The sequence below is a fragment of the Perna viridis genome, chromosome 7 (assembly GCF_037379345.1).
Source record: "Perna viridis isolate PV_CMFRI_1.1 ecotype Kerala chromosome 7, ASM3737934v1, whole genome shotgun sequence".
In the NCBI taxonomy this organism is placed as follows: domain Eukaryota; kingdom Metazoa; phylum Mollusca; class Bivalvia; order Mytilida; family Mytilidae; genus Perna; species Perna viridis.
Window position 1 is genome coordinate 35113282 of NC_142451.1, and position 115406 is coordinate 35228687.

General features: G+C 32.5%; 2 protein-coding genes across 15 annotated transcripts; one reads left to right on the forward strand and one right to left on the reverse strand.

Annotated features, from left to right (window-relative positions):
* Nucleotides 1-18597: 18597 nt before the first annotated feature.
* On the reverse strand, nt 18598-76008 carry LOC148612448 (uncharacterized). Of its 10 annotated transcripts, none has more exons than XM_088593862.1 (20): nt 75952-76008; nt 67168-67302; nt 55238-55286; nt 53868-53944; nt 52196-52388; nt 45720-45926; nt 45139-45290; nt 44091-44203; nt 43781-43803; nt 38722-38808; nt 37193-37237; nt 36805-36878; nt 35090-35176; nt 32419-32583; nt 31352-31453; nt 30826-30930; nt 24365-24502; nt 23499-23591; nt 22978-23057; nt 18598-20870 (listed from the first exon to the last, which is right to left on the reverse strand). In XM_088593862.1, the coding sequence occupies exons 2-19, from the start codon at nt 67234-67236 to the stop codon at nt 22986-22988; spliced, it is 1851 nt and encodes a 616-aa protein (XP_088449988.1). In that variant the 5' UTR covers nt 67237-67302; nt 75952-76008; the 3' UTR covers nt 18598-20870; nt 22978-22985. The 10 variants fall into 10 exon arrangements, with proteins under 10 accessions (XP_088449988.1, XP_088449990.1, XP_088449989.1 ...); XM_088593864.1 differs by lacking the exon at nt 75952-76008 and adding an exon at nt 67533-67551; XM_088593863.1 differs by lacking the exon at nt 75952-76008 and adding an exon at nt 67395-67490.
* On the forward strand, nt 67809-104965 carry LOC148612449 (WD repeat, SAM and U-box domain-containing protein 1-like). 5 transcript variants are annotated; one of them, XM_088593875.1, is made up of 12 exons: nt 67825-67938; nt 71873-72118; nt 77549-77978; nt 83940-84142; nt 84426-84527; nt 85807-85900; nt 88872-88905; nt 92822-92969; nt 94239-94433; nt 96563-96658; nt 97960-98031; nt 102810-104965. In XM_088593875.1, the coding sequence occupies exons 2-12, from the start codon at nt 72100-72102 to the stop codon at nt 102959-102961; spliced, it is 1545 nt and encodes a 514-aa protein (XP_088450001.1). In that variant the 5' UTR covers nt 67825-67938; nt 71873-72099; the 3' UTR covers nt 102962-104965. The 5 variants fall into 5 exon arrangements, with proteins under 5 accessions (XP_088450002.1, XP_088450003.1, XP_088450001.1 ...); XM_088593872.1 differs by having other exon boundaries at nt 71873-72028; XM_088593874.1 differs by having other exon boundaries at nt 71873-72028; nt 84429-84527.
* The last annotated feature ends 10441 nt before the right edge of the window (nt 104966-115406 follow it).

The following is a 115406-nucleotide window of genomic DNA, read 5'->3' on the forward strand; positions in this document are numbered from 1 at the left end:
TTATTTCGATACCCTGAATGATTTATTACACCTGTATATAAATAAATTGAATAACAAGTGTTTAATATTTTAAATGGAGAATTAAGGTTCTATCGCATCACCTTTGCAATATGTGTAAAAAAAAACAAGCAGCAGATGATGTTGTAACCTCTGCTGTGTTCTGGTTTATTCATTCGTCTTTTTCAGAGTTTGGTGTCCATGGCTGATTTATTCTTTCGTCCGCTGAGTCTTTATCAGAGTTTGGTATCCGTGGCTGATTTATTTATTCGTCAGTTGATTCTTTATCAGAGTTTGGTGTCCATGGCTCATTTATTCATTCGTCTGTTGAGTCTTTATCAGTTTGGTGTCCATGGCTCATTTATTCATTCGTCTGTTGAGTATCAGAGTTTGATGTCAATGACTGATTTACGCATTTGTTCATTGAGTCTTTATCAGAGAGTGGTGTCCATCGATGAACGATGTGGACAGTCAATGTTAATGTATGAAACAATCTTCAACTATTGAACGGAGATAAAGCCACTAGTTAAATGAAATTTCTTAGTGTTTCCTTAAAACATTTGATACTTTCTTTTAAACAATTGCACATTGGAACTGGTGTAGATGTACACGATCATTGCAATTTCTTCATGATGGCTAAACAATTTGGTATGTTCCGTAATTTTAGTTAAAGTTTTCAGCCACGGCACTTAGTCTTATTTTTTCTGCAACATAATATGTGAAAAAAAACTTAAGTTTGATATTGAAGATTTGTTGAAATGCAATATCATACAGTTGAAAATAATCTTGGTGGTTCATGTAATAAAATTTCCTAATAAGCAGCAGCTGAACTTCAACTTCTAGAAATAATACGTTTTGTGTATACTCATTATGTAATAACTTAAAACCAGTTTCATGACAAGTGCTATTATCCTTTTTTTTTTTTTTTGCTTATTTTGTGTGTGTGTGTGTGTGTGTGTGTGTGTGTGTGTGTGTGTGTGTGTGTGTGTGTGTGTGTGTGTGTGTGTGTGTGTGTGTGTGTGTGTGTGTGTGCTCTTGGAGTTTTGTTTCTTCTATCTTCCTCTTCTTAATTCTCTTCTTCTTGTTTTCTTCGTCTCGTCAGTGATTTGTTAGATTTATTTAGTCTTGAATCTCAACTATGTATAAGTGTTTAGTTCGTTTTATTTTATGATCTTTTGTGTCTGCATAATTAGTGCTTATCCATGAAAAGTTTGTTAAATAATGATAAGTCCGCAATTATTTGTGTCACAAATATTGTTTTTTTTTCTTTTTACATGATAATACATTCTAATGGAATAGTCGGTAATGGTGTCACATGTCGTTAAAGGTTATGTTTAATTCTTTGAAAGCATTGCAAAATATTTAAAAGAGGCTACATGAAAAAGTTTGTTATAGAAAAATGTCATTGCAATAACTTCTTTCTTGAACATTTTCGTCGATATCTACCATAAATCTTAATACTGGCACTAATTGACAAAGATATATTTTTTGCACTACCAGACACAAGCAACTCATGTCACAAAAAAGTACGTCACATTTAAAGGTAAAAAAATAAGTTAATATATGTCTTTATAATTTAAGAAAATAACATACAAGTACTAATGAAAAAACTGGCAATATTTCTAGTGACTTCTGTTTGGTTGTATTAAATTACTTTATCTGTTATCGCGATAAACCTTATTAATAATTGATTTTCTTTATAAGAATTATTACCAAATTTGTTTTATTTGACTTGTTTAATTTATTGCAAGGATAAGTACAACTCGTATCTATTTCCTAACCAATAGAATTGTACTGGAGTCTCAACCTGACTGGATATTTGTGTTGTAGAGCTCATGGGCGTGTGGTCATATGTATGGTATTTACAATATGATATATTTAACTATTGAAGAGTTTGAGGATATTCACAACTTACAATAGTTCAAGAAACCAAGTTTGCATTTTTTGGCAAAATATTTGGCTTTCAAAATTTGAGCTAGTGTCGTATTACATGTACCAGTCTCCGATTGGTAAAAAGTACGTGCATACTACTTAGTTAATAGTACATATTGAGAAGAGTTAGGCTAGTTCGAGGTTTTGAGTACTGTATCTCAAAGTTGAGGTAATGAACGTTTGTTTGCATACAACTAAATGGTTGCCACAAGTTCTATGTTTTAATGTCATTGCCTCTAATTTTGTTTTGCCATTTAAATGACTTTAAGGATTTCCAGGTGCAGAACGTGGTTTTGTCATTGGTCGACCAATAAGGTGGGGCAATCCTGTAATCCACAAATCCTCTTAAACCACTGAATATAATTTGATAAAACTACACAGTCTTTATCACGTAATACCATTATGCACCTTCTTTTACATCATTTAAAGAGGCATTGTCAACTTTCCTTTCAACTGTGGCAGTTTTGAGTATAGAAGTTAAACGTTTTGAAAGAGGTTTTATGGTACATTTGCAGATCCAGCTATGAAACGTTGTTTGTATGGATTCTTGTGCAGTTAAGGAATCCAGTACATAGACGGTAAATAACAATCATCGTCCTTGGTAGAGAGACCAAAAGAGGATAGCATAGATTTATGGTTTTCCACAATCTCTTCTATGGAGAATGTGGTAGCAATATAGGTCTTATCACTGCTATTATTTACTACGTCTACATCTGATGATAAACATTTGATGTAAAACGTTTTGCAGACAAAACCAATGCTGTTTTGGGCTTTGTCTGTGGTACGACAACATATTTGTCATGTATAGTAGACAATGTTTTTTGTACATCGGGGTCTTTGAAAACTGATGTAACCTTGACACTCATTGACCTACTTAATACTTTCATTCGTTTCAAAAATTAAAGACTTCACGGCCTTTAACCAAACCACTCTGACAGAGAATCAATGTCTTCATAATAACTTTTAAGTTATAATTCCAATTTATGGAGCGTGGTTCACGGTTGAAAGACTTTTTGGGATATTCCTGATACAAAATATGGACTAAGTCATTGGTTGACTAAAGGGGATCAACTTCAAATCCACAACTCCTCTATCAACATTGAATGGAATTTGATGGAAGTTTCACAAATTCTTTATGAAATGATACCACCGTGACTTCCTATTTGTTAAATGACTTTTTGGGCTTCCTGGTGCAGAACACAGTCTAGTCATTGGTCGACCAATGAGGTGGGGGAAATCTTGTTACCATCAACTCCTCTTAGACTGCTGAATAGAATTTAAGTATGGTTTTGTCTAAAACATGGACAGGGATGATTCACCGTATCTCTGGATAATCAACGAAACTGTCCAAACACATGTGTTACATCCTAAAAACAACTCTTGCTATGTTCATTTCTCTGTAATACATCGTAAAATACTTTTTTACTGATTACAATGAAAAAAAATTTTTCGGGAAATTTTCCGGTACTTTTCTATACTAGAATGTAATTAAATTTTAAATATTAATATCTCCAGTGGACAACTTTCATTTGATTACAGTTTGTATAAGGTCTACTCTATGATTTGTAGTAAAAAAAATATTTGGGATTAAAAATACGTGTATCACTTATCATAAGCTTCTGTATGGTTTAAGTCAGAGCTGCAGGTCATGAAACCGTCACAAATTCTTTATCACATGTTGCCCTTGTGCACCTCATATTTGTGTTCCATCTTGTTTCAAAGGGTCATCAAAATACAACTTAATGAATTAATTAAACACATACAAAAGACTTATTACTGATAATTATTTTATAATGTTTGCCGGTACAAGCAATCAAATCATCACTGATACTTTCAATTTTAATCCAAACAAAACTTCATTAGAATGTTTGGTAATTAAAGGAATGAACAAAAGTTACTGGCATGAAAACAGGACTGAAACTGAGGACAGACGAACGGACGAACAGCATGATAACTATGACCCTCTTGATTTTCAAGCTGAAGTATAATAGTCAGATTAACTATTTCATTAAAGGTTACCACAAATTTTATAAGAAATTAAAAAATCCATACATACACATTTTTACATTTGATACCATGAAGTTCAACTCAGATTTCCAATAAATAAATGAAATGGATGAATCGCAGTGCATTTTTTTAAATGAAAACAAATAGATATAATTATTAAAGATTTAAAAAATCAAGGTGCCGATTTGACCAGATCCCGGATCAACTTTTTCCTGATACCGAATTAATCTCAAGTGCGGGTACGGATATAAAACTTAGTGCTAATTTAACTTGTTACCAAGGTGCTGGTATGACCAAGTTCCTCTTCAACTTAGTCTTCGTGCTGTATTAACCATAACTACAGGTGCCGATTTAACCAAGTGTCGATTTGACATGTTACCAACTGGTTCTGATACAGTTAAGGAATGGACAAACAAAATTAGATATCCGACAGGGAACCAGTGCATGATTTTGAAATGAATTTAACCTTCCTCATCAATTTTGATTAATGAGCAATATACTACCACTTTGACAGTCTAATTTGAACTTTGTACATCAAAAGCAATAAATAACGACAAGACCCTCTATATCATTTTGGTCAAACGAGTTATGTTTTCATTGAAATGCACTGCAACTAAATATTTCAAGGGCAAACAACTATTTAAAAAATTACATTCTAATAAAAAAAAATTCGATTCATGTCCTGCCCAGTAATGCAGAGATCAAAAAGTCGTCGTTTTGAATAGAGATAACTACTTTTGGGAACATCTTGTCAGATCAGTTGGTTTTTGACATATATGTTTCAGAATTTTCACATTTTGCATGATACGTACAATTCAAATTAGTACTTGTAAGTATAATTCCCAGTCAAATATACAAACTAAACCTCCATTAATTTTAATTAATAAAATCACAATAAGTGTTTACTGTAATGGTGAGCAGGGTCAAAATATGCAGGTTGCATATAAATGTGAACAAAAATTTATCGCCTGGAAGGGAATATCGCAAGGAGAATAGGAAATAACAATAGAGCTTCCGTGATTCTGAAGTACTGACCGCCTAAAATTAAAACAAACTAAATGGGCTTAAAAGTCAACAATATTTAACAATAGACAAGAATGGCATATCGCATTCCGTGTTTTTCAATATATCCAAAACCATAATTACAGGTAAGAAACCACTAATTCCATATTACATAAGCTTAAATACTAATTTCACAACTTTCGATGGCTTCTCTGGACTTTACCTTTACTTTATAGAATATTTAGTGGTCTTTGAATTTTTACTAAATCAATATACATATTATTTTAGGATAATAATTATATATAAAAGAAACGGCGATACATAGTAACAAAAAATTAAAAAATGGAATACATGTTTTGCAATTCAGAAAATAAAAAAAATATATATTAAATGTAAAAAATTAAAATGAAAGCTGAAAAAGCAAAAAAAAAAAATACAACAAATTGATACTCATTTTTAAACGGGCGCTTCTTTCGTGAGTTTTAACAAACAATGTACAGATGCGCGAACAAAATAAAATAAGAGCCATGAACGTTTTCATGAATTACTTTCAGGTTCCGTAACTATACTTAAATGTATCATGAGATGGTCAGGAGTACAGCTTAGGAAGCATCTTAACGTTTCTCCCTAAAATCGGGTACGAATAATATTCACTACTATTTTCAGAAAAATGATAAAATTGATTAAAAAAATGCACACCAAACTTACCAAAAGCACTAGAATGCAAACAAAACTTGTATCGTCTTTTTTTTAAGATTTCGATGACGCTTAAATCGAACTTAAACAACTCCTAAATGGTGAATGTCTAAAAGCTACAAAAAGGGGGTCTAGAAAACAAATATTTGTATGCAGCGTATGTCTAGAAATAAGATTTGTATGGCTAAAATTATTCGTTTTGCCTTGAGAGTCTTTTCTTAATAGAAATACGGAATAACAAATGATCAAAAATAACAATGTATGTGGTCATATACAGAAGTATAGTAGACAATTCTACAGATGTAAAACTACATTATTGACTCTATATTGACATTTTCAATGGCAGAAAAAAACACTACAATATAAAACGATTATCTCGTATTTGAAGCGATCAACTTTTCAACCGTGCTTCAGCAACCATATAAAATATTATTTTGTCACAATAGAAGCTTCGGAAACTTTCGCGTTAAGAACTTATCCAATTAACTGTTATAAGATTTCTCATTTCATCGTATTTAATTTGATAAGTGAGCATATCGGCTTCCTTTAGATCGAACGTAATTTAAGCGAATATGCCCTGTTAAATGCATACCCAAATCGTTGTTTACGCATTAAATGACAGTTCCGATATACAAGATCAAATAATTTAACTATTAGCAAAGGTTTGTGTGTTAATAAAAGTTCTGCAACCAGGTTTTTATTTTTGTTTAATAACTATGCAATTTGTTATTTTAAGGAAGTGTGTCAACATCTGGACAATTTTCTATAAAATTTCCTCCTAGTTGTGCTTTCTCGTATGGAAATTGCTATTTAAAAAAAATAAAAAAATAAATGACTAGAGAGGTCAGACAATATGTCCTAAACAAACGAACTATTACGGTAGGTACCTCTGATCGACGGACATCATTGATAACCGTGACGGTGTTTAAATAATTCAAATTACCAAAACAAAAATCTGCAACTTAAACTGTGCAATATTCGGGGTAAATTATAAGAGCAGCTGCTTACAATAGTTATACGGTTATAAGAAGTAAAAAAATGAATGAAATTAAGCATTTATACCGTTTCATGTTTTTAAACAGTTCTGCCTTTAATCAAAGCATTGGCAGCCATTTTGGTTTACATGTACGATAGTTAAAATTTTCTTTAAGCCTGTCGGTGTTAAAGGTCTTGAAGTAGAATGTTCATTTCTACTAACTGCTAAAGATTACAAATACCTTTAACCACGCTTGATAAATTAAAACTTAAAGATGAAACGAGAACATGAATACATTGATTCATTGTCAGATTAGGTAATAGCTGAATTAACTGTTTTTTCTTCACTTCTGGATATATAAGATGTAGTACCAAACTATATTACCATACAATACTTCTATATGTAAAAAAAATAATTAATAAATATTTGAACTACTTCAATCCCATTAAGAGGAAAGACACTCCGATTTGCCTCAATTTTCACAAAAATATTATTTATACCACACAAAAACAGTACATGCTTTATCAAAATGAAGCTATATACTATGACGGGAATAGGTATGGTGAATATGTCAGAGACACCAAACCCACCTGGATGAAAATGTACTAGAATGCATGAAACATATTGTGTAGGTTTTTAATTTCTCTGCTCATATAGTCCAATAAGACATTTTATATGAAATATAAAAAGGAAATTTAGCATTTAAGAACCACTCGATTGTTCTATTGTTTCAAATATTACATATTTAACATGAATTTGAGTTATATTATTCAATTAGTTTGTAAGAATTCAAAGACGCAAATATGATTAAATGCTGACATACATGTACCGATACTCCACAATAAAACCTTAAAAAAAGTCGAAAAACTGTTGTCCAAATCCCTCATCGGATCCTTTTATAATAATTTATGGCTATGGGCCTTACTTACATGTAATCAGACTAATTAATTATTCAGTTCAGCACCAGTTATTTCTAATAAATCCAAAAAAGTGTTTAATTAGCATTTATTTCAAGACATTTCCATTTCGGACGGCAAAAGCATGTAGTCCTCCATCCCAATCGGCAATAAATTAGGACCTATGTGTTGTTAGACGCGAACTTCGGAGAAGACAACCAATGTTTTGTGTTAATTGATAAATAATGTTTAAAAAGTGATATTTACAGAAAATTCTGAAATCTAAGAAACGCATCCCTAAGTAGATTACTCGCTGTGAATGCTGGATAGCTGAATCGCTCGCTCGCTGTATACTTTTTTTTAGATTTCTTCCGTTTTTTTAAATATATTTATACGCGTTTTGTAACGCTTTGTATCTGTTGAAAAATAGTCTTTCTCAGAAGCCATCAGTAACAACAACACGCAAACGTTTAAAGCTAAAACAGTAATCAAGGGAACCAAGATTCTGATGGGAATAAAAAAATGTAACCCAGGGACAAAAAAACAGACATGGAAAACAGACAAACACAAAAAGAACATAACGTAACTAAAATAATACATACCAAGTAACAAAAGTAAATCGGACTCTGCTTTTCTAGAAACACCCACCGAGTTGCTCATAAAAATCAAGACCGGGGTAGACGAAAGAGGAAAGGAAAACTCTGACACGTTGAACAAATTAGTTTTAATGGTGCAAATGGATACACCATAGCGATCAGTGAGTTCATAAAGACGACCATAAAACTTCAGTAGTGATGACTGCTATCTTGTAGCAACATAACCCTGATCCAGAAGACTACTTTTAAGAAATCTAGAAGATACAAAAGGTCTGCGTAGTTTTGGCAAGCTCTGGCATAACGTATGAGTTTTGATATGAAAACTCTATACGTAGGTGCCGAAGGGATATTGTCACAGATGAAAAGAAAGTTGACAATACGGGATAAAAAGTCATCACGTTTGTAGTCAAGTTTGATTAATAGTTTTTCTTTACCATCGATCTCTAAGTGTAGGTCAACATATGAGGCTGACTTCATAGTGTCTGTAGTATCCTTTATCTCAAGTTCTTTTGGGTAGGTACGAAGTATCAAATCTCCGAAACTAAGATTGTTTAACAATAATACGTCATTTGTAAAGCGGAAAGTGAGATCAAAGGATCTAGCTAAACGATGTTGTCGATAAAAAATTCCAGCATTTTGAAAACATCTTTATATTTTGAAGATGATTGGAATAATATTTTACAAAGTATAAAGAATCTTTACCAAGAACTATATATTTGTATCTAGGTGTACCATCTTTTTTTGAGAAATAACGATGTACAATGTATTTGAGTAGGGATTTTAACTTAGTATTGGTGATAGAAATATACGGTGTTGAAAAATCATAGGTTTTAATTTTATGATATTCTGATAATAATCTTGAATTGAAGGTCCCCAAAAGGCATCTTTCGAAATTTTTCAGGATTTTAGGAATTTTTAGGTGCAAAAAAGGAGTATCTAGACTTGTTTTTTAAAGGGAGTGTAGTAGAGTAAGAGGTATAGAATAGAGTTTAGTTCGAATGTGATGAAGTCCAAGACGGTTTTGTATGAAAGAAAGAAGACCATCTATTCATCATAAACATCATTCATCTTAGGTGAAGTATAGTGGTGATGGCCATTAATCCTTTTCCGTCTTGGATTTTTGTCAAATAAATTCATTACATTTAAGCTATTGTTATATAGTTTGGAAAAGTTTCCTATACTTTTGATGGTGTCATTGCACAATAAGGTGTTGCAGTACCTAGTCAGCGTAACCAGTATTCCTCTCTTTCCTCTGCGATAGTTTCTACTTTAGACGGGACTGTTCGTTGGATGGTAAATGTTTTTAAGAATACGAACTTTTATAAAAAGGATTGAATGCTATTGTTCATTGAAATGTTGTCATGATCAGGAATTTGGAAATGTATTGTCAACCCATTCATTTTGATACAGCAATTTATAAGCAATATCGTAATAATTTAGTTTTTTATATCTTAAATACTGTCCTAAACAGTTATAGTATGTTAGATATATTTGTCAAAGCTTTTTTGTACACCTGGTCAATGCTCCCAGTTTTTAGTGGAGTCCGAGTTGCTCATTTACTTTTTTTACTTTGTATGTGTGATTTTAGTTACTTTATGTTCTTTGTTGTGTATGTCTGTTTTCCATGTCTGGTCTTTGTCCCTGGATTACATTCTTTTGATTACCGCTATAACCTTGGTTCCTTTGATTACTCTTTCCACAGACGATATAAAAAACTGCGATTCTCTCGCTTTAACATTTACTCTAATTTCCTGATAAAACTGGATTTCTGTATGTGAAATTATCTACAAGAGGGAGAATAACTAAAGTGTAACTATTTACTAATTGTTTGACATATATCTTACAAAATATAAACATACATAACTTCTGCTCAGTTATAAAACCCTCTAATGATTTAAATAACAATGGTAGAATCCTCTACCTGTGTATTATAAAAAAGGAAATAACCGATGTATCAGTTTTGTATACTCATTATCGTACATCCATAAAAATTTCACAGCAATTGTGCTTGAACTAACTCTATTAAATGTTCCGTTCTGTGACAATTATTCCTTTTTATTTAGAAAGACTATGTCTTCGTCAAAATCCATTATCAGGAATTGTTAATATTTAGTTGCCTAGCAAAACGGGAAGAGACGAAATATGATTATCTTAAAACGTTTAGCAGACTCCATCTCTTCTAAATCATTTTTGGAAAGTTTTTGTTAATATAAAATGGTTTTTATTAAGCGCGACTTGTACGACAATAAGCTGAACAGTCATTTAATGTTATAGAAAATAAATTGGAAACGATGTTTAGAGCCTGTGTATACCGAAGTCAAAGAATATTGTTTCCGAAGTCTTTCATACATTTTGTTTTAGAAAAAAATTACATGGGACATTCTTGCTGATTCAAGTTCTTTTTTGTTAATCTTGATCATGGGTGGCATTTTCGACAATAGATGTACTCTTTAATATGTTATTAAGATATATTCTTCGTCGTATCATTAAGATATGTACGTGTGTCCTGCCACAAGTCCTAACACAGTTCTAATACCCATGGAATTCGCGTTCAATGATTGGGTTTTCTATTGAAAACATTTCGGCTGTTTATTAACAATTCTGGCCACTTATTGTTGCGGATACTTATAGATAATACAGTAAACATATTAATCAAACTTCTGATGATATTGGTATCATAAATGAAAATAAATAAAAAAATTAATTAAATTTAGAAAATGTAAAACCGTTAATGACAAAATGATCTCATCTCGAATTTAATTCATGCATACATTCATAAAGTTTTAAAAGTAACAGCGTCTAATTAAGGCATAGAACGAAAAAAATATCTGAGTAAGTTAAGAGCCGTATCAGGTTAGTCAAGTTGATTACAAGTTGCTGATTTATACTTTTAATTGATTATTACATAGCCATAATTGTTTTTGGAAAATACAGAGACTTTCCATGGAGTGATCACTTATAATGGCGTAACAGGATATCGCCGATCTTCTGAGCAGAGAATACAGTCGAACCTCTAAAATAGTTCAACCCCAATACTTGACACAACTAAATAGACGTTTTTGTAGATCTTAAAATGTAAACAAGCGTAAACTGTACGAAAGTGGACTTGAATGTGGTGTAAAATGAATAGTCGAACTTGAACGACTTTCGTATTGAATAACTGTACATTTAACATATTTCGATGTTCCATCTATGTCCCAGCCTTGCATCGAATATAACCGACAAAGAAAGTATAGAGACAGTTTGCCGTCTGCATTCACAGGATCAAATGAGTAAAAGTCAAAGTATGTTGGGCATGTTTGAACTAAAAAATAATGTAAACTTACAAAAATGACTTCTTTTTTACCTAACATATCAAACATGTTGCATAGTATTCCTTTCCTCTTTCATCTAGACCGATTTTGACTTTTATTAGCAACTCGGCGGGTGTTTCTAGAAAAGCAGAAGACACTTAACCTACCGATGCACCTGGTCCATGCTCCCTATTTTTAGTGGAGTCCGAGTTTTTCATTTTTTTTAGTTATTTTATGTCCTTTGTTGTGTTTGTCTGTTTTCAATTGGCTGGTTTTGACCCTTTCATTACATTCTTTAAACTTCCGCTAGAATCTTGATTACCTTGATTACTCTTCCATGAAACCATCGGCCGTCTGTGTATGATTAAGTCAATAAAAAGTCTTTGAAGTAAGCGTTGCGCCTCCCGTGTAAAGTAATTACTTAAAAAGTAAAATGACATCCATATATTTTCATTTTCTTAAATGAGCATGGATTCTGTAGAATATCACGTAAATCTAGTGTGTTTTCGAAATAAAGTTGAATTGGGTCTAAAACTAAGAAGAGTTAACTTTTAAAGTTTTATACTGGATTCCTAAACTCCACAAGAATCCATACAAACAACGTTTCATAGATGGATCTGCAAAATTTACCACCAAACCTCTTTCAAAACTTTTAACTTCTATACTCACAACTGTCAAAGAGGGTCTTCAGTCCTACCACAACACTTGTTACTCCCGTAGTGGTATCAATTCAATGTGGATCCTGAAAAAGTCGAAAGATCTTTTGGAGACAATCAGTTCAAGACTATTATCTGAATATAATAGCATTAAAACCTATGATTTTTCAACACTCAGTTAAAATCCCGACTTAAAACATTATACATCGTTGTTTTTCCAAAACAGATGGTACACCTAGATACAAATATATAGTTCTTGGTAGAGATTCCTCATACTTTTTAAGAAATAATTCCCAATCATCTTCCAAATATACAGAGGAAGATGTTTACAAAATGCTGGAATTTTTAATCGACAACATATTTGTCCAGTGTGGTGGACGTGTTTTTCAACAAACGGTCGGCACTCCCATGGGAACAAATTGTGCTCCTTTACTTGCTGACCTATTCCTTCACTCTTATGAGGCTGACTTTATAGCTGATCTGATCAGGAAGAAAGAATATCGTTTGGCTAGATCCTTCAATCTCAGTTTCCGCTATACAGATGACGTATTATCTTTAAACAATCCTAATTTCGGGGATTTGATACATCGCATCTACCAAAAATAACTTGAGATAAAGGATACTACAGACACTATGAAGTCTGCCTCATATCTTGACCTACACTTAGAGCTCGATGATAAAGGAAAACTATTGACCAAACTTTACGACAATCGTGATGACTTTTCTTTCAGAATTGTCAACTTTCCTTTCATCTGTGACAACATCACTTCGGCACCTGCATATGGAGTGTCCATATAACAACTCATACATTATGCCAGAGCTTGCCGAAACTACGCAGACGTTTTGTATCGCGCTAAAACTCTAACAAATAGGCTTCTGGAACAGGGTTATGTTGCTACAAATTTGAAGTCATCACTACAAAAGTTTTATGGTCTTCATCATGAACTCGTGGATCGTTATGGTGTATCCATCTGCACCATGAAAAACTGATTTATTCAACGGTTCATAGTTTTCCTTTCCTCGTTTGTCTACCGCGGACTTGACTTTTTATGGGCAACTCGGCGGGTGTTTCTTGGAAAGCAGAGGACGCTTACCCTACCGGTGCACCTGGTCCATGCTCCCAGTTTTTTATGGAGTCCGAGTTTGCTTTTGTTACTTTGTATGAATTATTTTAGTTACTTTATGTTCTTTATTGTGTATGTCTGTATTCCATGTCTGGTCTTTGCCCCTAGATTACAAAGTTTAACTTTTTCTACCGTGATTCACATAAACAACTATGTTGTTCTCGAAATATATATATTTTAGTTTGAGTTCAAGCCTATTAGAAACGTATTGAAATAATTGGTCTGTTTACAAAAATGATCTGTATTTTTTAGCATATATAACATAGATAAAGCCATTTTCCGAATGAATAACTTTACACTTATTGATTCAATAATTCACGTGTATGCATTGTCTCTAATTGGTACGCGAGAATGTTCTCATTTGATTTCTTTGTTTGAGTCTGTACGACGCAAAAGGTACAGTGTATTTTGAAATGCAATTGAATACGATGGATTTTCCGATCTTTTGAAAGGTTCATTTTACATAAAATGCAAGACAACCGATAGCGAATGTCGCAGATAAAGGGAATTTGTTTGGACATGTCTCTAAACAAGCAGAGTCTATTTTTTTAACTTTAACTTTGACTGCTAATGAAAGATTCAATTGAGATTGTAAATTTTCTTTTTACTTGTATGAGTTATATAACAACGTTTGTGATATATAACATTGTTTGCAGGAATGTCACCGAAAGCATCTAATTCAGTAAGTAACATTCTATATTCACCATCTGTGTCTTAAATTATTCCTTAAAATACATAGTTAACATTTTAGTAGATGATATCTTCTGCTTTGTGATCAATTTGCATATGATACAACAATGCGAATTTATGGGCTTGCGTACACGTTTTGTAGGCGAAATATTAAAGGGGCTGAGAATCTATAATGATACGCAAATTTTCGTTTTTTAAACAGTATTGCAGTTTGTGCAATGAATGTCCGCAGTAGACAGAAGAGGAAAGGGAAATCATGACACATTGAACTAATCAGTTTTCGTGGTGCAGATGGATACACCGTAATAATCCACGAGTTCATGATGACGACCATAAAATTTCTGTAGTGATGACTTCAAATTTGTAGCAACATAACCCTGTTCCAGAAGCCTGATTGTAAGAAGTCTTGCGCGATACAAAAAGTCTCAGTAGTTACGGCCAGCTCTAGAATAACGTATGAGTTGTAATAAGTCCATGTTCTGGTGCTGAAGTGATGTTGCCACAGATAAAAGGAAAGGTGACAATACGGAATGAAAAGTCATCACGTTTGTCGAAAAGTTCGGTCAGAAGTTTTCCTTTACAATCGATCTCTAAGTGTAGGTCAAGATATGAGACTGCCTTCACAGTGTTTGTGAACTTAATCTCAAGTTCTTCGGGGTAGATGCGAAATATCAAATCCCTAGGAACCTGGGATTGTTTAAAGATAATACGTCATCTATATAGTAGAAACTGAGATTAAATGTTCAAGCTTAACGATGTTACTTCGTTTTGATCAGATAAGCTATAAAGTCAGACTCACAAGAGTGAAGAAACAGGTCAATAATTAGAGGAACATAATTTGTTCCCACTGCAATGCCGACCGTTTGTTGAAAAATGTGTTCAATACATTGGACAAAAATGTAAAAAATTCCAGCATTTTGAAAACGTCTTCTTTGGTATATCTGAGGAATCTCTACCAAGAACTACATATTTGTATCTAGGTGTACCGTCTGTTTTGGAATAACAACGATGTATAATGCTTTTGAGTTGGGATTTAAACTGAGTATGGTGAAGAGAAGTATAATGAGTTGAAAAATCATAGGTTTGATCTTTCGATTTTTTTCAGGATCCACATTGAATAAATACCACTTCGGGAGCAAGAAGTGGCGTAGAAGGACTCTCCTTGAGCTGTTAGTATAGAAGTTAAAAGTTTTTAAAGAAGTGTGGTTGTACATTTTGCATATCAGCTATGTAGCATTGTTTGTATGGATTCTGTGGAGTTTAGGAATCCAGTACATAGACGGTAGGTCACAATCATCGTCTTTGTTAGAGAGACCAAAGAGAATAGCACAGATTTAACGTTTTTGACTATCTCTTCTTTTGATAATGTGGTAGCAGTAAAAATGTTATTACTGCTACGTCTACCTCTGATAATAAACATTTTGCAGACAAAAACAATGTTGTTTTTGGCTTTGTCTGCTGGTACAACGACAATTTTTTCTTGCATAGTAGACAATGTTCTTTGCTACATGGGGGTCTTTGAAAACTGATATAGTATTGACATTCATAGACCCACTTAAAACTTTCATATGTTTCAACATTAGACCTCACAGCCTTAACCCACTCTAATGACTTCTTGTTCTCGTTTTATCCATTTTATTATGTAGTCCTTCACGGCATCCATAAGAACTTTAAAGTTATAATTCCAATTTATGGAGCGTTGAGGATAAAAAATCGCTTTAATACATTTGAAATATGATTTTAAAGACTTGGGAAATTTCAATTAGGTTATTCTAATGAGAAATCTATAGCATAATAATGTTTTGCTGTGCTTTTTAAGGGGGTTGACAATAATATCGTTGCTTTTGATTATTTATGGTTTGATATTGTTTTTAGCCAGATTTTCTCTTCTTTATTGTTATGACAATGTTTTATTTTTCTGTTAAGAAGGAAATAATTTAGCACAAAAAGTTTCAAAATATATTGAGTTGAATTTCACTCTATATTTACAAGCTTTTCGACATGTCTTTGTTCTCGCAAGATTTTTACGACCACTCGAGTCTTATTCTGTCAGGACTTTTTTCAATCCTTACCAGAATAAGCCACGCGTAGGTGCATTAAAAACCTCAAATGTATTTTTTTCCCAAATTGACGCTGGCCTAGTAATGTCATTTGACAGCACGTGTTTAGGGTCTATTGTTTTGCTCCTTATTTGCTCTAAGAGGCGTTGTTTTTATGTCAGAATTCCAATAGTCTCGACCTACGACTAAAGAGGTGTATGCTATGATATCTATGCTATGAGATACGTTACGGCATATCGTATAGTATCGTATTGTATACATTTATGTGTACTGTAGGTAATTTTGGCGATTTGTTCCAATACATAAAGCTTCGAAAAACATGTGTTCAAGTAGTCGCATTACCTGCCTAGGATTGTAACATAAAGTCCCCGATTTCAAAGAGCTTTGGTGATATACATGTACATGCGATTTTTTGCTAATGAATTAGTACTGGAACGTAATTAAAAGTTTATACATGACAATGTACATGGAAATGTGATTTATCTACCTCATACATCTATATTGCGCATAAAAGTACATATATTATCGCCATTTCAAAATTGTTTGCCATATAACATTCATTATATAATGCCATACTATTTTTTGTTTTATTTATCATTTTATTGACTTCATGTACATGTAATTGGTTGTAAATAATTTATGACATTTTACAAGAAAGTTTCGTTTAATGCACCCTGCAGCCCTTTTTACAAAAAATCGTAAGAGTGAAATTAAGTTTTGACATCAGAATACTTTGAGCTGGTCTTTGTTGTTAAATTTCTTCCGCTGTCTCTACATGTAAAAATATGTACATTTATAGTGTGTGGAATATTCAAAATAACCAAAAGGCCACAACCTGGCAGAAATTATATGATACGAAATAACACCAAGTTTAAAACAAACGATAAAGAGGTTAATTATCAATCTTCAAACATAGGTGATGATAAGAACGGTCAGATCTTCTGATGCTTCGTTTATCACGTTAGGCAAAGTTCTCGTTCTTTAAGAAAAAATGTATCTTTGGTTATATAAACATCACCTTGACGAGGTTTTTTTGTAATTTCTTCACATAGATTATTTTAGATGCCTAGGATAACGACCATCGTTAGGTCGAGTAATGTCTAAATTTGAATACATACTTTCGTAAACTTCAATTAACCTCATGTTACCTCTGAATTGAGGAAGTATATTTATCTTTCCTCATTTTGGTCTTCTGAAAAAGGATTGTACAATCAAGTGTGATTCGGAGAGTTGGTATATCTGGGTGAATCGGAAGGGCAGGCTCAACATCAGGCTTCTCTAATAATGGGCAGTGCCGGCCGTTTCGGGCGTCTTGTACCATCTACTCTTTTTGAACCCTATTTTAGGTAAAGTATTACTGTTCACGTTTTATTTAAAGTAAACCATTTTAATTCATAGTAAAGTTAATTGATTTAAATATTTGTTTATCATTACAAATTGTTTTCTTAGTATATTTGTTATGTTTTATGTATTAGATATTGAATTTTAATAATGAATTGAACTTAATTTTACTTTCACATGTTATTTTATTATATTGTTTTATGATATTACATTTTGAATTTGGGATTATTTTTTTTCAGGATTTTTATTGTTATTATAATTTAATATTCTAAAGTTTGAATTCTTAAGTATGTGTATTGTTCATTTTATGTATTCATGAATTAAAAAAAAGATAAGAAATCTGGTAACATCTACTCTCTTGAATCATTATTTTAGCTGCCTAGGGTAACAGGTAGCAGTCTGTGGACGGCGCGAGCTTTCCCTAACAGTCTCACGAAAAAAAAAGAAAAACAAACAGACTACCATTAAAACCACGTCATAATACTAGGCGTAATATTGCGTACTTAAGTTGCAGACCATTTAACACTCAAGCAAGTGGTTTATGCATATTAAAAACACACCAAGGGCACTTTTATTCCTGATACAAAAACATTTACAGACCTCATAACCAGTATTTGTTGTCATTCAGTTGTACTTTTGTGATTATAGACAATTTATATATGTCGATGTAATAAGCACTTTGCAGGAGTTATCGTTCTTGGTTTTGTCCGTATATGTTAGTATGAGTGAAAGCTGAATATAGAGTTTTCATATACAGATCTACTTGAATACACAGAAAGAACTATTGCACATAAAATATAGTATAAGTACAAAAATTGTATCTTGAAAAAGCATCCTATGCTTGGTGAAGTTATTACACCATGAACCACCTCTTCCATAGACATAGAGCCGAGAAAGACAATGTCTGTTTTAAGTTACTCTAGCTACTCTAATTGTGCTGCCTACCCAAGCACACTTTACCATTGGTATTGTTTGGATGGCATACCGCTGGATTTCCATTTTTAAGCTGAGCACTATTAAATTAAGAATTCCTCCCATAAGTGTTTATATAAAATATTTGTTAAAAATATCTTTTTTCATTTTTTTTAAATTAGATTTTACCAATCTACCTAGCATATTTTTTTCATCCAATGTTACTATAAACAGACGTTGTTTTTTTTTATTTTGCCTCGGTTAGAATTTTATAGACATTTCGGAACAGTCAGACATTGTTTCTCTTGGTCCATACTCTTAGCTATGTTTGAGTCTGCAACGGTACTTATTTTCTCTTTTTTTGGTCTTCTATCTGCTGCTTTTTTTTACATTGAAGTTACATTGAAAACAACAGTATATAAGATTAAAAGTGTATTAAACGTTGTTACTATATATTAATGACGGGATAACATTCTAAAATAAATAAACGGTTAATACCATACATATAGACAATAAACAGTAAAAACAAAATTAATCACAACAAACATAACAAATAATCTTTTGATTGATGATACTGACTTTCACAGCTTATGATGCTTATAATTATCTCGTACAGACATATACAAACGTCTAAGTGTTCCCTATCACTCTAGAGATAACAAAAAGTTTAAAGTGCAAGTTAACAGAACATCTGTCCTTCTCAGATTAAAAAAAAAATATAGCTTTTTTTAAGTTTAAGTTCGAGTTACAGAGTTATAATTCTAATAAAAACCATCATTATATACATTAACTTTTTTCTTCAAATCCATCTAATGCATACGTAAAAGTTAAAAAAGGTAAGTTATTAAGTTTAAGATTGAATTTGCTTATTTTGGCTCATATTGCATTATAGTATACTTTAGGTGCAAAACAATAAAAGTTTATTGTGTGTTTAAAAACATAAAAAAAAAATACAAGCAGTAAATAACTTGTTCTGTCTATTAGACTTGATACCCGACATGCTTACATTTGTATAGAAAGTTTCATTATTTTATCATGACCATAACAGTTGTTGCAATTTTAGAAAAAAATATATATATATATACATACACTTGCTTTTATTTACCATATCTTTCACTCATAAAAATAGTTCTTATACCATTTGCTTATGCATTTAACTCCTTTTCATCTATTGGTCATGAAATAAAATTCAATGTAATATCAAACAAAAACAAAAAACACGAAAAACAGCACAAAAAGTCTTCACAGTGACTAATCTAATTCAATCCTTAAAGTTTCGCTGAAGTAAAAATCTGAACATTGCTAGATAAATTATTTTCATTTACTATTTCACTAATGTATATAATAATTCTCTGAATACTTGTTAATCTACCCATAGGCATTGTCATTGTCCATTGTCCATTGTTTAAAAAACGTGTTGATACTGATATATTTTGCAAACAACATTAGTGTAGATATAGAATTTTTAAATAAATCTATTGTTTGCAGGATGCACATGATCTGTAACCTAGACATCTAATGCAGGACAAGCACGCACTAATTATAAAACAATAAACGGATTTAAATGAAAACTTTATATTTTATGATTATTGATGTTGGTATTTAGCTGGACCACAGCATAAGCTATCATAATTTATCAAAATTTGAAGAAATGATAATTATTTTATGGATATCAATGTCCGCTTGTATTGTATGATACATTTAGGATCATGAATATACATATTTCAGTCTTTAAATCTGACTTGTTGAAACCTGAAAATTTGTTTAAAAATATGTTGTTTACACTCTTTGATTTTTATTGTGCATTAAGAGTTTTTAAATTTTTTTTTCTTCAAAATTTGGCACATGCTTTTATGTTGAATGAGACATCAAGATATATAGAGAGCAAAGTTTTAGAGCTGTGTTTAATGCATAGTTTAAATGATGAATGAAAACAATTCAACAAGAAATGTTCTAACTATTGACTTTAGTGGAACCTTAAAAGAATATTGGGTCCTACTACATTGACATTAATACTTGTTATATGTGAAACATCATTTTAATTATAAAATCGCAGTAATACATTTCAATAATTTTCAATACAGTTTACTAAAACATTATCATTTCCAACAAATTACACATTTTAAATCAATATAATATATGCATACACTATGTGACAGTCGATACACAATGATTGCTATTCTACATAAGAAAATGACAGAAAAAGTAAATATCTGTAAGATGGATTTGTGTGCTTAGAGGTGTAGGGGTGATACGACCATAATTAGTCTAAAATATTAGCAATTAAGCAATTATATATATGGTCAAAGTTAAAAAACGAGCTTACTCTTCATAACAAGAGTTTGTCTTATTCAGGCAATTAACAGGGGATCATGATGCTTCAATTCAGTGCCAATCAAGTAATCATAGAGGAGAAATAAATCATACCAATTTGAAGTTACTTCGTTTGTGCTTCATGATACATTCGTCAATAATAAAATTGTTGGCTAATAATTTATTTCTGCAGACTGATTACAAATGTTACAGATCTTAAACTCACTCGTTTACTTGGCTAAAAATGGTGAACGTAAAAATGTCATTTTGTTTATCTGTAAAATATCACAGTGATACAGTCTTATAGGTTGATTTAGTTTGGTACTGGGGCTGCTCTTAGTCTTTTTGTATATTCCTGTCCCCATTCTCTTAGTAGTCCCTGTAATATAAATTAAAATTTGATAGTAAGTAGTGCGAGCAGTAAATGATACAACTAACAATAACATCAATGACACACTCGGTTTTTTAAAATACGTACTAAAATATTCTTAACAATAAATCTTACATATTAATATGAGACAAAGGATATAAAGTTCTTCTGTAAAATATAATTTAAGAATAAATTAAATGTCATATTGAATTGTTCGTCAGTCCATTAGCACTGGTCAAACTTTTTGTACTAATTAAAGATTTACATTAAAGTGGTAGTAAAAGGTGCATAAAAAGATTTTTCATGTAAGACCATTCAGAAGGGGCGTATGTTTTGAATTTTTTTTACCATTATATAACCATTTTATTAATTACGCTTACCATTAACTTCTGTTCAATTATCAACAAAAACCATGAAATACGCTCATTTATAATTTTATGCTTATAGTGAACACAGTGCTGTTTGTTATTGATGTAGCAGGCATCCATATAATGAGAATAGTTACACCAATCTTCTTATTAAAGTCAATTCTTATCAACGTTAAACCAAATTGGTTTATCAGTATACATTGAAATAGAGGTATTAATAAGGCCGAGTTGAATGTTAATAAACGGGAAAACTGACAGGACTTTACCATACAGGCATTAACAGGTTTGTAGACCTTTGAGAAATTTATCTGAAGATAAATAAGGAAATTGATTTATTGCAGAAATATAAGTATGAATATTTAATGCATTAATTTAAGTGTATTGTTCCAGACGTATTTGGGAAAATTCTATTCGCTTGTATTCTTATTGATTTTTATGAGCACAATTAATAATTGTGCTCATAAAAATCAATAAGAATACAAGCGAATAGAATTCGTTTACAAATATTCAAGAAAATCCTATTTTGAACAATATCTTAATCTAATTTGCGTATAAAAGACTAGAAACTGTGTAAAGCAATTTTAGCATTTGGGGCCAGATATTTCGTACGCAACATTACTGTAACCGTCTAGGTAAAACACTGTGAATATAAGCTAGAAATACAAAGAACAAATGCCATTATAATGCAATAAAACATATTTAGAAGTAGAATACCCAACTCCCGATGTGATTGAAGTTACCGTATGGCTGAAAATCAATCCCTGCAGTGACCTGACATTAATTTTCATTAATCATACATATATACATATTATACTCAATCATACTAAAACATTTGGGGGGGGTTACAAGAGGTGAGCGAGAAAAAAAACACGAAAAATTCTCAATTTTGATGGTACCCTTCCATAGACATTTTAACCATATTCTTTAATGCATATCCACATATAATGGCACATTTTTTATTATTTTTTTTCGAAAATCCGTTTTTTTTGGTTTTGAAGAAGGCGTTTACGAGATTTTTTAACAAGTCTTTATCTTATCTAGCCTTCTTATCAAATGATTCATATGGAATGTATCTCATTTCATACACCAAAAAATAATTATGTTGCGTTCCAGCAATCTTATCAAGTCCATGTATGGGTTTCAGAAGAGTAGCGCTTACGAGATCTATTGATAAAACGGACAGAGAGACATGCCCAATTTTTGTTTCAATGAGATAATTTAACTTGCAAAAAATCACTACTCTAAAAGAATTTTTTTTAAAAATTGATTGTGTATTCCTTGTGAGAAAAGTGCTTTTCATTACGTAAAGTGGAAATGGTGATTAGTGGAGGTACTAAACTAGTAATGCATTACAGAAATTGGAAATGATAATTAGTGGAGGCACTATACTAGTAATGCATTACAGAAAGTGGAAATGACACTTAGTGGAGGAACTTTACTAGTAATGCATTACAGAAAATAAATTGATAATTAGTGGAGGCACAATACTAGTAATGCATTACATAAAATGGAAGTGATAATTAGTGGATGTACTATACTACTAAACTATAACATAGATTTATTCCTGTCGAATAATTATTTGTAAAGGCTTCTATTATGCAATCGTTGTCAGTTGAATCATTATACAACTTTCTAACCGTGCACTAATGCTGTTTATTTATTTTTTCGACTAGCTTTTTAGTTTAACATGCATTTATTGAAGCATACTAGATGCTATGAAATAAATATTGTGTCAGATTTAATCGTACAAATATCCTTATTTATTTATAGCCAAAGGCGCTTGTCGAAGTCTTCGAAGGTACTCTTGAGCCCATTCTCGTATAAGACCCTGTCCATAATTAAAAAAAAAAGCAAAAATAATAAATTTTAAAAAATATATAATAAGATCTGGTCATGTCATAGAAATGACATCGAAATATAAAATAACAGAACTTAAATATATATTACCAGGTAATGAAAATGACAAACTCAATGTTTGGTATTTTTCAACAAAAACTTAAAATTGATCATGTAACATTTAATAGCACTCAAAAAATAAATACAGTCAATAAACTTTAACAAATAGTGCTACTCCAATATTGAAATATTTTTTTTCAGTTTTGAAAAACTTTTGGGTGTTGGGTGGTAAACCTAGTTGGAAGACAATACAAAATTATCATATTTACATGGAAATACGTTTTAAATTATTCAGTCCTATTTAATAAATGTCAACAATGCCAACGAATATCTTCAATTCAAATATTCCAAAAACTATATATCTATCACCAACCTCTGCGTAGTTGAATGATCGTGCCATTTTACTGAACACTGGTCTCATCTCCTCATCTGTATATAAATATTTTGATATTTCTGATGGCATGGGCTAAAAGATAATTTACCCAATAAAACCTATAACATATCACATTCAAATGATTCAATACTGTTTATACGACATAAAGGTATGATAGCCAAATGAATTAGTCCAGTGTTTTTAAAAGAGTCATTTTGATTTAATGGTGTAATTAAACTGTTAAAAAAGGCTTAAATCTATTAATAATTTCGTTAACTAAATTACGGTACGTAATCAAGAATGCTTATACGGATCAATTATGATAAATTGATCATAGTAAACCCAGCACTAGAAATTACTTTATTCAGTTACAGATGCAAAAAAAGAAAATTGTTTCACAGGAAAAAACAGGAGCTTCAATCTTTAAATTATGATTTAATTATGACTATTTAGTCTGGACACCTTCAACACTTTAATACTCAAAATGATGTACATACTTGATATGAAAATAACCAAGAAATCTCAAAATATAAAATTGTATGTGAATGTTGCTTCTAAAGTGTTACCGTTGACAAAAAATGCATTAAAATTCTCTACGCACAGTCTGAAACAACTTTATTTATAAAATGATGTGATGTTAAAACTATTCTTGGGCAGTCAAATGATGGAAAAATCATACTTTTATTTCAGTTTTGTTGATTTAATCGTTTTATGTAAAGAAGTGGTTTTTTTTGTTGTTGTTGTTGTTTTTGTTTTCTGTTTTTTGTTTTTCCTTTTTTTTGTCTGATATCGAAATTGGAATGTGGTAAAAAAATCTGGATCAAATTAATTACAATCCTATTTTAGTGTAGTTTATCAATACATACCATCATTGCTCGGCCTCTTGAACTTGAAACTCGTCGAACTAAATAAAGCATTGTTGTGGCAAGAATTTTCAAATTGCGTTCAGCTATGTCCGACAATTGCTGTGATGATAACCCGTAATCCACTGGCTTCATCAGCAACTAGAATAAGACAAATGCGTGCATTTAAAGTTTATCAACACGAAACAGACTATAATGTTGGCAATAGGCCAAGGAAAAACTCAAGGATATACAAATAGTGCTACTTAAACAAAGTCATTTATCTAAGGTCTCACTAACCACTTCCAACGTTTCTGTTACGTTACACATTAAAAAGTAATTTTCACTGTGAATTCCCAGGACAAATTACATCTTAAAGTAGCATACCATTGCAAAGCTTGGAAAAGAAGGCTTTCAAAATCATCATGCCAATGGTACGATGATTGTAGAAATTCTTCACAAAATCTACTTGAACAAATAATACTGAAAATCCACATTTTTACCTTTTCTGTTGACCGACAGCATGGAGACATATTACTCACACATGTAAACAATATTCATACACCTTTGTAGTAAATTACATGTATTGTTTTAAAGTAAACATTCTTAGTTTTATTTTGACTGCATTTAATCAGAATACACACAAACAATGCATATTTCTAGGTTCAGTGTGTTTTTGGTACTACAAAGGGGGATGGCCATTTGATCCGGAAGTGATAAGCGAGACTTAAACAACTTTTCGTTTGTCCCCCTTTTGTTGGCATTACTTATATTACGAATTTTTTTTCTAACACGGACGAAGTGATTGTTATAGACTGGGAGCCTACCAGAACTGTCGGTGTATATACAAGTCTAAACTACACCCAAACTCCCTCTAGAATCGATGAGAGGTTGCAAATTTGCAATGCAAATTTGGTCACTCCCTCAACGGGATTCGAACCCCTTCTCTTCTCTGACATCTATGGCAACACCGCCTGCACCAAGTCCAACGTTCTAGACTACTCGGCCAACCAGGCTATATAAAAATATAGCTTTCGTTAACCGAGTGATACTTCCTCGTAAGTAAACCTAGAGCGGCAACATTAACACATGACGTAATTGAAAAGGACAACCTCTTCTGGTATCGAGTAAGATAATAGCGGATCTGTAACAGTATATAAATACAAGAATATAATACATATAAGAAGTCTAATGGGGTGAGGCAACTCTACTAATCTTACTTGCTAGTACATTACTATGTAGATACAAAGCATGCACGGCGAGGATCAACACCTATACTGCTTTTTTGCGGAAAACGCGAATTTTTGGGAGAATATCCCTATTCAGAGATTGGTCCGTGTGTAATGATAAGCGTTCGCACACGCTCAATCGAGGTGCAAAACTGCAGACATAGAAAGGCGTAGAACGTGTCGAAAAAAAAACTGATCCCTTCTATGTGTTAACTACTGCGCCCGAAGTCTGGACCCCTCCTCTTAAAAACAGGCATGACTGGTAAACCCCCTTCCCATTGTTTTGAGTAAATTATTGAATAATTTAAAATTAAAGAATTTATCAGGCACCTTTTAATATGATGGAGTAGAACTTTCAAGAAATTAAAGGGTGTTCAACCACCCCCTCCCCAAATAAAAAAAAAAAAAAACAGGAAATGACATTTTGACAAATTTAGAGTAATCAAGGGAACCAAAGTTATAGCGGCAATCAAAGGAATGTAATCCAGGGACAAAAACCAGACATGGAAGAGTAATCAAGGGAACCAAGGTTATAGCGGTAATCAAAAGAATGTAATCCAGGGACAAAGACCAGACATGGAAGGGTAATCACGGGAACCAAGGTTATAGCGTAATCAAAAGAATGTAATCTAGGGACACAACAAAGAACATAAAGTAACTTAAATCATACATACAAAGTAACAAAAGCAAATGAGCAACTCGGACTCCACTAAAAACTGGGAGCATGGACCAGATGTACCGGTAGGGTAAGCGTCCTCTGTTTTTTTCTAGAAACACCCGCTGAGTTGCTCATGAAAAGTCAAGTCCGGGGTAGACAAACGTGGAAAGGAAAACTATGACCCGTTGAATAAATCAGTGTTCATGGTGCAGATGGATACACCATAACGATCCACGAGTTCATGATGACGACCATAGAATTTCTGTAGAGATGACTTCAATCTTGTAGCAACATAACCCTGTTCCAGAAGCCTATTTGTTAGAGTTCTAGCGCGATACAAAAAGTCTGCGTAATTTCCGCCAGCTCTAGCATAACGTATGAGTTGTGATATGAACACTCCATACGCAGGTGCTGAAGGGATGTTGCCACAAACAAATGGAAGGTTGACAATTTTAAATGAAAATTCATCACGATTGTCGTAAAGTTGGGTCAATAGTTTTCTTTACCATCGATTTCTAAGTGTAGGTCAAGATATGAGGCAGACTTCATAGTGTCTGTAGTATCCTTTATCTCAAGTTCTTTGGGGTAGATGCAATGTATCAAATCCCCGAAATTAGGATTGTTTAAAGATGATACGTCATCTATATAGCGAAAACTGAGATTAAAGGATCTAGCCACACGATATGCTTTCTTTCGGATCAGATCAGCTATAAAGTCAGCCTCATAAGAATGAAGGAAAAGGTCAGCAAGTAAAGGAGCACAATATGTTCCCATTGGAATACCGATCGTTTGTTGAAAAACACGTCCACCACACTGGACAAATATGTTGTCAATTAAAAATTCCAGCATTTTGTAAACATCTTCCTCTTTATATTTGGAAGTTGATTTGGAATTATTTCTTCCAAAGCATGAGGAATCTCTACCAAGAACTATATATTTGTATCTAGGTGTACCATCTTTTTTTGAAAAACAACGATGTATAATGTTTTAAGTTGGGATTTTAACAGAGTTTCGGGAACAGAAGTATACAGTGCTGAAAGATCATAAGTTTTAATGCAATTATATTCAGATAATGGTCTTGAACTGATTGTCTCCGAAAGATCTTTTGAATTTTTCAGGATCCACATTGAATTAATACCACTACGGGAGTAACAAGTATTATGGTAGGACTGTAGAACCTTTTTGACAGTTGTGAGTATAGAAGTTAAAAATTTTGAAAGAGGTTTGGTGGTACATTTTGCAGATTCAGCTATAAAACGTTTGTATGGATTCTTGTGCAGTTTAGGAATCCAGTACATAGACGGTAAATCACAATCATCGTCCTTGGTAGAGAGACCAAAAGTGGATAGCACAGATTTATTGTTTTCCACAATCTCTTCTTTGGAGAGTGTGGTAGCAGTATAGGTCTTATTACTGCCATTATTTTCTACGCCTACCCCTGATAATAAACATTGGATTTAAAAGGTTTTGCAAACAAAAACAATATTGTTTTGGGCTTAGTCTGCTGGTACGACAACATATTTGTCATGTATAGTAGACAATGTTTTTGCTACATCGGGGTCTTTGAAAACAGATGTAGCCTTGGCATTCATTGACCTACTTAAAACTTTCATTCGTTTCAAAATTAAAGACCTCACGGCCTTTAACCACTCTGACAGAGAATCAATGTCTTCTTGTTCTCGTTTTATCCATTTTCTGGCATAGTACTCGTCGGCATCTATAAGAACTTTAACGTTATAATTCCAATTTATGGAGCCTGGTTCACGGTACTTGGGACCTTTAAAAAGGATATTACGCAGAGATTCGTTTTCGATTATGGTTAAATGACCAGAAGGACCATATTTGAATGGAGAGTTTTTGCAAGAACAGTCAGGTGGTTTAGCCTTGAAGTCCTCAATCTCGAGATTCTGCAATAGCCTTTTATAATTGAAAATGTTAGATGCAATGGGTGAAGTTTAGGAATATGAAACAACTGGTATGGATTTGTCTTTGAAATATGGGGGAATTTCGTTGGTAACGTTTTTGCGATGGAGGATGTTAGCCAAATTAATTGCATCTATAACTTTGTTGACAAACAGTAGTGGAAGAGATGATCGTTTTTCTTCATCTTGACTTTTCACACAAACTAGTTGAAAGAGTCTGTGGAAACCAAAATCCAAAATGATGGTAACAAGTCTGTATAATGATGAGGTAGAATCAGAAACAGGAGTGTCAAGACTTGTTTTGTAAAGGGAGTGTGGTAAAGTGAGAGGTATAGAATACAGTTTGGTTCTAATGTGATGAAGTCCGAGAGGTTTTTGTATGAAAAGGAGACCATCTAAGGAAACATCATGTAACTTAGGTGACGTATAGTGGCGATGGCCATGACTCCTTTCCCCGTCTTGGATTTTTGTCAAATTCATCACATTTATGCTATTGCTATATTGGCTTGAAAGGTTTCCTATACTTTTGATGTTGTCATTGCATCCGTAAGGTATTGCAGTACCTAGCCTGCGTATCCAGTACTCTCTTTCCCTACGATAGTTTTTACTTAGAACGGAACTGTTCGTAGGATGGTAATTTTTTTCTAAAATACGAACTTTCATAGAGAGGATTGAATGATCTTGTTGATTAAAGTGTTGATAAACTGTCAGGAATTTGGTGGTGTTAATTCCCGAACGATGACCGCACATTCTTTTGTTTAATCGTTCTTGCGTTTCTCCGACATATACTAAACCACATAAGTTGCAATCTAATTCATATATTAAATTTGTTGATTTGCAACTTAAGTCATCGTGACTTCTTGTATGGAAGGTTTTGTTTGTAAGGGAACTGGAGAAGTAAGAGTTGGTTATAAGAATGTTGCATGTTTTGCAATTGTTAATACCACATTTTGATATGGTACAATATGATTCGTCATCATTGAAGTCAAATACATCATTTAAAGTGATGGAACATGGTTTGATAATTTTGAAATAGTCAGAATTTTTGTACTGGAATAGATGGTCTGCAGACTGAACGTGTGATTGGGTACTTTTAGTTGAATTGGTCGGGGCACTTTCCATACCAGATGTGAGTGTGCTAAGATTCCCGATCTGCTGTCAGGTTTGGACCTTTTTATACTGAGCGACGTCCGAGCCAGTTTTTCTTTCATTCCTCTTGTTAAAACCATAAATTTAAAACAAATTGTATTACTGGGTTAATGATACCCTCGGGGACAAAATCCACCACCAGAGATATCGACCCAATGGTGTGAAAGAGTAATCAAGGGAACCAAGGTTATAGCGGTAATCAAAAGAATGTAATTCAGGGACAAAGACCAGACATTGAAAACAGACATACACAACAAAGAACACAAAGTAACTAAAATCATGCATACAAAGTAACAAAAGCAAATGAGCAACTCGAACTTAACTAAAAACTGGGAGCATGGTCCAGGTGCACCAGTAGGGAAAGCGTGCTCTGTTTTTCTAGAAACACCCGCCAAGTTGCTCACAAAAAGTCAAGTCCGGGGTAGACAAACGAGGAAAGGAAAATTACGACCCGTTCAATAAATCAGTTTTCATGGTGCAGATTAGAATCATGACTTAAAATGTAGTACCAAGTCTGAAAAGCTTATAGTATACATGTAGTTGTCTTTCTTTTATTACATTGCATGATAAAAAGTTCTGTTCGAGCAAAATACACATTTCGAATAAATTGTGAATGAAGCCTAAACCTAAAAATTCTGTTGAGTGTCCGTATGTCTGTCCGTTCATCTCCCGGTGTTTATCATTTGATAAACTAAACTTCGTCCGATTTTCAGCTAGATAAAAAATATTTTCTGAGTCAGCAAATACCAACTTTAAAGCAGTATTGGGTATAATTCTTGGATAACCTACTTGAAAGCATTATTGGATGTAAATCTTTGATAATTGACAGGAAATTTTGCAGAATAATAGAACAAAACGCTAGAAACCCCCTTTCGACTTTTCGAGCCATTTAAACCATTAAAAAACTCACACGATACATTGAAAATAACTGATATCAAGGAACAGGGCTGTAATACCTCTTCTGCGTCTTGATGTTGTATGGGGGTCTTCAACGAAGAAAAAATCGTTAACACCATCAAACCAGGCCAAGAAGCCCCCCTATAACGTGCACATAAGGAGAATTCTAAATAAAATAAAAATCCAGGTTACTCTCTTGCTGTCCACTAGCCATGGAGTGAAAACTTGGGCGAAACCTCAGGATAACCAGCTAATAGCACAAGTGTTACAGGTAGAGACAGCTAATCTTGAATTAATCGATCGCTGCAAAAATACGTCATTGACACAACGCATGTCCGGAGCAGTCACATTGTTTATTGCAAGTGTATTTTAATGGAATTTGGTTTTTTTTTCAACAAGCCACATCAACTTTTCTTTGCATTAGTCGGTGTCGTTATCGTCGTCGTAAAACATCAGCTCCTCCCATATCCCTGGGTCAAATTAAACCTGGGACCAATAAAACAACTTCTCAGTCCCAGATTTAGTTAATTTTGTCAGTAGTAGTATGTTAATACAAGGATGTATACATGTATTTAATTAAGTCTGAATTACATCCCAACTCTAGAATCATATGACATATTTTGTACTTACTGTAGTAATGAGACTTCTTGAAATATAAATCCCTACTATTAACAAGAATGCTTCAGAATCGCCTATATTTGTTGTTCGGCCGTTTTCCGTAAACTGTAATCTGTCCTGTTAAAACAAGACAAATCAATATTATTTTTTTTTTAATATTTAGAATTATTTTCTACCTGCCATACGACTCTGTGTCCTGATTATGCACAAATTTGTTTGAGTTATATAACGGTTATGTCTCTTCACATCAACGATCGTTTTTAGAAAAAAACAAGAGATGCTTATCATACCACTTAGTATACATGGTCAATGTTACCAGATTTTGATGGAGTCAGAATTTTCATTCATTCCCTTTTTTCCCGTGATCTTTCGTTCTGTTTATTCTAAATATCACATTAATATATTCGCATTAGCAATTTTATCTTACCTTTAATTCGATCTGCCACTTAATTAACTTCCATGATTAAATAAAAATAATATAACGAAGTTTGAAATGCAGTAAGTTGTATTAACTAATATATATTTCAATATTTCATACCAATTCAACCTGCCAAAAATATCCATCTGGAAACCGCTTCCCATCTTTAACCAATTCGTATACTGCAGATTTCCTATGCGTTCCAAGTACGCCTGTGCTTGGCTGAAAATTGTGAAAGTTCTTAAATCAATTTTGTTAAATTATGTTTGCATCTAAAAAATAGAAAAAAAAATTCGTTCAAATTTGTTCTAGCCAATATCTAAGACATCGTAATGATGCACTTGTTTGTTTTACATGAGGGATGTAAACAAATAAAAAAAAATAAAACACCATAAACGCCGTTGAGATTTTAGGTGTTCTCTTGTCTTTTGTTACTTAGTTTGACTTAAGTGTTAATTGAATGGTTTATTGATTTATTATTTTATTTGTTTCTGATTCTGCATGATATAACTTAAAGACTGGCTGCTAGTTTATCGAATAGATCGGAAATAGAGTGTGGGTGTTTCTAGTAAAGCAGAGGACGCGTAACTTACGGTAAGCCTGGTCCACGCTCCCAGTCTTTAGTTGAGTCCCAGTTTCTGATTTACTTTTGTTACTTTGTATGTATTATTTTAGTTATTTTATGTTCTTTGTTGAGTTTGTCTATTTTTCATGTCTGGTTTTTGTCCCCGGATTAAATTCTGTTAATTTCCGCTAGAATCTTGATTCCCTTGATTATTCTTTTACATCAGTTAAACTTTTTGCTCGAAATTACGGTAATCCATACCAACTAGGAAAAAAGTAATTACCTACGGATAATATTGGTGGCCGACACAAAACTTACTACGGTCGTCAACCGATTCATGTAATTTACTTTTGGGCCAGAATTCAACGGACGTTTTAGCATCTCTATGTTGTGTAAATATTTATTCGACTCAAGTATTTTTTATTTATTTTTGTTTGAACATTTATCATTCCTATTTTGACACTTCAGTATTCCAATTTCTCTCGTGTACAAACCCAACCCACCCGCCCCTTTTCTGAACACTTTTTAAAATGGCAATTTATCTAAAAAAAATTCTGATGTAAAGACAAAAAATATTGCAAAAGGTACTTTTAAAAATAAATTTGATTTTATCATCTCTTACCATAATTTCTGTCATATGATATACTAGATTCTCTACCACGTACTGTAACTCCTGAAGCATCACCTGAGTTTCCCTTTCGTTTGTCCTTCCACGTAATAAATTAGTCAAATCAAAAGCTTTTGGGCTTATCACGTCTGCTAAAACGGGATAAATATTGCCACTTGGCTGAAAACGAAGACCATCATGACACATTTAAATGAGAAAAACACAGGACGTTAAATAGAAGTAAATTGAAGCAAACGGTTTATACACAGAATGACACATCAATCTTTAGCCAATAAACAATTTTGAATTTTCACTATGAAACAAACGAGCAACTCGGACTCCACTAAAAACTGGGAACATGGACCAGGTGCACCAGTAGAGTAAGCGTCGTCTGCTTTTCTAGAAACACCCGCCGAGTTGTTCATAATAAGTCTAGTCCAGGGTAGAAATAACTCCCAACCTGTTTCATAGTAAATCAATTCGCTGCTGGCAAAAAAGGTAATCCCGTTACAATACGTCCAGCTTCAAGTTATAGTTGTTCTAAACTATATTGAACATCAAGACTGCATCCGTCCCCAACTTCTGAAGCGTATTCAATGACTGGACGAATACCAATTAGATATATTTTAGCTAAATATTTTCTACATAGAACATATTTAAGTTTTCTAAAGAGAGATAGTTTTTGCTAGCAGATTGCAAAATATTGTCTAAATTGGTTTAAAACATCCCGTTCGAATCAAACGTAAATTCTACGGGTTTATGAGACAAAACGAATTCAATGTGTTTGTTTCTAAAATGATAAATTAATGTCTTCCGTAAAAGTGCATTGAGCAATTATCAAAGCCTTAGTTTTCTGGGAATTAAAATTTATTAACCATCTTTCAGAATACGTTGTTATATTCTCTAGGTCTAAATTCATCACATCTTCGAGTACGATTGGATTGTGCGGAGTATGATAGCGATGTGTCGTCCGCAAAAAGTCTGGTAAAATTGATGAGAACATCAGCTATATCATTAATATAAACAAGAAAAAGAAGAGATCGAAAAACAATGCCTTGTGGTACTCCAGGATTTTGAATTGCCAACTAAAACACTTTGCGCTCTGTTCAATAGGTAGCTTTTAAATCAGTTCTTCAAATAGTCGCTTACGTCATATGCTTTCAGATTTACCAGTAAACCTGTGCGCCGAACTCGGTCAAAAGCTTTAGATATATCACAGAAAACAAAAGAAGATATATTTCTTTCTTCGAGAGTCATCGTTATTTTATGATACATTTCTATTAGCTGGTGAACGGTAGAAAAGCCTGGGATAAAACCTGATTGATATTTATACAGTAAGTTATTGAACAACAAATTATTAAACATGTGCTTAAATGCAACCCTTTCAAAAACCTTGCCTACATATGATATAAGTGAGGCAGGTCTATAGTCTTTCTCCCTTTTTAATAAGTGGAATCACTGCCGCGGTTTTCCTTAGTTCAGGGGATTGGGCTGTTGAAAGGGATACATTAAAAAGCGTAGAAAACAGAAAATGTATTGTATCTTTGGTATGTTTAAGCATGTGGTGACTAATTGAATCGGGTCCTGGGGCTTTACTAAGTTTGAGTATTTGAAGATTGTTTTAACATTAAGGAGAAATAATAAATGTATCAATAGATACTTTCGTTTACTGTAATTTTAGTTATTTTATGTTCTTTGTTGTGTTTGTCTGTTTTCCATGTCTAGTCTTTGTCCCTGGATTAGATTCTTTTTATTTCCTTTGGAATCTTGGTTCCCTTGATTACTCTTTAAAATATCATGTTTACGAACATATATATCAACCTATCAGTTCAACTGTTTGTAATACAGTATTGGATATCATGAAATTAAAATGTAAAATGTCTGAAACATAAAATAACCTCAACAAAAAAATAACGTGTGGATATTATAGAAAATATTAATTAATTTAATAATAATGTATTACTTTTATAAATGTATGATACGGGAATGATGGGAAATTAATCAAAGAGACACCCTAAAAACATTTCAACACATGACAAGATTACCATCACTTTCAACAATGCGCTCTCTCTTTTGGAAGTATAATTTCACATATACACAGGAAAACACGCATGTCCACTAGATAGCACTTTACTAGGGTTAAACATTAAAACAACATTATGTATTAATTTATTATTCGACATTTTAACTTGTCTCATAAAAATACAAATGCGTGAATTTAAGGTATAGCAAACGCACAAAACACTTTATGTTAACGTTACGTTAGTGTGTGTAACATCGTGATTAACGACATTACATCTTTCACGATTTCATGCTGTCCTGAAAAATATACAAAAAAGTAAAATACCATGGAAAAACCGTGGAAAAAAACATCATGCTAATACTGTTTAATAAGTTCCAAAATCATCATGTGATGTGGAAATTGATGGGACAAACGTAAATGTACAATAAGGCGGGGCAAAAAGTGACAATCAAAGAAGACAGACGCACCATGATTGGAATTGACTGAATTTGACAGGTGTGCTTAAATGGTCACGTCTATAATAGTACACCCATGAAGACAAGTTTAACAAAAATTAAAAAAATAAATGGGAGGCGAATACCGTTCTCTTATTGTCTTTTCGCACGTATCAAGTCATAGTTTGCGCAGTTCAGAATGTTATCAAAAAGTATCAATCCGACTTACATTTAAGTATATTCTGTGTAAAGCTGCAACAATTTCCTTGAGAATAATTCCAAATAAAAATACACTACTAGGTCTGTTACCTTGGTTCTACAAGTATAAAAAGTTTGTATTAAAAATTGAAAAGGTTCATATGACAAGTCAAACAACAGGCAAAATCAAATAATTGCAGATTATAATATTTATAAACTTTGTAATCATTTTATATCATTTTTTAAGCTTTCGTTTCAGTTTTATTACTTTTATCTTAAAAAAATACAATCTGTTGTGTCACTTTGTTAATCTCTATGATATTAAATAACAAGTTCAGAAGGAGTAGTATGTTTGTATACTGTAGTAAACTAAAACTGCGCCAGGGTGTTGTGATGAAGCATGAGTGAATATATGTTCTAAATTAGTTCATATAAAAGAAATACAATATGTTTTCTCCGTTTAATATTTTAATGACTAATTGATTGTTGCCTTGTTTATTTCAAAACTAATAATAATATGCATATTCATGGTTTAAATACCCCCCACACGCACAAAAAAAGAAACATGATTAACTTTGTATTCTATAGATGCAAGTAAAATATTGTTCCTCAATGTAATTCATACATATTATATAACAAATTTAAAATTTCAAAGTATTGTTAAATATAGTTTCACAACTTGAAACATTTCATATTATAGGCTTCTGGAATAGGGTTATATTGCTACAAGATTGAAATCGTCACTACAAGAGTTTTATGGTCGTCACCATGAAAAAACTGATTTATTCAACGGGCCATACTTTTCCTTTCCTCATTTGTCTATCCCGGACTTGACTTTTTATGAGCAACTCGGCGGGTGTTTCTGGAAAAAAACAGAGGACGCTTACCCTACCGGTGCACCTGGTCCATGCTCCCAGTTTTTAGTGGTGTCCGAGTTGCTCATTTGCTTTTGTTACTTTGTATGTATGATTTTACTTTCTTTACGTTCTTTGTTGTGTATGTATGTTTTCCATGTCTGGTCTTTGTCCCTGGATTACATTATTTTGATTACCGTTATAACCTTGGTTCCCTTGATTACTCTTTCATTTTATTTCTTGTCATTTATCCAAAACGGGTGCTATAATATTGATCTTTTTGCATTTAGTCATTACTTTAGTATTTTTGATAAAGGCAACAGGTCTATCGTGTAGAAAGCATCAATATTCAGTTTCATTATCATGATCAAATAGATAAGATTTGTAATTTAAATACAAAAGGTTATTCTTATCTAAAACTAAAAATGTGATTCAACAAGGTTAGTATCAAGCAAGGTGATTATTCAAAACAAAAATAAAACAAAACACAATGACGTGCATCTATGTTAAAAGTTTACATGTTAAATGACACACCACAAACCTTTGATGATTTATTGCTTTTAAAATGACAAAATTATGGTGAGCCAGCACAGAGACTCTGTTCAAATATTTTATTTTACTAATCATTATGTGTATTTTATTTAAATTTAAATGGCAATTAAACAAAAATTATTCTCCTGGGGTTGAAGGTTTGTACTCAGTATCAAGTTAACCAATATAAAGCTGTTTTAAATATAGGGAAATACTTGTTACACATAATATAAAAAATGATCAAGTAGACAAAATGCCTTGAAAAATATTTCCAACACACAAATGGATAAAGATTACATGCTATCCAAGAATTAACCAAAGAGCATTGGCAGGGTGTGTCTTTTGTGTTAGTAGTCACTACCTTTTTGGCTAATAGCTTAAGTGTGGATATAAACAAAGCAGCGTAACCTATGTGTCGAAATCTTCTGAGTCGTTCTGAAAAAGAATTTTAAACATGACAACGTTGAACGCAATACGAAAACTCTTTTTTTAATTGTTAATTCTGTTGTGCGAAAAGAATATTGCCAGTTTTTTTTATAGCAGTGACGCATGGTGCGTCAGAAATAAAACATAAACAGATATCATTTTTTATCAGACGTATTTTTAATCATTCGTTTTTTATCATTTAAAACATTATTACAGCATGACATGATTCTATAAACAACTGATTTTGGAATCAAATATGATATTTGTATTTCCTATCTATGTAGGAATACGCGTATGTTTTAAAGCGTTATTGTTATACTTACTTGGACCCGGAAACGGATATTTCTTTCTTACCGATCTTTTTACTGCTGCTCAAAATATAAACAACAAAATGCAATGTTAAATGTGTTACTTTTCCAGAATTTTTGTTATTTCTCATTTCGCTTTTAATGTTGTTATTTTTTTTTCTTACGATTTTGCTTTTGTGTGTGCATTCGTTTATTTAATTGTTTGTTTGTTTGTTTGTTTTTGCTTGTTTATGTCCCGCGACAATTACCGTCCACAGCTTTTGAGCTACAGCTTTCAGATTCTACAGGATGTATTCAACAAACTGGTTATGTGCAGATCAAACATTAGGGGTAGTTGGACTATTTGTTGGGTAATTTCAATATTCTATTGGGTTACATAGCAATTTCTTGGGTATATCTTCATTTCTTATATATGCATTATATCCGACAAAGGATATTGCATTATAGATGCGGGTCAGTCGTATCACAGACACAATCGAGTTCCTGAGGAAGCATTAATACCAGGTTTGTTTAGTGCAAGTTAGATGCTTCAATGTAGAGTGTAGGGCATCTTTGTTTCTTATTTGCAATTTCATTACAATTTTTTTTACATTAAGATAAGGTTCATTATTATCACTCATTAAAGTGAATAGTTACCCCTGCAGTTTTTAACAAGTCTTGTTTACTTACCCAGTTGCAATATTACTGATCTTTTAAACACTTTACAAACTTTACACCAGAAATTCAATTACATTTGATACATATCATAAACATCATTATAGATGTTTAACTACTTATTATTTTTATTCACGCATTTATTCTGATTATCAAGATCTCTCTGATATAATGACTAGCAATATTATCAATATGATATTCTATAAAAAATATTATCAACCAACTTACTACGATATGTATAGAAATGCCCATCCTGATCATTACGAACCGGTAATTTCTACGAAATCACAGCCATACACTACGAATTTGAAAACGGGGCATCAATACGGGACCATTATGGACTAAATCGAAATGACGTACATTTCTTACACTAAGTGACAACTAGTATTAAGTTTGACCTAATAATTTTAATTGATTAAATAAGAAGATTCAAAGTTGTAGAAAGACGGTACCGGGACGGAATATATTGAGTTCTTTGGTATGTTTAATCCTGTACACTAAATTTACGATTTTTCCATAATTGAAAATGGCAACACAACCTTCAAGATTAATTGTCATAACTATTTGATTCATCGAGCTATGAACTCATTTTATATTATGGTGAAATCAGATGAATAGATAACGGACTCTTACTATGTCCTGAAATAAAGTTGGTTGATAAATGAAACGTCATACTGGCCTTGTAACATGCCCTTGGACATTACTAATACCAAGGGGATATTACAGGGCCAAAATGGGAAAGACCATATATTAATATAATACTATTCTCTATATTCATCATTGGTTATAAGTACTCTATAATCAGTTGTTAAGTTGTCTATAGTTAGCAAACGTCTTTCTTCGAGTAAATGACAAAACCCTCCTCTTATATCATTTTTTTAAGTCCTTACCTACTGGGGGTGGGGATACAGATCTTGTTCTTTGTTGTTGAACAACTCGTGTTGGTGCAGGAGCAACTCCTCGTCTTTCTGTCAAGGCTAAAATTAATGTATTGTGATTTATTTTGACATCGTATTCTGAGTTTATTGTACAGTTAAAATATTTGTACAACATTAAAGTAAGTTCAATGCAGTTTTCATACGTTTTTAGTTGTTTTAGAAAAATTACAACATCTTCTTTAGAAATGGAAAAATATTACTTTTTTTGCATGTACATTATCAGACGCACCGATATAGGAACATGTTTTTAAAGCAATTTTTTCATATGTGCAAAACTCCTGTTTCTGGTTGAACATAAAATCAAAATATAACTAATCAAGTCATCATTACTGCTGAATAATTTTGAATTTGAATTGAAGTAAAATGACACTAAAGTACTTATTTACACAATCGGCAAATTAACATTCTAGCATCAACCATTTGCATTGTCTGGCATCAACTGTTTACACTGTCTGCACACAACATTATAGCATCAACCATTTAGTTTTCAGATTTTGACATAGTGATACTTGAGCAAATCTGCCTGACCATCTACTCTGCTTTTTTTTAGAATAACAGAACTACTGATGATTTCTCCTATAATCCCGTTGTATATTAAACAACGACATGATTGACAGTACTGCTTAAATCGAAAGAAAGCATGCAACAGTTTTTTTCGAATTATTTCAATCAATCGCGTATGATATTATTGAAAAAAAATATAATATTCACGGTTACACAAAGAATATACATATTTATTTGAGGCAAACACCAGCCATCTCACTTATGCAGCTTCAAAAGTACCAAATATATGTGCTTCCTACTTTGACTTTTGGTGTTTCATAACTCCTTGAAAGTAAAACTAGGAAAACAATAAGATTTAACTATGAAGATTTTTTTGTGAAAATCTTTTGACCCTTGTTTCAGGTATTGTCCTTTTTGACATTCTTGTGTTGCTTTTTTGTGTTTTCATTTTTAGGGGTCAATCAAAAATTATGTTTTAATCCTGTAAGTCTTTATCGAAATATTGTGCATGTAAACGAACAAAATGACGCAGTATTCTAGAGTACGTCAGGCAAGAGACAGTCCTGAGATTTTGAAGATCTATTATTACAACTTTAACATGCATACTATGTATTGTGGCGTTTGAGATTTCAAAGGAGTTTATTTTAAAAACTGAAAGCATCAAAAAGCAAAATAAATATTAAAAGGATAAAAACCCGTACATGGATCTACTGATTTTCACAAAAAGTACATCCATCATTAGATTACATCGTGCAGAATACTTTAAACCAGTCAAACTTTTTTTAAAAACCGATGTTTGATCCCCTACTGTTTTTTTTTAGTAATTGCAGCCTTGTTTATTAATGTATCACAGATCCTCGCGATAGTTCTGGGCTCAACACGTCTCAGAATGTGACGACTCTATTCGCTACACTGCTCCATCGGATCAAATTGATACAGGGAAGATATGCAAACGTATAGAAAGGTCTGAAAAATTCCCAACGATGTTTAAACTGTCAAATTTGCGATGCAAATTTTTTGTCGTTCCCTCCGCGGGCGGTGTTGCCATAAATGTCACAGCGGTACGAATTCGAGTCCCGCGAAGGAAATGACCAAAAATTTGCATCGCAAATTTGACAGTTCTAACATCGTTGGGAATTTTTCAGACCTTTCTATATATATGAAACTGATTGCTAAGCTAATTTAAAAAATGGTTGATGATATGAGTTTATGAATCTTTCGAAATCATCCGTTCGTTCTGATTGCTCTCCATTATACCAGTTAAGTAACCATCTTAGTACACAACAGTTAGAAGCATTTTTGTGTGTTTTTTTTTCAATAGAAAAACATGTTATGGACCAGGATAACTTCGTCTAAAATTGTCTGCAATTTTTCATTCTCATTGTCCTATCAAACGTCTTCAAAATTATATTTGGGTACTTCTTGATCTCTTTCCAAATATTAAAAGACCCTATATGACCTAATATATTACCAATATTGGTTGATATTTTTTTCTGTAATTTCCCTAGATGTGCCAAGCTTGTTTGCTTCCGATTTAAATAGTTTTGTTGCACTTGTTATATATTACTTGTATCAATGTGTGCAAAGACAGAAAAACAACTCTAAAGATTAATCACCTAGGAAATAAATTAAACACAAAAGCTTGACACTTTATTGAGTAGTCAAATGTTACATCACATGATAACAGAACTAAACGTAGTAATATATTAAATTATTAAAGTTCTAAATTAGCTTAATTAATATGCCACATTTTCATGACGACATGTTGAGTAGAATAATTTATTTGAACAAGAATAATGTTTTCTTTATAAAAAACAACCTCATTACAATAAAAGCAAATTTAGTAATAACACATAATCAAAAAGAGTAACTTGAATCAAAAACTTCAGATTACACATAAATAAGAGTTTGAGTATTTTTTATTGTTGTTGAATATCACATTTTAAATCGAGACATATCGTTTCCGATTATAGAATAAACAATTCTATAGAATAAGCAGAAAATATTATGCAAAAGCAATAAAAATTCTTCGTGTTAATGATCTCAGCAAATAATATTTGATTATTTCTACTCCTATCTATATGTAAGTATCACAAATTTGGGATCCTTTTTTAAACAAGTGAACTCAATTATAAAAAATAAAAATGAGTTTATAACTAAATAAGTTTTACTGTGATTTTCTTTCAATGCAAATAAAACTTTATATAAAAAAAACCTTTACAAAATATGATATAATTGCCTATGCATCTTTCCTTAAATGTCACAATTTACCCGCAATTGATAGCATTGAAACCATTAAAAATCATAGCACCGTTATATAATGATTGCCGATGACATAATAAAAACCACAGGATGTTAATTGTGCAAAATCTAAGAGCTGTTTAACTGTCTTCACAAATATAAAAAGTACATTTGAAATGTTATCTGTTAATCGTTATTCTGGATAAGCTGGCACATCTCGGGGTCACAGTTCAAAGATGAAGGTTGATATCAGTGGTATACATAATAATTGGAGCCCGAGTCACCAGTGGTAAAATAATATCCCGGCGTAGTACGGACTGAAAAGATCAGAAACACAGATTATGTATTGTAATATTTTATTCAATAATTCTGGAATAAAAAGTTTGCAAGCAAATATCTTACACAATAGCACCCCTAAAACCTTTAAGAAAAAATACTCTATAAAATGAATTCTATGAAAGAAAATCAAAGACCAAGGTTCGTTGAAAATAAAAGCTTTTCAATTCCTCTTCATAGGTATTTATAATGCATATGTTTTAACGTGCTAAGTAAGATCACTAGATCATTCATCTGCATGACTCAAGAATTTTGTTTGACAAGTGTTATAGCTCGACACTACTTTTGAACAGATAACAGTCTAAATTTTAAACATCAACTGAACAGTTTAACCAAATTCAAGACCTTTAGTAGTGCTACTTTACACTTCAACCTTCTTTTATACATTTTTTAATGGCTGAATATGTCTCTTAAAAGTATTTTTATCAAGTTACGACTTTCTATTTCTTTGTGACAGATTTTGTCTTTGAACTTCTTTTTAGTCTGTATACATATGTGCACGTTGTGAAATGTTCCAAATAAATGGAAATCAAAATAATTTCTGCGTTTATTTTAGGGAAAGAAAAATTCAAACACTGGTTAAACCCGACGTTTGTAAAATTAACAACAGAAAAATCCACTGTACCCGTCAGGCTTCAAACGTCATTTACGAATTACTGGCCGGTATATTTTTAAAAATGGCTCTTTAATAATATGTTTGAATCTTTTCAATGAAATACATTTTTTCACAATGGTAAGATCAGTAAATCAAAAACGTGTTCTCAGCCACCTGACTGTCGTGTCACGCTTAGAGTAGAGGTTGTTAATTTCTTCATAGTAAAAATATCATAATAATTTATATGTAAAGCTTCCTCTTCATTGATTAAACAAATTTGAAGTTCAAATAAAAATAAAATACAATAAAATTTATATGAAGCAGGGAAATATATATTATACAGCCTAGCTAGCCGAGTGGTCTAGGGCGCTGGACTTTGTGCAGGCGGTGTTGCCATAGATGTCACAGCGGTACAAATTCGAGTCCCAAATTTGACAGTTCTAACATCGTTGGGAATTTTTCAGACCTTTCTATACGTTTACTTTATCTCCCCTGTATCAATTTGATTCGATGGAGCAGTGTAGCGAATAGAGTCGTCACATTCTGAGACGTTAATATATATATATATATGTAAATGTCTAAATATATTTAACATCACCAGAAGATGGTAAAATTTAAATTGAATATTTCGGATAACAGATATCCTTCCTCAGCATAAAACACATAAAACTGTTTTATGAGTTTTATGCTGAGGAAGGATATATGTTATCCGAAATATTCAATTTAAATTTTACCATCTTCTGGTGATGTTAAACATATTTAGACGTTTATTCACGACAACAAATCCTCCATGCACACAATTTTACAAAATAAAATCATTCAATTTCCTTCATTTGATTGATTATTGTTTTTTCTTTAAAAAAGCGTCAACACTACTGCTGTTTGTATAAGAATACTATATGTTTGTTTGAACTATTGTCTTGTCCACATATCTGAAGCTTGCATAAACAGAGCTGCAGCTAAAGGCTACTAGGTCAAGGAGATAGATTATTAAATAATTACATAAAAAAAACTGTAATAAATGCCATACATATATTCTGCAATAGATCCAAATAAGCTACATGTACAATGATTCATATCAAATTTTAAGTTTCACGTGTAATTAATTACATTTTCATTTTTGCTTTTATTACAGTTTTAAAGCCATATTTTTTAGCTTTAAAGGAATAAATACATATACGTGGTTAAAGCGATTGATTTAAAAAAAAATGGAAATGTTTTTAATTCCACAAATAAAAAAAATGGGTGATCTGGACGAAAATTAAAAAATTACCAAAATGGTTGATGCTATCGTTCAAGGTGTTCATTGGTAATAGATAGGCTCATAAAACTCACCCCGAGCAGGGGACAGCATTCTCCTGAAACGAAAGAAATCAATCACTGGTATTTTATCTTTTAAGACAATTATATTAAAGTTTAAAATATGAAGATGACAGTCACTAAACCAATTTACCTCGTCCATTATCAGTTGTTTAAATCCTTTTACATGCTGGCTTATAAAATTCTTATACAAATTCAAACAAGACGTTGCTTCGATACGGATGTCATTTGGAGACATTATTATAATAATAACAGTTTAAATTTAACTTAAATGACGTGTAAGCTTTTGGATGGGTGCAACTGAGTGCTTTACATTGTTACTCACCCTTCTAGTGGAGGCAGCGACTGATAATGATGAACTACAGGTTGTTGAACGGGTGCTGGCGCAGGGGTCATTGAGTAATGGTGATGATGAACCGGTGCAGACGATCGAGTCATCTATAAAACATATAAATGATATTCAATACTACTATTTTTAGCAGTCAAGTGCACTGTTAAAGTCGTTATTTCTCCTATTATATTTGTAACCAAAATACAATGAAATTGAAAAAAAAAATTAACAAATAAACCAAAAACACCCTGTCAGGCTGTCGGTCTGTCTCCTCCAATGCCGCTTAACGAATTTTGATGAGAGTGTATGAAAGTTAGGCACCATATGCAATTGCGCAAAAAAGGAAGATAGAAACTTTAGAAAGGGATATATTCTGATTTCAAGTTTTAAGTGAAAAAAATCTGGGAAATGCAATGCCTTCTAAGCCGATTAATGGATTTCGAGGTTTGGTATCATACTTTGTATGGAGAACTTCATAAGAAGACATTTTTTCGTTAAACCCACGCAAGTTAGATAGAGGGGGTTAATTGTTTTCTGATATCTGTACCGGAAATAATCTAAGATGCCTGAAATGTAACATCTTGAAAGAAAATATCCTTCTAAATTTATCTTTTGAATTAATGAAATTTATAGGGAGAATTGTTGTTCTGTGTTGATATACATTTTTGTACATGAAGAAAGAAAAAATATTTTAAGATGCCTGCATGTGAAACTGATCCAACTTAATAATGTTAAATATTGTAAGTCTACTGTAAAGGAGTATCTTTTCATGAACTTTCTCACAGTATTTCTGGTTTTATATCACCTCCCGAGTAATGTTTAAGTAAATTATTATAATCTTTGAATATTCTATGTACCACTACAGGCTGTGTTGGTTCTGCATAAACTGTTGCTGGGTGAGCTATACCCCGGTTAGCACCCGGGAGTTGACTTAGCATCATCTGCTGCATCACCATCTGATGCATCTGCTGATGCTGTATCATCATCATTTCCATAAAATCTGAAAAAGAGGCCAGGGTCAATGTCAAAGAGCAGAACATACCAAAAAAGGCTCTGTTGGTACCGCATAGACGGGAGATTCGTAGTAAGGTAATGAATATCCGTAACGATATCCACCTAACTGCTGCATCATAAATTGTTGTAAGGTAAATTGATGCATCTGTTGATTTTGTATCATCATCATATCCATAAAATCTGAAAAATCACATGCATCAAAGCCAACAATATCAAAGCTTGAAAGCAGAAATATTTACTTTAAAATTACATGTATTTAGAATTATTGAAATAAGATATCAAACGGTCATTAATTGACAGAAAGGTCGAGCAGTTTGATGTGTTGGTTTTATAATAGTTTAAATTAATTAAGTATCAGTCGCTGAAGTTAATGTGACATGTACAATTTGGTTAGTTGAAAATACTGACTTAGCTGGTAAAAAACTGAATAAGTTTTTTCATACGATTTACTACACTACAGCCTTTAGACAGTGAGATAAAAACAGGTATACAAATTAAAGCATTAAAGTGTTCTCTACTATAAAAATAAACATTTGAACACCAATATCAAGTGCACTTCTTTCATTTCGTAAATAAACTTATAAAAATATATCATTATACAAACCTTACCTGCTTTATTAAACATTGACTTCTGTTGATTATCGGGAACTAGATTTTGGTATGTGACTTGTGGTACAGGCACTTGTTGTATAATCTGATGAGGGGGAGATACTTGGGTAACTGCTGGAGGCTGAGGGGGGTTCATTATTGGAGGTAAATGGTACTGACGTGGCGTTTCTACTCTGTGTTGGATAATATGTTTCATCTGAGTCATATCTGGAGAAAACATAAATAACATAGAATTCAGAAAAAAAACGTTGCTCGGAAAATTGTAGTAAATGCAGGCAGCCTGTCTTGAACTTTATGTTGCAATATGAGAAAAAAATCCCCCATACATACAACTAAACTCGTTTTAAATTATCGTCTTGAGACGGAAACAAGTTTTGGTATAAGTGCATCAAAATGGTAGTTTTGACAGAACCATTGAAGTCATTTATGGATATTCACTTGATTTGAGCTTAATGTCTAGTACGGTAGAACTGAATTAGTTCTTTGAAATCAGAAAACCCAGAAAATACGTGTAGGTTTGAAATTGATCTTTTTTTGTTAAAATCAATACTTTGAATGGGTAAATTATAAGAAATCGTGACCAAAATTCTTTTTATCAAATAAGAAAAAAATCACGCTTTTCTTATCTGTCCTGTTCAAAATATATATCACGATTTTTGGGAAATACCGGATGAAGTCTGACAATAAAAATTAAAGACCTAGCAGTGAAAGAGTAATCAAGGAAACCAAGGTTATAGCGGTAATCAAAAGAATGTAATCCAGGAACAAAGACCAGACATGGAAAACAGACATACACAACAAAGAACATAAAGTAACTCAAATAATACATACAAATTAATAAAAGCAAAGGAGCAACTCGGACTCCACTAAAAACTGGGAGCATGGACCAGGTGCACCGGTATGGTAAGCGTCCTCTGCTTTTCTAGAAACATCTGCCGAGTTGCTCATAAAAAGTCAAGTCCGGGGTAGACCAACGAGGAAAGGGAAAAATTCTGTAATAATCCACTTAGAAGATATTTAAAGCAGTTAATGACAAACGATCAACTGTGAAGAAAAATCTTCGGTCCATGTGAGATAAAAGTTAATCGACATGTCTTTATATCATAAATAATGAAGTAACAATTATGCACCGTTTTTTTCTAATAAACCAATGCAAAAATGGGTGTGTTATCATGAGAAATGCTTTTATGTAATACCAAAATATTAGTTTTGTACAAACAAATACTTTAGTAGCATTAACACATCAAAGTCTTTTATTCTGTAACCATTTTTTTTAAGTTACAAATTGTAGGAATTAATATTTAATTAGATATTTATATTTATAAATTATTTCTAAATACATCTCAACTTCATTACAAGCCACAATAAAATGTATCGGTACACAACTCTACCGTCAAATTATCTACACAAGAAGAAACTTAACATTGTCTAGAATAAAATCAGTTGCTTAGCGTTTTACAAAATATCGGCGAAAATACAAAATCTTCAACAATGGGATAATTTAAATACGTCATAATCCAAACCACAAGGCATAAACGTGATTACATGAGATACACATATGTAAAGATTTTGTGGCTCCTTATCCTGTCATTTTTTGCTTATTCTCCATTTTCCACCTTTGATACAACTTGATTGAGTGGAGCGTGATATGTAAGTCTGGTCATTAGATAGCACATCAAGGATGTACATGTAAGAGCCAGGATTACACGTTTAGCCAAAAAAATTATTTTACGTCAAAGTCGTCATACAAAGATCAATCTATTCAACTTCCTATCCTATAAGGTTATTAATGAATTTGAAATCAGGTCCCTTTAAACATTTACTAGAGATTATTATTAAGTTTAAAGAACAGCATTTAACTATTTAAAACTAAGAAAATATATGTTTTCCTATTAAAAACTATTTAAAACTAAGAAAATATATGTTTTCCTATTAAAAACTAAAGTGCAAGCTGCTGCCATTTAATAGAATACACCAGTATCAGCGTACATTAAATAGTATTAGTTAAAGCAAAATTGATCTTAAGTTATCTTTCAAACGTTCGATTTGATTAATGGAAGACGTAATAACTATAATTCATTTCACAAGTTTCCTGGCAGAAATATAAAAACTCTCTTTTCTATACAAATAATGCATGTTTTACGTAACATATCTTAAAATATCTTTTTTTTTTTAAATAAAATGAAATTTAAACCAAGTGTTCAAATAATATGTGTTTACCTTGAGGCTCATCTCTGACATATTTTTCAATCACTGCGTTTCCAGCATCGACTAGCCATTTTTCCATTTCATTTTGAATACCGGTAGTTTACTCACAAAAGTTGATTTTAAAATAAAATACTTTACTTCACTTTTCTTATATTAGATTATGTTAAAACATTTAGCGTAATTCAGATGAAGGGAGACATTCGACAAAGGAATATCACATTAATGCGGCTAATGTGAATACCGTACTATCCGATCTTTTGCGAGAGTTTAGCTATGATCACCATAGCAAAGTCGAATTGAATGAATAATTTCCAGTACAATAACCTCTTTTCAATAATGTTGTTAGTAAACCCGTGTTCAATAAACGATAATGAAAAAGATTCCTATTCATAGAGAATTCTATTACATCTATAGATGTTTATGTACTGTAAAGATTAACACAATAGCTTTGGTTTCTCACTATCGGTATATGTATGTCTCAAAATATAAAAATTCAAATAATGTATATTGAAATCACAGTAATGAATACCCTCCGTCTAAATACATTTCAATGTATTTTCAAAGCTTGTATGACGTTAAATGAGGGTATATAATAGAAAATTCCAATTCAGTCCAAATTAACAAATGTCTTTACAACAACTATAGAAATTTTCTAAGGTTAAAATAAACATCCTTTAGATTAGCTCAAATGCATAATCTATGGGAGTGTTCCGATTTGGTTTCATATTATAACATATTGCTAAGGGAAACATATTTATTTTCTCCAATCAAGCGCAAAGTGCGACTAAATTATTTCCATTTACTTCTACATTTAAAAGACGAAATCAGGACACTATTTAATTTAGACTTTATAAAAAAAATACTTTTGATGTTAAATATATAAAAAATATATTTTCAAGACGCAAAAAAACAACATGAGATGGTTCAGGTGGTAAGGTCAACTTGATCGAACCATCCAACTCTAGTGACTTGACCAATGATGATACAAGTCTCTTCAAATTGTCTAATATAAATAGAATTACCTTAATAATGTTAAAACGACATTTTTGTAACGATCGAAATATGATTAATTATTTTGAATTAATAAAGTTCAAATGCGAATTTTATCGCTTTTCAATCATTTATATATAAAATATCTCATCACTTATCATTTGACGTTTAATTTGATAGATATGAAATTCATTAGAATTAAAAGCATGTTGAAAACACTCTGTTCGAACTTTTGGTCATCGGCGGCAGGAATCTATACTTTCGTAATTTCAAAATTTTCAAAACATTTTTCATCTTGTAAAATAGTTTTGCAATAAACAATATACAGAGTAATCGTAATGTGTGGTACTGAATCGAACTATTTGAAGTGAAAGCGTCGTTTTTAGATTAATGCTTCCCATTTTGAAACTTTAGATTATATCATATCATAATATACATTAAATATTACAAATCCCCCCCCCCAAAAAAAAAACAAAACAAAACTCCCATGTTATGCAAAGAGGGGATACGATGATTGCATTGTAAATTTGCTTGTCAAAAATGCTTAGCTGATTGAAAGACTTTGTACCTCTTAAATCAGGATAGTGTTACTTCGATTCTCGTGTCACTAGTTTTATGACACATAGCGATTGTAAAAAACTGTTGTTACTAGGGACAAATAGATGGTTTATTATCGTACATATTTAAGGTCTTTTCCTATATTGGAAAGACGTTACTGTTTTTCTTATTAAGGTCTTTCTCATCACGGAAACAATCACTAAAATCTTTTTAAAAAGTTTATAGATAGAACAAAAATGGTTTCAAGTTCAAAAACGGATGACCTAATGAATAAACATAAACATGAATATTACGGGAGTTATATCCCTTGAAATATTATATCTAAATTATGAAAATTTATGTTTTGAGAACCGGAAGTAGTAGCGACATGGGATTCACACCAAAGATCTTTGGTTCATGTGTCCTTTCGTTTGCACCCAATGTCAAAGGACACAGGGTGCTAATAAAAGTTTAAAAAAAAGTTTCTACCTGCAAAATTCAGCCCTTGATATTTAACAAACAAGAGATAAGTACATACATACAGCGTATGAAATTACCCTCTCGATGAGCTCTACAGTTTGACCCCAAGTTTACAACTGTCCGACCGTCAGTTAAAAAATATCTAACAATTTGATTTTTTCACATGGTCAGGTTTGGTATGATTGTAAGACATTGACCATTTAGCTTTTTCAAGGTAAAGTTATCTGTAGGTGTATGGTGTTAGACCTATGTCTCTACGACTTCCGGTTCTGAAATTTGTTATTTCATCATATTTTAGTAGTTTTTTGTGCTTCAAATGAGTTTTCAAATTGTCTAGATTGTTTGTCAATGTGTTGTATATACTCTGCCGATTATCATACAGTTTTCAGATTTGAGATATTGTGTTGTTTTGAATCTATTGAAATTTTAGTTTTTACGAGTTGGGTTATATATTTTATAATCCACAATAGAAACATAAATTATCTGTACACAGAATGACATATCTGCTTAAGTGCATTTGTTTGACGCAATTCCAAGCCCTAATATAACAAAAACAACGAAACTGCAACAACTTTAAATTTCCAGATATGGTACACCTAGATACAAATAAATAGTTCTTGAAATTCAGCCTCATATCTTGACCTACACTTAGAGATCCATGGTAAGGGAAAACTTAACTTTAAGACAAACGTGATTTTTTTTTCATTCAGAATTATCAACTTTCCTTTCATCTGTGTTAACATCCCTTCAGCACCTGCTTATGGAGTTTTCATATCAAAATTCATACTTTATGACAGAGCTTGCCGTAACTATGCATACTTTTTTTAATCGCGCTAGACTTCTTACAATTAAGATTCTCAAACCGGGTTATGTTGCTACAAGATTGAAGTCATTACTACACAAGTTTTACGGTCGTCATCATGAACTCGTGGGTCGTTACGGTGTATCCATCTGCATCATGAAGATTGATTTGTTCAACGTGTCATAGTTTTTTTCTGTCCTCTTTTGTCTACCCAGGTCTTAACTTTTAATGAGCAACTCGTTTCTAACTCGTTATTTCATACATATTTCAAGGGTAGGATCATTAAAGGGCAAATATCAAAAGTTCCTTGAAGGTAATGTTGTCGCATATCAAATAAAAGGTCGTAACGAGTACATCACAAATGTGATTTTTGTTTTACTGAAAAAAAAAGAATTTGACATGGTGTTAATAAGTGCAAAATGCTATATTGCATGTAAAGTGGGGTTGAAGTAATCAAATGAAGGGTCATTAAGTGAACATTACAAAAATCTTAATGAAAACCTCGACGATTGCATTTGAAAAGGTCACCAAGTGCAAAAAGGAAGTTGTTGTAAACGGTTAGCTTGTTGTGTGTCATAAAGGTCCTACCCTGTACATTAATTACAAGAGAGACCTTTCAATTGTTTTTTACGCCCCGTGCAGGTCCGAGTGTCAAAAGAATAGGCCTACAGCAGCGCTAAGCTTGTCGTAAAAGGCGATTAAATAGTGCTCAGAACCCTAGGGGGCTAGGGCGCTTTGCCCACAGAGCAATTGTGTTATGTCCCCCACGTAGTGGAATGGGGTACCCCTGGCGTGTTACATGTTGGGGTTGTCAGGCTATAATACGGAAAACCTGACCGCAAACCATAGTGGTGCACCGTGTTGGGAAAGATGCCACGTTCCTCGCAAGTTTAAGAACCCTGCTGTGGTATTCGATAGGAGTAGGATCATTTGCGCTCCGCCACAGGAGACTAAATTGCCCGACCCTACCCATCCCTTCCTTTTCCCAGTGGCAATCAAAAAAAGGACCCCATTATCCTTCAATCAATCATATTATCCATTTCATGTTCATCGCCTGAATTTAGCTGAAATATTGCTGCTCGGGCGTTAAACCCCAACAATCAATCAATCAATCAATCAATCAATCGTTTTACAAACGATCGACAAACTATTGGTTTTTTTTAGTTTCTTCGGTATTTCTACAATTACTACATGAACATATTGTTCTTTGCATTGGCCGCTTGACATTTATTCTATGGTTGCATCGATTCCACATTTAACTGTCATTTTCCAGTTGGTAATGTATACTTATAGTTATGTGAACTGCTTATCTATATTTTTTTGCACTTTAACGTGTTTGATAATTATTTTTGAAATTTGTTAAATGCAAGCATTCCATTGTTTTTTTTGTTTTTTTTTGTTTGTTTGTTTGTTTGTTTTTTTTTTGTTCTTAAAAGTCGATTAAATAGTTGAACAGTACCTTTATTGTCACCATACGAAGGTTGTTGATAGTTATCTCTGTAGGTATAATTTCCTGTGTTTCTATTGAAATCAGGTAAAGACCGTCGTGAAGGCGGGGGTTGTACTGGAGATGGGGTATAACGACGACGAGCGCTGTAAGATCTTGGTCGACGATTATCAGTGACCGATGTTTGGTTAATTAGCTGTTCACGCTATTGAAAGATAGAAATAGCAGATGTACATAAATATAACAGAAGTGTTACGACTTGTCACCATTAAGAAATGTAAAATGACGCATTAGCTGACCTACCGTCGTTCAAAAAACTCTTTTGTAGTTTTAGGTTAGGTGGCTAACAAAATGCACTGTAAGTAAAAAAATTATATTATTCGTTAAACCTTTATAAAAATGTTGATGTTAAAAGAATTCTAGAATCCAGATAAACTCTTAAAGATTGCATCCATAAAAAGAACTGGTATTTGGGGGGTGTCAAAATCAATAATAAATAATACTTGTATTGTGGATAGTGTTAAAATAAGTCTAAAAGTAAAGGTGTTGTTATCAGTGTCAAAACCAATGTTTAAAAGTACTGGTATTGTGTACAGTGTCAAAACTAATCTTAAAATGTACTGGTATTGTGAACTGTGTCAAAACTAATAATAAAAGAACTGAGATTGTGGACAGGTATTATGGGAATTGTCAAAATCAATGTTAAAAAGTACAGGAATTTTAGGAAGTGTAAAAATCATTATTAAAAAGTAATTGTATTGTTGGCAGAGAAAACCAATGTTTTAAAGTACTGTTAATGTTCGCAGTGTCAAAACCAATGATTTAAAATACTGTTAATGTTCGCAGTGTCAAAACCAATGATTTAAAATACTGTTAATGTTCGCAGTGTCAAAACCAATGATTCAAAGTACTGTTAATGTTCTTAATGTCCAAATACATGTTTATGAAACCAAATATTGAATGAATGACAATATTAATTGAGATATCTGAAATCTGATTGGAAAACACAAGCAGGGATTTGTAAAATGAATCAACAACAAAAAAATACGTAACCGGACCAAATATTAACAGGCAATTTTTTGGGGATGAAACTTTTGACTCCTTAAAACTCCTTATCACTCGAAAACGGTGAGACATCTGGAATTGGATTGTAAAACGCAGGCAGGGATTTTCATAAAAAAATCCAATTTTTCAAAAAGATTGGATAAGTTTTACTCAAGTTTTCATAAAGAACTTAAGGTCGTATAAAAAGTACTAGAATGGTTGGTAGTGTCAAAACCTATGGATTTATAAATGTTAATATGAAAACGCATGTTTGTTTATTGCATTATTTAAATGTATACATGTATGTAAATGACCCTTGATATATGGTGGTGGAAGGTATACACACATGACAATTTTACTGTACTGTAAGGCGAGCCGATACACATGTATTAAAACACTATGTTTGTGTATTTTTTTAATAGCTTATGTCCGTTTGAGCTTGCGAATAAAAGTACTGGTATTGTGGGCAGTGTCAAAATCTATGTTTATGAAACGTCAATTTATTGAACGACCGTTTTAATTGTACAATATTTGGATGCTTTGTGTAAAGGGTAAGGCATTATTCTAAAAAAGTATGTCTTGTTCGTTTCTTATCAATATATACCAGGTATTATAAAAATTCAATTAAACCAAGACTCACTCTTATCTTGTCAAGAAGTTCTTGCCTCCTAAGCATGGCCTGCTGAAGGCGTAACTGTTCGTCAACATCATTTGCACCTGAATTAAAGTTATAAATGTTCATTGTAGTCATTTGTATTGGTAAAATGTCGAGGCTCGGGGTCGATTACATAATTTTTTCGGTAGCAAAAAATTGATAGCTTAATGAATAACACAAAAGTATATGTTACCCTTCAAACAAAAAAATCAACGAATTTAAGTAAAACTAGAACACATTTCCCCCACCTATTGGCTGATGATGTTTCATTGTTTCATATTCATGATAAATAAACTATAGCTTATTTTACATGCGTGAAATACTCAAATACATAACCACACGTGCAGGTTAGGTTGTATATAGATTATAAACGAATGGGCACAATTAAAAAGAAATCTGACCTCATATATTCATGCATGTTTTAACTAATTATTTTGCAGTTGTTTATTATTATTATCATTATTATTTCTAAGTAACCCTTGAAAGAAACTAACGCTAAATAGAAGTATTCTGTAATATCTAAACATAAAAATTATTTTGAAAAATAATGCTTCTAACAGTATGTCATCAATCAAATTATATTAGTCGTCTGACAAATGTTTAAAGATATTAAATGAAATCTTCAATTTAATGTCATGTCTTTTTTAGTTGTAACATAGATCACTGACTAATCCGATAACACATAGAAACAGGTGACAAGGATAAGGTATGTCAACAAACCAATTGAGTAATGTGTACTATTGCTGAATATTTCTACCAGTGAACACTAACTGTTATTCACCATGATATACAAAGGTTATAAACCCTTCCAACTTGCAAATTACAACACGAGGGTCAACAGATACATGCCATAATAAAAATTATATCGAATCGTGTGATTCGGCCAGTAGTCTCTACCTATAATGATACGACTTTAGTTGAGTACTTTCAGACGACGACGGACGCCAAGTGATATCGATAACGCATATGGCTCTCTGGGGCAGGCAAGCTGAAAAATGGAACATGCTGGTGCACAAAATACTGTATTAAAGAAGCATTTAGCAAAGTTTCGAGGAATTTTAAACGCATTCTTGAATATATTTCTTCAAATATTTTAATACGTTGACTTAAGTGGAACTTAAGTTTAAGGAATAGAACCCAAAGTTGTTCACTTGTTTAATGTCTGTATCGCCGTTCCCTTATGTTGTCACTGTATTTCTAATCTTTTTCCGTGGGTCACCCACGAAAGATGTCACTGTATATCAAGCTAAAACTGAATCCGCCATATAAGTCGTCAAGGTACGTTTTCAGCGTTACGTTGTCATTTGAGTTCGTTGTTCAGAATTGATTTAATCTCTAAAAGTTCAAATACTTACTGTCTGTAGATCCAGGTCTGTTCAGTTTTTCTCTTTCATTAGCTATTTTCTAAAATTAGAGCAATAACTTTGTATTTGAAAAGTGCATATGGTTTTAAATTGTTTCAATGAAAGTTATTTATCAATTGCGCCACATATTGGTTGTGCATGGTATGTGTGATGAACACCTCGTTAGGTGGAAAGATGAAGTAAAGGGAAGTTAAATGTAGGGGCATAGTGCCTGGAACAGCAGGTACGGCTATAGCATGCCGTACCTAAATTTTATGTCAAAATTTAAAAAAAATACATGGTATTTTATTCGGTAGGTTATTAAAACAAGTTCAAACACATGTGTTTGTAGCTCCCGCCTTTTGTAGCTTCCGTCGTTATGTCAAATTTTTAAAAAGCAGGTTATTTTATCCGGGAGGTAATTAAAACAAGTTCAGATATGTGTGTTTGTAGCTCCCGCCGTTTGTAGCTCCCGTCTTTATATCAAAAATTTTAAAAAATGGTATTTTATTCGCTAAGTAATTAAAACAAGTCCACACGTTTGTATCTGTAGATCCCGTCGTAACAATCGAGATTATAGCGCTTGCAATATGACTTCAAATTAAACAATATCAGAAGTTATAACGAAATGCCATGTTTCACTATTTCTTCCAATGCAAATTTTGAAATAAAATATTTTGTCATAATTGAATTTATTGTAATTCATGTTATCACTGATAACTGCAATGAGCTGCAACAATATTCCTGACCAGTTTATTACGTATATTGGTCGTATTCAATTCAAACTGAAGAGTTTAACATTGTTTTCTGCAAATAAAAACGAATAAACATTTAGGTACTTATAGTTTATTTAGATAGTCCAAACGTTTGAAAGTGACTTTACCTATTACATCAGTCACATATTAAGAACCCATCAGGGTTTTATACTCTCTTTCATTCAAAGCCGCCGTTTTAAATGGATTTAAAGGACGAAGTTTATATAAATCTCATGCATGTTTCATTACTTCTTTTCAAACTGCACTTTATGATTCTCTTAGCAACAATATTTCAAAAGCGAAATAGCCATCATAACAGTGATAATGAACCTTCTTAAGACAAATTTTATACAAGGCTGGATTCTAATCGATAGAGTGCGTAATCTTTACCTAAAAAATTCATGAAGGTAAAAATTGGATGCGATTTTAAAGGAGTTCATCGGTTTTACTGGAATAAATAAAATAAACTATTGATAAAGTCAAATAAAAATGAATATATTTAAGTAGCACTCCAGCTAAGGATCATGCAAAATGCGATTCATGGGTAAAAAGCCAACATACTTTTATTTTTGATATTTTGTTTGCAATGTCATAGTAAACAGAAATAAACATATGGTTTTGCATATAACCCGTGCTCTTAGGAGATAAAAATTATATATAATGCACTGTAGATTTCAAAATTAAGGGAGATAACTCTATAAATGGTGCTCAAATACAATAGAATCTACTGTATTTTCAATGTCGATTATCTCCTAAGAGCAGACAGATTTGAATGAATAATTACACATTCCATAGTATAGACCCATAAAACAACTTAATTACAAAAATAAAAATGTGTAGCCTTTTTTGGGGTGTATCACATTTTTCAGATTTTGCATGATTCTTACAAAGACAGCTACTTAATTATAACTATCTTTTATTTCGTTATTTAATGACAATATCAGCACTAGTCTCGAAAACTTTTCAATTCGGTTGCATATTTAGTGGTGTGTGTGTGTGTGTGTGTGTGACTGGCGATTAAATGGCGTCTGAAAGACAAAAGTTCACCCTAAAATCACCCCTCTATATCCCTTTTGAAAATCCTCACAGGTAAAATTAAATTTTGTTCTTTTATAACCTGCACACCTAATAAACATTATCATCAAACGCCAAATAAAGAAATCATATTTCATGCCTAACAAAAACCATTTAATGAGCATTTGAATTGAAATACCTTAGAAACTTCTGTAATTACTACAATCTGTTTAAGAGGACATATCAGGGAAACCTGATATTTAATTATTATAACGTCATGATTTCGCTTTTTCTTTGTTTGTTAGTTTTTAAATCATATTAAGTTCCTCATTAAAATATCAAAATTAGGATTTTATTAATTTTCGAAAAATCTTCAAGCTAGAAATTCTTTTTTGTTAATAAATTTCGATGCATAATCTCAATCAGTAACCAGTTTCCTGCTAAAAGTATCTACAGCTGATATCTTGGGAAAACCCATATTTGTGGAAATACTGTTTTGCATTTATTGAATCTGTAAAATTCAATTAGACTCAATAAATTATGATGGAGAACTTTAACATCAACCAAAAATTTAGTCAAATGATAACAACATCAAAACTATATAGGATTTTGTCCTCTGTTGTAACTATTACAGTAAATTATGCGCCATGATAATTATGATATTCATGAAATAGATTTGTCATCTTTAATCTACTAAATTCAGATAATCACAAAGTTAAAACGGTATCTATGACAACTACGTTTATATATCACACACAAATAATATTTTAAATTACTATTTTTTAACTATTACTACCGGTAAATTAAATTTTCACAAGCATTTGCACCGCAGCGTGGAATGCAACCGCAATATATATGCACACCCTGTCTATCTAGAGAGGGAACATTGCAACTTCCTCCTGCGATAAATTAAAATGTGCATTTTGATATACATGTATGATTTTATGTTACATGTACCAATAGCAGAATTCGGACCTATCACAACTAAGTATTTCGATTGAAAGAGCTTTTTATTCTTCAGAAATTGGGCTTTCATCAAGTCCATTAGATAGCCGCTCATTGATGAAGATTTTCATTTCATTTGCTCATTTGCGTTTCCCGAAGTAAAGAATGTATATGACTCCTTTTTAGCTCACCTGGCTGAAGGCCAGGTGAGCTATTGCCATCACTTGGCCGTCGTCGTCGTCCGTCGTCGTTAACATTTTTCAAAACTCTTCTCCTCTGAAACTACTTGACCAATTGGAACCAAACTTGGTATGAATGTTTCGTGGGGTAGCCTGCAATGAACTGATGTGGGGATTTTTGATTCGTCGAAAAACATGGCCGTCGTTACTAAAAATAGAACATAAGGATCAGACAGTAGTTTTTTGCATATATCTCCACAACGGTTATGTTTAGCCAATTTCTGACAAATTAATAAAGAATTAGAAGTACCATGTGCGACAAATACTCAGAAATTATAATTTGTCCTGATCCCAACAGCATACAACTTTTACATAACCACAGTTTTGATCGTTTTCAATAATCATTTATAGTTTAGATAGGTGCTTCGCTACAAGAGGCTAAATTGCCCGACCCTACCCACCTCTTCTTAATTCCACTGACAATCGAAATTCGTCGACCCTATTATCCATGAGTTTCATCCCAATTTTCATTTTATCATTTCATATTCATTTTATCATCCATTTCATGTTCATCGCCCGGATATAGCTGAAATATTGCTGCTTGAGCTTAAACATTAATCAATCAACATACAAATTCAAAGTAAGTTACAATGAAGTATTTTTTAAATATCAAGAAATGAACGTAAAAATTAACCAATAAACAATCATGATGTACAGTAGTTTTATTTTATACCAATTCAGCTAACAAGAAGACTTATTCTTACCTACCGGTGCACCTGGTCCATGCTCCCAGTTTTTAGTGGAGTCCAAGTTGCTCATTTACTTTTGTTACTTTGCATGTATGATTTTAGTTACTTTATGTTCTTTGTTGTGCATGTCTGTTTTCCATGTCTGGTCTTTGTCCCTGGATTACATTCTTTTGATTACCGCTATAACCTTGGTTTCCTTGATTACTCATTCAAAAGCATGTTTCTAAATCGCAAAAAAAAAATTATCTTTTTATTGTGTCCACAAGGCAGATTCTCAATTAGGGTTCCTAGTCTGTTGTGAAACGTGTATATATTTATATAGGAAAAAAATCGAGAACAAAATCAAATGCCGATGCGTCAAGATAGAATACCACAATCTAAGTATATTGCCAAAAAAGAGACGACCAACAGACGCAATGTAGCGAAAATAAAATAAAATACAGTTACATTTATATATATATATATAACTGAAGATAAGGAGACATGACAGCACACAAAATACTAATGCACCTGCAATCAAAAAAGGAGGCATCAGGAGCTCCGATAAGCGTCATTTTATTAATTGGCAAACCTGTTAGACATGAAATCTTGTCTCGTCTTAAAATTATATTATAGGTCAATCAGATTGTGATGTCTACCGTATTGTAAAACTTCTGTAGTGGCGATATCAACAAAACTGGGCTCATCCCTGTCTTATATTCGTATATGCTTATTTAACAGTGTACAAGTTCCACTGAGAAGTCAATTTACAATCACATGTACGACAGTTACGAATAAACTGCAAAATGTATTCTCTCTCTATAGGCTTAAAATATTAGTTTTTTCCCTGTTGTCATTGAAAAGTCAGAATCACGTTTGTCAAAAAGTTTCGATTTAATCGTCATACAACATCTAGGTATAGGTTAAGACCTAGGCATAGTAGCAGAAAGATGTAGCAATTGCCTCTTTAATATCAAGTTCATTTTGGTAGATTAAATGTTAGTAATCTATGAAATATGAAATATGAAATAACGAACCATAAGAAATAACAGTTAAGAATCTGCTGAAATCCTGAAAATGCAGACAATTTCTGTCTGCTTTAAATATTATCGACTAATCAGAAATTGTGTGGCTGAAAGTATACTGAGTATTTTGATAATATCAAAAATTTCATAAGTATTATATGTTCTAACATTCATTAAGGGTCATTATATGTACATATAGACTTCCTTTCAATATTTATGCAAATAAAAGCTGTCATTGATAGTACATAGTCAGGAGTGGAGTTTCGGGTTAAGGGCGTAAATAGAATTAAAGGCCGAGCATAGCAATGCTAAAAAGAAATAAAGAAGGTAGAATTTGTGAAAAAATCAAGACTTCATGCTCTTTTTCCTATTTTAGGGGCGGGATATAATGACTCTGTTCCATATGAATTCGCACTTGTTCTTCATACTTCTTTAAAAAAAATTGTAATATTTTGAGACGCATTTTATTATAATCAATATCAATACTCATACTGGCACATATATGAAGTGAAACATAGACGGCCAAAAACGTTGCTCGTCATAATTTGACTTTAAAAAATAATCATTTGTGCCAAAGGATATTTTCATCAATCAACAGATTAATCTACAGTTGTATCTTAAATACTTTAAATGAGTCTTTCATTTTTGCTTACTCTACTACAAACATGATATGTTGCTTATGACTTGGGTATCAAAACAAGCTTCTTATGGGAATCTTATGATGGTATTCAATAACAATAAGTCTAACATTTATACTCTAATATCTAAAAACAAACACAACCTCGGTATTCACGGCGGAGGTCCAATTTGATGACTGCCCAGTTCATCATTTAAAGGGTGGATATGGAATTCTCCAAGTGGTATTTTATTGATTTTGATTTTGTGTTTAGTCATAGCATGTATTACATAATGATGAAACGTTTTAAACGTATATGTCTCTTTCAATTCACAAAACCAACGAAAATATAGTTCTATTCCCTAAAGTTATGCACAAATACTCATTCAATTCAATTTAAGCAGTGCGGTTACCTGTTTCAATTGACAGAAAATTCTTTTTAAAAAAATAGAACATACATTAGTTATAATTTAATTACACTATAATAGCAATTTATTATAGTGTTTTGTTATACAAATAAGCCCAAAATTGAGAGAGAAAAACAAACGCAGGTCATTTGTATTTGTTATTGTTAAGGAGTCACCTACAGTTTATAAATATGGTTGCATTTCATCCTGTTGTCTACATTGTGTAGTGTTTTTTATTATTCTGTTTCTGTGTATGGAGTGTTCATACTACAACTCGTACGTTATGCCAGGGCTTGCCGAGACTACACAGACTTTTTGTATCGCGCTAGAATTCAAACAAATAGGCTTCTGGAACAGGGTTATGATGTTACAAGATTGAAGTCATCACTACAAAAGTTTTATGTCCGTCATCATGAACTCGTGGATTGTAACGGTGTATCCATCTACGCCATGAAAACTGATTTGTTCAACGTGTCGTAGTTTTCCTTCCCTCTTTCGTCTACCCCGGACTTGACTTTTTATGAGCAACTCGGCGGGTGTTTCTAGAAAAGCAGAGGACGCTTATCCTACCGGTGTACCTGGTCCATGCTCCCAGTTTTTAGAGGAGTCCGAGGTACTCACTTGCTTTTGTTACTTTGTATGTATGATTTTAGTTACTCTAAGTTCTTTGTTGTGTGTGTCTGTTTTCCATGTCTGGTCTTTGTCCCTGGATTACCTCTATAATCTTGGTTACCTTGATTACTCTTAGATTTTGATGTCTGTAAATTGAACTGCTGTTTTATTGCCGTGTAATTTTTTTAGAAAACTATTTGAGTAATGACTCTCACTGCAGACTTATATCACGATCTATGTAACAAAATTTACGGAAGCTCGGAATAAAAAACTATTTCGTCGTTAGGACATAAATATATATTGTCATTTCGGCATAGGATGAGTTGGACATTTAATCAGAATGGACAACACCAGGATACGTAAAATCAGCATTGACATCCTGAAGGAAAGCGAAAGTTGGTCGGCCTAAAACAATGATGGAGGAGAACTGCAGAGCAGGAAAGATCACAACTGGACTGGAGTAGTTGTACGTCAGCAATAATGTCAGCAAAGGATAGACACAAATGGAGACAATGTATTATGTAATAGCGGGCACAAAAAGGTTAGGTTAGGTTAGGTAGGCCAAACTTGGTCCCAATACATGTTACTAAACATATCAAAGACAAATTCAAATAATACATATCACTCAAAAATTGTATACAACAAGGATAACTACTAGTATATCTTAAAATATTGGTGGTGCCGTTTTACATACATAATCCGATTATCTTTTGGAAAACTGTTTGCATTAAACTGTAAGCTGCTTTCTCAGAATACTACACAAAATCATTAAAATTGGCAAGGATACGTGCAATTTACATTTAAGCTCGATTTATATGCGCAAATTGTACAAGTGTGTGTAAATTGCATATGTGCTACACAAGTGTGCAAAAGCAAAAATACTAAACATTCATATGAGTATTGGTAGGGTATCCAATTAAATCTTAATCAAGTATTTAGTCAATATTCAGTCTCCTGTTGACACATCATCACAATGGATGGAAATCTTAATCTTTAAAAGACGACAGAGAAGATGCATTTCCTACTATTCTGAATTAAGAATCACCCTAGGTTAAAGTCAGAAAAGGTTAACATGGGCTTTTGACATTTCATCTTTTTGGAGTTAGAAACATTCACGGAACAAAAGTGGCAGAAGTCCGAATTTCCTCGGACCCTGCAGCAACCCTCCTTTTTATTTGGATAGATAAGAAGAGGTTTGCAGGGACAGAGGAAATTCAGACTACTAGTAGTTAAAGCCTACAAATATGCATGTTGAATTAGCAATTTCGGTGATTGCCATCTGTGATATTACGTTTACACAACAGCGGAACGATATGATAACCAGTGGAATGTTGAAATTGATGATAATAGAATTGCATCGCATGAAGGAAATAATGCAGTGAGGAGCAAAACCGTACAGGACGCCGTTTATATATATATTATATTAGCTTAATATAGTATATTTAAAATGATTTAATTATCTTAGAAAATACTTGGTTTACATGTAACTTTTTCTAGTTTTTATAAAATAAAACATGTTTTGATAGAAGTGTTAACGACTTGCGCCTGTTATTCTACAATGATATTCACAGATCTGTCAGTGGTTTATAACCATTTACAAAAGTTGCATACCTTATGGCTGTTGTGAAAAAAAGGGAATTGTGATTCAAAATTATTTGGGCTTTTGGTAATTAGGTAGTTTTTTTTTTTTTTTTTTTTTTTTTTTTTGTTAGGGGTGTATGATTTTCTTTCAATACAATTTGACAGCTTGTTTTCGGAGAATAATTATAAGGATAATACCAAAAATATTACATTCAAAAGTTTTAAAGACGTACTATGTGTAGTTTCCGCTTTAAATTTTCTTGCAAATGAGTTGGACATTTTAGAATAAAATTTAATATGGATATATAAATTATCAGCTGTGATATTGTTTGAAGTATGATAAGAGCTGTGAAATTAGGATTGAACAGAGCCCGAGCAATCTCTGGCTTGACTAAATTGCATTTGGTTATATTGTTTGTACTGATCAATTCAAACAAATTTTAATCAAGTTTGTACCTTAATAGCAAATAACTGATTTATGTGGAACTTTTTATACTTCATGTTACTCTTTCCTGTATATTGAATCCGATAACTATAAAAAGGTCATGCAAGGAGGTGAATCAATTAATTGTGCATATATCTTGAAAATTTGAAAAGATGGAGTGAATTTGAAAGCATACCTCATGTGGAAAATCAAAAGATCTACAACTTTAATTTCAGGATCCATTTTCATTAACGACTCCTTGTTAGAGTTTTTGCCCTTGAAAGGCGAAAAACAACCGTTTTGTGTTTTTTTTTATTTTGCAGTTTTAAGCAGATATCTTGAAAACTATAATACATGTAGGTACAAATACTTTCAATTGATGAAATTATCGTTATGGTTAGGACTACAATAGTCTTCATTGGGCCAAACATGTACGAGGACTCCTTATATAAGAGTTACTAGTATTGCCCTTGAAAGGTGACGAATGAACAAGGCGAGTGATTCAGGCTTCTAGGACCCTTTTGTTTAATATACTTAGCCTACATATGGCCCCTCTAAGTTGAATTTTGTTTATCATGTGAGCACTTTGTACATTTTCAATTGAGTTGTCATGCAATTATCATTTGATTTATGAAGAGGTGTTAATTTTGCCAAAATTGTGCACAGAATTTTCCAACAAAATTTTGGTGCTCCAATCCCTGGATCCGTAACTGGCAGTCAAAATAAAGAAACCGGAGTGAATAAAGCTACACAATATATTACTAGACATGACAGGGATAAATTACTGAACTCGTATTTAAATATAACTTGACTTGCTTCCCCGGCTAAAACATGTATCCCATGTCATGCCCTTATTGAATGACAAAACTCTTTTAGAAGTATGACCTGACATGACCATACTGGGTAATATTGAAGCACAGCTATGACCTGAATTATCCGAAGTAAATGGCTAACCACATCTAATATTATGGCTGAAAAACCAGGGTAAAACACTGACCACGTCTAAATCATCAGGGTAAATCACTAAACAAAAAAATGTAGCGTAAAATAAACTAGTTAATCACATATGGACTTGAGGTCATGATTTAGATTCATTAAATGGGCAAAATTGTACTAAAATGTTGTTAACGACATTTTTACATTTTACTATCCATGGCCATACGTGGTTTTTAGTGTATGTCCACGGATAGTAAAATGAAAATAAATTGTTAAAACACCATTTTAATGCCATGTTTGCCCATTTAATGGATCTAACAAATAACATCAAGTCTCTGTGGTTAATCGCTTAACATGTCTGATACTATAACCAGACATGACCAGGTGCGTAACCGATAACGTCATATACTTTAACTGGCAAGACCGAGTGAATCACTTAACAAGTCTGAAAACATGACGTGACCAGGTGAACCATTGAATACGTCCGATCATTGAATAAGTTTGATACTATAACTGACATGAACGAGGAATGACTGAAAAGTCTGATAACATGACGTGACCGAGTAAATCATTGAATACGTCTGATACTATAACGGACATGACCGGGTGAATCACAGAATACGTCTGATACTTTGACATGGCCATGTGAATCACTGAATACGTCTGATATTAAAACCTGACATGACTGGGTGAATCACTTAATACTCCAGATACAGTGATTCACAGAATACATCTGATCCTTTACTGACATGACCATGTGAATCACTGAATACGTTTGATATTATAACCTGACATGACCGGGTAGCATCACTTAATACTCCAGATAATATAACTGACATGACCAAGTGAATCACAGAATACGACTCATACTGTAACTGATATGACCGGGTGAATTACTTAATACGTATGACACTATAACTGACATGACCATGTGAATTACTGAATACGTCTGATATTGTAACCTGACATGACCGAATGCATTACTGAATACGCCTGATACTATAACTGACATGACCGAGTGAATCACTGAATACGTCTGCTCCTATAACCTGACGTGATCAGGTGAATCACTGATCATGTTTGATAATATAACCTGACATGCCCGTGTTAATTATCATTGAACACATCTTATAATTTGACCTGATATTATCGGGGTTATTACTGACCAGGTGAACCACTGACAAAATATATGAATGAAACATATCCAAGTGAACAACTGAAAACGTCCAAAACAATTACCTAGCATGCTGAGTAAATAACTGGCCACATATTTAACTATTACTTTACATGCCCAGGGTGAATCACATTACACGTCTTAAACAATGATCTGACATGCCCGGAATGAATCACTGACCACATCTTTAACAATGAACTGACATACCCCGGGTGAATAAACAATGACCTGACATGCCCGGGTAAATCGCCGAACACGCCTTAAAAGTGAACTGATAAGCTCAGGACTATCACAGACAATATCTATGACTAATGTCTGACATGCCCAAGGTGAAAAGAAAACACTAAAATGACAGTTAATAATAAAATTCGGAGAGTGAAATGAGCGAACACGAGAGGTAAATAAAAAAAAACTAGAAACTGTGTGCAAAGCTCGCTTGTTGATAAACCGCTCCGCTCTCTAGAAACCACAAAGGAATCCCAAAACAGCTCGTTCAGATGGAAAAACAAAATAGGAGGTGCACAATGGCATCATAGGATGAATAATATGTTTGAGAGAATAAGCGGTTTACAAAATACCCCATCTTTGGCTGACTGAGGACTAGGTCTATGCATATCTTGCATTAGGTAACTCCAAAAATCATTCACTGGGAAAAAGATGTGTACAATGACATCATGTGACGTAGAATTGTAAAAGTTTATATAATCGAATTCCATTCATCAGTTTGAGAGGAGTTGCGGATGAGAAGACCCCCCCCCCCTCACAAAAAAATGGACGTCCATTGACCAGGAAACCTAAAAGGTATTAGGGGTAAAAAAAAATAAGTATAACAGCTACATGTGTTGGAGAATGTGTGAAAGTTTCGTTGAGTTCCATTCAGCGGTTGAGAGGAGTTGCGGATTAGAAGATGCTACCAACTTAGTCTACCGATCACAAAGTCCATGTTTTGCATCAGGAAACCCAAAAAATCATTCAGATGGGAAAATAAAATAGGTGTACAATGGCACCTTGTGATGAAGTGTATGAAGTTTCATCAAATTCCATGCCACGGTTTGTGGGAGTTGTTGCGGATTAGAAGTGGGAACGGACCGTCGGACGGACAGTATGTTCACTATATGACTTCCAATTAACGGATATTTATTATGAGAAAGCATTTCAGCAATCAGATACAAATGATAAGTGTATTATACACAGATCAGACAAGCGGACTCAATCTTTAAAAAATCACGAACAGGAAAATTCAGATCCTCAGACAAGCCACACTGGGTTTTCTAAGGCAGATCTAAGCAGGGGTCTACATTATATACAACTGTCAACCACACAGGGAGGAGGGAAGGAGATTAAAAGCGAAATGTGACCCGTTCTTAGGGAAAATCCTTTTCTTGGGATACTTGAATAATCAAATCCAAAAAAGTCATTTGACTTTAAACAGACGGGGTCGATCCCGCGTAAAGTATTTTCATCATATTTACGTAGTTTTATTCATAATTATACACGTGTATATGAACAAACCTTTTGCAGTTTTTTTCTTAGTTTCTACACTTACTTGTTGTACCATTTTCATCCGAAGTCTGGTCATGTGATCATGAACACTATCAGTATCCGTTGTGGCCATTTCCACGGTTTCCAAGGTTACCCGACACTTCCCCTCTTTAATCGTTCGTCTCCATATTTATATTACCTTTTTGAAGATAGTTAATAGAAAATATTAAAATAGTTCAGTTGTAAAGATCACTTGGCCACAGTTCAAAATAAAATCGATCATACCATTACCTAGATAAGGGGTGATCGTTTTGATTTACTGTCGCTATTTGATCGGCTTTAAGTCAATATCGTCAATTGTACATACGTTTTATATTAAATTTTAGTCTTTCTATCATTAAATGCCTATGGTATAAATAAAAAATATACAAAAAAACAGCCACTTTCCAAATCCTTGAAACACACGATAAATTTCTCAAAATTATCATTTCCACATAATTCTGGACATTTTCAAAATAGTCTAAATTTATGCTTTTGCTTTTGTTTTTCTTTTTTTCTTGATGTTGTATTCATTGATTGTCTAATGTTATTTTCTAACTTCAACCGGTTCGTAAACAACAAATAATGTCGCTTTTATGTGCGCTATTGACAAAATTGTATAGCTTTTCAGCGTGGTCCTTCGTGCTTGAAGCTACCCGCTTGTACAGGTACTCGTCACATGACTATGACGTCAGCGGTAATCAAAATGGACGACACTCATGTGATCAAAATAAACAATGGCTGGATCACTGAGACTGTCTTTATGTTCATTCACAAGCAAATTCAAAATATAAAGGTTTGTTGTAATGTACCCCTAAAGGAAACCCTTTCAGACACTTGTGTGTTTGAATAATCATTAGGTTGAGTATGGAAACAATTTAATAGTCATGCCACTCATGGAAAACTTTTAATTATTATGAAATATCCACAGATTAAATTTGATAGTATTTTTTTCGGGTGGAAAGTATTTCGCGCAGGATATTATTGGTTGTTACATATAAATATAAATGTCATTACCAATTTGCTTTTCAGGTGAAAGATTTGTAAATTGACATACAAAATATGAATTATTTTATCTAAAAGAAACATTTTACTGAACCAAAATTGGATATATAATAATAAAGTTATAAAGTTTTGAAAATTGGGATTCTTATCATAAAATTGTCAATTGTTTTTTTTTAGTTGTTTATTGGCCAAGCAGTTTGACATTTAATGATATGCAAATTAGTTGACATCACTAATGAGATTGGTACACTCTCTTAATCTTATGTATATGCATCATTTTTTTCTTGGGAAATTTTATATTGGTGCAGTAGAGTACATGTACATGAATTCTGCTTCTGACAAAAATAGCCACAGTCAACATGTTGATTTAACTGCCATGATTGAAATTCAGGCCCCTTCCCCAGAAACTGATAATTTAGTTTAGCTTTGCCTGAAAGGCTTTAAATGCCTGAACTGACAATGATGACACCACACTTGAAGAAATTAGGATCGTTCCAGTCCCTGTTTGTCAATGGGACAAATGAGTTTTTCCTATAATTATTTTGTTGCCACAGGAATTTGGAATCAATTGATACATGTACATGTATGTATGCCCTTCATGGATAATGGCAACTTTTTCATATGTGATCTTGTACATCATGATAAGCCTGGCAGCTTTCCTTCCATTCCAGATGTTCTATTATTTTTGTGTTACTTTCCTCGTTTTAGTGGTGGTGGTTCTGTATCTTTCAGCTCTTATCTGTACGGTTCCAATTTTGTTGTTAGTTTTTTTTGTATGGATCCCATACAGGACTGGCATATTCCAGGATAAGTCAGACTAATGATTTGTAAGCATTTTCTGTTACAGATGTTGAGCCAATATATTTAAACTTCTTTTGAGGAATCCAATAGTTTTGTTAATTTTTTTACCAGTACATATACAAATGTACATGTGAATTGTCTGGTTGATGTGCTCACATCAACGTTAGGCCTGATTTCAGTCGGACAGGGGTCACATCTTTTGGGCTTTCCATACAAAGTTTGGTACTTTTGTATGTTTCCACTAAAAAGCGTTCATTATATTGTCTTCAATAATTATTTAAGAATATTTAGATACGTTTTTTTGTTTCTGACTTGCCATAAGAAAAGGTCTTTCTGTTTATAGCCAGAAAGTCTGGAGAAGGAACACTATGTTGTACCTGTCTTACTAATAAACAACAAGATGCATTAAGAAGTGAGTTCAAAGGGCCAAAACTTTTTATTTTTTGTCCTATTTTGAAATTGTTGCTCTATTGTGTCCATAATGAACTGTAAATCCATATGCAGAAGTCAAAAACTAGTATTGTATCAACACTTGACCCAGGTGAACTGAGTTTGACATGCTGTGATTGTATTATGCTGTGCTCTCTGAAGCTCTTTATTGAGAAAGTTAGCATCTGCTAGTATATTGTTGAATATGGCAAGATATTGTGTCATCTGCAAATAGTCGGACTGTAAATTTTATTCCATCAGGCATATCATTTATATAGCATGGAAAAAGTGTAGGGCCATGAACATGGTGAACTGGTTCTGAACATGTAAACTATGAATACTGAGTATTTATAGTATACATGTTTAAAGTAAAGCCTTGAATTTGTAGTTCAAATTATTAACAATATAAGGAATAGGAAAGAAACTACAAGTCATCAATAGTAAATCAGTGCAGTACAAAAATTCTCTGAAGAGGAATTTTTATGTTGCATATTGTAGGTACATGTAATTTATGTTTGGACAAAAGTTTTCCAAATGATGGCTGTTTGAACTTAAGCATTTTTCAGAAAAACATGGTCTGATACGTACATGTTTATACTCCGCAACTCCTCAACGACTTGCAGGATTGTTATAAAACGTAATGGGGTGTTCAATTACCATATTGGGATGTGCATATTGTCAGGAATATTATAAGATATGTTCTGTTATTGTGTTGTCAACAAAAAATAGAACATATTGCTGTTTGGAGTTGGGTGTTTTAGAAATGGCAGCAAATTATGTATCAAAAGTGCGTATTTTGTCCACCGTAAAATTGTGTCCAATATGAATTGTATGTCCACACTGGTCCACAAATGTACAAGGTTCAACAGGCTGGGAGTGGTATCAGTCCTGTTAGGGGCAATGTCTAGTTACATATATGTATATGTATTTGAACAAGTTTATAAGGAAAACAACCATTGTGAATTTAGTTCAAATTCTAGCCAATAAAAGGGGCAGAGGTTGGGAAGGCAAGGGGCCATGTGCCATTTGCCCTTTTTGGTTTGCAACAGCCTACTCTACATCTACATGTATAAGAAAAAGTTATATAGTATCATAACAAATGGCCCCTTCAAATTGTGAATATGGTAAAAAATTCCTTTCTGAAATTTCTTTTCCATTGAAAGGATCAGAAACAAGTGCTAGCATTTTTTAGATGTCAAGACAATAACTTGGGTAAAGATGAATGTATCTCTCTCTTTGAAATTGTATCACAAGTTTACATAAGCTAAATGAAGGCTTGTATTTATTGAAGAATGGTTCTCTTAAAACTTTTGTAATGAGACATGATGAGGAATGAAGAGCCAGAAAGTATTTGCTTGATGCAATAATGAATGAAAGTGAAATGATCTCTTAGAAATTGTATCACAAAGTTATATACATGTACTACCAAGAGATGGCTGGAATTTAATTTTTGGGTCCTGGTAGCCAAAAACAAGCCTTCCCTGATGTCTTGACAATAACTCAGGTTAAAGTGTATAAGTCTCTTCAAAACTGTATCACAAATTAAGGTGCCATATGCATGTACATGTGCATGAACCACCAAAAGAAGGCTGTGTATGATTTTTGAGGTTCTGATGACCAAAACAAGCCTTCCCTGATGTCTTGACAATAACAGGTAAAAGTGTATGAATCTTTTTTAAATTGTACCTAAAAAAGGGCCTCGTGCAGGTCCGGGTGCTAAAAGAATAGGCCTGCAGCAGCGCTAAGCTTGTCGTATAAGGCGACTAAATAGTGCTCAGAAACCTAGTCGGGGGCTAGGCGCTCTGCCCATAGAGCAACTGGGATGTGTGCCCCAGGTGGTGGAATGGGGTACCCCTGGCGTGTTACATGCTGGGGTTGTCAGGCTATAATACGGAAAACCTGACCGCAAACCATAGTGGTGCACCGTGTTGGGAAAGATGCCACGTTCCTCGCACGTTAAAGAACCCTGCTGTGGTATTCGATAGGAGTAGGAACCTTTGTGCTCCGCCACAGGAGGCTAAATTGCCCGACCTTACCCATCCCCCCTTTTTCCAGTGGCAATCAAAATTTGTCGACCCTATTATCCTTGTGACCCATCTTTTTTTTTTCATTTCATGTTCATTTTATCATCCATTTCATGTTCATTGTCTGAATATAGCTGAAATATTGCTGCTCGGACGTTAAACCCCAACAAACAAAAAACCTAAAAAAGGGTATTATTTGAATTTGGAACTATTTCATATACATGTACATGTTCATAATATGCATATGAAAATGAGTAAAAAAAATAACTTAAGACATTCTGTCATGACCAAGGGGTGTTAGTAAGATTATCTTTGTGTTTTCTTAACTAACTTTACCCATTAGCCATGCTGGCATGAATAACCCCCTTAATAAGATTTAGTTTTACAAACAATTTTTTTCTCATAATCTACATTCCAAAATAATTCCAAATTCAAATAAAGCATTGTTCTTAATGTTTCATATCACCAAAGGAAGACCAGGATTGATTTTTGGGGTTGTGACTTGAATGGTTTAAGAATGAACTAAAAAAAAGACAAGTAATCTGATGAGTGGACAGTAACTTGGTTAGAAGTGTATGGATCTCTTCTTGAATTGGAACAAGATGCCACACCACCAAAGGAGACTTGGTTTGATGGTTTTATTGTTTTTTGTTAGATGAATAGTTCAGTAATTGGAGGCCAGAAAGGCCTGTTTATACATGTATTTCAAGCTGCAAAGTAAGTTCAATTCACAAAGCATTTGCATTTTAATGTATTTTAGTCATATTCTGCTAGTAAACAGTCCAAAATGTGTGCAAAATCTATGGGGATTAATGCTTAATAAAATTATTCTGACAGAAAACAGGAAACTTAGTTATGTGTCTTTCTGCAGTACACCCCCCCCCATCATACTGGGTGGTATAACAATGCATAGGAGGACCCCTGCCCATATTTTTTCCAGTGGTTCTAAAACACTTTGAAGACATTTCCAACATTTTACAGTGCCTCAGGTACTCCGTTTAATTTTTGGCACTCTTTTTCAGCAATTTTTTGGTTAGACATGGTAACAAACCATGATACATTGTACCTTTACATATTTACATGTAGTTAATAAGGCATGTTTTACCAGTTGTACGATTTAGACTCCTTAAGAGCCTCTTGTTTATTTTTTGATCCAATTTTGAAAAAAAAAAGAATTTTTTGATTTCTCATACAAATCCCTCCCTGCATTTATCAAGTCAGATTTGAGGTATCTCTTATGGTTTTCAAATTATAAGGGGTCAAAGTGGCCACTCCCTAAAAATTGGCTTTGTTATTTTGTCTGATTTCAATAAGATATTTTTATTGGATTTCTCATAAAAATCTGTGCCTGCAATTTTCAATCAGATTTCAGATATCTTTTATGGTTTTCTAGTTATGAGAGGTCAAAGGGGCTACACCTGAAAAAAATATTTTAATTTTTGTCTGATTTTGAAAATTTTTAATTTAATTTGAAATTTTGTGCAATATACTTTTAGTGCCTTAACCATTTGATGGTCCATAATAAATTGTAAGTTCTTATGCTTAAGTGTGTCAAAAACTAATATTGTGTCCACACTGGCCCCAACTTTTCAGGGTTTGACCATGACTGTGGTCATAATCGTATCATGCTGCTCTCTGGGAAACTTTTTATTTGTTATATTTCATTTTCCCTCAGGAAAATAGACAACAATTTTTTAAGGATTTGTTATGTTTGTAAAGCAGACTTTTTTTGTGGGAAAGTTCTTCTTCATTTTGAGGTTTTCTGTGGAAACCTAAACTTTTTAAGAATCCTAGAACACTGTGACAATGTAAATGAATCTGTATCAAAATGGAGGTTAAGAATCAATTATGTACATGTAGCAATTACATACACATGTATGTTAATAAGGTTTGACTTCTGGTTATCATTTATGCATATTACTGAAATTGCTGTGAAAAACACAAACAAATCCTTCGAACTACATGTAATTGAGTGCTTACATCGTGAACACAAGTGTAATGTACATGTACATGTACTTGTAAATAAACACAAGGATTTCATAAAAATCAATATTAGTATGTGTCAATTCTCATTAAAGCGTATGTGTGCAGATTCATGCAAGCACATGCCCCCCCCCTCTACCCTTCACTCAGCTTTTTATTCTTTTTGTGCCCCTTAACCTGAAATCCAATTCCCCCCTGGCATATGGATCGCTATGAAATTGTACTACAACAAAGTTCCAAATCACAAAAGGTCAGACTGGTTTGAGAACTTCAGCGTTCAGGAAAAAGGGCCAATAACAATAACAAGCCTATTTATTTGTTAGTTTTTGTTTCCTAACAAACAATAGGATGAGTGAAAGTGTATAAAATCTCTGTGACATTGTACATGTACACATACATGTTTCATAATGTTTCATTCCACAAAATGAAAGTTTGAAAGATTCTTTAGAAAAGGGGTAAACAGAAACCAGACATAGGCATTTTGTATCTCAAGGTTTCATAACACAAAAGTCCAGTATAAAGGGTACTGATTACAGACTTTCCTTTTTAAGGAATGGATAATCTAGACCAGATATATTTTTATATACCAGTGTCCATTGTCCATCATTCACATTCTCACAATAACTCTTCACAATAAGTTTTCATTTTCCATTTCTCAGTTTTGGGACTTTATTAGTTCATAAATGGGATGCTTTTCTCAAAAACTCATTCTGACAATGTTAATGAAACTTTTGTGAAATTTTATTTGTATAACTGCAATATCCCTTTTAATTATTTTCCATAAAAAATGAGGATTTTGTCATGTTCAAGCTATACAAATGTAACTCAGTAATGGTTACACCCATTTCATGAGTTTTCCATACATGTAAGATATTTGTGCAGTAACTTAAAAATACTTCAAGCAATTTTCATGAGACTTTGTTGAATTGTTTATTTCTAATAATGTACATGTATGGTCCCTTTTTATTTTTATATATTTTTTATACACTTTTGAGTTTTGGAACTTTATTCATACAAAAATGGGTCAATTTCCCATTCATGAACTTAATAATGTAATAACTCAAAAACACTTTCATTGAAAGCCATTGCATTGTGAATTGTTTGTATCCTTTGATGTATTGGTATGCTTTTAAATTTTATTAGAGTGCTGATCCTTCAGAATGTCTTACATTTATGTCACCAGTTCACATCAGAAATTTGAACACTACACAAAATATAGTCCAAATATATCATTCAATTCAATTTCAGGTATATATTCAGCTTAATAAAGCCAAGTAAAATTAATGGGAAAATTCAAATTAATAAAAAGTTTCTAGCTTGGTATTACATTTTGAAATTATTTTCTTAAACTGAAACTACATTGTAAGAATACATACTCTGTTTGTATACTTTTTGAAAAAGGTGAAATTTAACAAAATTCTTAAAAAGTGTGTGAAGATGAATACTGTTTAACTAATGATCTACAGTTTATGGGGTTATGGCCCCAACCCTTCAAGAATTAGAGAAAAAAAGGGGCCAAAACAAGTATTTCATTGAATTTAACTATATACCTTAACTCTGGTAAAAGTATAGGAATGTCTATGATTTTGTTCCACAATATTCAAACCTCAGTGATTGGACTTTAGGGTTTAATACTTGGACATTTAAGATATTAGGGGCCAAATAGGGGGCCAGAAACAAGCATTTTCCTGATGTCCAGATAATAACTTGACTATTTGTGAATGGATCACTCTGAAATTGTGCGTGTATATCAAGTTGCCACACCACCAAAGGAAGTAAAATGGAATGAATCATCTTGAAATTTTACCACAAGTGTCATATCCATAAAAGAAGGTTTGGATTCATTTTGGAGGTTTCATCTTCGGCCATTTAGGAATGAGGGGCCAAAAAGTGACAGCATCAATTCTTGTCAAATTCTTATCTTGTGTCTAATATATAAACATAATAAAAATTTTAAGCTGTATGAAGTTTGAATCATGTGTCCATACTTGCCCCAACTGTTCAGGCTTTGTCCTCTGCGATCATAATAAAGTGTGCCTTGCAAAATGTTTTAATTTTACATCTGTAATCATTGAAGTTCTACATTTTCGCAGAGATTAAAACCTCTAGTGCTAAGAGCACTTTGATTTATTTTACCCTCCAAAAACAAAATTTTTGGTCTATAGAAATCACATAGTCCACCCATCTGTTTGTCTGTCCATGTAATCTTTTTTCGGTTTTTGATTTATCAAAATACCTTGTGTCGCCAGTCTATCACTGGAACTTCCCTACCATTTCTGAACAATACAACAGAAATAAAGTCCAAATGTAATTCCTTTTATATCATTCAATACCTCTTTTATAACCAGTAAATATGTTTCTAGCAATTATTCAGCTCAATAATATTCTATTATTTCTGCAAATAGAATTGAGATTTAGTCTTCATATCAACTGAAGATTTGAGGGACTCCTTTTTTGCTTTGAATGATCATATTTAGTAATAAATTTGTATTTAGGAAATTTAGTTCTTGCAGTAATGTGTCAAGAAGCATAAAATGTGTGAGGCATGTTCCATTTAACACACTTACCAGTCAAATTTTCCAGCCTTTCATTAATAGTTTATCATTAATAAACAGGAAGTAAAGAGCAGTGATTTTAACCAAGTAAAATTGGCGGGAAAGTTTGAATTGATAGAAGTGTCAAGTTTTTGGAAATCTTATGTTCATGAAGGAAATTTTTTCTAAACTGAAATTGGTTGTAATTGAGTACATTGTATAATAAATAATCTGTTAATGTAGATTATTAATGTTAATGCAAATTAACTTTTAGACAGTTTTAAAAATTTAGAAAAAAGGTGAAATGGAACAAAATGTGTATTTGTGTGATCAGAAGTATGGATTGACATCCAGTTTATACTTATTAGGGAAAAAAACAGTTTTTGATATTAAATATGACAAATGCAAATGTATGACACAATTTTATTTAACATCATGTTATCTTCAAAATTTTGTTCATGCTACCGTTTTCACAAGTATCAAAAACCTCCAGTGCAGACAGCACTTTCATTAAATCTTTTTGCAAATATTTATGTAATTTTATCACTTCTGTTCTTTTCAAAATGTTATCCTGTGTCAAATGTTTTATCAATCAAAATTTAGATATGTATCAAGCTTGAAGTTTGTGTCCATTTTTGCCCCATCTGTTAAATTTTCTACCTCTGCGGGCATATCCGATTCATTTTATAGAACTTATAGCCATAGAGGCAGGACCAGGTTAAAAGAAAGGTGCTTGTGTACCCAGTCCATCAAACATCGAGTTAAGTTTTTTACAATTATAGAAGTTCAGTGCATGCTCTTTTATGGAACATGTAAAAGAGACATGGACAGAGTTTGATATCTCTTTGAAGTAATATAGTAAATATTCATGAGGTTACAAGGAATGCCCCTTTTGGGGAGAACAATCTGTCATGATGTGAAGGATAGTGGCCATGGGGAATAATATTTCTTTAATTCAATATTACTTAATGAAAGATATTTCATTTTTGCACTTAAAATATGTCAGTTCTTTGTTTTGCTTTTTAGTGTATCATGTATGTGTTGGTACAAAATCCCAAAAAGTGACTGAAGCTTTTCAAATAAAACACTGTGTGTGGTCAGCTTTACCATAATGATTTTTTTTTTTCACAGCACTTTAAACAGTGGTTGGGGCTAGGGTAAAAATTTAGCACATTTTTACATTGTAGGTATACATTAGCCATGGAAAAGGCCCAAAAATGCCGCATGACCGTATGTTTTGAAAGTTCAAAGGAAATCTAAGTTTATGAACCTTAAAGAGAAGTACATACATTTACCAGTATTACTTCTTGATTTCTTAAGGTTAATCTACAAAGGGCATAACTAAAAACATGTGTTTACATTGGAAGCAGTGAGAGTTTTGTTGCTGAATTTATTCCTGTATTTCTTTTTAAAAAGTGAATAAATTAATGCAAATACCTACTTTGTATTAGATATTTGACTAATTAATAATGACTCATTTCTAATAATTTTGCCACAGACCACTTCCTGTTCGCCAGTCATATGAATTACAGAGTAAGGGGATGTATGGTCTTACATGTGTATTTGTATTAGTAAAGTACTGTTTAATGTTCATGTACATGTATATGTAACATGTATTATTGTTTTGTAGTTAAGTGCTCAGTTATGTCCAACAAACTAGTGGCAAGCTTACACCATACTATTGGAGCCCATACTTCAGATGTCAACTGTGTTGCTTTTTCAAATGACCATCTATTGGCAACAGCTTCAGCAGATAAAACAATTAGAGTATGGAATATTGATGACTTCTCTGAGCACAAACAATCACCACTTTGTGGTCACCAGTATTATGTTCATTGTTGTACTTTTTCTCCATTTGGAACAAATCTTGCATCATGTTCAACAGATGGGAAGTTAATTATATGGGATGTAAGCAATGGGATAAAGAAAGCAGTTTTACACCATGAGAGCCAGAACAGCATTAGAGTTTGTCGATTTTCTCCAAATTCTATGTACATTTTGACAGGATCTGATGATGAGCTACTATGCATGTGGGAAGTATCTACTAAAAAGTTGATGAGGTAAAGATACAGAATTCTATAACAATATGTACATTGTTTGGTACATTTAATAATGACTGACATACATGTAAGCTCTAGAGATTTTTTTATTGAATAACACACAAAGATGAAAACATACATGTAGCATTAGAAAATAGAAAAAGAAAGCATTAAAACAAAAATGTTAAACACATATGTACTGTAAGCAGAAAGCAGAAATGGTTGATAAGACATTTTAAATTGGCAAAATTATAAGTGAAAATAAGAATTGCATATAAAATGCATATCATAGGAAGCAAAAAAAAAAGGATGTATGGTGAGCAGTTAAATCATAATTGCCTTCAAGCTTATCTGCAAGCAAAACAGTGGCACACTGTGCCATTCCAGGATTGAATGAGGCTCTTAGACTTTAAAAAAAACTGCTCTCAGCCCATACACTTGGCATAATAACTTAAAGCTCCTTAGTACCTTAAGTCATATAATGGTATTGTTAGCATCCTCCTTCTCGTTTCATGCAATAACTTGAATATTCATTAGTGAATTTTGATCAAATTTTAGAAGGTTCCAAACCATACATGTAAATGGAAGTTTGCTATTGATTTTGGGGGTTATGACCCCAACTGTTTTGAAATTTAGTGCCATAAGCAAGCATTTCATAGAATTTCATTACGTAACTCAAGTACAGCGCATAAGTATGTAGTTCTCTGTGATATTGTAGCTAATGTTCTTTATCGAAAAAGTCAGACAGGAATTGATTTTAAGAGTAATCCAGGGAACCAAGGTTATAGCGGTAATCAAAAGAATGTAATCCAGGGACAAAGACCAGACATGGAAAACAGACATACACAACAAAGAACATAAAGTAACTAAAATCATACATACAAAGTAACAAAAGTAAATGAGCAACTCGGACTCCACTAAAAACTGGGAGCATGGACCAGGTACACCGGTAGGGTAAGCATCCTCTACTTTTCTAGAAACACCCGCCGAGTTGCTCATAAAAAGTCAACTCCGGGGTAGACAAACGAGGGAAGGAAAACTATGACCCATTGAATAAATCAGTTTTCATGGTGCTGATGGATACACCATAACGATCCATGAGTTCATGATAACGGCCATAAAACTTCTGTAGTGATGACTTCAATCTTGTAGCAACATAACTCTGTTCCAGAAGCCTATTTGTTAGAGTTCTAGCGCGATACAAAAAGTCTGCGTAGTTTCGGCAAGCTCTGGCATAACGTATGAGTTGTGATATGAACACTCCATATGCAGGAGCCGAAGGGATGTTGCCACAGATGAAAGGAAAGTTGACAATTCTGAATGAAAAGTCATCACGTTTGTCATAAAGTTTGGTCAATAGTTTTCCTTTACCATCGAATTCTAAGTGTAGGTCAAGATATGAGGCTGACTTCACAGTGTCTATAGTATCCTTTATCTCAAGTTCTTTTGGGTAGATGCGATGTATCAAATCCCCAAAATTAGGATTGTTTAAAGATAATACGTCATCTGTATAGCGGAAACTGAGATTGAAGGATCTAGCTAAACGATATTCTTTCTTTCTGATCAGATCAGCTATAAAGTCAGCCTCATAAGAGTGAAGGAATAGATCAGCAAGTAAAGGAGCACAATTTGTTCCCATTGGAATACCGACTGTTTGTTGAAAAACACGTCCACCACACTGGACAAATATGTTGTCAATTAAAAATTCCAGCATTTTGTAAACATCTTCCTCTGTATATTTGGAAGATGATTTGGAATTATTTCTTACACAGTATGAGGAATCTCTACCAAGAACTATATAATTGTATCTAGGTGTACCATCTTTTTTGGAAAAACAACGATGTATAATGTTTTTAAGTCGGGATTTTAACTGAGTATGGGGAAAAGAAGTATACAGTGTTGAAAAATCATAGGTTTTAATGCTATTATATTCAGATAATAGTCTTGAACAGATTGTCTCCAAAAGATCTTTCGAATTTTTCAGGATCCACATTGAATTAACACCACTACGGGAGTAACAAGTGTTGTGGTAGGACTGTAGACCCTCTTTGACAGTTGTGAGTATAGAAGTTAAAAGTTTTGAAAGAGGTTTGGTGGTACATTTTGCAGATCCAGCTATGAAACGTTGTTTGTATGGATTCTTGTGAAGTTTAGGAATCCAGTACATAGACGGTAAATCACAATCATCGTCCTTGGTAGAGAGACCAAAAGAGGATAGCACAGATTTGTGGTTTTCTACAATCTCTTCTTTGGAGAGAGTGGTAGCAGTGTAGGTCTTATCACTGCTATTACTTTCTACGTCTACCTCTGATAATAAACATTGGATATAAAACGTTTTGCAGACAAAAACAATGTTGTTTTGGGCTTTGTCTGCTGGTACAACAAGGGTATTGACCTATATGATTGTATATTTATACGATTACAAAAAATTTGGGTTGTATTACATGTATATTATGATGCTGTCCTCATTGGCACCATCTACATTGTCTTTAATTATTTTTATTTCTGTGCCATAACTTACATGTAAGTTGTAGTGGTAAGTTGTAGTGAACCGAATGGCATGAAATTTTTTATATATTGTTATTTGCTGCTGGAGGAAGCTTGCAATTAAAAATGGGACAACTGCCCTCTACTGTTTGGCAAAAAAAGAGATAAAATACATTAAAAATTAATGTACAAGGTTTTCTTATCATTCAATTTGACATTCATTTTAGATCACCTGGCTCAAAGAGCCAAGTGAGCTTTTGCCATCACTTTGCATTCATTATCATCATCGTCAATAACAATTTTTTAAATCTCTTCACCTTAGACACTGGACTAATATCAACCAAAGTACAATGGTACACGTATGAATGTTGCATATATACATCTATATCCAAAACCATTAGGTTTAGTCTAACTCTAAAATGGGGTTGAATGATAAGAAAACCTTGTACATTAATTTTTAATGTATTTTACCTCTTTTTTTGCCAAACAGTAGGGGCCAGTTGTCCCATTTTTGATAGCAAGCTTACAAAATATAAACAATTTCTTCATGATGAGATAGATTTATGGTCAAATTTTCGTGTGAATTTGTTGAGCCATGTTGAAGTTAATGCCCTAATTCAGTTTTTTTTTTATATTATTTGTACATATACATGTAAAAAAATTAAAAAAAGGAGAAAAAGTACTAGTAATTTGACTCAATCAAAATGTGAGTCCACATTTTACACTAGGATAGAACATATGAAAAATGTATGCGATAAGAGAATGTATCTTTTGTATTAGTAAAGGGATATTCATTTACATATTAGTGAATATTGGTGATATTCTATCCCATGAGCTTGCCCATCTGATATGATACTCTGTCTGTGTCTTGGATATTGATATTCTATATAAATCCAAAATGTATATATAAATGCAATATTCATTTCATAATATACATGTTCATGTAGTTATGAATACACATTGTACGTGTACATGTATGTACTATTACTTCAGAAATTTTTTTATGCATCATGTATGAATACAATGCATTCTTTATACTTATTTGATATAAATTTAACTGTATTGGAACTAGTGCAAGATACAAATGTATATGTTCATCTCACTTCCGAACTTTTTTCCATTCTAAATTTAATACATTAAAATCTTTCTGGCCATTTCAACAACAAAAAATACATGTTGGAATACTTGACACCAGCCACTTTGTGATTACAATATATTGAACATCTGTATTAAATCAGAGTCGATTTTAGAACACATTGGTTCTTTTCCAAAAATCATAATATAGCCTCCTAGAAATATGTTTTTTTTAATAGCTTTTCTTTCCAAATAAACAAGAAAATACATATCATAGGGAGGCATTTGGGCTATTTTACTTTCTATATTCATAAGTGTGTAATGGAGAGAAATTGAATCAAGAGGCTCTCAAATAGCCGGAATTGCTCACCTGGCAAACCATGCCCTATTAATTAAGTTAGGAAAGGTATCATGCTTCGTTACCATGTTTGACAAAAAATTCCTGAAAAAGAGCATAAATATGCTAAATATGGTAATTTTAACTGAGTACCTAAAGCATTGTAAAATGTTGGAAATGCCTTCAAAGTGTTTAAGAACCCCTGGAAAAAAGTTTGGCAGGGGTGCCCCTATGCCCTGTTATTCCACCAGGTCTGACCAGGGCATTCGCAAAGTATACATTTGCTGAATAAGAACATAAAATGAAGTTAAACCATGGCTATACAACATTTTCATCATCACCATTCAACTTAGCAGACTATATTTTAATACATGTACTATAAAAACCAAGATGTTGAAATCAAAGTAAGTATAAAAATTAGAAGGAAAATGCCGCCTAGAACAAACTTTCATCCCCACCATTCAACTTAGAATACAATGTTTCCCAGAAGAAACCAAAACTCACTGGAATCCGAGCGACTGGTGAAAATGGTCTCAAAATGGCTGCCAAAAAAAAATTACAAAACTGCCAGATAATTAAAATATCATGTTTTTTTATCTTATGAGTGGCTTTCATCTTTAATATTCTTCTGTAGTTGAGGAAAAAATAGGAATAAAGGCTATATTTTTTTAATGATTAGTTTGTGCAGGATATCCTTAAAAAGCAATTATGCCAACTTTCATTAAATTTTGTCACATGGTTTCAGAGAAGAAGATTTTCAAAGTTGTACAGGTGAAACAATAAAAAACTCAGTTTCAGGTGTCATTACTCCTACATCAGTCAACAAACATTTTTTTTAAATTCCGGCATATGTCCATTTTCTGATGGTAAACATTATTACCCTCCATCAGTATTTTGCTAAATTCAACAATTATTGAGTTATTTGCAAAAAAACTGTATTTTGACCCCCCTATGTTCTTTTTTCAGTAACAGCTGCCATGTTTTTTTCACAGATCAAAAATTCAAACATGCATGATACACTTAGAAACAATCATACCAACTTTCATTGAATTCTGTACAGTAGTTTCTGAAGATTTTAGAAGTAATAACATCAAAAACAGCAAAAAACATCCAAAAGTGCATTAACTTCAACATGGGTAAGAGATTTTCACCAAAATTGACCACAGAGTTCTAATCATGCTGAACATGCCCCATGTCAGAATATGGTTAAACCTACCAGTTTTGGAAATATATATGAAAAACTACTGTCTGACCCCTATGTTCTAAATTTAGTAACAGTGGCCATGGTTTTCTACGGATCAAAAATCATTTTGTGCCGGATACCTTAAGGAACAATCATGCTAAGTTTCATCCAAATCCAGTCAGTAGTTTTAGTTGAGTAGATGTTTGAAAAATTATTAACAATGATGACAACGGACACCAAGTGATTGCAATACATGTATCTTAAAAGTAATTGGAATTGCATACAAATTCTTTTACATTTGAATTACTATTACATGAAGTCTTGAAATCTGCACTTTGAATTATATGTTGTCTTGCAATCTACATGTTGAATTATATGAAGTCTTGAAATCCACTTGTTGAATTATATGAAGACTTGCAACTACATGTTGAATTATATTAAGTCTTGAAATCTACATGTTGAATTACATGTACATTAAAGCACTACATGTGATTTTATATCACACATGTACAATTACCTAAATCCCCACCACTTGTTACTAATCTAGCCTTTTTCTTTGGTAAATATATAATAAATGAAGAAAGTCTTTGCCATAGCATCCAATTGTAATGAAAACTGTAATTTCTCCTGTCTAGGGTTTATGGTGGTATGAAAAAGTAATCAAGGAAGCCAAGATTCTAGCAGAAATAAAAAAAAATGTAACCAAGGACAAAAACCAGACATGGAAAACAGACAAATACAACAAAGAACATAAAATAACCAAAATAATACATAAGTAACAAAAGTACATTGTAAATGTGCAACTTGGACTCCACTAAAAACTGGGAGCATGGACCAGGTGCACCGGTAGGTTTTTAAGCTGTACCCCAAAAGCATTTTTCTATTAAATGTATCTTTGTAGGTCTTTTGTTGGACATGAAGCATCGGTGGTTGCTTGTGATTTTTCACCTGACAGTAACTTTATTGTATCTGGAAGCTGTAATGGAGATCTTCAAGTTTGGGATGCCAAATTTGGTCATGGCAAATGTTTAAAATATGTTGAGGAAGGCCATGATCTTGGAGTTTCCTGTTGTCATTTTTCTCCAACATATGGGTCGGCAAAGTGTAAGTTTTGTTTAATTTTTAGAGTTGTACAAATGTACATTTGTGAATATGAAGTTCAATGCTCATGTAATTAACTGTGTACAATGTATATATCAATTGTAAAATTCTTTATTTGATCAAACCAAACTTATTTGTAAATATCTAAGTTTCAATTTCGAACACGAAATTTGAAGAATTTTCTCAATAATCTTATCTTGATTGATAATGTAAGTCTTGGTTGTTTTTTATATGTTCTATAAATTGATTTGGTTATATCAAATTGATGATAATGTTTGTTATTTAGCAGTTCCGTCAGATAGTGGGACAGTCTGTTTCATGTTTGCATCAGGAGGACAGGATGACATTGTGAAAGTTTGGGACTTCCAGGCTGTACTTGGCTCAATTGGTTAGTAATTTACAGATTCTGGCAGGTCCTGTAATTTATAATTTCCAAATTTGTTTTGTTTTACACAATGACAGATTATTGATTATTTACCTTCCGTTTGTAGTTTTGTCCAAAAACGATTTTCAGGGCATAACTTCTGAATGCATTTGTGCAGTTACATTTTAACTAATACCTGTTAACCATTTAGGGATAAGGAAACACCTGCTCATTTTAGGGTCAATAGGTCAAAGATCAAGGTCACATACAATTTTATAATACTTTTTGTATTAGTAAAAATTGGTTTACGGGCATAGTTCTTGAATATTTTGTGCATTTTCATGAATGTTATGTTTAACTTAAGCTCAAAATGCGTGCACCCATTGTCATTAACCTTTTGGGAATGTTTTATTATGTCTCCTCCCACTTTGGTGAGGAAACAATTGATCACACTTTTGTAAGAGCAACTCCTCAGAAACTACTGCACTTAGGACATTATATGCATATTATGAACTTATGGTTCATTGAATTTAGTAATTATTACGATTTGAACTTTGTAATGTGGTTGACATACGTTTTTGTAGGCAAATACAAACACTAATTTTTATTAATATATTGATATATAGATATGCATGAAGGAATATAATTAATGTTGGAGGACTCAAAAAGGAGATAATCCGACCAAATTAAGGTTCTGTTCTTGTTAAAATCTCCATAGCACAACTCCTCCTAATTATCTCAAGGGATTTTGATGAAAATTAATAGGAAAGTTGGGTATCATATGTTTATTGGCAAAAAGAAACATAATTGATGTCGGAAGGGTCCAAGGGGAGATAATCCAATTTTAGGGTTTAACATGTATAAACCTTGTAAGAGCAACTCCTCCTATGCTGTGTAAGGGATTTTAATGAAATTTTATAGCAAGGTTGGGCATCATATCGGGATGTGCATGAAGGAATATGGTTGTGGTTTGATGCCTCCAAAAGGAAATAATCAAAATAAAGAGTTTTACATGTAAAGTACATTTGAATCAGGGGTATTCTCATAGTGAGCTTGCTCACAATGTTTCTACATTATTTTTCTTTAACTTCTGGATTAAGTCTTCTCTCTTAGTTAAGGGTGTTTTTTTTGCTAACAAACATGTCTCGGATAGTTGTCTTTTGTGACGTTGATGAGCAGATAAATTATTTGAGCATTGTTTTTAATTAATCAAAATACAAAATACTTGTCACTGCTAACAATACTTCTTTTTGCTGAGTAAGATTTTTATTGAATGATGATTTTAAAGCTAATCATGTTTTAGGAGTTTCTGTCAACTTAAGAACATCATTAAAAGGACATTCTGCTCCTGTTACCTGCTGCACTTTTTCCAATGATGGCTCATTCATAGCATCAGGGTAAGTTGATTTTTTACAACTGCAAAATTTTAGTGGAGGTATATTGTATAATGATATTGCAATATTTTTATGTAAATTAATTTGAGATAAATACTGTAATCTGATTGGTTAAAATAATTTTGTTATATCAATGGATAAAAAAATATTGACACACCCCTATTGAGTTAAATTCAGAGCTACTTTTCTTGTGTTTAAAGATAAAAATATGTTTTGAAATTAATTTATAAGAATTGGCTATGAAAAAAATTTTGTCTATTGAAAAATAACAAATTTTCCATGTGCATATTGTTTATTGCATAAAGTGCAATAAACAAAATATGCACATGGAAAATTTATGTTATTTTTCAATAGACAAAATTTTATCATAGCCAATTCTTAAATAAAAGTTTAAAAGTCTAAAGCATAATTGGGTTTACATATTAAACATGTGAATTGTCTCAATTATGCCAAAAATGGACTTCACAGGAACATTAGATTAATTTCTTTCAGGAATTTACTATTCAAGCAGTGACAATGGTATTGCAGGTACAAAATGAGAATTTCTACCATCCATTGGAGTCATTGCAAAGTCCATGTTGAGCTACTTGTATTGTAAACCCAATCTTTATGAGATTTATAAACGATAATAGCAGGTTTACAATGACATTACATGTACCTTATTCCTTTCTGTGATATTTTATCCACCCCTTATGATAAACCTATCCCCTGCTGCGATACTTTTACTGATTAGTACCTACATTGCTGAAGCCAAGAATGCATATTCCTATTTTACTAAGCTAATTCTGCCAAATCCATATATTAATTACCTTATGCATATTTTGGGTTTTTGATCTTTCAGAATAAAAAAACCTTATGTGGCCAGTTCATCATAGGAACTTCCTTACTATAAAATGTAAATATGTTTCAGGCACTTATTAAGCTCAATATGCAAATAAAATTAAGATCTAGTCTTGAAATCAACTGAAGATTTGAGGGACTCTGTTTTGGCCTTGGAAGATATTAAGGAATAAATTTGTATTTAGGCAATGAATTTCTTGCAATAATGTGTCAAGAAGCATTACATGTGCTATGCATGTTTTATTTAACACAATAATGATTCAAAATATCCATCTTAATAAGATTCTTATCATTAATAATTTATGATTTATAAAAAGGAAGTTATAATTAACAGCAGTGATTTTAACCAAGCACATTTGGTGAGAAAATTCAAATAAATAAAAAGTCCAGTCTAGTTATGGAAAATGATGGATAATCGGGTGATGTGAATATAAGAATTTCCATTGGAATGAATCCAATATACTACTTATTTGAATTTTCCTTAAGTTGAATTCAGATACTAAACCCAAGTATTGTATTTTGTTCACAACATAACAAATGTAAATAAAAGTAATTAATTGATGTTTAAATCTATAGCAATATGTAAATACAGCTGTATGTGTAAAAATTGACAAACGAAACATTGAAATCTGCATTGATCACTCTGTGGTCACGTAGTGCAATCACCGGTTTAATGGATCGGGTTGACAGATCAATGACTGATCAAAAATTGATCAGTGATCAATGACCAATTACCATTTCAGTTGCACAGATGGGTTCAGGTTCTCTATTAGGGAAAAAAAAAATTCTAAATAGTATGTGAAATGCAAATGTATGATTATGGTTTTATTTTACGTTACTTACATTATGTAATTTTTAAAATTTCGTTAATACTTATATTTTCACAAGAATCAAAAGCTTTCAGTGCAAACTGCACTTTGATTCACCATTGTGTGGTAGGGTATCACTTAATGCTCCATTTATGCCCTTATTTTTTGGTACTATGACATCATTAATGTTGATTTGTATGCAGTCTGTCTTTCAATTAACTACTAACATTTTAAATACAAATCCATTCCTAATTCTTATACAGGAATCTGCATGAAATTGGATTGTAGTGAATGTTAGACAAAAAAAAACCATTTCATGATAACTGAACAATTACTTGACTATAAGTGAATGGATTTTTTTATATTGTACCACAAGATACTATTCCATCATAAGAAGGGAATTTGCTTATTTAGGAATAAGGGACAAATTTGATTCTGGTCAAAATCTTTTCATGTGTCAAATATTTAACCACGATCAAAATTCAAAGCTGTATTGAGCTTGGATGGTGTTGCCCAAACAGTTAAGGGTTCAACCTCTGTGGTCTTATCATGCTGTGCCTTGCAAAGCATGTTATTTTGAATTGTGTAAAGATGTAGTTAACAATTAAGTGTAAACTGCCACAAACCAGGTTATTTTGTGTAATCTGTTAAAAAAATTAGAAACATTACTTTAATAAATATATTTGTTTCAGAGTTCTACTTTATGAAGAGATTGAGTACCTTTACACATACTTATAATATCTTACCAATCAAGTTCATGAGATACCTGAATATGTCATTATAACTTGTTAATTATAAGTTGTTCTCACATGTTTAAATTTAATCTTCGGGACATTTTCAATTCATATCTCTGCCTAACAACTTTCATTAGTTTTTTGTCATAGAATGTTAAAAATATTGCATAGAGTAGTATTTTGATGAACCGATTGACCGTCTGTACATTATTTAGTTAATTCCAAGTCTTGGAGGTAGGCATACGCCTCCAAAGAAGATACTTAATAAGATAATTACTTGAAAGTAAAATCTTGATGGTAAGATCAAATTTCCGTATTTTCCTTATGTAAGCATGGAATTCATAGAATATCATATTAATGTAATTGAAAACAAAAACGAAAACTAAAAAGAGTTTACATGGGAGCAGCTGTCAATACAGTTGTTGTTGTCAACTGTAGTAATTGAAGCAATTTGAGTTTAGGTTTTTTTTGCTTCTAATTTGGTCTCAGAGGGGTGACATTCTCATGTACAAATGTAGGTTAGGAGTTGTCTTGACCTGAGACAGAGGTCAGTGTAAATAGATGTATAATAACCTAAATAATTCTTTTCAGGTCAATAGATAAAAGTGTGATTTTATGGGATGCTGTAAGTATTTCTATTTTGTAAGAGCTTTCTTTCATGGATACATTTCTTAATCAAATTTGTTCCAAAGGCTGGTTACATTAGTCTTTTGGACATTTCCAAAATCAGTGATGACTTGCTAATATTGTAAGAGTTATCTCCTTTGAATTAAAATATCTTTAAGATTTGTTTGGTAAGTATTCTAGTGCCCCCATTTCTCATATAAATTTGATTGGATTTATATGAATTGTTGGTACCATGAATCTGTCAAAGCTAGAATTTAATAGTCATTAAATATTAATTTTATACAATTACAATTTTTGTGTTGTTGGCATATAATGTAATGGTGCTGTCATTGTCATAAGTGTTTGTCCATAGACACTTACATTATTGAGTGATAACATGAGGATTAGTTGTGGTCATATAATCGTATGGGCTATTGTCATCCATAGACTGGTTTTTATGTGATAAAATTGGGGTCCAAAAAAGGGCAATGAACATCTTTTCATAGAATTTAACTATACAACTTCAATAAAAGTGATATGGATGTTTATTATATTGTTCCACAATATTCTATACCTCAAAAATTAGTCCAGGACTTGTTTTGTGGGTTAAAAGTTGACCTATTTTAAAATGAAGGGCCAAAATCAAGCTTTCAGGAGGCCCTGCAATTACTTGACTTAAACTTAATGGATCTTTGAAATTTTACTCTTAGGTACCATACAATCAAAGGCTGGGATAATTTTTGTGGGTAGTGAGTGGAACCATTTGGTTATAAGGGGCTACTTCTGTTTATTGTTGAATTTTCATCCTTTGTCAAATGTTTAATCACAATCAAAACACTAACATTATCTAAAGTAATTGTACCGAAAGGCACCAGACCAAAAAAGGAACGCTTGTATTCATTTTTTTTTCGATTGTGACTCAAACTGCTTAGAAATATGGACCAAGTAGGGGCCAGAAACAAGCATTTTCATGATGACTGGAAATAACTATACTGCCGAGAGGTAGGTAGAGGGTAGATTGTTTTACCCTTGTCTTTGTTTCTGTCCAAAACAATTTTTTTGGTCAAAGTTTTCTCAGAACATACTCATCACATTTGCTTGAAGTTTTTAAATATTCTTCCTGATGGTATGCCATATGCCTTGTATAAAATTCCTTATTATACATATTACTCTCAAATTAATCACATTTCCAGTGATAAAAAATCACTTTTCTTCAATGTTTTAAGTGTTAGATAGTAAATTTCTTACCCATCATTAGAATGACATATTTCGTAGGACTTATGTTATGTATAATGAGAATAGGTATGGTGTTTTTGTCAAAGAGACAACAACCCCACCGGGCGGAAATTGTCAGCCAAAGGGAACCCATTGGTCTTCAATGAACAACACAGAAATCCTCATAACACATCATTATACAGCAAAAAGAATTGACCCTATATACTCAAGTAACATAAAAAATAAACTAAGGGTCAAAAGGAAACAAGACAAACAGAGGCTAGAAACTCATGACTTGGGACAGATGCAAAACAAAAAAAAAACAACCGGTGGGGTTAAAGTACATCAGCGTTATCACAGCCCTTGATGATCCCCCTTTAAAATCTGGCCACTGTGGAAAAAATATTATACAATTAAACTCACCTAAAAATTATTTCAATAAGGTCTGAGTTCCTTATTACAATGGAAATAAAGAAACTGAATATAAATTGCACAAATGTACAAAGTAACGACTACTAGCAGTTAACTGACATGCCAGCTCCAGACCATTTCAAGTCTACAAAATGTTCTGTCCCCATTGTATGTAAAATCAATTCCTATTCTACCTATGCAGGTTTGAGAAGCACAGTCCATTCCTATGCGGGTTTGAGAATCATAGTCCATGATAAGTCATACAATAAGGACACAACTCATGTCATGCCAAAAACTGCTTTTAAATATAGTGTTTTAATTTCAATGGAATGACCCTATCAATGTCCTTCATGATTTGACAACAATATTATAACTATAGCCCTTAAGAATGAGCCTATTCAACAGTTTAGCTAACTTATTAAGTAAGTATTGAGCTTTTGGTGCTTTGTGTTGAATATTACCATAAAATAAAGTGTGATAGATACCTGCACTTATTAATCCTTTACAAGTACATCTGTATGTGATGAGTGAGTTCCTTGTATTGGTTGAAAAAAATTGTGAATGTTTTTACGAGAGTGTAATATCAAAAACCTTGATGCCTTATTTCTACGTTATATAAAGATTCTTTTCGTTAAGATTCGAAACATTGTTACAAATAAAAGCAAATGGAACCAATTGTGATCTGTAAGCACCATATGATGGTGACAAGGGGATGTCACCATCTAAAAATGGATACTTGTAGTTGACAATAGGGAATGAAAAATCATCTTTTTTATCATAAATTTAAGTATTAAATTTGCCATTTTCGATATGAACACTAAGATCAATATTTGCTGTATTTAAAGACAGTTCTACAGGATATATATCTTAAGTATGAATATTGAAGTCATTGTTGTCTAGAGCCAAAATATCCTCCAAAGATCTAAAGGTGTTATTAAATTTTTCTACCAAATGTTGTTTGGAAGGGCCTTTATATATTCTTAAACCATAAATTGTGATTTGTAACAGTTCAGACAGAAGTCCACAATAAGTGGTGCACAATTGGTCCTACAGGATTTTCAATAACTTGATTATAAATGGTTTCACAAAAGCATACAAAAATGTTGTATAACAGGAATATGAGTGCTGCAAGCATAACAAAACTAGTCCAATTGAAGTAATTTTTAAATTTTTTGTTACTTAAAAATGATGTAAAAGAATTTGAATAAATATATTCACATCAGGATTTATTAAATGACCATTTGATAAGATATGTGAATTTTTATTTTATTAGATTATGTTGAAGTTTAAAGACAAAATATATAAAGTTGAAAAATCAAACCTTTGGAACAGGGTTATGTTGCTACAAGATTGAAGTCATCACTACAGAAGTTTTATGGTCGTCATCATGAACTCGTGGATTGTTATGGAGTATCCATCTGCACCATGAAAACTGATTTATTCAACAGTTCATAGTTTTCCTTTTCTTGTTTGTCTACCCTGGACTTGACTTTTATGAACAACTCTGTGGGTGTTTCTAGAAAAGTAGAGGACGCTTACCCTACCGGTGTACCTGGTCCATGCTCCAAGTTTTTAGTGGAGTCTGAGCTGCTCATTTGCTTTTGTTACTTTGTATGTATGATTTTAGTTACTTTATGTTCTTTGTTGTGTATGTCTGTTTTCCATGTCTGGTCTTTGTCCCAGGATTTCATTCTTTTGATTACCGCTATAACCTTGGTTCCCTTGGTTACTCTTTGAACAGATTCCACATGGGCATGTAATTTATCAAGCACTTCAAATGAGTTTTTTACACGGCAAATAGATAATTACATTTTTTTATATAAACTTTATTACAAAAATTTATAATCAGAATTTTTTTGCTATTAAGTGCACTAGTAAGTAAAATAGGAAGTCTAGTTCTAGAGCAATGACTTGAAGAGGAAATAAATCTATATTTATTAGGTGATTTGTTAAGTTGGGGAGCAAGTATATAATAGGAACTTCTTATTCTAATTAAAATTAGCCCCTCAGATGGGAACATAAAAAAATAAAAGAACGCAAGACCTAATTTTGATTAGACTGGGAACTTCTATACTGCTAGACTCAGCTTGTAAATAATTAGTGTTGTGTTTGTGTTTGTTCACAATTTTACTTTCTGAAAATTTAGTCAGTTGGAATATTGGCAAATTCGTAATTTCTTTTTGTAAAATTTCAATATAAAGGTTACAACAAATCGCAATAATATTACATTTGTATTTGCAGCTTTATCAGCAGGATAATTTGTGGGATAATAATATGATATTATTTTGGTACATGTGCATGTTTTTCAGTTAGATGGTAAATCATTACATGTGATAGAAGGTCACACCAGGTATGTGACAAGCTGTGCATTCTCTTGTGATAGGGAGCTCTTAGCTACAGCATCTAATGACAAGACAGCAATGATCTGGAGGTTAACTACAGAGGAAGATATTTTCAGTAAGTCTCTACTTGGTCATCATAGTTGTTTAGAAATATTTCACAGAAAAAAAAGAACCTCAAGGAAATTTCCTGTTCTGATAAGCTTGGACAAAACTAATACATGTTCTTGTTAAAATAAAATTATTAAATTGTCAAGAGTTCATATGTTCAAGATTATTTTTCACTTTTAAGCTCACCTTGAGCTATTGCCATCACTTGGAGTTCATCGTCATTGTCGGTCGTCGTAAACAACTTTTCAAGACTCTTCTCCTCTGAAACTACTTTACCTATTAGAACCAAACTTAGTATGAATGTTTCTTGGGTTATTCTGGAAAGAATTGATGTGAGGATAATTGATCTGTGGAAAAACATGGCTGCTGTTACTAAAAATAGAACATAGAGGTCAGATAGAAGTTTTTGGCATATGTCTCAAAAAATGTTAGGTTAGCCAAATTCTGACATGGGATAAAAGCATTCAGCATGATGATATTTCTGTAATTGATATTCTTGTTTTGATCTGTTATGCCATGTCAGGGTTACTGCCCTTTTTCGATGTTTTTTCCCTATTTTTAATGTTATTTCCTTCAGATATCTTCTCTGAAACTACCAGACCAATTAGAACCAAACTTGGTATGAATATTCCTTAGGGTATTCTGCGTAGATCTTATGTGGGGATTTTTGATCCATAGAAAAACATGGCAACTGTTTCTAAAAATATAACAATGGGGTCAGTCAGAAGTTTTTCTTATATATTTCCAAAACTGTTAGGTTTAGCTAAATTCTTTAAATATTTTTTCAATTGCCGAAATTATCCTTATTGTCAAAGTTGTCGGACTACTCCTTGTTAGAATTATTGTCCTTGAAAGGTGAAAAATGACATTTGTGTACAGTTTTCAGCCAATATCTTGAAAACTATGATAGATAGAAAGAAACTTTCAGTTGCTGAAATGATCCTACCAAAGTCTTCTTGAGTCAAATTTGTTGGACAACTTCTTAGAGTTATTGTCCTTGAAAGGCAAACATTTAACCAGGTAAGCGATTTAGGCTCCTGGGAGCTTCATGTTACCATATGGTTTCTGTGAAAATGATAAAAATTATGTGCATATCCTAAATAAAGCTTTATTTACTATCCTTTTGAAAGATCAAAACTATTCTAGCTAAAAGTTTTTGATCCTCCACTAAATTCCCCTTGGAAATGATTACAATGTATTAAAAGAATCATACTGAAAACTTGCATCATGAATTAAAAACTAACAAATGACAGTAACAGCATTTCATAATTTACAGAAAACTTAGAAGAAAAACAATCAGAATGTGAATGTGAGGAAATTAAGCCACTAAACAAATGGTCTGTTGAGGATGTTTGTAAATGGTTGGATGAAATAGGGCTTGACCAACATAAAACTACATTTAAAAGTAATGCTATTGATGGTACTGAGCTAGAGGTCATTTCAGACAGTATGCTACAACAATTAGGTGTAGGTAAGTGATCAGGAGTATTCTGTACTTATATTGAATTAAATGTGGATTATGCATTCACATTATTTTGGCTTAGAATACTTTGTAGAAATTCTGAAAGACATCTGTTTTGTTTATGTATTAGTATGTGAATCTTGGTAAAATTTTACCGCAAGGTTCCTTACCATGAACAGGTTATATCCTTAACATTTAGGAATTATGGACTGAAATGGCTAAAAATGAGTTTTACTTGATTGAGTACTTGATTGGATACTTGGGATATTGTACCAGTACATGTGGGTTCCATACTTCACAAGGAAGGTTTAAATTTATTTTAGAGGTTATAACCTATACTGATAAAGATTTTAGGTAAAAGGGGACCAAAAGCAAGTATTTTACAACAGCTTGAAATGGAATGTAGCTTTATAGGTAGAAATCTCCCCTACACAATACCAATGTGTCCTGCTTAATTACCACTGAAAAGCAAAGCTTTGCTTTTTCACCTACCAGTAAATGAATGTTAAAGTTTGATAATGTTATCCAATGAGAAACAAGTAAATCTTAAAATTTGATAATGTTTATCCAATGAGAAACAAGTAAATCACTTGTTTTTAGGTTAAAAGCAACTAAAACACACTAGTGTTAGGTATAATTTAAAGTCTATATCATCATAATTGAGAGCTATTCAAACTTTAAAAACAGTTTCCAAAATATCACACAGGTGTTAATTGGTTATGAAGTAGAATACAGGGTGTAATGCAGGGAAGGTTTCTACCTAGAGAGCTACTTAAATTACTCAAAAGCCTTATTAGATTTGTATTAAAATTATAATCAATCATTTTCAAGCTGCTGAAAAACTTTTTATACAACTGCACAAAATTTGTGCTTATATAATGATATGGCTCTGTTGTCATTGTTGATTGTGCCATCAACATCATACGTAAACACTTTGATTTTCATGTTACAAGTTGAGTATTAGTTGGTTGATCCTTAAAAAATATTGTTACAACATTCCAAACCACAAAAAGAAGGTTGGTATTGATTTTGGGGTTATGACCCCAACAGTTTTAGAATTAGGCACCAACATTGGGGAAAAAACAAGAATTTTATAGAATTTAGATATATAACCAGTAAAAGCATAGAAATATCATTTATATCATTCTATAATATTCTATACCACAGTGTTTATTTTAAGAAAGGGTCAGAATCAAGCATTTTCTTTAATTCCAGATAATAACTTGACTTCTAGTGGATGGGTCTCTTTGAAATTGTATTTTGAGGTGCCATATCACAAACAGAAGACTTGGCCAAAAAGTGACATATTTGGTTGTGGTAAAATTCTTATCCTGTTCCAAATACCTAATTGTTAACAAAATTAAAATGAATGGCGTATCTATAATTGCCCCAACTGTGGTTGTATCAAGCTGCACCTTATGAACCATTTTATTCAATTTACTTAACTGTATGTGATGAATCTCTGTGCAATGTACATATATCACAAAATTACATACCAGAGAAGTCAGCTGGAATTGATTATGGAGGTATCTTCCATACCAATGAAGGAATGTAGGGTCAAGACTAGCCAAAAGGAAAACGGACACAATTCTGATATCTGATCTGATTAAAATTGAATGGATTTCCATGAAATCGTATTGTTAGTTTTTTAGGTTTCATACCACAGAAGGAATGATTTGGTAGTTAAAAGGGTATTCCTTTAATATAATAAATACAAAGGACCACATGAAGTCTAAAATAAGCACTTTCATCAACTTTGTAGAAACCACCTATTTCCTATGTATGTTTAGAAAAAAAATCATTGGTTGACTGAAATAGGTTAGACTTATTAATAATAAATATGATGTAGTCATTATCTATTTAGGATTAGGAAGTAAGTTTTGCAGGGATGAGATTTAATTGATATGTTTCACATAATGAGGAACAAATGCTATGGATGATGTTAAGTCCAAGTCATAAGACCTGTCATGTTTTGATGTCCATTATGGGATCTCTTACTGTTCAGGATTCAATCTTCTTGACAGCATTTTTGTGTTGCTCCAATACATCAATAAGACATTCTACACACTTTTATCAGACTTTGTATCTACAACATTTATTCAAGAGATTTTAATTGTTGGTGTGTTGTTTTTTTATAGGTGCATTGGGCCACAGAAACAAAATACTGAGGGCAAGAGAATCATTAAACCGAGGAGGATCTGCAAAGAATCTTAAAGAAGCAAATAATTTGCTAGGTTTGTAAATTCACATCATATCCTAATATGAATTATGGAGAAGATTTTAAAACCTACTTTTGCTTGTTTAATACAATTAGACAGGTATAGAGTCCTAAACATTATAGTTATTTATCTTGCAATTTTTGTGTCACCTACAACAAAAGGTGAGACTAAGGTATTGCTTTTCTAGCATTCCATTGGTGTCAGCATCCAAGTAAGGATTTAATGTGAAGTTTTCTTATTAGGTCAGTGTGCTTCATTTAGGTTCATCAAATTTGAAGTTGCATTAGCATGACTGTACTGCATCACAATTCTGCATCTGTATTTAATGCATTTTATTTGTTGTTATCAAATGAAGTTCAAATGATAGCTAATGCAGCTTTAAACAGAAATTCATATTGATAAAAATTATCTTATGATATTGGAAATGCATTTTTATGATTATAGTATATAATTTTTAATCATTCTGCTACAATTTTTACAATTTACAAAAACCTCTTGTGCTAACAGCACTTTCATTAACTTGAATGTATGTGTATAGATTTTTATAATATTGCACCACACAGTTGCATTCCACTAAGATCAGACTTGGATAGATTTTAAGGATTATGACCTGAACTGTGAAGAAATTAAAGGAATAAACAAATGTTTTCTAATTTTTTAGGCAGTATTTTGAGTAAACATGTAATGACCTCTATGAAATTGTAAAACTTGATTTCATGCCATAAAAAAAAGGTTTTGATGGATTTTAAGGAATTTGGCCCTTTCTTTATAGGGTCAAGCTGTGACCATACTTATCCTAACTATTCTAGGCTGCATTAAGCTTTGTCCATACTTATCCTATTCTAGGCTGCATCAAGCTGTGACCATACTTATCTTAACTATTCTAGGCTGCATCAAGCTGTGCCCTTGGAAGCATTTTGATATATGAAGACATTCCTGGTATCTAAATGATAGCTGATGTTTTGAAATTTCTGATTTATTGGGGCAAATAAAGTATACTTTTTCGCTCCTTCTGGACCAATACTTTTGATTTTAACATATACAATGAAAGCTGTCTAAACCATACCTTGTAAAACCTTAAAACCTGTCTAAACAGACACCTTTTAAAGTCCCTGTATATCAGTTTAAGTTGAACATTGGTAAACCAAACACCTGAACCGAATCAAATCGATAGTTCATAAGGGTTTGGTTTAGACAGGTTTTACTATAGGGGAAAATTATGATTGAATGACATTAACACATCTTTGATATTAATATTAATGGAAATATAGAAAGTTACACTTGCACTATAAGTGCTGTATATATATTTATTTTAGATGTTGGAGTGCCAGATGAGTTTTTGTGTCCCATCACTAGAGAAATCATGAAAGATCCTGTTATTGCTGAAGGTATAACTCAAAGTGTTGATGTTTGTACCATTCCCCATTAACAACATTTTTATGTTTTAACTCTCTGTGTACAAGCCAAAAAAAAAAACGATTTATACCTTTGTAAAATAAATGTTTTTAAAAGATTAAACTGTTAAACTGTGAGTTCTATTGAAACATATCTGAGTGCTATAAACAGTGGACAATGTGTTCAGTTAAAAATCTAAGGAAGGTGGTTTTTGGCACTTACATATGATTAATTAGTCAAAACATAAACTGAAGACTGACAAAAAAGTATCACAGGTTTTTATACAACCACAAACAAACAAAAAATGTGGTATCAACCTGTTGTATTTGTCATCGGAGTGTGTTAACTTTTTTTTTTCAATGACTTGATTAAAACTTATACAATCATTTTGAAATTTTAACACATTGTTCCTAGGAACACGGCAGGGTCCGATATTTTTTGTTATTGCCCCTCTCATTTTGGATTTTTTCAATTCAAATGTCAATTTGTTTGTTATGAAATTCTGGTTATGGTTTTTTTTACAGGGTAGGCTTATTTTTAACAATTTTGGAGTTAAAGGGATACAAAATTGTGCCATGCAAAAAAAATATAAATTTATTAAATCACCTGGCCAAATGGGTCATGTGAGCTATTGCCATCACTTGGAATCTGTTGTTGTCGTAAACAATTTTTCAAAACTCTTTTCCTGTATAACGCTTGGGCCAATTTGAACCAAAGTTCGTGTGAATGTTCCTTAGGGTATTCTTCAAATACATGTAACTAATTTGGAAGTTTTTATTCTTCGAAAAACATGGTCACCATTACTGAAAATAGAACATTGGGATCAGACATATCTTGTTTACATATATATCCAAAACCCTAATTAGCAAAATTCTGACTTTGGGTAAGCATGATGAGATCTATCAGTGGTCAAATTTTCGTGTATATCTCTTAAGCCATGTTGGAGTCATTGCCTTTTTTCGATGTTTTTTGCTATTTTTAATGTTATTGCTTTAAAAAATCTGCTCCTCTGACACTACCAGGCCAATGAGAAACAAACTTGGTATGAATATTCCTAAGGATATTCTGCATTAAGTTTTGATCTGTCAAAAAACATGGTCTCTGCTACTAGAAATAGAACATAGGGGCCAGACAGTTTTTCACATATATTTTCAAAACTGTTATATTAAGCCAAATTCTGACGGGGTTAAAATGTTCAGCATGATGAGATCTATCTGTGGTCAAAGATGCATATTGATATGTTAAGCCATGTTAGAGTTATTGCCCTTCTGTGACATTTTTTTGTGTTGGTTATTTTATTACTTTTTTTTTAAATTCTCCTTATAACTACTGCACAGAATATAATGGAAAAAAATGATATGATTGTTCCTTTGGTATGAGTGATAGGAATTTTATCCAAGAAAAAACATTCAAAAATAGAATGTTGATTATAGGTGAGCAATTCAGGCTCTTAAGAGCCTTAAGTTTATTGTTGAACTCATTTTGAAATTTTTTTATTGGATTCCCTATGAAAATCCCTGCCTTCAATTTTCAATCTGATTTCAGATACCTGTTACAGTTTTTGAGTTGGAAGGGGTCAAATGGGCCACACCCAAAAAAATATGACTTTTTTATATGGTTGCAAACAATTTTGTCCTTGCCTGGTGTCCAGTAGACACTGGGTTTTTGTGTGATAATTTGAGTATTGGTTGATCTTTATAAAATTTTAAAACAAGGTTCCAAACTACATTGTCATCAAAAGGCCAAAAGTGACTATTTTTCGTGATTTTGACCCACTTGAAAATCAAAACAGAAACTTTCAGTAAAATGTTTTATCCTCATTACAAGGCCTATGAAGGTCCTTGCAGGTCCAAGATGTACATTTTGTATGATGGCAACTCCATATTACAATTATTGCCAAGAAATAGGGATATTTTTTTTGTTCTTAGCACAAATCTTGAAAATCAAAATAGATAAAAACAGAAAAAAACAAAACCTTTTCAATTGATGATCCCTTTGGTACTGATAGTTTATATTGAATCTAGTTTTAAAAAACTATAATTGTGAAGAAAACCTTGATGGAAATTTTGTAAACAGAGAGATAAAGAACAGAAGTTAACATGCTTATTTGTGTTCAAGATTTTCAAATAAGATGACTTTGAAAAAGCAGTATGTTGAATTTGTTAGAAAAGAATGACATCAACAATTTCCCTGTTTTACACTAACAGGAATATTATTTTAAAAAGTATTGTACAATTCTTTATACAAGTAAATTTATACAAAGCTTGGTTATTAAGTCTGTTTATATTTGAGTGATATTCTTATATTTTGTTACATGATTATCCGTAATCCTAGAAATAGGCAATTTGACATGTTACGACATGCGTCTTGAGAAAACTTTTAACTAAAGAATTTGAGGCTACTCAAAAATACTTTAAACTAATAAATTTGAAGGTATGTTTGCACTTGTTCAAATTGATATGCAATTATATCATATTTTTAGCTCACCTGGCCAAAGGCCACGTGAGCTTATGCCATCACTTGGCGTCCATATTTGTTGTCGTGGACAAATTTTAAAAAATCTTCTGCTCTGAAACTACTGAACTGACAGGTTTCAAACTTGGCATGATTGTTCCTTAGGGTGTTCTGCACAAAAAGATTTTTGATCCATGAAAAAACATGGCCGCTGTTACTAAAAATAGAACATAGGGGTCAGATTGCACTTTTTTGCAAGTAACTCAAAAACCGTTGCCTTTAGCAAATTTCTGGCGGGGTGAAATTGTTCAGCATCATGAGATGGACATATGCCAAAATTTTCGAAACAATTGGTCAACTGATGTAGGAGTTACAGCCCCTGAAACAGTTTTTTTTTGCATTTTTCACATATGCAACTTTGAAAATCTTCTTCTAAAATCCATTATACAGAATTCAGTGAAAGTTGGCATTTATGTTTCTTAGGGTACTCCACACAAATTGATTGTTGGGATTGTTGATTCATGAAAAAACATGGCTGCTATTATTAAAAATAGAACATAGGGGTCAGATGGCAGTTTTTTGCAAATAACTCAAAAACCGATGCCTTTACCAAATTTCTGGCATTGGGTATAACTGTTAAGCATCATGAGAAGGACTTTTGCCGAAATTTTCAAAACCAATTATTGGGTCTCACTAACCACTTCTAACGTTTCCATTACTTTACATGTTAAAAAAGTAATTTTCAAAGTCTCACTGTGAATTCCCAGGACAAATGACATCTTAAAGTTGCATACCGTTGCGAAGCTTGGAAAATAAGGCTTTCAAAATCATTATGCTAATGGTACGATGATTGTAGAAATTCTTCACAAAATTTACTTGAATAAATAATACTGAAAATCCATATTTTCACCTGTTCTGCTAACTGACAGCATGGAGACAAATTGCTCACACATGTAAACAATATTCATACACTTTTGTAGTTAATTACACATATGATTTTAAAGTACACATTCTCAGCTTTATTTTGACTACTTTTAATCATAATACACACAAATGATGCACTTACAATGCATATGTCTAGGTTCAGTGTGTTTTTGGTACTACATAGGGGTGGCCATTTGACCCGGAAGTGATTAGTGAGACCTTGACTAATGTAGGAGTTACGACCCCTGAAACAGTTTTTTTTGTTGTTTTTTTTTTCACATGTACAACTTTGAAACTCTTCTTCTCTAAAACCATTTAAGATCATTGAATGAAAATAAGCATAATAGTTCTTTAGTGTATTGTGCTCAAAATGACTGTTGTGATTTTTAATCCGTGAATAGATATGGCTGCCTATACTAAAAATGGAACTTAAAGATCATAAGACAGATTTTTGAAAAAAATTCAAAACTTGTTGCCTTTATCAAAATTCTGGTTCAGGTCATGAAAATGCTATGAAAAACATTTCCTGCATTTGACAATTTAGTCGATTTTAACTCAGCCTGTCTCATTCCTCAAGTTTTTCAAATAAGCAAATGGTTAACCAGGTAAGCGATTCAGGTTCTCTTGAGCCTCTAGTTAGATTAAAGTTTCTTTTTTATGTGTACTGTATATAAGTGTTTGTTTGAATCTTATATCATTAGACCAATATCACATTCCCTATATAGCATTCCTACTTAGAACACACTTGAAGTATAGTTATAATTTATGATATAATGAACATAATTACCAAAATCTGTATCACATGCTGTAACAACCTACAATCTATATCATTCTCAGACCAGTGTCCTTCGGGTCATATACAAGTATGAGGTTGATGTAATATTCAGTGTAGTTTGTTGTTTACTTATGTTTGCTCTGTGTGATGAAAGTTGTGAGCTCAACAGTGATTATCTTCATTATGCTAATATGCTGTAAGAATATTTGTTGTTGATCACCTATGATTGTACATATGCATTTATTATATTTCATACAAAAATCACAAATTTCTATTAGATAAGCATTATGTGTTATTTTGGTCTATTCCTTTCTAGCTCCACTCCCTAAAAAATGATTGGTAGTTATGATATATCACCACTACATATCTTCCTGATCAATTGTCCCGATATATCACCTTTATCACGATATATCATCTTCTTGACCGGAAATGCCCTTTCTTGTCCATATGTGCATCCTTTTCATTTTCATTTAAGTATGACTTTCATTATAAAAGTGAATAGCAGAAATGTTGTCAAATCTACCTTATGTGTTACTTCAGAGCATCACCCTCTATTGCAGGCAATATGTGTGTAATATTAATGGTATATCCATATAATATAAATTCTTCTTGTTTTAGATGGTTACACTTATGAAAGGTCAGCTATTGTTGGATGGATGGAGAAAGGAAAGACATCAAGCCCTATGACAAATGGTACATTGAATACAAAACAGCTGACCCCAAATAGAAGTCTTAAGATGTTAATACAAAGATATCTACAAGGACAATGATCCAACTTGAGAGGGTGTACACTGAATATAGATTCTCCAACTTTTGGGGTTTTTGGTCCTTCAGGATGTCAAGGTCCATGCTTGGAACTTCCCTACTATTTCAAAACTCTATACAAGAAAATATTCTCCAACTGTAATTCCTTTTATATCATTCAATACCTCTTTTATAACCTGTAAATATGTTTCTGGCAATTTGTTCAGCTAAAAAATATTATATTCTATAATTGCTAGGGAAACTAGTCTTCAAATCAACTGAAGATTTTTAGGGACTTTTTTTGGCCTTGAAAGATATTTAGTACCGTAATAAAATTCATTTAAGGAATTGAGTTCTTGCGGTATTGTGTCAGGAAACATTAAATGTTAGTTATCAGTCAAATCCTTCATTCTATCATTACTGTTTCATTATTAATTAATAGGAAGTGGAAGATGAGTGATTTTAATCAAGTAACATTGGTGGGGAAATTCAAATTTGTCTAGTTTCTGAAAATGTTATGTTATTAAGGAAATTATTTCTTGAGCTGAAATTGGTTTTATTTGAGTATAATTAAAGTGTGAAGGATAGATACTCATTTTTTTAAATGTAAATGCAAATTAACTTTTTGGACAGGTTTTAACAATTTGGTAAAAAGGTGAAAAGGAACAAAATTTGTAAATGTGTGTGAAGTTGGATACTGTTCAAATATTGATTGCAGATCATACTTCAGAAATCAGTAGTAAGGAACAACATTCAGTTTCTACAAATTAGAGCAGTAAAAAACAGCCATTTTTAATAATATTGGAAATTATTGTTACAGTTTTATTTTACATATACATCTTGTAATCTTTGAAGATTTGTTCATGCTACAATTTTCACTAGAATCAGATACCTTAAGTGCTAACAGCACTTCGATTATCTGTTTGTCCTTACCTCAGTATCAAAAACAGTGATTAATTTACTTGATTGATATTTATAAATTTTACAAATAACCAAGTTAAAAAATCGTGAAACATTTTAAAAGGTCTGGACTTTATTAAAATTTATTAAGAGTTACCTTGAGACTACACTTTCCATGAAGTTTCCACTTGTTTAGAAACATATAATTACTCTCCAGATTTCTTTTATTTTTATTTTCCTGAGTATTTCTTGATTGGTGTTTTGTCACTAAGTGTATTATCCATGTTAAAACAACTGTTTGAAAACATTTATATAATGTGTGATGTGAAAATTACATGAATTTTTAATATTTTGCAGGTCATTTTTGTCTATTGACAGAAACATCCAATATTTTTAATTATATCCCCTATCAACCAATGTTGTTGTTTGAAAGTTTTATAAAAGTTTCTTTTCTGAAGCTATTAATTGATTTGTAGCATTACATTTTGTCATGAGTAGCCTTGGAATATGTACTTGAATCCTTTTTGTCAATTCTGCTAATTATGGGTGAACTACTATTGCTATTTCCAGAAATCCAAGGCACCAGTCCATAATTATAAGGGATTCATTCATTTCTTTATTTCTGTAGGATGAGATTTTACAAGTTACATTTTCAAAACATAAACCAAACTAAATTATAAGTTAGAACATAATTATGCAGGTTAAAGTATACATGTATTTATAGAATATTAGATATGTGTTTCTTTTGGATTAACATTGATGACATATCTTGCATTATATACAGCCTCTAAATCTAGGTAGCAGTTGTGTGATATACAACATAACTTGGTAATTGGCTTTCCTAGCACAAAACATTTCATAATATCAATAATGACAAAACTAGGTATGCATTCATATTAACAAACTTAATTTTCTGGTTTCCAGATGGGGGGAGTTAAAGGTTAATTTCTTCTATTTTGACCAAATACTAAAGTAGGGGTGTGGGTTATAATTACCAGTAGTGGGCATAGGCTCACATATTTCTTCTTGTTATCTTTTGTGATACTTTTATCGTATTTAGTGGATTTTAACCATTTTTATGTTATGTTTATGTTTTTGGACATTTTGTTTTTATTAAAATGAGAAATCTATTTGACTTTTATTGTTTGGAACAAGTACGATTTTCCCCTCACCTAAATCAAAGGGTTGTGATGCCATTATTGTCTTGTCATCAATCTGTAAAACTTGGTACATTTAGTCTAAAGACTGTGTTAACTTAAGTAGCTGTCTTTGTAAGAATCATGCAAAATCTGAAAAATGTGATACACCCCAAAAAAGCTACATGTTTTTATTTTTGTAATTAAGTTGTTTTATGGGTCTATACTATGAAATGTGCAATTATTCATTCAAATCTGCCTGCTCTTAGGAGATAATCAACATTGAAAATCCAGTAGATTCTATTGTATTTGAGCGTCATTTACAGAGTTATCTCCCTTTATTTTGAAATCTACAGTGCATTCTATATAATTTTTATCTCCTTAGAGCACGGGTTATATGAAAAACCACATGTTAATTTCTGTTTACTATGACATTTAAAACAAAATATCAAAAATAAAAATCATCTGAATATAGCTGAAATATTTCTGCTCGGACGTTAAACCCCAACAAACAATCAAAAATAAAAAATATGTTGGCCTTTTACCCATGAATCTCATTTTGCATGATCCTTAGCTGGAGTGCTACTTAAAAATTATAAGAGATATTCAAATATAATTATGGCAATCTGACTTTGGCTTGAAAAGCTTTAATGCAGTCTTCATTTGATGGAAATTATCACAACTACTTTTAAAATTTTGAGTTATTGCCCTTGAAAGACGAAGATGGAGTTTTTAGCTAATACCTAAAAACGACACTATCAAAAATAAGTATATTTTCGTCGTAGTTTAAATCAGTACTGCCCCTGGTAAGCAGTGAACATCCATTCTTAAAGGAATTAAGCGTAAGCTCTCGAATAGTGTAATACGGTTTTCTGTATATTTTTTGCATCCGAAAAAAATGGTACACTATCAATTGGAGCACCGCAACTACACGCAGGATCAGCTACAATATGGACTCTGTGTAAATCGTAGTTAAGGAAAGACGCAGAACATCGTAGCTGGGTCAAACAGATATTTAATTTACTAGGGCCATAATTAGAATATTGGGGAATGTCTAGTTTATGTAAGGTGTTTTTACTTCGGATTGCGCATTTGAATCTTGATAATGAATTCACATTTCGCACGTCGTCACTTAAATGGTTCCACTCTCTTATTGCAGATGGTATGAATGACTCACTAGTTAATGGTAATCTACAGAAGGGTAATATAATATCAGATGCATTTCGTAGCGGATAGACTGTTGTACTCTGAACAAGCGGGGGATAAGTTCGCGGAGATAGCTTGGAGCATTGCCATTTTGTATATTGTAAAACATTTGTCATTTTCTCTTTTTTCGCCTTTCAGGCAATTTTTCCCAACCTGTTTCTTCGTATAAATAGCTACATTTCGTAAATACTGGAAGACCTGTTACTATCCTCGCGGCTTCCAATTGCAATTTTTCCACTTTGTTACAGTAGGTGATACCGCAATTATCCCAGACCTCACTGGCATATTCTAAGATGGAGCGTATAATAAACCATAAATAGCTAGAAAGAACATTTCCATTGATGAAACAGCTTTTAAGGTCGACAACAAAAATACCCACTGGTTTAATGTTTCACTCCTCTATCAAAAAAAAAAAAAAAAAAAAAAAACACCCTTGGAAGGCAAAAATAATGTTTTAAATGATGTCCTTTACCATAAAAGATGGAAAGAAACCTTTAATCTATGAAATAAACCTACAAGGCATACAAAACCAGGGGCGTAGCTACCTATACGCAAATACGCAGTTGCATACTTTCGGAAAAAGTAACAAAAATAAAAACACACATTTTAAAGATGAAATAAAGGTTTTATGCAATGACTCACTGGGGGCCTTGAGCGACCCATCCCCCTCGCCGTAATTCTGCGTACAAATAAAACAGGCCTAGCTACGACCCTGAAAATTTCAATCGAATGAAGGTTGTTCAAAGTTGTTGCCCTTAAAAGTAAAAAATGAAATTTTTATCTTGAAAACCATAATAGAAATTTTAAATAACCTATTGCTAAAATGCAACACTTGCAGCAAATTCAGATTCCGTACAGCTTCTGGTTTCTCATTATACTTTTTCATCAAATCTTCATCATAAGAAGAGAAGTTTTCTACCTCCAGTTGCTAGTCTCAGTAGTCAAATAAAATAAGTACCTTAAACCTGTTTTGATGAAGGTCTTTTTGTAGAAAAATTATTATTTTTAAATGCAGTATAAAGATTTTCAGTTTTCATTCAGTGAAAGAAGCTTAGGAAAAACATTTTTTCTTAGAGGAATAATGTAATGCAACTATATACTTTGTACTTAGCAAGATCCTGTCTTTAAAGATTATTTTCATATGCCTTATTTTCATATGCCGTTTTTTAACAATATAACAGAGTAGGTATGATGAATATGTCAGAGACAACAACCCCACTGGGGTGAAAATGTCAGACCAAGCTACCCATTGGTCTTCAATAAACGAGGGGAAACTCTCACACCCAAGGGGAGGCTGCCCCCAGAAGATCATTATACACAGATACAGCGAAAGAGTTGCCCCTATATACTCAGGAAACATAAAAATTAACTAAAGGTGAAACCTATTATGGTACACAATTGTCTGTGAGTGTATTATCCACAAGTTGAACATTAGCTATGATTTTTTGTTGGCACAATGCTTGTTATTACAGAAAAAAATTTAGTGTTTTCATGTTTTTTTCTTTTTAAGTTATGGGACTTGGCACTATGCAAAATAGGGGATATAGGCATAGCATGTACTTTTTTTTCAAAATTTCACCAGTCAAGCTTTTATCAACACATTAAAGTGTTGGGTAATCATGTTACTGACCCATCTGTTCGTCCATCACAACTTCTTGACACCTGAAAACCCAACCAATTCTGACTGAATTCTTTCAAAATATAGTGAAAACTAAGTAGCAATTCCATCTTGGATAGGATTGATTCTCCCACAAAGGAGACCACGTTTTACCGATTGCCATCACTTGACGTCCGTCGACATCGTCCGGCGTGGTTAACAATTTTTCAAAACTCTTCTCCTCTGACACCACTTGACCAACTGGAACCAAACGTATTATGAATGTTTCTTTGGGTATCCTGCATAGAACTGATGTGGGGATTTTTGATTCGTCAAAAAAACATTAATGATTAAGGCTTCTTGCTTGTATAGCCCTCCATTTTTTTAACAGATTCTGATTAAACTTTGGTGAATGCCTAGTAGCAATAAAATTTTTACATGGGATTGACTTAACAGAAATTGTTCAAGGGGAACCACTTGTTACTTGGGTATAGGTACTGAATTTTTTACTAAGGAGTGCATATGTAAGCAAGTGCGATATGGCGAGTATGTTCACTTAGTTTCTTTAATTTAAAGAACATTTCCACTTACATTTTGTATAATTATGGACAAATTTTTAAAAATGGTTGTGAATACTCGAAATTTATCCTTCCACGGCGGTAAGCTCTTTTGTGACTTTAGAGAATTGATTAGGGGTGTGACTTACGGTAAATAACTCATAAAACACACATTTCCTGAGATGTGTGGCCAGTAACGTGACTGAAAGTGTATGGAATTCTTTAAATTGTACCACAAGTTGCTATACCAAAAACAAAAAAAAAAAACAGAAGACTAGACTGTTTTAGCTCATCTGGCCTTCGGCTTCCGTCATCTTCGGCGTTCGTCGTCGTTGTTAACAGTTATACAAAACTCTTCTCCACTGAAACGACTAGACTAATTAGAACCAAATTTGGTATGAATGTTCCTTGGGATATCCTGCATAGAACTGATGTGGGGATTTTTTATTCTTCGAAAAAACATGGCCATCTTTACTAAAAATATATCATAGGGGTCAGACAGTAGTTTTTCTTATATATCTCCAAAATCATTTGGTTTAGTTATTAAAATTTTGACAAGGGAAAAGTGACCTATCTCTGGTCAAATTTTGGTTTTAATCCGTTAAGCCATTTTGGAGTTATTGCCCTTTTTCAACGATTTTCGCTATCATTAATGTAATTTCTTTCAAAAATCTCCTCTGACACTACTTGACCAACACACTTCTTTTTTCATTTGAATTATTTTATTTAGTTGAGACCAGCACTGTTTGTTACAATACTTCTTGATTCTTTGCAAGTTAACATTATCATTTAGAATTTTATGGCTTATTTGTTCAACGCGGAGAATGTTACATCAACTCTATCTTTTGAATGCCTCCATCTACCTTTATATCACCAGCCATATTGACAACGACACAAAAGACTGATTTCATACATTGACCAGATTTTTAAGTCTGATTACATTCTTTTGATTTCCGTTAGAATCTTGTTTCCCATGATAACTGCTTCTTAAGAATTGTGTTCACAGGATTAAAGATGATGAAGTTCTTCAGGCAAAACATACGAAATTTGTTCAACTCATTTATTCACATCTTATTTTTCAAACATTAAACTGACGTGAAAATGGATGACATGTTTATTTACAAACAATTTTTCTATAAAATAATAAAATATGCAATTAATTTACAATTATTTCCAACTTTTGAAATTTGTACTGATCACATATCAATAAAATAATTTATGTCCTTTCTTGTCTGTTTTACCGATTTTCGTGTGGTAATAAGTGAAAAAGAACATTGGGGACAAATAGCCATGCGATTCCCCGTCCCTATATTGGGACTGGGAGCCACTGCCATAATCAAAATGAAAGAAAACTAGACAGGCTCCAGAAAGCGTGAATCGCTCACCTTGTCAAAAATAGTCTTTATAGCTTTCTAAAGGCGCTGGACTCTTGATCTTACCGTAATATTGTCACAAGAATCATTTAATCCTTTTTTTTTAATAAAAAAGGTTTTTGTTCAGATCTGTCTTTGATTTTTTAAATCGTGTGACAATTTTTCAACAAATTATGTGCCCTAAAAATCAAACATTGCGACAAAAAGCGCCCTTTGGGAAAAAATCACCATGCCCTTTTTTAACTCTAGATTTAACACTGTCAATATAGAGCTCCGTAGTTATCCACCCGAATTTCATGTTATAAAATAATCTGTCTTTTTTCCTCTTCAAGGGCAATAACTCCAACATTGAGCAACAGCTCTTTATGAAAATTTCGGCATAGTCGGTTTCACTACGCCGATCAATTCCCCCTATAAAATTAGGTTAAACCATTTAAACTAATTTCAACAAGTCGTCAATTTTTAGTAGTGGTGGCCATGATTTCGACAGATAAAAATGTTGAGGATATGCAATGTTTGGTTACAATTCATCCTACAAGTTGTGCGGTCCGCCACAGGAGGTTAAATTGCCCGACCCTACTCACTTCTTCTTATTTCCAGTGGCAATCAAATTTGTCGACCCCATTATCCTTGTGTCCCATGATTCCCATCCCATTTTTCATTTCATCATCATTTCATGTTCATTTTATCATCTATTCCATATTCATCGCCTGGGTATAGCCGAAATATAATTTAATAACTGCTGCTCGGGCGTTAAACCTAACTAGTCAATTAATGAACAAGTAAGTTATCTAAAAGGAGATTTTAAAAAATCCATTTCAGGACCCAGAACTCATTCATTTGTCATTTTTCTGAAAATTTCGGCATACCTGTAGGTTATCCCATCATGCTGAACCATTTTAATTCCTGCCAGATTTTAGCTAAACCCATCTGCAACGTTTTTGAGTTATTTGAATAATTCTGCAATTTGACTCCTATGGTCTATGTTTTGCAAGATCAGAAATCCCGACGCATATATTTTTAAAACATTTTCTACATGACATTCATGCAAAGTTTTGTTTCAATCCATCAAGTAGTTTTAGAAAAGATAAAAACATTTTAGGACCCATAACTCATTCATTCGTCAACAGATCTTTCTGAAAATTTCAACATACCGGTAGGCCCACCCCATTATGCTGAATAATTTGACTCCTACCAGATTTTAACTAAACCTAACTGTTTTTGAGTGATTTGCATAATTCTGCAATCTGACCCCTATGGTCTATTTTTAGTAATGGCGGACATGTTTTTTGCCGAATCAAAAATCTCCACACAAGGATTTCCTAAGAGAAGATGTTTGAACAAGTTTACGGTCGACGAACTACGGACAAATAGTGATGACAATAGCTCACATGGCCTTTCTTCTATTTCTACAATCTCCTGACCAACTTCAACACGCTGAAGATAATGTCACTTCTCTGCGCGTGCTATTTACAAAATTTTAAACTAAATTAAACTAGTGAAATTTAAACATTAACAACAGGGGTGAATTTAAAAGCAATTAAGAGCGAGTTTTAAACTATGTACATTGGTAGATGTTTAATGACTATAGGTGTAAGTTGAAATGACTGTTCTGAATGACTTGACTGAGTCACTCAACAATGTTCACTGGTATACTGTGCTATAATTTGATGGTTCTAGGAAAGAAAGATTGTTGTCCGACTTATAACTGACACTGAGGAATTTGGAAGGATAATGAGTGTATGTTTCGGGACTGTGTGAGAGGTAGTGATAACCGGTCTGTTTTAGTAGTGGCAACTAGGGATTATAATTGATTTTGTATAACATTATTAATCTTGTGTCTATGAGATAGGCTTCTCCAATTTAAATGTTGTATCATGTAGGAGACACTAGATGTATTGTGGTACCGGTTTGTCACTGCCTGCTCCTTTACCTTGGCGGAACTGATGTTAAGATTTCTTTTCAGAAAACTTAAGGTATTGGCGGCTTTATTGCATAATATTATGTTGTTCAGGTGACTGTGCCATTTAAGGTCAGATTGGACAGTAATGCCAAGGTATTTAGCTTTATCGACATGTTCTAGTGTATGGTCATGTAATATGTAGGCATATTTGATAGGGTTTGCGTGACTGGAAATCAAGAGAACATTACATTTTTCGGGGTGGAATGTCACGTGCTATTTTTGCTCCCATTCTCCTAGTTAATCTAAGTCAGTATTGATTTGCAGTCACCGTTAGATTTAAATGCTAGATAGGCTATGAAGTCATCGGTAATTAGATATTCATGAAAATTTGAACACAGATAGATCTCATCATGCTAAACACCTGCACATTATGCTAAATATCCTGTCAGAATTTGGCTAAACCTTATGGTTTTGAAGAAATTCTATAAAAAAAAAAAAAAATATTGTTTCACCCCTATCGTCTATATTTTTAGTAAAGGTGGCCATGTTTTACATGGACCAGAAAACTCAACGTTATTTTTTGACCAGGGGAGCAAAAACAAAACAACTTTTACATTTTTTCCCTTCTTTATTAAAAAAAAGTAAATCAAGACATGTAAAATGGATAATTGCTGCTGCACTGTTAACTACCAATATCACTACACCAAACATCTGAACACATTGTGGCATATAGATTTTCATTCATAATTCTAATTCGAACAAACTGTTTAACAAACTAAAGCATATCAATTTTCATTTATGTCTAATACAAATTAAATGAAAACAATATACGAAGAAAACAAAAATCAAATTAATGCAAGTCAATACATGATGCCAATTACAATAAGACTTTTATATATTAAGTCATCTATAGGGATAATAAAATATATTTACAGCTTGTTAGTCATGTTCCTTCAACTAATACCAATGGCATGTTTAATTCTATGTAACTATAATGATGCGTCTATTACAGTGAAGTAACATACATAACAAGAGGCTCCCAGGAGCCTGAATTGCTCACCTGGTTCAATTTTGTCTTTCAAGGGCAGTAAATTTAAGAAGAATTTCTATCATAGTTTTCAAGATATTAACTGAAAACTGTAAAAAAAACCCTGTCATTTTGTCCCTTTTCAAGGGCAATAACTCTTACAAGGAATCTTCTGACGACTTTTATCCCTGAAAACTTTTGTAGTCCTAATAATATGGATCATTTCAGCTATTGAAAGAATTTGCCTAAACCTAACGGTTTTGGAGATCTATGCGAAAAACTACTGTCTGACCCCTTTGTTCTACTTTTAGTAACGGCGTAAAAAATCCTAACATCAGTTCTATGCAGGATACCCCAAGGAACATTCATATCAAGTTTGGTTCAAATTGGGTCAGAGAAGATTTTTGAAAGAAATAACAAGAGGCTCCCAGGAGCCTGAATCGCCCACCTGGTTGAATTTTGCCTTTCAAAGGCAATAAATTTAACAAGAAGTTGTCCAACAATTTGACACAAGAAGTCTTTGGTACGGCTTATCATAAGGATCATGTCAACAATTGAAAGTTCCTTTTAACCTATCATTGTTTTCAAGATATTGACTGAAAACTGTTAAAAAAGGCATTTTTCCCCTTCAAAGGGCAATAACTCTTACAAGGAGTCATCCGACAACTTCTATCCCTGAGGACTTTAGTAGTCCAATAATTAGAATCATTTCAGCTATTGAAAGAATTCGGCTAAACCTAACAATGTTGGAGATATATGCGAAAAACTATTACCTGACCATTTTGTTTTATTTTTAGTAACAGCTGCCATGTTTTTTTTTTTTGACGAATAAAAAATCCCCACATCAGTTCTATGCAGGATACACCAAGGAACATTCATAACAAGTTTGGTTTCAATTGGTTAAGTAGTATCAGAGAAGATTTTTGAAATAACATTAAAAATAGCAAAAATCATTGAAAAGGGGCAATAACTCCCACATGGCTTAATGGATTAAAACCAAAATTTGACAAGAAATAGATCCCATCAGGCTGAACACTTTTATCTCTGTCAGAATTTAGCTTAACCTAATGGTTTTAGAGATACATACATATGCAAAAATCTGCTGTCTGACCCCTGTTCTATTTTTAGTAACGGCGACCATGTTTTTCGACGAATCAAAAATCCCCCCATCAGTTCTATGCAGGATACTCCAAGGAACATTCATAACAAGAATAGTTTCAATTGGTCTAGTAGTGTCAGAATAGAAGATTTTTGAAAGAAATAACATTAAAAATAGCAAAAATCCTTGAAAAAGGGCAGTAACTCCAACATGGCTTAACAGATTAAAACCAAAATTTATCCAGAAATAGATCTCATCATGCTAAACACTTTTACTCTGTCAGAATTTAGCTAAACCTAACGGCTTTGGAGACATGTAAAAAACTACTGTCTGACCCCTATGTTATATTTTAGTAACAGTGGCCATGTCTTTCAATGAATCAAAAATCCCCATATCGGTTCTACGCTGGATACCCCAAGGAACATTTATACCAAGTTTGGTTCTAATAAGTCAAGTAGTTTCAGAGAAGAGTTTTGTATAGTTGTTAACAACAATGACGACGGACGCCAAGTGATGGCAATAGCTCACCTGGCCATTATTTAATTTGATTGTATATTTCTCAGAAGGGCAAGACAAGTTATTTTCCATAAACAAACTGGCCACTGAGATGTCATTAACATTGATTGATCCCAAGTCCTCATTTCAAATAATTCCAAACTAAAAAGGGCTTTGATTTAGGGACAATCATGATTTTGACATTAATTGATTAGAAATTAAATTTATAAGGATTAGGTCAGTTTATACTTGTTGTTATAAACCAAAGCTGGTTGTTTTGCATAACCTGGTCAAAATTAAAAACAATCCTTAAATATTTTAAAAAAGATCATTTTTAGTCTGGAAAATAGAAAAATGTTAATTTCTAGCTGAAATTCCTTCATGGAAATGAGTAATCACTCCCAAAAAATTCAATTCTAGCCTGGCATGGAACCTTTTATTACAAACTCATAGGGATATTTATACAATTATACTTACATAACTAATTATTATTAAAGATCTATACACTTGTTTTTGGTCCTCTTGAACAGGTCATAACTTGCACAATCAATCCTAGTATGACTTTTATTTAGTAACAATTACACTGAAGATTCTAAAAGCATTTACTTGAATTAAATACTCTAGTTTTAAATGTCTATTGACACCATCAATTACACAGACACATAACCATAGCATTTTTTGCTGTTGTATAAAGGATAAAATTGCAAAATGGATTAGAGGCGATTAGACCAAAACCATTATTTAGTAAGTTTGATCAATATCTGTAAATAAAGAATATGCAATGATGCAAAAATTTCCCTTAAATGCACTGATATTTGGAGATACGTGTACATATAGTTATATATTGTAACTATAAATGTAATACAAAAAATCAAAATTTCAAGATCAGAAGAAACACTTAACAGGTAAGGATGAAATGATTCATCACAATATCGATGTATCACAATACATCTGACTGAGGTTTTGATACAGGTCAAAATACAACTTTTTTTTCAAACAGTTGATGAAATAACTATGCAAATAGTTAAAAAAAATCTATTAATCTTTGTTAAGATCAAATTATAGACTCTACAAATAAAACCTGGCTTTAACAAAATTCATAATTTTTAAATCTGTTTTTATTCCAAATTGATGAAAATATATAGGACAACATGCTGTCTTGTATTATGATGTTTTAC

Bases quoted from the DNA above. Each gene is read 5' to 3' on its own strand.
- LOC148612448 (XM_088593862.1), bottom strand. From the start codon at position 67,236: ATGGCCACAACGGATACTGATAGTGTTCATGATCACATGACCAGACTT. The intron at 53,945-55,237 runs GTAAGTATTTGA...ACTTTAATTCAG, and splicing joins CAGACCTGGATCTACAGACA to GTGCAAATGATGTTGACGAA. The intron at 36,879-37,192 runs GTAAGTATAACA...ATTCTTTTTCAG, and splicing joins ATATCCGTTTCCGGGTCCAA to AACGACTCAGAAGATTTCGA.
- LOC148612449 (XM_088593872.1), top strand. From the start codon at position 71,977: ATGGATCTCTTCTTGAATTGGAACAAGATGCCACACCACCAAAGGAGA. The intron at 85,901-88,871 runs GTAAGTTGATTT...AATTCTTTTCAG, and splicing joins GGCTCATTCATAGCATCAGG to GTCAATAGATAAAAGTGTGA. The intron at 94,434-96,562 runs GTAAGTGATCAG...GTTTTTTTATAG, and splicing joins GCTACAACAATTAGGTGTAG to GTGCATTGGGCCACAGAAAC.